Source organism: Triturus cristatus, chromosome 9 (assembly GCF_964204655.1).
Source record: "Triturus cristatus chromosome 9, aTriCri1.1, whole genome shotgun sequence".
Taxonomy (NCBI): Eukaryota; Metazoa; Chordata; class Amphibia; order Caudata; family Salamandridae; genus Triturus; species Triturus cristatus.
The window spans coordinates 762,583,722-762,708,768 of NC_140592.1; the positions used below are offsets into that span (position 1 = coordinate 762,583,722).

Sequence of the window (125,047 nt, forward strand, 5' to 3'; positions counted from 1 at the left end):
TGTAGATAGATTTCAATACGTTCTTTGACATTGTATTACCAGCTGATTTATGGGCAGAATGTAAAACCACAGTACAATGGCCTAAAGGAGAACCAGCTAGGAAGAAAGGACAAATGCACCATTGCCAGTGGTGATGGAGAAATATGAAGCAGTTGTCACCATTTTGAAAGGGAGAATACCACCAAAGGACACTGACTAGTTAAAGATTAAAAGAACCACACAAGAGTCGAAAAAGACAGTCCATGAGTACTATGAGAGGTTATTGCAGGTATTCTCCTGAGAAAAAGGATATGGGAATTGTTGTGTCTCAGTTTGTTTTGAGATTGAGATTGAAGCCTGAAATTAGTGCCCACATCATCCAAAGCGTGATCTATGGGCAAACCAAGTTGGTATACGAAGTCCTGCGTTATGCAAAATACTGTAGTGATGAATTGACATGAAGCAGAGAAAAATAATGGAGAAATTCATGCTGGCTCAGACAAAAGTAGCACACAACGGTTCTCAGAACCCATCTTTTACAGGAAATCAGGAAACAATGCAGGGAGTTGTTGCACCACAAGCTCGATTTTCAGGAAATCAAGGTGGAATTAATATATCCCATGGCAGAGGTAGAGGTGTTCCCATGGGTATGGGATCCGGAATGGAAATTGCTTTACTGAAAATAGTTACTGCTTGTCATAGGGTGTGGCACTGGAGACGGGAATGTCAATTTCATCCTGAAAATGCTGGAGAATTATGCAGAATTCACAAGGTAAACTTAAAACAACAGAGAGGGGTCATACTCTGCCAAAGGGTTGAATTCACAAGGTATACATGTTCCAAGAATATCTATGCAACAGATGCAAACTCCTATGCAAAATCAAGCTCAAAAGATGCTCCCTGCTTCTTCACAAATGAGGAATCCCGTGTTTAGTTTAAATCGAATGCCGAAGTTCAATGCAAACCAGTTTCAGAATGCTATGCCACAGTTTCAAAACTAAAGCCAGAATGCCTTAGCACAATTTCCTTTGTTTGAATCTGATAGATTTGCTTCCGATAATTCCCAATGACGGTGCCCGAGAGAGGCGAAAGATTGAGCACTTGGCACCGTCTTAGAGGTAGATCAGAGTGGCCCTTGTGTGGACATAAATATTTATGGTCACGATGGGTCATTTTTGATCGACATAGGAGCCTCCCGTTCCACTGTCAGGACAGTGGAAATACCAGACTTACCCCTCTCTGGGAAAACAATCCAAATAGTTGGGGTTACAAACAAACAAATGCTAAATCTGATTTCAGTAGACTTCCCTGTAAAAATATTTATGGTCACGATGGGTCATTTTTGATCGACATAGGAGCCTCCCGTTCCACTGTCAGGACAGTGGAAATACCAGACTTACCCCTCTCCGGGAAAACAATCCAAATAGTTGGGGTTACAAACAAACAAATGCTAAATCCGATTTCAGTAGACTTCCCTGTAAAAATATTAACATTTAAAGAGAAGCTGTTTTGCTGGTTGTAATACAAGTCTAGTAAATCTGTTAGGACAGATTTGTTGTGCAAATTAAATTGTACAATATTTTGGACACCAAACGGTGTGGCCTTCCAGACCCATAATGAGGATGTAGATTTTAAAATGATCAGACAGAATGCCGACATTGGGATGTTCCCTTTACTGACAATTTCTGAGTTACCAGAAGAGATACTGTAAATGCTGAGGTTTGGTATTTCACAGGGAAAGATATTGGACTTATAATAGGTGTAGAACCTATCCAGATCAAATTAAAGCCAAATGCTGTTTACCCTTGAACACCACCCTATCATCTGACTCAAGAGACTATTGCAACAATAAACCCAATGATTGACGACATGTTTCAGAAAGGCATATTGAGAGTTAATTGGAAGCCCATGTAATTCACCTATAATGCGTTCACAGAAACCCAACGGCAAATATAGGATTGTCCAAGATTTGCGACAAATTAATGAGATAGTGGTGGCCTGTTGACCCGAGGTACCGAATCCTGCCACTATACTTTACCAAATTTCCTGTATTGCAGAATGGTTAACTGTCATTGATTTATGCCGGGCTTTCTTTTCAGTGCCTTTGCACAAAGATAGCACAGATTTGTTTTCATTTACACTCCAGCATAAGACAATAACGTGGTGTTGTGTCCCTCAAGGGTATACAAAGAGTCCATCAATGTTAAACCAGATTCTAAAAAGAAATCTGCACTCTTTGCAAATGCCATGTGAGTCTACCCGTGTTCAGTATATAGTCGACCTACTAGTAGCATCAGAAACATGCAATGCCTGTAAAAGCGACACCATTACACTCTTGAAGTACCTGCCAGAAAATAGACACAAAACGTCTCCAGGGAAACTACAGTACTGTCAAAAAGAAGTTCAATATCTAGGACACATGATCATGAAGAGAGTCAGAAAGGTGTCACCAGAGAGAGTGGAAGCCATCTTACAGATGAATCTGCCGAGAACACAAAAGGAAGTCAGGATGTTTTTGGGAATGGATGGCTACTGTAGACTGTAGATACCAAACTTTTCCTTGATAGCAAAACCTCTACTGAGGTTGACACACCGAGATGTGTCTGATCAGCTTCCATGGGACAACGAATGCACAAAAGCGTTCCTAGATCTGAAAGAAAAATTATGTTGTGCCCCAGCTCTGGGAATGCCTGATATTACAAAAGAATTTACTCTGTTTTGTAGTGACAGAGATGGGTGTGTGCTCTCAGTTTTGACAAATTTCATTGTGGAGCCTGAAGACATGCAGCTTATTTTTCTACTACACTTGATCCTGTAGTGTAAGGTCTTCCCAGCTGCCTGAAGGCGGTTGCTATGGTAAGTGGTAGTCTGGAAAAGAGTGAGAACATAGTGATGGGATATTGTATTATATTGTTTTGTAATTGCATTTATATAGAGCTTACTTCCCCTGGCAAGGTGTCGAATCGCTTTCATCTGCGAGTATCACCCTACTCCGGAACCCATAAAGGATGAGTGTTGAATTAGTATATTGAAATATGAAAGCAATTTGAGTGGTGGATATTAGTCAGTTATTTGAATTCAGAAGGATAGCGGAGGGAAAAAGGTTTGCATTTATATAGCGCTTTCTACCCCTGTTGAGGTATTGAAGTGCTTTTTCGGCGAGTAGCGCGCTTCTCTGGAACCTATAAAGGATTAGTATAGTGAAATATGAGTGGACATGCTACTCTGTTATTTGGATTGAAAAGGATAGTGGAGGGATAGAAGAGGGAAGGATTTAGACTTTTTTGGGGGAGGTCATAGTAGTAGGAGGAGGCTTGGGATGAGTAAAAGGGATGTGGAGGGGAAGAGTAAGAGGGAAGGGTTTAGAAAGGCTTGTTTAGGGGGATCGGTATAGTAAAAGAGGTATGAGATGATGCAAGGAGGGGTAGAGTAGGGAAGACTTTAGAAAGGTTTTTTGGGGGATCATAGTAGTGTTATGGGGTTTGGGATGAATGAGAGAGTGGAGGTAAAGGATATATCGATAGAGGTATAGGGTGAGAAATAGGGTAGTGCATTGGAAAGAGTAGTAGAAGGAGGTTTGAGATGAGTCAGAGTTGATGTAGAAGATATATTGAGAGAGGTATAGGGTGAGAAATAGGGAAGTGCATTGGATATGCTGAATTAGCAGAGAAGCAATAAAAATATAGATTCAAGTACATGGAAGGTATATAGATGCATAAAGGAAGGAAGTATATGTAGATTAAAGATGCATCAAATAAATTCCGGCTTTCAAGTGTTGTTGTACTTAAATATATCCTTTAATAAAATATCCTTTGATTGTCATGGTCCTGCACTCTGTGGAGCTATTGTTGACCAAAACTAAGACCCCCAATACCTTACCACAATAAACTGACATGCTCCGAATTTTTTTTATTGGCTTCTGAAAATATTATGCTAAAGCGTTGCAATATGCTAAACTCATCTACATTGCTACCTGTAAATGAGCAGAGTGAAAAATAGGCAGTCATGATTGAAATTCTTCACAAGTATCACTGAACTATGCACTAAACCAAGGCCTGATATTAAGGATGAACCATTAAATGAGCCTGACCATGTCCTATTGATGGTTCATGTCTGGGAGGAAATGGAGGCACACTAAAAGCAGCATAAGCCGTGCACACCATAAATGATGCGACAGAAGCCTCCTGGCGTCAGTCTGTTTTCTCCACACAAATAGCAAGTTAATTACCCTCACACAAGCTTGCAGTGTAACTGCACAAATGAGAGTCACAATCTTTACTTACAGCCAGTATGGGTTTGGTGTGGTGCATTACTTTGGGCAATTATGGTCGCAGAGAGGGTTTCTTACTTCCACAGGTACTCAAATCCAGAATGGACATCATGTTAAAAGTTTGCTTGAAACAATCCAGTTATCAAGTGAAATTGCTGTAGTAAAATGGCCCGGTCATCAAATCGTCAGCAAGTACGTTGCAATGGAAAACCGATACGAGGACTAGGTATTGTGCATTGCTAGCTTACACATTTAATGGAGCGTTCACATGCGAATCTGAGGAAGACAGCTCTTTTGCAATGGTAATGGAAATTGCGGACACTTGGAAAGAACTGAAAAGGGTACAGGAAAATGTATCTGAAGCAGAACAGAATGGGTGGATCAAGTCAGGATGTATAAAGAACGTGAATGACATTTGCATATCAGCAGATGGAAGACCTGTGCTGCCTGATAGCTTATTGTTTCCAATGACACGCTACTACCATGGTTACACACATTTAGGGAGAGACACCATGGTGAGAACATTTTGAAAAAGCTGGTACAATCCCAGATTATGAATGATTGCTGATGAGATTTATCAACAAAATGTTACATGTCAACTGCTAAATGCAGGGAGGAAAACACAAATTAGAAGCACACATGTAACAAGATCAAGGGGCCCCTTTAACAGATTACAGATAGATTTTATTAGGATGCCTGTCACAATGGGTTGAGATATATCCTGGTGATTGTCTGCGTTTTCTCGAGATGGGTGGAAGCCTACCTAACAAGGAGAAATGACAGTCTGACTGTAGGTAAACTGTTATTACGTGAACTCGTTACGAGATTCAGGATGCCTGTCCTTCTTGAGTCAGGCGAGGAACACACTATAACAATGAAGTGATGAACATCTTATGTGCTGATCTACAGCTTGAACAAAAGCTACATTGCAGTTACAGACCAGAAGCGTCAGGTATAGTCGAAGAAATGAACGGAACCATCAAATCTAGATTGGTGAAAAATTGTACTTCAACTTCACTGAATGGCCAAACTCTTTACCTTTGGTGCTGATGAGTGTTCAAAGTATACCAGACAGAAAGACAGGATTATCTCCTCATGAAATCCTAATGGGAAGGGAAATGAGGTTGCCTGCTGGGCCTACAAGTGCACTTGTGAATATCACAGCGGATATGATATTGGACTCCTGCAAGACAGGGGCTGATGTGGTTCGTTCAGTCTCTTATCTGGTGTCAGCTGCCATTCAAGACCCCCACCAAGACCAGTGCCACAACCTCAATCCTGGTGATTGGGTCGTAATCAAGAAGCACGTTCAGAAGACTTGTCTTGAAACCAGATGGAAAGGCCCCTTCCAAGTCATACTGACAACAAACTCTGCTGTAAATTGTGGTGGAATCCCGAACTGGATACATGCCTCACACACCAAGATAGTGAGGAATCCAGAAGAAGTGTCTTTGGTCTTTGATCCTGAGAAAAGAGCTTTAGTAGTCGCATTACCAATGGAGAGACCACCTAGACCTGAAGCACCAGCACCTGTCCCGATACAGAGAGAAGCACAAGGAGAAGAAAGGGGTAAAGATTTCCAGGCTAAGAGACAGGTACAAGTGCCTGAAGTTACGCAAAGTGGCATTGGAATCTCTGACAAGAACCAAAGAGAAATTGAACGGCGTACTGAAAACGAACATGACCTTGGGGAAGGAACAAGCTCTGGGTCAAAAGGAGTCAGTCGCCAAGCAGAGTGGCCAAGAAGTCTTGGAAAAGAAAGACTAAAGGGAAGCTCACCAACAGCCCAGATTCCTGAGACGGTACATGAAGAAAGTGAAACAGAAGATGAAGGTAACCTAAATCTAGATTATCAGGTCCTAAGGAGATCCAAGTGGACTCGAGCAACTTGCAGAAGGTATTCAGCGCCTGCATGGTCTTACTACATATATGAAGCACTAAATGTTACCTTAGAAGCTCTGTGCAACATAAATCCTGAACTGTTAGAACCCCCTTGAACTGCAGAGCCATTGAAATCTGAACAACGTTTCTGAAAAATAAAAACGAACTTAAATTGAAAGAAAAACTGTGACTTGTGCCTATTAGATGTTTGTCATTTAATCTCTGTGTTTTACAGAAGACGGAACTAGGTCCGAGATGAAAGTTATAGAAGAATAGGATAACATTTTAGAAGAACATGGAGTCGGGTTAAGAATTGTTTATTAGGGAACTGAGTAACTTAGGAAAAAACAAATAAAATAACAAGCAACTTAACTGCTGAGAGAAGATCGCCTACTAATCCTCTACCGCAAGCTAACCAAATATTGACTCAGGATGATGTGTTGCATTAGAAATAAGTGTAAATAAATCATGGGTGTGGTTTTTGTAATAACAGTTATAATGATCACAATAGTATTAATAGGGTTTTACCGAAGACATGATTCAGAGCCGCAAAGCACAAATGCCACTAATACACACGTACACAATGTTAGGGATAATATGTCTACTAAAATATTTGTGAGTTACAAGAAGGAAGATCACTCTACCAATGTATACTCTAGATTAGTTCAGGAATACACTAATGCTATGGATGCTAAAGATTGCTATGTCTTCTTCACTTCTGTTTCTGAGGAAGGTACATACTATCATAATACTTTGTCCGAAGCAGTGTCTTGTAGAATTTTGCTTTCACTAGTTTATAAATTAGAACATTTCTAATACTTTTATTCCAGTTATGATTTCATTTTATCTAGAGTGCCTTTAATGGAAAGCATGAATGTGCAACCGCAAGCAAAAATGACGGACACAGCTTGGTACTATTACTTACCGCATACACCTGTAGATAGTGTAAAAGCTTACAAAAATATTCTAACTTGCTTAATGCGACCTGTTGAAAAGGCTTACATAATGGCTTCAGAGGAAAGACACAAGAATACAATAAAAGCTACAGACAGAAAGGGAGACGTTTTAGAGAGTGTGTGGAAAAAGGAAGAAAATGAATTTATACAGAAGATGGTTCACCCTAAACTCAGATTGGACAGTCGACACAAGAGTAAGGTTTGCTTTTATAAAAGATTAACACCAAAACGGACAAGACATTTAGTGATCAGTAGTTGTGAACACACATTCGAATTGGCAGGGGGGAACATGGCAAATATTACAGGGGGACGAAAATACAATTCCACGAGTTTATTAAATTTGCGGACAAAATGCTTATTTTCTATTACCTGCTTATTGGTAGGGAACATGCTATTTATGTATACTAATTCCAAAGATGTACCAGTGAGAGGAACTGATTTGGTTGGAGATATATTTGAAGCAGTGATACCACCTGTAGGAGTCTTTCTGAATGATGAAAGGATCAGAATGTTAGCAAATGTAGTCAACAAGATTGCAACTAGTACTTGAGCTTTGCTCTTGATTAACACAGAACTAATTGCTATAAGGTCCATGGTTTTTCAGAACCGTCTTGCTTTAGACAGATCGCTCGCAGAGAATGGAGGAGTCTGTCACATGCTGAAATTAACCCACTGCTGTGCATACATACAAGACCAAAGCAAGGGAATAGCCGGCAACTTGCCTCTTCCTGCTGCCGCCAGCTGCCCGTTGCCACGGGGGACTCCAGCTCCCAGGAAAAACTGCACCAGTAGGGGCCCACGTCCGGCATAGAGTGCCCGGAGGCGCATAAAAAGATCACGGGTCTCCCGCTGCGCAGGAGCCCGCAACTTGCAAATTGCAAAGCACATTTCAGGTTTAGAACCCGAATTACATGAATTGGAAACACCCAGTTTGTATGAGAATTTTGGGAAAGGACTGAGCACCATTGAAAATTGACTTTTATCAACTCAGAAGAGTATACTGAAGGCGATATTAATGCCAATAGTAATAGTAGAACTTTGTCTAATATTTTTTTACATTCTGTATCCAAATTGGAAATATTGCATGCACAAACGACAGGAACCTTTTCAGAAGAAAAAATACGAAAAGGACTTGGGATTACATAGCATAATGAATGACGATTACATGAAGTCGTTAAAATACAGAAGGCGGATCAAGAGAAAAAGATGAGAGACATCTGAGGATGAAAGTGCTTTTTAAACTGAATTTGCATGTGAAACAAAGTGGTGTGATGATTTAAAAATCATCAGAAGGGAGGGATTGCAAGTAATGACATTTCAAAAGTAAAATACGACTTGTATATCATATTAAAATTGCACCTTAAAATGTGTTTAAATATTGCAGAACTGTGTTCAAATAGAAAATAAAATGTAGTCAAAATGTGCCTGCTTTAAATGTGTAAATAATTATTCTAGAGTGCACTTTAACTCTGCTAAAAATAATGCATAAGTAAATCACAAGTCAGAAGAATGTGCTTGCTTCAAATATGTATGAAAAATAACGTAAAGAAAGAAAATTGTACTAGCCTTTTTTTCCTAATGTACTTCTGTGACTAGGCCCAAGCTATGATTTCTTTCGACTTGCTCACAGCTAAATAGACATTTATTTAGACTTTTGCCTAGCACAAGCATCCTGCTAAAGAATATGCTGACTTCAAGATTGCAACTTTGTTTCATCACGCCATATTAGATCACTCTAGTATAACAATGAACCATGCTGCAGATTCATAATGAATAGACAGCTAAAATGAATAATAATTTAGAGATATTTTATGCATACTTAACCAGGACACCGTTGATAGAATTGTTTCATTACATTTGACTAGCCCTTTGTATTCACAATGGAACACTGAACGCAGCTATTAGCTTAGGTAAGAAGGTTCTCATGACATTATCCTTCATGTATCAATGCTCGTTATAAATGTTTATGTGCATGTTTACCATGGGATTTGGAAGAAGAAGTAACGGATGTTGACGACACCATCGGATGAGATGTTTTTACTGGCGAAGCGCATCGTACACCAACTAATTTTCGTTACATTATTGTATGATTTATATTATAATTGTGTTCCTGGTTAATGGAGAGGAGACCCTTATGACTCCACTATGGGAGAGTTGCTCTGTTGTTGCTGGAGGCTACTGCTAACAGTGGCTTTACTTTCCTTTGTCTTGATTCTCTTTGATCAATGCTACTGCAGGAATTATTTCACTACCACTGACATTTTCAACAGTTGTTGCTACAGCTGTGGGGAACTCGGCTGAGTTTCCAGAAGGACTCTTTGTGGGAAGTTCTAGTCTTTTTAACTATGCTCCTAAATCTTGCTCTTTTCTAGAAGGATCCCTTCAGGGGTTTTCTTTGTACAGGGTACGTTAGGTCCTTTTGTTAGCTTAGTGACAAATCTCCTTTACGGAACACTTTGTTTGATTTATGCTTTCACTAATTCATCTTTTACTTGACATTTCTGTAATCTTGACTAACTGGAATAAAGATGACAAAACCATACTAAACCTTTAAGACAAATAAAGGTTTTAGAAACTTCTACAACTTCTCGTCATTGACTGCAAGTATCGGACCTGACATTTGATGATATTTATGGCATGTTCTTTTGTTCCTTGATCCATTCGCAACACGGTGGCAAAGCTCCATCCGACCTGTTAAGCACCACCAGGATTCAAGGGTCCAAGCTGTAAGATGGGGTGTTTGGTTTAATACCCTACTGTTGCCAATCCTTTAGGCACTAACAACGCTACACTCGCTGCCCCAAAGATTGAGGTTTGAAGTAGAGACTTTTTCTAAAATTCACCACCAGCATAGGCTAGTCTTCACTATGTGGTCCCTGCAAACCCAACAACCAAGGAATTTTATATTTTCAACAAAAAAGAGAATACTTGCTTTAAGACTGTGTGAGGTAGACAGGTAATCTTAAATTGAAATCATACTGGCAGGGACACGTAGTGTCACTGCAATAACTGAACAAACACGCATGTGAACTCCCTGGACCCCCGAAAACCCATCTAGAAGCACATGAACACTGAGTTCTGCTGAGTGTAGGCAGATCAAATAAGGCGAGCAAGAACCCTGACTCAAATGAGAACGTTGATCCACTGGTTATTATGTCTGACTACGGGTTCTAGAATGTTAAGTTTTAGATATTGTTTCTAGTGATCTCCTAAATTGTACACTGTAGTGATGATATCTGGGGAATAATTGCAAATTACACTGTGCGCATAGCTGGAAAGGTTGGCTGAGACAAGAGCATTGAACAAGTGAAAGGAGCTGTGGGTGTTTACCAACTGAAGTTGCAGCAAGGATAAAGGTGGATGAGGAGGATTTGCTGCTGCTTGCCTGCAGTGAGATGAGTAGCAGCCAGCAGAAGAAAGTCTCTGGTTGGAGTTACAAAATGCTGTTATATAAAACGGGCTACATGCTTGGGCAGATTAGTTACAGGAAGCAACCATTACAACGCAGTCATTACAACGCACTACCTTTACAACATAGTCATTACAACGCTACTTCTTTTACATCAATTGTCATTACAACACAGCCATTACAACGCATGTCACTACAACGCATGCCATTACAACGCATGATACTACAACGCATGCCTTTACAGCGCACTATAAGGTAAGTAATGAGAAACAGTAATTTTTACCCCTACACTATCCAACACTTACCCTCCTGTTGCACTCACTGGAGTGGGAATGGTAATTTTTACCCATACACTATCCAACACTTACCCTACTGTTGCACTCACTGTAGTGGAAATAGTCATTTTCACCCCTACACTATCCAACACATACCCTACTGTTGCACTCACTGGAGTGGGAATAGTAATTTTTACCCCAACATTATCCAACATTTACACTACTGTTGCCCTAAAAGTATTATGTGTTGTAAGTAATGGTATGCGTTATAATGGTGTGCGTTGTAATGGAATACGTTGTAAGTGCAGTTTCTAAAAATGTGTTGTGATGGCATGCGTTGTAATGGATGTTGCGATGTAAAAACAGCATTGTAAAGGCATGCGTTGTTAAAGTTTGCGTTGTAATGTGTCCTATTCATTAGTTACAAAGAGAGAATGCGCAGTACTATGGAGCTCTCTTTGAACGTGTTGCACTGAGACACTATTTTGATGCTATACTTCCTGTCCGAATCCATGAGGGGAAGATGCTTAGTTCTCAGAGTCTTCAACAAGTTGCCATTTAGGTTCGCTGGTTCTTTTTTCTTCTGATTGAACCATTAAATTTCACATTGCTATGGCCTCATTGCCGTGTGAAAACTGGTTTGTAGTCTTGGGTTTTGTAACAACAGGAAAACGTATCTTTCTAGTTTGGGCCAGCACAGGGAATTAATTAGCTGGAGGCTGACAGTCAACTGGATTGTTTCAATGAAACACATTACAGGTGAGCAAATGCCACTTTGTGATTTATGTGAACTAGTTCTTGAGCACAGTACATGTATGTTTAAAGCTCTTGAAATCAGATCCACCATTTCCTACTCTAGATTCATGAAGAATACTCCAGAACTGTGCACCTATGTCCCTTCTAATGCCGACTGTGCTAGCTTTCACCATTTTGAGAGGCACTCTAAGGTCCACCAAGCCTACATAATATTTTGATAACTTATTAGGCACAAAAGAAATCTCTTTAAAAGCTTACACAGGTGATGCTCAGGTGTCCCCCTCTAAACTTTTAAGGGGGTTTCACGTTACCCCAAGCACTCACCAGTAGCCAAGATTAATTCAAACATTCCTTCCATCACCGTGCTGTTTTTGCAGTAGACGCCCTAAGTGAGACAGACATACCCAGACATGTGTCCAGAGCTCACTGTGCCATAGGATTTAAGCTATACCTTATTGACGAGACCCAAGTAGGTTGAAACTGGTCTGGGATTGCTTGTCCTCTCATCTAGATGGCACTTGGCCTGGTAATTCAGGATGGACTGTTCCTACTGGAGCAGGACCAAGACTGATTTGCATAAGGTGGTTAACTGTCCAGAATATCACAGTAGGCGAAAAAATGATTGCCTGGAATGTGGCCACGAGTGCTCACCCGTGGCGGAGATTAATTCAAGCATTCCTTCTATCACCTTGTTGTTTTTACTTCATTAGACAAAACAACAGTTGATGGACAGAATGCAGAACAATGTCATACATTCACCCCAGTACAGAGATCTGGGCCTAAAGCCATCGTTTTTTTTGCTCACCATGCTATTCCAGTTTGAACCCAGCCATATGCAAATCAGTCTTGACCCTGTGCCTCATGGGAACAGTCCAGCCCGAACTGCCAAGCCAGGCCCTCCCTGGACTGGAAGCAAGCATCCTAGGACCGGTTTGGGGGTTTCACCCCTCTTCAGCCATTCGGGGTGACAAATGTGGGAAGGGTATGCCCAGACGTGGGTCCCGTGCTCACTAATCCACTGGAGCCAAGCTATCCTGGCCGAAACCGGTCCTAGGATGCTTGATTCCAGTCCAGGGAAGACATGGCTTGGCAGTTTGGGCTGGACTGTTCCCATGAGGCACAGGGTCAAGACTGATTTGCATATGGCCATGTCTGAACTGGGGTGGTGTGGTGAGCAAAATAACGATGGCTTAACCCCAGATCTGTGACTGGAGGTGAATGTTTTGCCAATGTGCAACATTCCGTCCATCATCTTGTGTGTTTTACTTCATTATACCCTTGATACCTCTTCAGTGACGGACACAATAGTCTAGAATTTGAGTGTAATTAAAACCTGTGCCTTGCATGCAGGTGTAAGAGGCTCCAACTAATATCCCAATGACGTATGAAACATCAGAAAAGATTCCTTCAAAAGTGGTTTAACTGAAAGCCTACCTTTCCCCAATAATGGTCTTTCATCACCAACAATAATCTGTATGTACCACTGTCATCAGCATACTATTTGTATAGTCTGATTTGCACCACAATTCTAGTTTTAACAATATCTTCCTGGAAAAAAATCCTTATTCGTTAGGACTAGGTGTTCATTCTTTGTTTATTTTCTATTAGTTCAGTTTCTTAAATGGCATGTTGTTCTTTCTTACAATGATATCTAAGGTCACAATTCCGAATGAAGCTCATCTTGCATGTTGTGCATTTATATGGTCTCTCTCCTGTATGCAGCCTTATGTGTTGATCCAGAGTACTTTGCCGGTTGAATTTTTTGGGACAAAATGTACACATGAATGGTTTTTCCCCCGAATGTATTCTGTGGTGCATGATAAAATGGCTCTTCCAAACAAAAGTTTTCTCACATTCAGGACATGCGTATGGCCTTGCTCTTGAATTTGTTCTCATAAGCTTAGTACATTTTCTCTTCAGACTGCTGATTTTACTGACTGAACTATATGTGTCCCTTCCCTGAGTATTTGACATTTCTTCAGAAAACTGTAAAATTCTCAGATTATTTTCATAGTCATCATCATGGTGTAAACCTAGATGTACTGGACTGCTGAAATTACTCTCATTTTGATCACTTTTCTCTCCTGTGATGTTCGGATTGCTTTCTGTCCAGTCATAGCTCCTAGAGTTTGCTTCCTTGTTAGAGCTTTGAAGCACCACTGTGTTGTTTTTTCCAGAAGAAGATTTACATAAGGAAGATTTCCCTGAATACGTTGTACAGCGTCCACCTTTCTTTTTTCTGTTTATGCTTGGATCACCTGTTGGATTGAAATAAGAGACTGTCATTAGAATTAGCAATCTACATGCGTATCAGTAGAGAATATGTGTACATAACTGTTATTCTGAATACATCTGGGGTCAAAGAATTAAATTACAGTCCAGATTATTAATGTACTGATAGCTGTTGCACAAACAAGTACACGTTGTACATGATGTTTAATCAGATGGTCTATTTAGAGATTGAAGCTCATATGCCTAGCACCACAATTGCTCACCATCAGAAAGCAAATTCATAAATAGCGCTATGTCAGGTATGTTAGTAATAGATTTTTGGAGTCATGAGGCAAAATGGTTCCCAAGAGAGCCATTTTCAACTGACCTGCGTGCTCAACTTTCTCATAACTTACATTCCGCTTCTTCTGTGCTGTAGTTCTTGAACATATCAAACAGCACTGTAATGTTGTGTGGTCTGTGGCAGCAGACCTAGAGGGAATAGCTATAGGGAAGACTGAAAAGAACTTTACTAGGGACGCAAGTAGGCAGCCCTCTCAGTCCTGACTACAAAACGTGCTATCACCAACACCAGGTTCTGCCTAGGTAGAAAATGCATTAGCCACTTCACTAATTGGGTACACTTCAGTGGTGGTGAAGGCTGTGACATCAGAACACAGCTCTGATGTCAACAAAGACACCTAATGGGGCAACCTCCAGGGGGTTACAGGAATGTACATTTGCCAAGCTCCCTGGGAGAAAAGCACACCTGGCTGCACAAAATGTACACCAGTAAGGGGACCACCAGCTTAACAAAGCCAAGCAGAGGCCTTTATCGCAGCACGCTGTGGAACATTTTTCTGCTGTGTTAAAAATCCCTCCATTTCCTATGTGAGGCTTACTATTGCAATGCTCAATCCAGTCAGGCAGTCAGTTAACTCTTAAATGTCAAAAGATTGACAGTGAAAACATACTAAAAATGCTGTGTGTACTTCATAAGCAAAATGTTACTTACCCTGTAAGCATATGTTCGTGGCATGCAGTCCAGTAGATTCACATGTTGTGCATACTCCTGCTATCTAGTGTTGGTCTCGACAGTGTGCAACTTATTTTAGTTTAAAGAAGTCTATGAGTCACGAGGTATAGCAACTTCACCAATTACTGGTAATGCACATGAGCACAGGTTCCATTGTTAGATTATTTCTCATCATGGAGAGTGAGGATAGAAATGGAGTGTAGAGATACAGAAGATGACCAAGCGAAGAATATAGGGGGAGGGAGGACGCATGGGAATCTACGGCACTACAAGCCACATACAGATGCTTACAGGGTAAGGAACATTTTCCGTTCCTGGCATGTGCACCTGTGGATACACATGCTGTGCATCTCCCCTAAGCAGTGGCTAGACGGAGGATGTTGCAGAGGTCTGAAAGAGTGTACGGAGTACAACCTGGCTTGTTGACATGCTGAGACATCCACACAGGAATGCTTGGTGAAAGTGGAGTAGACCAGGTAGCTGCTTTGCAGTTGCAGCTATAAGGATGACACCTAAGAAAGCCACAGAGGCACCATTTTTGCTGGTAGAGTGAGGTCTGAGTGGGTCAGGCAAAGATTGTTTGGCTTTGGCGTAACAGGTCTGGATACATTTGACAAACCACTGTGCTATTCACACTTTAAAGAGAGCAAGGCCCTTGTGTGGCTTTGAAAAAAAAGACAAATAGCTGTTGTTTCTTATGGATGGGTTTTGTCCTTCAATGTAATACAGGATTGCCCTTTTGACATCTGAAGAGCCCTCTCTGCTACTGACTCTAGATGTGGAAAGTACACCGGGAGTTCGATAATGTGATTGAGGTGGAAAGAAGAGACCACCTTGGGGAGAAGTCTGTGGTTTGTCCTATGGACTACCCTATTGTTGTGAACTTGGAAGAAAGGTTCTTTATGGGTAAGTGCCTGAAGCTCGCTCCTCCACCTGAGGGAGGTGATAGCTACTATGCAGGCTACTTTCCAGGAAAGGTAGTGCTATGGGCATGAGTGGAGTGGTTCAAAAGAAGGGCCAATAAGTCTGGTGAGAACTATGTTGAGATTCCACATGGGGGCACCCTGAGTGGAACGATTCCATGAAGGCCTGATTGACTGAAACTTAGAAGAAGGAAGTGTGTTCCCTTTTCTGAAGGGAAGCAGCAATAGTGGCTAAGTGAAGTCTAACGGAAGTATAAGCGATGCCTGACTTTTGCAAGTGAAGCAGATAATAGACAATATCTTGGTCTGTTGCCTTGATTTGATTTTAGCTTTTATATAGCACCCGAATGCCCTAGGGCGTCTAGGCGCTTATGCCAGCTACTTCAGTAAGGTGCCAAAGGAGCTGTAGTGAGCTAGTTAATTGGCAAAGAGCCAGGTTTTTAATGATTTCCTAAACACTGACAGTGTAGGGCTATTCTTTATGCTGGCTGGAAGTGAGATCCATGTTTTAACCGTCCCCAACAGAAAGCTTTGTCCGCCCCATCTTGCTTTCTTGATCCGTCGAGTGAGTTCCATGTTTTAACCGTCCCAATACAGAAAGCTTCTTCCGCCCCATCTTGCTTTCTTGATCCGTCGGGTTTGTAAGAGTTTATTGTGAGCCGATCTTAGATTTCTGGAAGGCGCGTACCAAATCAGATGCTTCTTCAGAAATTGAGGAACAACTCCATGCAGGTTCTTAAAAGCTAGGCCTTGAGAGGATTGATATGCCAGGGACTTCAGTAGTGCACAAACCTCTTCCATTTAGCTGCATAGCAGGCTCTCGTATGCGTCTGCTGGCCTCCGTAAGGATGGACATATTCTCTGGAGGTAGGTTGTTGTATCCAAATGCTAAGACCTCAGGAGCCAAATAGCAAGATTTAGCTGCTTGGAGTTCCGGTGTCTGAGCATGCCGTGGCTCTGCATGAGAAGATCCCACTGGGTGGGCAGCTTCTTGTGAGGCACTAGGGACAGATGGAGGAGAGTGGTGAACCAGGGCTTTCTGGCCCAGGTGGGGGCCACCAGGATGAGAGTGAGGAATGTTTGCCAAAGCCTCTGAGCCACGAATGGTAGAAGTAGAAGAGGCGGAAAAGCACAGGCAAATATCCCTGACCAGTACATCCATAGTGCATTGCCCATGGGCTGTGGGTACCTTGAGGTAACGATTGGGCATTTTCAGCGGTAGCAAAAAGATCTACGTTGGGGAACACCCAATTATGGAATTGTAGGAGTATGCCTTGCGAGTGGAGTTCCCACTCGTGGACTTGTTGCTGCATTCTGCTGAGCAAGTCTCCAAAGTTGTTGTCCACTCTTGGTAGGTATTTTGTCAGTAGATGGACTCTGTGATGGCGTGCCCTCTGCCAAATGCCCTAAGTCAATACAGACATCTGTGGAGAGAGTGCTGCCCTGCTTCTGTAGGTAGAACATGACGGTTATTTTTTCTGTGCAAATGAGAACCACCTTGTGCTGAATGTGAGAGAAGAACGACTTGAGATCTAGCTGGATGGCCAGCAGTTCCAGGTAGTTGATGTGGAGGTGGAGACCCTGTTGATGGGGAGCCCACATAACTTGAACAGTCAAATCTTTCAAGTGTGTCCCCTACCCGGTGAGGTTAGCATCAGTTGTGGGCAGCGATAGGCAATGTGCTCTCCCTTCACAAAAATGCTTTGCACCTCTTTGACCTACTCATGGAGGAACAACTAGATATGATTTTCCTTACTGAAACTTTTATGTCGGATAGCTCGGCCCCTGATGTAGCATTAGTAATCTCTGAGGGATACTCTATACTTCATTGTGACATAAGAAAAAGAGGCGGCGTGTAGCTGTTGGTTTTAAGCAATCCTATAGCTGTGTTTTGCTGACCTAACGGAGCTCTAGCGACCAAAATCACTTGGCTTTTGCTTAACATTATCAACTAATAAATCTTTGGCCGAGGTATTAGTATATCGACCCCCTGGTTATGCTGGAAGTTTTTTGTCATCTCTGGATGAGTGTCTATCCAAATACATTTTGAAATGTTCAAATGTTACGGTCCTAGGGGACTTGAATCTACATCTGGATAGGGTCTCACACCCACATGGTCAACTATTACTTAAAAATATGGCATCATGAAATATGAGGCAATTCGTAAACCAGCCCACTCACTCCGCAGGCCATGTCCTCAGCCCTCTCTTTTCAAATTCACAGGTTGTTGTAACGGATATTAAAATGAGCGATCGCACAGATCATGCTATTATTCATTTTCAATGGAAGGCAGAACAGGGCCCTCTAGGTCGAAGGATTAGTACTTCGCTACCCTACAGGAATTGGGCTGAAGTCTCCAGTTCAGAACTAAGTTCTACTCTTGGGTATAATGTCCCACCCATGAGCAGTGATCTTGAGTCTGATAATCTGGCATTTACTGCTTGCCTGTTGCAGATGGCAAACACTGTTGCTCTTATTAAGGAGAGATCTGTATTTTCCAAGAGCAGACTTCATTCTGCTTCCTGGTTTAATGAGGAACTCAGGAAGTTGTGTAAGCATAGTAAATATTTGGAAAGAGGGTGGAGAAAGAACTACCTACCTCTAGACAAGGAACAATTCAAAAAGTGCTAAACAATTATTGATCGATCAAGAGGGCACAAGCAGACTTCTTTGACATCCATATTGCTGAATCTGTCATCAAATCGAGATACATCTTTAAGACTGTCAAAAAATTCACCCACTTTGATGCTCTACGAAAGCCGTTGGATGCATCCCCTAAGTTGTGTTCACAGCTTTTGGGCTTTTTGGTAACAAAATTAGGGACATTGTGGACACACTTAACACAGTCACGCCAGATTGCCCCTTGACATTAATGGGCTTGATTGGGACCCCATTAAAGACCTTGTCCTGCTCTTTGCAGGAGTTTGCTTCCATTTTGCTGAAGGAGTTTGAACAAGCCCTAAGAGCGTGCAGGTCTGGCTCGCCTGATGACCTCCACCGCATATCGTAGTTACTAGCTGCGCAGGCATCAATTCTATCCTCACCTCTCTTCTAAATAGCTCCTTTCGATCTACTATGGTCCTATTTTCGATCTACTATGGTCCTATTTGATTTCAAGTACAGAAATTTCTTTAGGGATTTCAGAAGTCCAAAACAGGAGAGCATAACAACATCTATGTGTGGAGCAAATTAGGTTTTTATTTTAAACTTCACCCCTAAATTACGTGCAATGGTGGCTGTAGCTGGCGGGGGCGGGACAAAACTGGGCCAGAATTCACGATCCCAGGTGGGGGAAAGGGTGTACGCCGAATAGCAGAATTTCAGTTCTACTCGCATATCACTGTAGATTACTGAGACGCATCCAATGAAATACAGCCATTAGGCATAACTTAAATCTGCTGAAAGCATTAGGTAACTTTCTGTTGAAAGTGAAGAGGATCTTGGAACAAATTTACCCTCAGGCCCGTTTGGGGGGAGAGGCAATGGTGGCTGGAGCTGGCGGGGGCGGGACAAAACTGATTCCCTTATTGAAAAATCCATCTGCAGACAGATCGATTCAGGCTAACTTTAGACCTATCTCCCTACTGCTGGCTTTTGCTAAGATATTGGAGAAGTTGATCAATCGTCAACCATCTAAATATTTTGAACAATTCCAGTTGCTGCATCCTTCTCAATCAGGTTTCCACCCTGGCTTTAGCACTGAATCAACCTTAATGGAGATACTGACACTATTAAGCTTGCAGTAGATCAAGGGAAACCGGTCATGTTGCTACTTTTAGGTCTATTTTCGGCTTTCGATATGGTGTCTCACCCTATTCTTTTGCAGCGGCTAGAAAACAAAGGCATTAGTGGTGCCTCGCTGGTTTGGTTTCATTCATATCTTTGTAACAGAAGTCAACCGGTCTGGATGGCACCAATGCCTCGGATCCTAAACTGTTACGGTTTGGTGTCTGTCATGGCTCGGCCGAGTCCGACGTTGTTCAATATATACATGGCACCTTTGGCTGTATTGGTTGAATCTTTCGGCGTGCAAATTGTGTTCTTCGCTAATGACGTGGAGATCCTCCATACTCTTTTTTTAAATAACACATTTCATTGAATTTAGTTTATTTGACAACATCAATAAAACGCCAGGTTCAAGCCACCTGGGCCACAGATAAAGCACCTGCAAGTGCACAGAAGAAACGCAGAGTTACATTTTGCAACAAACATGGCAGATATCGCTGAAGCAATAGCATGTATGCACTTTACATCAGAAAACGTCCCCAGTCTCAACCAATGTGACCCGTATCTCCAGGGCATACCCCCATATTTGGTCATGTTTCTGGGGGACCCCTGCGCTTTATACACCAGTCTTTCAAGTGCTATGCAGGAGTCCATGCCACAGATCCACGCATATATGGACAGAGCCTGTGCTTAACTTCAATGCCTGGCAAGGTCTCTCTTGGCCACAATATACGTTGTGGCGGATCAGAGAGCAGACAGCTCTGGATTCACCCACCAATTCTATAATTCCCAATAAAACTATCTTGGGATTAAGCACTAGGGGAATTCTTACTACCTGCCACTATGCCTGATGAAGGCCATCCAGTACGCCTGCGCCTCTGGACAAGTCCAAATAGTATGGTAAATGGTACCTAGAGTTGAACATAGTAAACACGCCACGTCACCGGCCTGACCCTATGCCAAAGTCATTCAGGAGAGTAATATGTCCTAGGGAAATATCAAAACTGAATCAAGCGGGGCACATAGAAATTGCATTCTCGAGCCCATTTACACCTCCACCCCTTTATCCTAAATGGCCCCTACATCCTCATCCCATTGAGCACTGTATGTCCCCTGGGGGTCGGGCGTATTAATAACAAGAGACTTGTAAAGTCGAGGGATGACTCCACCACATAGCTTGTCAGTTACTAATTTACATTCAATCTGGCTGAGTTCTGGGTGTGCCCTCAGCCTATCTGTGAAGCAAGTCTGTGCATGCCGCAGCTGAAGGTAGCAGCAAAAATGGGAGCAGTGGATGCTAAATTCCTCGCCTAGTTCATTTCCCATGGTGGAGATACCAATCAGATCACACAGCCGAAATCCTACCAACCTTGCAGTCTCAGCCAGCTGCGTCCCATGCCCAAGAAGGCTGGCTCCATAAGAATGCTGTACCATTTAATGTGGCATAGTGCCAAATACCGACAGCGAATGGGGACCTGCATAACCGCCTGGAGGGAACGCAGAAGCTCCCGGGTGTAAAGTAAGGAGAGCAGAGTATAGGGGTGAAGGAGAGCTAATTCCATCCGGTGAGCCAGATCTCCCCTATCCACCCTGAACCAGTCGTCCATGTTGACCGATTGCGAGGCCCAGTAGTATAGCAGAATGTTGGCCACCCTAAGCCTGCATCAAATGGGGAGTCGTGGCACTTCACAAAAGACACCATGGGGTCTTCACAGTCCACAGAAAAGTAATAATGTGCAACTGCAGTTCAGTAAAGAAGGTGGATGGTATGATGTAGGGATAATGCTGTAGCACATAAAGGAAGCGTAATAGAGCCACCATCTTGGAGAGGGCCTCACGGCCTGCAATCGTTAACAGCAACTTAGATCAATCGTTGATGTCTCTCAGCGCCCAAGCAATCATGGGGACGATATTGAGGTCCCAATACCTGGGTTAAGAAAGGGCAACCATGATGCCTAAAAAAGGAAACAATCCCCTGCAATCTGTATTTGGGAAACCACCCAGTCTCTCCCCCCAAGCGGGCCTGAGGGTAAATTTGTTCCAAGATCCTCTTCACTTTCAACAGAAAGTTACCTAATGCTTTCAGCAGATTTAAGTTATGCCTAATGGCCGTATTTCATTGGATGCGTCTCAGTAATCTACAGTGATATGCGAGTAGAACTGAAATTCTGCTATTCGGCATACACCCTTTCCCCCACCTGGGATCGTGAATTTTGGCCCAGTTTTGTCCCGCCCCCGCCAGCTCCAGCCACGATTGCACGTAATTTAGGGGTGAAGTTTAAAATAAAAACCTAATTTGCTCCACATATAGATGTTGTTATGCGCTCCTGTTTTGGACTTCTGAAATCCCTAAAGAAATGTATGTACTTGATTCCAGTTCAGTGTCGGAAAATGGTAATACATACACTTATCACTTCTCGGCTTAACTATGCCAACTCTTTCTACTGTGGTCTATCAGCATATCAGCTCAGAAGACTCCAGTTGGTCCAGAATGCCACTGCTCAGGTCTTATTCAAACTCCCTAGAGGAGACTATATCCGTCCTTATCTCTTAAAGACAAGAGTTTGGTTCAGGGGGCTCATATGGCCTTTTAACTGGGTGGTCCTTGGTACCTGGCCAATAGGATTATCCCTTCCCAACCAGCAAGAACCCTTCGCTGCTCTGACGCTTTGTTGGCGGTAGTCCCGGTGGCAACTTCTTTTCTTTTCTTGCCACCAGGGACTGGAACGCTCTCACAGTTCATCAACAGGCGATGAAGAATGTACTCTCCTTCAAACGCAACCTTAAGATCTGGCTCTTGGAATCATCATATCAGTAATCGGTTTTAGCTTTAGCTGGTCAGTGAATCTGCTAGCGCCGGGACAGTCTCTGAGTAGCTGCGCGCTCTACAAATACTGTGATTAATTGATTGATCACATAAAAGCAAAACATTTTAAAAGTCAGCCCCATTTACTCACCAATAGTGAAGCTGTTGCTTCCTCTTCCCTCAGATTCATGATGGTCCAGGCAATAGCTATCAGTCTCTTCTTTAATTTGAAATTCATCGACTTGTTTGATAATGACATGTTCTGTTATTTAAATGGAAATATAATACAATTCACAATTTTGTCATCAGTGTACAAATTGTTTCCTTTGTGCACCCTCTTGGAGCCCCTTTATTGACAAATCCTGGATTCACTGTAAAATTAGTACTTATTCTGTGCAACACTTTTGTCTTGATTTGAGATGCTGCGGCAATACGTGTCCTTTTGGCAAACTGGGGTGCTAACAATACAAGCAGCTATGTGATTCTGTAAAGTATCACATAGGTTCTGCATTTCTGCTTGTCCACATGCCTGGCTGAAGGTGACGTTTGAAGCAAGAGAAGCGTGTTTTAGGCATATCGGTGTCTCTATGCAAGCACACTTCCCCTGTTTCTTTTCTGCCATGGTCTACTAACAGTTCCTGACTTATACCTGAGCGGGCTCTCGACTGTTTTTATCCCAATGTGATCTCTTGCCTTACTCATGAATGAGCACCTGAATGTTCTGCTGACTGTCTACGCCTAACTGAGCACCTGAATGAGCTACCATTTGTCGCTCGTCCTGAATCAGTTCCTGACTCTCTATCCCTTAGTGGGCTTGAGTGATCTCTTGAATGTCTTTAACCCATGAGTGTGCACTCAAATGTGCGACGGGATGTATCTAACCCCGAGGGAGCGCCTGAACAAGATTATCACACTCTTTAACACCGACTGAGCTCCAGACTCTCTATAACTCTGAATGAACTCTTGACTGTCTCTTTTTCTGAATGAGCTCTCCCTGGGTTAGCTCCTGTCTCTGACCCTAAATGAGCTCCTGTCTCTGACCCTAAATAAGCTCCTGTCTGTAATTCCCGTGTGAACTGCTCTATCATGCCACACCCTGGGCTAAAACTGGGCAGGGCAGGGTGCTCTGACTGGGGTCATCTAGGGTGGCAGTGCAGCTCAGTGTCACTCCAGTGCACAGCAAGTGCCCTTACAGCCGTTCAGAGTGCGTGCTGAAACTCAATGGTGCGCTTTGCACAAGTGCCGGTATATGTTCTCATAGCAGAGTGCGAAAAAGCGGTGCAGAGTGAATATCGTCACATAATAACATAACGTGTAGTTGTTCACCCCCTAAAGGGGTATCTTGGCACTGAATAACAGAGGTTTTATTGTTACCCAACTCAATGGTACCCCTTTTATAGACCTCAGATGGATGAAAGGCTGAGTGAACCCGCCGGGATTTGAACCTGTGACCATGAGGTCGAACATAGGCCCTTGCAGTGGATGCATTAGTCCAATGAGTCACCAGACCCGACATAATTGTGCGCTGAGCAGTTGCATCAGTGCTTGAGTACGGACAGAACAAGTGCTGTCACAAGTGACTGTATGCTACCACAGAAATGCACACTGAATGCGCTGTAAAGAAATTTCAATCTGTGAAACTTTATATATAAATATATTTTGTTAATTAAGCACCACAAAACAGTTTTCAGTACAATTTGTTTTTTTTTTGTCTCTGATGTTTGACTACTTCGATTTCGAATGTTTATGCTCAGTGTTAACTTAAACTCAATGCAAAGTCCCTCCCAAAAATTGCTTTCAGTCTACGTTTTAACTAATACTGCGTGATGTTAAAAATGCAACATTAAGGCACAGAATTAGCTGACTCCACAAGTCAGCACTATAGTCTCACCTTTAATACATCTGGAGTTACCTACTCCCTCAGGTTCATGCCTGTCGAAGCAAAAGGTGTCTGTTTCTTCTTTATTGAGCAACGCATCGATAGGTGTGACAACCCCATGTTCGGTTATTAAATCTTAAACAGAAATAAAAAAAAAAGTTAGAAATTCACCATCTTACCTACAGCGTATATATTCTTTCATTTGACTGTATATTTGAACCTTCATTTAGATGTGCCTTCTGCACCCTGGACAGCCAACACCACTACAACCTAGATTGTGTGTAAAAGTGTCATTATGCTGTGTGCACCACACTGTTTTTACACAGGATGATGTCAGATTAACACGGTTCCTTGCAGAAAGAGAATACCAAAAAACACTAATTTAAGTTACCAAGCATCCAGAAGATCTCAAGAAGCTTTTCACTCTTGACAGGGAAAAACTATTGCTCAAAGACTGAACCCAGCAATCCTTGTTTGTCTTCCAAATGAGGATAAAATATTAAGTAGGAGTTTTTATTTTGAAGCATGATCAGTTACGTCCAATCGCAACTGAGAATACCAAACTGGTAGAGGTGCAGCTGAGAGGATCCATTGCTACGCATAAGATCAGCACAAGCCCACTGGTTAAGTAAATATTCCTCCGTAAGATGCACATTTGTAAAGTGAACCCAGGTAGGGTGATACATTTTAATTGCCCTTGTATTTTAGAAGACAACGAACATTTGATTTCCAGTAGGCTTGTGTTGCACAAGGGAATTAAAGGGTACTTCCTTAGGGTGCCATTTCTAGTTGGTGCCAAATTTTAAGGAAATTTGGAAAAAAATAACTTTTTATTAGGCTTTAGGGATTCACTCTAACAGCAACATGCTATTTTGTCTTGAGTACTTAAAATCCTTGCTTTGTTTATTTCCATTAAAGATGATTACTGGTTACAAAGCCTTATAACAAATAATTGTATAGTTCAACATTCCACCAAACAGCTTTGCTCTAGCAAGGTTGTACATTCCCTTCTTTGCTGTAATGCATCTCGCACCCAATTTAAGTCTGGTGCTTTCCTAAAGTAAGGTCCTCTTTATGAAGCGGGCTGGCCAAACTGTGTCATTCTTTGTGTACTGGTTATCAAGAGGGTGGGACCGAGAGGAGTGGGGGAGTGCAAGAACTGTGTCCTCCCAGTCAGATACTACAAAATAAAAAAAGGCAATCTAGACGGGAGGACGAAAGGTTGCGTATTGTTCGTTAGGGAAACGTACTCAAGATATGCAGCAGGTCCAATGAAGGGAAGCACAGAGGGAGCCTTCTGTAATCACAGTCAAGAAAGCATCCTGCCCGAATGATTATTTAGTATACTGCCTCCTGATTTAAATTATCTTATATCCTGGGTTCCTTAACAAAGAAGACTCTACCTTTTAATGAGAGGGGTGTGTGTGTGTGTGTACACGTGTGTGTGTGTGTGTACGTGTACCAATTCTAACTGCTACAGAACGAAGGACAATATTGGGCCATCCTATATTCCGGCATCCCAGTCCTGAAGAGGGCTGTGGACCCCATATGGGGCCACAAAAAAGCTGAAACATGTTGACCAAGGAGATGCTAAATGAATGGCATTCCTCAACATTCCTATGCTAATTTTCCTTCTAATATCCCCTTTGAATATGACAACAAATATCACTTTGGATTATCTATATAGATTTTAAACGACTTGTGTTTGATGTCATAATAAACATAAGGATATACACATATCTCCACCCCAAGTATTACCAAAAATAATTGGGAGTCTAACTGTCCCCCTGGGAATGTCGGATGGCTGAGGCAAACCAGATGATGAAGTATGCGACCTAGGATGTTGGGTGAGGGTTGGTCTTCAATTTTTATGAAATCCACACATTAAAGGAGGTATTGATTAAAAATCTTCACTATTTCTGGGGTTACTCTCATATCCAGATTGTCTTTTACATTCCTCATGTATGCAGATGATACAATATTACTGGACAAAACAGCAGTTGGGCATCATTCATTACTGTTTTATAATCCCATTTCTGAGAATAATAGAGTCCCATGACTTTGCATTTGGCGGACAACTTCTCAAAGCAAACAAACGACCGCCCTCTTTGCCAAGTTTAAATCTTCTGCTTTCTTCAATGTAAAGATGAAGAAATCATTATACTCTACATTTTCAAGGAATCTGAATTACGTTGACGACTTTGTTCAGTGTAGGGCCTTAAAAGTAATCTTCAACCTATCAAACTCGAGTCCCTTACCATGCATAAGGCACAAATTTGAAGCAAGTGCCCCCAATGTTTGTTTTTGTTTTAAAATGGACTATGAAACGTTATTGTTTAGGAGAATTTACCTGATCCAGCATGTCTGAAGTAAGCTTTTTTGGTGCACAATTTTAACCTTGAAGACTTTTAAAAAAAAACAAAAAACGGAATTGCTTTATTCTTTAATACATCCACTACATGTTATGTCGAGTGATACAGGACATTGTTAGTACATATCTATTCTTGTCTACGCATATTCTATTCCCGGATTAAATATACAACACGTTTATTTGACCATCTGCATTCAGGAGTCTTAGCTTATGGTTTGTCCATGTATAAGTTAAATGATAGAGGTTTGAAATTATTTTATGTCTTGATTACCTGTGATAAAATTCATAAACCTATGTGAACATTTTTAATTCCTACAGTAAATACTCAGCAGTCAACAGCCCAAGCTAACAATTCCTTTCAAAAAAGCACATGGAAGCAGCAGACACAAGCAGGGGAACTTTACATTTTGGCTTTGGGAGACAGTGAAATTACCTTTTGATGCCAATGGCCCATGAAAACATAACTCTTTTCATCTGCATAGTTAAAGCAAATGCCTTTTTTCTGTCCCAGCTTCAGAACATACCATGAAGCTACTTTGATGGAAAAAATGTGACCTGCAAAACTAGATTGTGAAATTAAGTTGTGAGGAGGGGTGTAACATTGTTCACCAAAAGGGCAAAAAGCAAGGTGCAGCCCCAAGCCAGTAAGCCAAAAGGCTTGGCAGCCCAACCAATCATAACACAGCCAAAACATATGAGTCCAGAAACTGCAGTCCAGGACAGTGAGCTTGGTAAATATGCATCAACCCGGACATGCCCTGTACTATCCCCAACTTAAAAAAAACAACATTTACTAGCCTTCAGCTGAGAAGGTCACGGAGGTTGTTTCCCTTAGACCAAAGACTTAGAGCAGTGTGTTGCTGACAAAAGTCCAAAGCAATATTTTCTGAACCATTTGAGTATTCTTTGTAGACCTTATGGTTTCAGAAATTATATTAGTTGAAGGCACAGTTAAATCATAGCCTTATATCCCAGTGGCACAGTTCCAACTGGTGTATTGGGAGAGTTGCTTTGTATAAAGGATGCCCAGTGTTCCATGGATGCCCCCATCATCCAAACATCTGGACTGCAATGAGAGTATTTTAAGATAAATACTCTTATAGTTTTAGTACTAGTACCTCTAGAGGACCTACTTTTGAAGCTGGTCCAACTCCAGCACTAGCTGTCTGTGAGCACAGTTTGTATCTCATTTGGTCTTCCCCCACAGGAATTGTGTCCTGCCATGGATTACACCTACAGGACCGCTGGTAGACAGGTTACTGGGACACCAAGTGTGAGAAAGTAATCCTTGTTGCCCTGAACCTCACCAGGAATTTGTGGTTCAGACATATGCTTCAGAGCAAGGAATTGGGGCAGCATTGGCACAAATAAATGAGGAGTGCCTTGATTAGCCAGTTGCCTTCATTAGAAGGCGACTTCTCCCCAGAGAGCAAAGATGGAGTGCCATTTAGAGGGAGGCTTTGCTGTGGTTTGGTCCCTGAAGAAGTTGAGACCATACCTGTTTAGCACTCACTTTCATGTTCAAACTGACCACATACCTCTCGGATAGCTTATGCAGATGAGGGGGGAGAATCCAAAGCGGTTAAAGTGGTCCAGTCCCCTACAGGGGATGGACTTCACAGTGGATCACAGACCTGGGACTGCCCAAGCGAATGCGGATGGACTTTCCAGGTTTTTCCACTTAGCTGATGAGGACTATCAGGTTGTAGGTTAGTTACCCATCACCTTTCGTTCAGTGGGAAGGCTGTATGAGAAAGTATTCCTTTTCACCCTGATCACCCCAAATGTTTTTGAATGGTACTGGTAGTAACCGACTTTGACTGTGCCCTCGGCTCTGCTAACAAGGCCCATGGCCAGTGCTCTAATTAAAAGGTATATGGTAATTAGGTGTAATTACAATTGGTAATGACAACCTACATGTAAGACCCTCGCATATTGAAGGGCACGTACGTTTAGATGACCAGCAGATTTGATGCACTTAAGTGTTCACTGTTGTGGTGGCTGTGGTCATTTTAAAAGTCAGCTCTGCTTTGCAAGCTGCTTTTAAATTGAAATGATATGCAAATTCAACTTTGGATTTAAAGGTACTTCCAACGTACTAAACCATCTTATTTTGACATACAAATCGCCCCAGGGTAGGGTGCCATGTAAAAATAAGCAGGGACATTTAAAAAAATGTATATGCCCTGGAGGTAGTGAAGACTACCAATTTTGTTTTTCCTCATTGTACCATTTTAGCTTCATAGGCTTATTAATGATACATCCATCAACTTGCCACTGTTGAATTTATCATAACTAGTACAAAAAAAGAAGTTATAGAACTTTCTTTTCTGTGAGGCAAAATGCAGCCTTCTAGCAGCCTCTCCTGATTTGCCAGCTCTTGAAAGGCTTAGCCAAATTGCTCTGAGGAGGTGATAAGTGGCCTGCATGGAGACAAAGGATGTCTGGTAGGGGGAGATCTGCAGCTGCAGAGAACAGGCCAGGAAGGGGGAAGGCTAAACAAACTGGTCTTCAAAGAGAGCAGGACAATAGGGATGCGAGCCATGCCTAGCCTCTCTTCCTGTACCCCCCCAGCCAGATAGGAACCCCAGGAATTTAATTTTCAGGAGGTCTGGAATGGGAGTGTTAAGGCAAATGAGCCACACCAGTAGGTTGGCCTAGCCAGGTCTTAACCCAAAGCAGAAAGTTTATACATCTTGAATTTTAAAAGTACAGTGCTTTGTGGGACAAGAATATGCCACACTTTGGAGGAATCCGTCATACTTTTGGGTGTACCCCATTGGTCAGGAGTGCCCCCCCGCCCCACGCTAGTCGCCCCAGAATATTGGATAAACATGGGCAAGCTGCACAGCAACTCAGATTCCATGCCTGAAAGTACAAGAAGAGGGAGGGCTGCACTCCTGGAACCCTAGCCTGAATCAAGAGGACTGTACTCTGAATGACTGCACCTGCTGCACACTAAGGAACTACATCCCTAAGGACTTTGCCTTGCTTCAAAAAGAGAAAGAGTGGAATCCCCGAAAGCAACAGGTTAAAAGAGCTCCACTGGCATAATCTCCAGCAAGAAGACCCTAGCTGACCGCTTTCATCTGAACTTTAGAGGATTTGTCCACGTGCATTGTAGGAACTGTAGTCCCAACTTCCGAGGAGCAACTCAGAGAATGTGGAACCACCAAAAGGAACTTCAGGAAGCACCTCTTGAAGTTAGTTAGGAGAACTTTTGAGAAGGTTTGTGAAAAAGGTCCATAAGGTGACCGACCTGACGTCGAGAGACAAGCCGACTACGTCGAACCGTGACCCACCCTGGAATTCAGGTTTGTCCTGCTAAAAGCTTCAGAGCTCAAGACTTAAAGCAGTTGACAGGGTGCTCCCGCTGAACCAAGCCGACAAAAATGCTGCAAATCCGGCCTGATGGAGAGGCCTGCTCAACGTCGAGAGAAATTCCTCCAGAAATGTTTCCGAGTGCGAAGGTTAAATTTTGGCCTCCCGCTTAGTGTATCCAACCAGGGTTCCATCTTGGTTGGCCTCAAACTTTGACTTTGTTCCGGTCAATCGCGACCAGATGTTCCAATTTGGCACTATTTGTTTTTAAGTACTAGAAAGTGCGAATTCTTTGAAAATTCATATCTCCTTTTCCCTACATTGAATTTTTGTCATTTTGGTGTTGGATTTTTAGGTTTCACCTGAGCCAGCGCGCATGCGCTGCTCTGCAAAGCTTTTAGTAAGGGCTTTTAAACACATACTTGTGCATGTGCTTTATTTTTTATCACCCGCAATTGGCCTTTGCATGCGTCTTTCTAAGAAAGAAAGCACGCAACTGGTCCAAGGCGGGTGCATGTCCCGCCTTCTCTGTCCCCTGGCCTAGGGTTCTCGGGAGTGAGCAGCAGCGCCATCTGTTTCCAATTATCGCGGCAGCGTCTTGCAGTCGCGTTAATTGGAAACAGATGGCTGTCAGCACTGGTCGCGCTGGTTTAAAGTGTCACTTTCCCACCATTTGTTTATTTCCATGATTCCGGCCTGCTCGAGCTCCTTCATTTGTTGCTTCGATGTACTTGCAGTGCCAGAATTAGTGGAGCGTGTCCTACTCTGCATTAATGTTAATTCTCCTTCATTTTCGAACATTTCTTTCAGTAACTGTTCTCGTTTGCTCCACCTATCCGTCATCTCTCTTCCTCTCAGTCTACACAGTTCGTACTTCTTTAGCGTTAGAAATTCACAAAATACAAGTTAATGGCACTGAAAATAATTCATTATTTTCTGGAACGTGACTCTCATGTCTGTTAACTCTCATAAGATTCGGGCATCATTTGATTGGAATCTGCTCTCTTTCTCACTGCTCCTTGTCCGTATCTTGGGAAACCGAACCACAAGATCCGAGAACCGCGGAGTCCCCGTTTCAAGGCAAGCTGAGCTGTAGTCACGACAAAGGTGGCAGGAAGCTCTGCGGGGGAGGATGCAGTGGTCAGTCCTCCAGGTGCCCCCACCCCTCCAAAGGTACCACCTCGGGAGACCAACAACTCTCTCACACCCGCAGTCTCCTACCTTGTCAGATGCTGAGAATCAGCCTCACTCATCAATGATCTTGCGGTCTCGGTCCCGGAAGCAGCCGCTGTTAAGGAATTCACCACAATACTGCCGGAAAGCAGGAAGCCGCTCTGTGTTCGGGCGCTTGTCCTTTGTGGTCCGACACCACGTTTTACAGGATCTTGGTACCCTGCATTACCCTTCGTATTCACCACCGCCGTATCCGAGGAACACAGGAAGGCAGCACTCCACAGACAGAGAGCACTCTAAGTTATAGCTTCTTCAGAGTTTTATTCTTTTTTCATTATTTTTCTTCTCAGTTTGACAAATTGCAAAGTGCAAATATCAATGCATCAGGAAAATCAACTTACGTCCGGGCATAGAGTATAAAGTGCAGAGTATATTTCACAACAACTGCCCAGATAGATCTGTTGCACTCACAGGGTGTTTAAACAAGCATTGGCATAGCCAATAGGTCTCGCCTTAGGGACATTATAAGTGTTTGGCCATGCAACAGTTAATGCTGCACCAAGGATATTGTGCTGCATAATTAAATACTTATAAGGTCCCAAAGGCAAGACTTGTTGGCTATGCTAATGCTTGTTATTGTGTGTTGTCTCTTACCTATTTAATGTATTGGTGTTTGTAAATGCTCTACAGACGTGTCTCCTAAGTTAAGCCTGTCTGACAATTGCCAGCTACCAAGGGGTGAGCAAGGGAATAATTCATCTGGTCCTTATATTGTGTTTGTAGCCCTATTGCTAGTGGTAAGTGCATACTTACCCTTTATAATAATCCATCTTCCAAAACCAAGACTTTGGGAGCATTGCCCCTGGAACCCCAAGTTTTAAGTTTAGATGTTACCCTTGTTCATGTTGGAAGGTGGACTTTTGGGTTACCTGAAACTTTTTGCCATTTTACTAGAAATGCAGTCATCTGGGATCAAACAAACAGAGTTATTTGTCTTTCCATTATGCCCACTGAGAAGCTAAGGTCAAAGAGAAGAAGTATTTTAGCCAACTTAATGAATTGTATCTGGGACCTCTGTCCTATTAACAGGTCATAGTAAACCCGAGTTTATCCAGTCTGCCAAAGATACCCAAGCCTCTCCCCAAAGACTAATAGCATACTCCTTTTTGGAATTTTTTTCAAGATAAGATGGCTGCCAGGTAGGAGCTCTGCTTCAGAGCTCCCGGGTTGGGGATCAACAAATCGGTATCTATCCCCGGATAGCCCTGCCATCCACCTCTCGCTGCAACACTCTACAGAAACACTGCAAGCTGCGATCCCGGAGCAACAAGTTGGGCTTACCTTTTTCGAAGATCTCTGGGAGAGGGTCACATTCCCTCCGTCGCCGACTGTCTTGGCTGCCGCTCGCAGAGTCGCGGCAGCGCCCTGCTGTTGGAGCGGACCGACTGTACTGCCGGAGGGATCGTCCAGCTGAACGTCAGTGGTGCCCGAGTGGGGAGCTTGCCGCGACGTCCTTAGCCGGAGTGGAAGCCGAGTTTGGGGGCTGGTGTTTGCGCCTGCCTCTGTTGCCTGTTTGCACCCATCTTCCGCCTGCCTACTGTGCCGAGCTCTGAGCATCTCGAGAGGTCTTGGTCCAATACTTGATGCCGGCTTGAGCCCGCCTCCCTGTGATGCCGTGTGGGACCGGGGCTGGATGCCGGTGTCGAGCCTCCCCTCCGCCTGCCTCTGATGCCGCTTTGCATCACGGCGCTCCAGTGTGGAGCCGGCCCGCTTCCCGCCTGCCTGGAGTTGCGGTTTGGCACCGGGGCTGGATGCCGGTGTTGGGCCCGCCGTCCGCCCGCTTTTCATCACGGCGTTCCAATGTACAGCCAGCCCGCTTCCCGCCTGCCTGTAATTGCGGTTTGACGTCGGAGCTGGATGCCGGTGTTGGGCCCGCCGTCCGCTCGCCTCTGATGGCGTCTCCCTCACGGCGCCCCAGGAAAGAGCCGGTCATTGGTTGCTGCGGGCGTCCTGACGAAAAATTCCTTCCGAATTACTAATTGGAAGCGGGGCGTGCCTTGCAGGGCATCTCACCTGATTCCCTAACTTCGGATCCCGGCTCGCCTGCTTGAAAAAAACGCCGACAAGCCTTCCTGTTTTATTGGAAGGTGAGCGCCACGCTGGCTATTATGACTGTAGGGGTGATCTCTATATGTGCCACTTGTGTGACGCTCGCTTTGTTTTTATCGCAACTTCTGTATACACCCTAGGATTGTAACTGTCTGAGACGGCCATCTGAACCTTTATCCTCTTTGATGACGCTTGAATCACACAATAGAAGCTGTCCTCACTTGCCCTACTCATAGTAAGTGAAAGAGGTCTGAGACTTGCTTTCATAACAATAGAAAGAGGACTGGGCCTGAAGCTACCTACAATAACAGAAAGAAGACCTTTACAGTGGCCATCTTAGTATGGGCTTTGTTCTTCCGCCCTTTCAACCTACTCTACTGATTGTGACCTGGTATACCCCCACCCGGACATGGGCATATGTCTAACAGCCCTTGCACTTGCCTTTAGCTGCTCACTCAGCTGGCCCACCTGGACTCGGCTGCACTCTACGTAAGCAACCCTCGATAGTAAGGCAGACCTACGTATATAGTTCACGACGCAAACCAAACGCTGGGTTGGCAATTCCATCACTCTCCCCAACATGGCAGAGCCCTGCTTGACCTCCACTGGAGATAATTACTATACCGTTATCTATCCTCCTAATCTCTCCAAATCCGCCTCCACATCCCTTAAACACTCCACCCTGAAAAGTCATCCAGAGACCCTGATATCTGACCATCGTCTCTGCATGAACCAGGGCACTGTCATCAACGACCTCATCTTATATTCCAGGAAAACGCCCCTCTGGCGCAATGCCTTTTCGAGCCTCCTCAAAGTACAGGAAGCCAGGAACATCCCTCACGGAAAAAAACACTCAATCACTCCATCTGCAACCCTGCGTGCTGACCTCACCATCACACTATACAACAGCGGCATTATCCTAATTCAAGGGCCTCCCAAAAACCTCATCAAATTTGCAGACCTCTTCACCCTCCTGAAAAAACATGTTCACAACCCGTCCCAGTCCACGCTCACGCCGCTCCACCTCTCGCCCAATCCGCCTAGTGTGCCTTTGCCACGCACCATACACTCCTGCCAGTGACCTCGTCACTGGTCATCCCGGTCCTGACACCCTGTCACCTAAGCATGCCAACCACTGCGTGCCCACTCCACCGAACCTAGACCTTCAAGCGATCCCCGCTCCGTTGGCCTCTGAAACTCCCCCTAGGGCCCACCTCACATGCCAACCCAGCCCCGCTATCACGCATCCAGCACATACCCTCAGAAGCATGTCTAAACCCTCAACCTTCTGCCTGCAGAATCTTCCTACACTCTGGGTTACGGAAACTCCTACTAGGGCCCACCACACTGGTATGGAAATGCCTAATATGGCCCAGAACTTTGGTCGAGTTAGCCCCACCTCTAGGCCACACACCCAGTCAGACGAAATAGCTCTCCCCTTTTCGGCCCCCTGCCAACAAGACTTTCCCTCTCATAATGACACCGATCGACCTAGCCCCCCTCACGCCGTCAAAATAGTACGCCTGCAACCGGCCCTCTGCCCGCCTAAACCCACCTCTAGGCTGCCATCACACACTATCAGGACCGCTCCCTTGCAACTGGCCCCCTGCGGGCCATAACCTACCTCTCTTAGAGACATTGATAATATTCACTGCAGAGCTACAGAACTAACACTGGGCATCCACAAATACATTCTGGATCTAAAGCACCTTCTTCACATCACCGAACTCTCCTTCTCCAATCTCTGGCTCTCGCAGAACGCGACCCACATCTCCGTCACAAAGCCCCTCCTTCTCCCCCTACCACTTTCCCTGAGACACCTGCACCCCCGCAAGCAACCCTGCCACCTCTCGGAGGAGGAAATTCTTGCTCTCCTCCATACCTACAATCCCACCCCTGGCACGCTTAATCCCTCAGAACTCTCGGAGGAAGAAGTGGCTGACCTCCTCAGTGGTTACAACTCTGCCTTGGCTACCCCATGCCCCTCAGACCTGAGGGAAGCACTCCCTATCGACACGGTTGCATCTAACCCTAACAGATCTGCTACCCTCTGCACCAGAGGGGTGGTAAATAGCAACCTTGCTAGAGTCCCCATCTCTGCCTCTACCCTTGACACTCACTCCGGCCCCTCCCTAGCCGGCCTCCTAAAACTGCCGGTCAGCAGTAAAACATGTATCTGATATCTCCGACCTCATCCTGAGACATAAATCGGACCTAGCGATTTTGACTGAATCTTGGCTCAAGGAATCCTCATCGCCCTACCTAGACCTCTTAGTCCCACCCAACTATAACATCGTAAGGATGGACAGGCACTCAAAGAAAAAAGGTGGGGTCATTGCCTGCATCTACCGCTCTAACTTCCTTGTTACGGAACTGCCGGTGGACCCTACAGACTCCTGCAAATACCTCACACTCTCCATCTCCAACAACACTTCACAACTGTACAAACTTCACATCTTTTACCACCCCCCAGGCAAGAACGACACCTTTACAGACCTCCTCATGGATATCATCACAGCCAAGATTTCTCCAAACTCTAATGACATTTTCCTTGGCGACTTCAACTTGCATTGGAATGACCCTAAGGATCCTCAGGTCAATGCCTTTAGAGACTTCTTGGCCGATCAAGCCCTTACCCAAGCCTGCTCCCTCCCTACTCATTTGAAAGGTGCCACCTTAGACTGGATCATTGCTAAAGAATCAGCGGTCAAACTTATCTCTACTCACCCTTGTGATTGGTCTGATCACCACGCCATCACCTTCCTCCTGCCCAGCACCCACAAGACATGGACACCTCAACCCATGATTCCCAAATGATGGGTTAGAGACACCAAGAACCTTGATCATGTGAAACTGGCAGAGCGTTGTGAGACCGACCTCCCCACCACCCCTCAGTGCACTTCGGTTGACAACATAGCGGATCATTACTCCTCAACCATATCCGACATTCTTGACGACCTGGCACCACTAAAATTAAAAGGAACCCAGATCAAAGACAGAAACCCCTGGTTCAGCGGATCCCTCAACAAGGAGAGGAGATCCCTTCAACAGACTGAACGTAACTGGAAACAAAACCCTTCAGCAGCACATCTAAAACTTCTCCGCCAGGCCAGAAATGCCTACAATAAGAAAATCCTCCACTCAAAAAAAGAATTCTTCAGAACGGAACTGGAGAACGCCAAAAACCGACCTAGCGAAAACCTCCAAAGAAACACCTAAACCCCTAATAACAAGTGAGGAATTCTCTTCCTTCTTCTGTGACAAAATCTCTGCCCTAGGTAACAAACTCAAATCCGCAACTCACCACCAAAATCAAAATCTGCCAGCTCCACCTCTTCTCTCCGCGTTGTCCTCCCAAACCTCACCCAAAAACCTAGCGCACTGGTCCAATTTTAAAATCTATGACGAACACTCTATCTCGAAAATTCTTGCCTCCTTAAACCCGAACAATCACTTCAATGATCCTCTCCCATCCAACTGCCTAGCTGCAGCCTCTCAGGCTATCATCCCTTCCTGGACCTCAATAATCAACGCCTCCCTCCTCCATGGCTCAATTCCTGATTCGCTCAAGGCTGGCCAAGTTGTCCCCATCCTAAAAAAAAAACACGCTGCACCCTGCTTCCGCTGATAACTATAGACCGATATCTAACATCCCACTCCTAGCCAAAGTTCTGGAAAAATGTGTGCAACAGCAACTGAGCCTACACATCAACAAATTTTACCTGTTAGATGACTTACAATCCGGGTTCAGATCGGGACACAGCACGGAAACCACCCTCCTCCACATTGTAGATGACGCTCTCCAAGCCCTCGACCAAGGCAAAACCTGTCTCCTAATCCTCCTAGGCCTTTCCTCTGCCTTCGATACGGTTAACCATCAATTTCTCCTTGAACGGTTCAAACTCAGGCTGGGGTTGGATGGCACAGTCCTTGAATGGTTTAGATCCTTCCTCCAAAACCGCTCACAGAGAGTCCTCATCAACGGTAATCTATCTGCCCCCTCTCCGGTTCGAGTTCCCAAATGATCAACCCTCTCCCCTACCCTCTTCAACTTCTACCATGAACCTCTCACGAGGTTCTACGTTCTGCGAATATCTCCTACCTTATGTACGCCGACGATACACAAATCTACATAAAAATCTCTTCCCCTGAGGACATTTTCTCCCTGAATGAGGCCTTGATGCTGACAGTCCACTGCCTCACCGCCAACCAGCTTAAACTCAACGCAAATAAAACTGAATTTCTTCTGATCTCTCCACCCAAACCCAATCCAGACATCCAGGAATGGATCAAGACCATCTCAGCACTAAACTGCCCTCCTACCATTGTTGACTCTGCGAAATCCCTTGGAATAACCCTAGACGGCAGCCTGAACATGCTTGGCCATATAAACTTGATGGCCAAAACGGCCAGATTCCAGCTGTGTTACCTAAGAAACCCTTCCTCGATGTGTCCGACCTTAAAACGGCAGTACAGGCACAGGTCATCTCCAGATTAGAATATGGATGCTCGACTCTTGCAGGGCTACCCAAGAAATCTCTGGCCCCTCTGAAAGCCTGCCTCAACAGACTACTAACCGGCTCAAGGAAATTCGACCACATCTCTCCCCACCTCAAAGCGCTGAACTGGCTTCCCCTAGAGGCCAGAATCCAATTTAAACTGGCCTGCATTACTCACAAAGCTCTTTATAACAACTCCCCTTCATTTCTCGCACAAAAACTCGTGATATCAGGAGGACCCAGAAACTCCCGATCTGCCAAAGACCTACTACTGCAACCTGCACGCTTCCGGAAGGAAAAAACCTACAATCGGGCATTCACTGGGGCTGCGCCGAGGATCTGGAACTCTTTCCCAACCGCCATCAGAAGACTTCCGTCCTTGGCACACTTTAAGAAGGAGACCAAAACCTTCTTAATGTGTAAATACCTCGCCTAATGAACACGTTACATTATTACCTTTCCATGGACGATACCTATTCCTGTGCTCCTGGGCATCCCCCTAAGAGTGAGACTATGTGCCTTCTTGTACAATGTATCTACCTGTTTTGATTTCTTCCCACATGTAGCCGGAACTTTAGACTACGTGTTTTTCTTGCATCATATATTCCCTATTTTACCCAATTGATCCCTTCCTTCCCATCGCTTTGTACACCACCCTTATTACTGTAAAGCGCTCTGATACCCTCATGGGTCTGGTTCGCGCTCTATAAAACAAATAATAATACGTAAATAAATAAATAAATACTTTTAGTTTTGTAGTGCTTTAACAAATCAGCTCCATAAGGTCTTTGGGGATACAGCTCTGCCCAGAAAGAGCTTGGACCTTATGATTTTCTGTTTGCTTCCCATAATTTTAACTGCCCTACTTTTTCCTATGTTTAAGTAAAAGACTAATTTCTTTTTAAACATATAGCTGTGACTAGACAATCAGTGTATTGAGTTTAATAATATATGGTATGCAGTTTGCGAGTTTCAAAATACTTGCCTGCTCAACTCAATATCCTTTGGGAGTCACTAATTCAATCAATCAATCAATCAGATGTTTGTTAAGCGCGACTACTCACCCGTAAGGCTCTCAAGGCGCTGGAGGGGGGGGGGGGGGGGAGGGGTGCGGCGGTTGTTAGCAGCCTCCAGTCCATCAAGGGGGAGGGTCTGTCGAAGAGCCAAGTTTTGAGGTTTCTTGCGAAGATGGGGAGCGATGTGGTCTATCTGAGGTGGAGCGGCAGGGCGTTCCTGGCTCGGGCTGCGAGGAAGGAGAATGAGCGGCCTCCCGATCTGGTCTTTCTGGTGCGGGGGACCACAGCATAGGAGAGCTGGGCAGATCGTAGGGTCCTATGGGGTGCATGGAATTTGAGTCGGCTGTTCAGGTATGCTGGTCTGGTGTCGTGGAGGGCCTTGTGGGCGTGGGTGAGCATCTTGAAGGTGACTCTAGCTTCGATGGGGAGCCAGTGGAGTGTGCGCAGGTGCTGGGAGATGTGGCAGTGTCTTGGCAGGTCGAGGACCAGTCTTGCGGCGGCGTTCTGGATGTTCTGTAGGTTGCAGGTGAGGTTTTTGTTTATTCCGGCATAGAGTGCGTTGCAATAGTTGAGTCTGCTGGTGACCAGGGCGTGAGTGACGGTCTTTCTGTGTTCGAGGGGGATCCATTTGAAGGTCTTACGTAGGAGGCGGAGGGTGTGGAAGCAGGAGGACGCGACGGAGTTGATCTGGCGTTCCATTTTGAGCTCGGAGTCCAGGATGATTCCCAGGTTGCGTGCGTGGTCCGTGGGGGTGGGCAGGCTTCCAAGGGCGGGGGGCCACCAGGTGTCGTTCCATGCGTCTGGGCCCATGATGAGTACTTCTGTTTTGTTGGTATTTAGTTGTAGGCAGCTGTTTTTCATCCATGTGGCGACGGCTTCCATGCCTTCTCGAAAATTGGGTCTGGCGGTATTGGGTTCGTTGGATAGGGAGAGGATGAGTTGGGTGTCATCTGCGTATGACACAATGTTGAGTCCGTAGGTTCTGACGATGGGGGCGAGCGGAGCCATGTAGACATTGAAGAGTGTAGGGCTGAGGGAGGACCCCTGGGGGATTCCGCAGGTGGTAGGTGTAGGGTCAGAGAGGAATGGGGGGAGTCTGACCCGCTGCATTCTGCCGGAGAGGAAGGAGCAGATCCAGTTGAGGGCCTTGTCTTGGATCCCTGCGCTGTGGAGTCCGTGTATTAGGGTGCGGTGAGAGACTGTGTTGAACACTGCTGAGAGGTTAAGGAGGATGAGGGCTGCTGTTTCTCCTTTGTCCAGTAGGTTGCGGATGTCGTCTGTTGCAGCGAGGAGGGTGGTATCCGTACTCTGTTTTTTTCTGAAGCCGGATTGGGAGGAGTCGAGGATGTTGTGCTCTTTGATGATTGTGGCGAGTTGGCTGTTGATGGCTTTCTCAATGACTTTCGCTGGGAACGGGAGCAGGGAGATGGGTCTGTAGTTTCTGAGGTTGGTGGGGTCCGCCGAGGGTTTCTTCAGGAGGGGGTTGACCTCGGCTTGTTTACAGTCATCGGGGAACGTGGCGGTTGCCAGGTAGCGGTTGATGGAGTGGCAGAGCATGGGTGCGATGGTGCCGGCGGCTCTGTTGACAATGTGGTGGGGGCAGGGGTCCGAGGGGGCCCCGGAGTGGATTGACTTCATCGTCTTCAGTGTGTCTTCGGTGGTGAGGGCTGATCAGTTGTCAATCGCTGGCTTCAGGGTGTCGGGGTGGTTGGTGAGGGTTCAGTGTGTTGGTTATCTTCGTCGAAGTTTGTGGTGGAAAAAGGTGCTGAGTTTGTCGCAGAGGTCTTGTGAGGGAGGGATGTCGGTGGACTCGCTGGTGGGTTGGGCGAACTCCTTGATGATGTTGAAGAGTTCTTTGCTGTTGTATGCGTGAGAGGAGATTCTATCTTCAATCGCTTTTTTTTCCCCTAGTTTTACTGATGAGTTGGTGGTGGGCGCTGTTGGCGGCTCTGTAGTTGTTGTAGACATCTGTGGAGTTAGTGTTGCTCCAGGCCTTTTCAAGACGGCGTTAAGTGCGTCTGGACTCTCGAAGTTCGGTGGTGAACCATCTGGCTTTCTTTTTTTTTTTTTTTTTGAAACCGTTTATTACAAATCTCAAGAATATACAATTATGGGCCCACAACCTTCCGGCCGGCCGCTAGGAATGGCAGAAACATATGGCACACGTTCATAGAACCCTTGGCATTACAAAGGAGCATAAGCAGGAGTCATCAACATCATGGGCCACAACCATAATACGTCACAGTGCGGTTTCATTTTATACAAACAACAAAAAAACAACACCCACAAGGCTACCCTACAGTCGAAAGTAACAGCATGTGCTCCCCAATGAGGAACCCCAACTATTAGAGGAGTCCAAAGAGGGGAAGGGAAACAGAGCGAGGACTGGGGGAACCTGTGCTCGGGGCTAGGGGAAGGGGTCAGCTAAGGGGACGGGGCTGGTGAGGCAGCAGGCAGCAATGGTGGCGCACAAATACTCCCACGGTAGGCGTTCCAGGGGCCCCACACTTTCACCCATGTCGCAGGCTTACCCCTCGCCACATACACCACCTTTTCTCGAAACATGCACCAGTCCATGTGCTCCTTCCAGGCCGACACCGTCGGGGGGTTCTGGGATCCCCACAGTTGCGCAATGTCACGCTTAGCAATCATATATCCCAGAGTCACCCACCACGTTTGCGGAGCCGAGTAGTCAGTTGGTTCCCACACATTCAACAGGCATCTCCTCGCTTCCGGCAGCAGCGCAACACGCGTAACCACTCGCAGGACCTCGTGCACACCGCGCCAGAGTCGCTCCACCTCCGGGCATTCCCATAAAATGTGCAGGAAGGTCGCCACGGCACCACAACCACGCTTACACAAACCATCCACAGCGTAGCCCATGCGCTGAAGCCTTGGCCCCGTCATGTAGACCCGGTGGAGTATTTTGAGCTGGACGAAGCGAAGGCGAGCCGGTATAGCCACCTCCTTCGGAGAGGCCACCGCGGAGATCCAGTCCTCGTCGTCCAATTCCAGACCGTCGGCAACCCAAGCCTCGCGAAGGCCAATCAGCAAGCCCGATCGATCATTAATCAGTTTTTTATAAATAAGGGAGATCGTACTATCTGGGACGTGGCCATCTAGCACTCTATCCTCCAGGGGGGAAGACTCCGGGATGGAGGCGACGTCTGGGAAGACGGAGCCCAGTGCATGACGGATCTGCAGGTATCGAAAGTATTCACTACCCTGCAACTGAAACTCCGTCTGCAGCATCTCGAATGTTTTAAATCCTCCCCTCGACCAGAGATCCCCCACTTTACTAATGCCTATCATGTCCCATTTCGCGAAGCCCTTCGAGGTCCAGAGAGAGCCCAGCTTCTCAGACGCATACAGCGGTGACGCCCGGGTCAAACGGTCCTTCCACCCCATAGCTGCATTAGCCGCATGCCATACTCTGACCATGACACGCGTAGGTCCCGTCAAGCGAGCGTCGGGCGCGCCAGAGTAGAGCGCTCGATTGTAGTCGCCACCGGGCAGTAGCATCTTGTCCATCTCAAACTCCGGGTTCAAGGCGGGCCCATAGAGGCCATGGTTAATTGCAGCTAGTTGGGAGGCCCAGTAATACCGTTTAATGTCCGGGAGGGCTATCCCCCCGTCATACCACGGGAGCGTCAACTTCGCCAGGGCAATGCGCGGCCTCCCGTCCCAGAACAGGCGGCGCTGTAAACTCTCCACCTCACGGAAGTAGCGCGCTGGGACTGGGTCCATAGTGTTCTGGAGAGCGTATAAGAAACGTGGCAACGACATCATCTTAAACAACGCCGCCCGGCCGAGCGGCGAAAGCGGCAGGCGCCGCCAGCGCACGACGTCCTCCTTCAAGCGCTGGAGAGGGGGAAGCAAGTTCCGCTCGTAGCGAGCCTCTGGGTCCAGAGTAATGTAGACACCCAGGTATCGAAACCCCTGAGAGGCAATCTGAATCGGACAACCCCGCGGAAGGACAGGAGCCTCCCCAGAGAGCACATACACGCATGATTTAGCCCAGTTGATGACAAGGCCTGAGTTCCGGCCGAATGAACGTAAAACATCAACCAGGACTATGAGTGACTTACGTGGGGAGGCTAGGTACAAGAGGATGTCGTCAGCGTATAGGGACACACGGTCCTCATATTCGGGGGTCCAACGGAGTCCACGGATGGAGGGGTGCCACCGCAGCCACTCCGCCAGGGGCTCCAAGGCCAGCGCAAACAGGAGAGGCGACAAGGGGCAGCCCTGTCGCGTGCCCCGGCCCAGCTCGAATGTGGCCGAAACTCTTCCATTCACCACCACCTGCGCCAATGGGCCCGAATACAACAATTTGACCCAACTGATGAAGCCCGGGCCGAATCCAAACTTCGCCAGCATCGCCCAAATGTATGGCCACTCAAGCGTGTCAAACGCCATAGTGGCGTCTAAGGACGCCAAAATGGCCGGCTCCCGCACGAATGGGACACGTGCGAGCACCCCGTGCAAGCGCCGCAGATTAAGGGCTGTATTGCGATGGGGGATAAAGCCGGACTGGTCTTGGTGAACCAGGTCGCCCACCACTCCGACCAGCCGATTGGCCAGCACCTTGGCGAGAATTTTGGGCTCCGCATTCAAAAGCGAGATAGGCCGATAGGATGTGACCCGGTCCCGAGGCCTCCCCTCCTTGTGGATCACCACGATAGTAGCCAGACGCTGGTCCGGCGGGAGGGAGCCCAGCGAGTGGGCCGCCAGGAACATCGCGCGGAGGTGGGGCGCCAATACATCCGGTCGCAGCTTATATAACTCGATAGGGATGCCATTTGGGCCCATGGCCTTGCCAGAGGCAACCGAACGTATGGCGAGGGCAATTTCTTCGGATGTAGGAGCGGCATCAAGCGACACCCTGTCCTCCTCCGAGAGGGAAGGCAGCGCAATATCCCTAAGCAGGGAATGGGAGTCCTCCTCCGAGCAAGGAGAGACCGGAGAATACACCTCGCGGAAATAATCCGCGAAACAGGAGACAATTTCTTCTGGCTCGGTGACACTCACACCATCCGTCCTCTCAATCAGCGGGACCACACGATTCACTCTCTCCTTTTTATCCAACCACGCTATCAGTTTGCCCGCCTTATCACCCACATCATACAGTCGCCCCTGCTGCTCCCTACTGAGGCCCCTGGCCGCCTCCGTAACGAGGGCCCTGTAGGCCGCCTGCTTAAGTTGTAGGACATGCAGTGCAGCATCCGTCACTCCGCCCTCTAAATCACCCTCCAATTCAGCAATTTCGGCCTCCACCCGGGTAACCTCCTCCCGCTCGCGCCTCCGGGCATGGGAAATGAGGGACAGGGCCTCTCCTCTAAGAACTGTCTTGAAGGCTTCCCACAAGGAGATAGCCGAAGGGGCAGACCCCACATTCTCATCAAAGTATCGCTGCAGGGATTTAATCACAGCAGCGCGAATGGTGGGGTCGCGCAGGTACCAGGCGTTGATGGGAACTACCCTGCCCTCACCCCTCGGAAGGACATCAAAATGGAACAGGAGCGGGGAGTGATCTGAAATACCCCGCGCCAGATGGCGCACCTCCCCCACACTCCCAGCATAGGCCGCCGGGACAAGGACATGATCAAGCCGTGAGAGGCTACCATGTGCCCCCGAGTGGAAAGTGTACTGCTGCTGCGTGGGATGTTTTAAGCGCCAGCAGTCCACCAATCCCAGTGTATCCAAGAGGCCAGGTAGCCACGCCTGGGCCCGGGGGAGGTCCCTAGGGGGGTGACGATCCAGAGTCCCAGAAACCACCGCATTGAAGTCCCCCCCAACCACTAGGAGTCCCCCCGGAAGGCCCAGGAGGAGGCGCCCCAGGTCTGCAAAAGTGGTCGCCTGCAACCCCGGTGGGACGTATACCGATACAAAAACCACCACTTTGCCTTCCATTCTCCCCATCAAAACAACATAGCGCCCCCTATCATCATGGCGCACCTCATCAATTTCCAATGGGAGCGAGTTCTTCACCATAATGCCCACACCCCGTGAACCCGACGTGAAGCCCGAATGGGCCACCAAACGATAGCCACGCCGATTCATGGCACAGAAAGAGTTTCCAATAAGGTGTGTCTCCTGCAGAAAGACTACATCGGGTGAGATTCGTTTCAAATACTGCAGGACCACACCTCGCTTGATCCTATCCCCCAGTCCATTAACGTTCCAAGACAACAAAGTCAACTCCCTACCCCCCATAGCACACAGGAGCCATCAATCGTCCCCCGGAGAGCACCTTAAAAACAATACAGAAAAGGGTTTGCCTTGTGGTAAAAACGAACAACAACACCCCACCCCAACTCCCCCCCCCCCAACAGAACTCCCCCCTCCCTGCACCCCTGCATGAGCCCAAACAGCCCCCCCAAAGTGCAGTGTGCCTGTCGCCCCATAGATGGTGAAACTAACTAAACCCCCAGAGGAGGAGGGAGAACCCCCAAGAGACCCCACACGACCTCCACAGGAGGAGACTTACTCGAACAGGTGAACAGTCAAAAGTGACATCAATTTTGTCCAGAGCGAGGCATATTATTAGTCCCTCAGTCCTGATCCGGCGGGCCCTCTCCCCCCACCGCTCCCCCCCCCACCCCCCCGATCCCGATCCCCAGGCAAAGTATCTAACCAGTCCCCGGCTGCTTCGGGACGATCAAAAAAGTGCGTACGGCCATCCAACTCCACCCGCAGCTTAGCCGGGAAAAGCATAGCGTACTTGAGATTTAGGTCCCGTAGACGACGTTTGACTCCGAGAAAGCTTAGTCTCTGCTTTTGGACCGCTGGGGTGAAGTCAGGATAAAAATTTATATCCATATTGTCGAGTCTGACCGGCCCCTGTAATCTGGAGGATTGCAGGATAGCGTCTCTATCTCGGAAGTTGAAAATCCGGGCGATGAGAGGCCTCGGGGGGGCTCCGGGCTTAGGCCTTCCCCCGGGAACCCTGTGGGCCCGCTCCACCGCGAAGAATTTACTCAGTCCCCGGGGCTGGAGGTGGGTGAGAATCAAGTCCTCCACGAATAGATCCGCCGCCGCCTCCTCCCGTCCCTCAGGCACCCCGAGAATACGGACATTGTTCCTCCGGGCCCGACCCTCAGAATCCTCCAGGCGACGATCCATCAGCGTGCTCGCCTGGCCAAGCCGGCGCACCTCCTTTTGGAGGGCTGCCACATCCGTCGTGAGGCCCGATGTGGTGTGGGCCAACGAATCAACCCGGTCATTAGTCTTGGATAAATCGGCCCTTACCAGGCCAACATCCACAAGGACCGAGTCGATTTTCTGCGCCAGTGTATCAAAGCGCTGGTCCACCAAGGCCTTCATCTCAGCGATGGCGCCCATCACGTCTCGCAGGGTCAGGTCCGCGGGCAGAGCAGGAGCATCAGTCGGGCCCTCAGGGGACCTACGTGGCACCTCGGGAGATCCCTTCTGGAGGGTGTAGCGGTCCATACTGTTAGACTGGGGGACTGCGCCACGTCGGGTCGATTTCACCTTTGCCCGATCTCCATCTTGCTTTGTGGACATGGTTCCAGTCCCACGGCCGTGCCAGGCACGTCGTAAAGGGCGGGCAAGCCGGTTCACGGGATCCGGGGGGGGGTCACCACAGGGCCACGGGGCAAGTCACAGCCGGCGGGTCAGCAGGGCACCCCAACGGGGCCACACTACCTCACAGTGCCCCGCAACCCAACCTCGCCGAAACAGCAAGGAGGGTGCAAAAGCGAAAGTGAAAGTGCGGGGTACGCGAGCCGCCGCGCCCAGCCCGCCGCTGTTGTTGACTTTGCCTCCGGATCCCCCCACAACTCCAATCCGGGGTCCGGCGTGGAGAAGGCCGGAAATCTCAATCGGTGCTACCGCCAGAGTCCGAGGTCCAATTTGGAAGCGGAAAGCGGGTGCCACCTCAGCTCGGGCTCACCAACACAGTCCCCTCATCTAGGACAGGATATTGTCAGGATATATGTAGGAGGTCGCGGAGGTCCTCAGGAGCCTCGCACCTACGCGGCCATCTTGGTTGCGCGCTAGGCTCCTCCTCCCCATCTGGCTTTCTTGGCGTGGGTGTTGTTGTTTTTCTTGAGGGGGGCTATGGTGTTGGCACTGTCGGAGATCCATCTGTGCAGGGTTCGGGCTGTGGTGTTGGGTTCGTCATTTTCTGCGATGGTTGGGGTGGAGTTGCTGAGTGATGAGGTTAGCTGGTCGTCGGTGATTCTGGTTCAGTTTCTTCGTGGGAGCAGGTGCAGGTGTCTGTAGATGGTGGGTGTTCTGAGGGTGAAGTGGACGCATCAATGGTCAGTCCATGGGAGTTCGGTGGTGTAGCTGAAGGCGATGGAGTTACCTGTTGTAAAGAGGGGGTCGAGGGTGGGTCCTGCTGAGTGCCTGGGTTCGGTTACGATCTGGCGGAGTCCAATGTTGTGGAGGTTTTCCAGGAGGGACGTGGTGCTGGGGTCCAGTAGGTTGTTGAGGTGGAAGTTGAGGTCTCCCAGTAGGGTGTAGCTGGTGGAAGCGATGGCATGCGGGGAGATGATGTCTGTGATGGAGTTGGCGAAAAGTCCTTGGGGTCCAGGGGGTCGGTAAATGAGGGTTCCTCGGAGGGTGGTGGTAGGGCTGGCCAGTATCTTGAAGTGAAGGTGTTCCATCAGGTCTGTGGGCTCACCAGGGAGTGTGCTCAGGTGGAGGTTGGATTTGTGGACGATGGTGATTCCTCCTCCCGGGAGGGTGGGGAGGTCCTTCCTGGAGATCTTGTACCCTTGGGGAATGGCGATGTCCGGTCCTGAGGTGGTGTTGGTCCATGTTTCGGTGAAGAATGCTATGTCCGGGGTGGTGCTGTCGAGGAGGTCCCAGATTTCGGTGGCATGTTTGTGGAGGGATCGGACGTTCAGGAGGATGCATTGCAGGGTCTTCGGTGGGGTTGTGGTCTTGCGGGTGGTCTTGCGGACGGGTTGCGCCGAGTCCGTGGTCTTGGCGGTGCTGCAGGTGTGCCGGCAGCGGTGACAGCTGAAGGGTCTGTGGGTGTCGGCTGGTGCTGGTAGCTTGCAGTTGTTGTTGCGTCCTGGGTTGAGAGCGTGGAGTGCCGCTGGGTCATAGCGTTAGCATTGAGGAGGTCCAGGGTTCCTGGTGCTGGTTGCGGTCAGGCTTGCCTTTGGTCTGCCTTTGGCGCGCCAGCGGTGCGCCCACTGCCTGTGTCCGCAGCGGCTGCCATTAAGTAGGGGGCGGAGAGGGTTGGACAGCTGGGAGGGGAGCTGGATTGGGCCGGTCGCATTGGTCGTGCTGGGGGGAAGGGCCATGGGGGCACCTGCGGCAGGGAAAAACGGGCAGAAAAGGCAAAAAGAGAGGAAAGAGTGAAAATGAGGCAGTGAAAGGTGCAAGAAAAGTGGGGGAAAGACACAGAAGGAGAGTGAGAGGGGAAGATTAAATCAGTGAAAAACGAGTGAAAACTGAGGAAAGACACAGAGGGGGAGTGAAAGGGGGAGATTGAAATCGGTAAAAACGAGTGAAAACTGAGGAAAAGACAGGGGGAGTGAAAGGGGGAGATTGAAATCAGTAAAAAATGAGTGAAAAAAGGAGGAGAGACACAGAGGAGGAGTGAAACGGGTAGATTGAAATCAGTAAAAAATTAGAGAAAACGGAGGAAAGACACAGAAGGAGAGTAAAAGGGGGAGATTGAAATCAGTGAAAAACAAGTGAAAACGGAGAAAGAGCGGAGCGAGAGAAAGGAGACAGAGGTCCACTGGACCACCAGGGATGAGGTGCAGGTAAAACCTGCAGGTGGAGGAGGGCCTCGAACACCAGCACTTGAGAGTGCAGGGGCTTGGGGGAAGGCCTCACTTGATGGTGGAGCTGCGAGGGAGGGAGAGCAATTTCACTGACAATGAGACAGTGGTCTTGCTTCTAAGGAAGCAGCTTATTTACCCAGTTAAAGCACTAAAACACCATACGTTTGGAAACAGTAGTAAATTGTAATACCTGCCGTTGATACTGTCCAGTAACAACACTACTCCAGTACCTAGAAAAAAGGCTTCACAACAATTGTGCTCATCAAAGCTATTGTTAAACCTCTGGCCTTAGTATTGCTTTATTCTAATCCTTATTATTTAACCTTTCCTATCAGCAAGAAGACTGACTGACTTCGAAGAGACTGATGTTTGGTGCACAAAATGCAGTAGAGAGGATAAGGAGCACCATGTGGGAGTTGGAATAATTGGGAGCAGAAAAGGGGCTGGCTGGAGGAGGTAGAGGATGACAGTAATGAAGGTAGCATTAACTTCTTAGATGGAGAGGTCATAGTTATAGCACCGGTCTCTTACCGTTCTCTGCCCATAGCTAGATGCCCATGACCTTCACTTACCCATGATGGTTTCTCGAGGTTCAGGTTCATTCTTAACAGGGCATTTTTGCTGAATATTCTCTTCAATGGAAACCGCAGGTGAGATCATTGGACCTGCTGGTTATACACACAAATATTACATACAATTGGGTGCTGCTCTCAAATATAGAACTTAGCTTAGAAAACAGACAAAGTAACCTAAGGAAAAAAAGTGCAAAACAGACATTACATAGAGGGACAAAATCAGTGGTGTAACAATGGCCCCTGTAGTCCCCGCGATGCGGGGTGGTGGGGGGTGAGCTCTAGGAGGCCTCCTCCGGTACTGTGCAAAGGCGGCCCTGAAAGCTCCTGACCGGGTCCGGAGCATAGGGGCCCCCCTCTATGCACTTTGCAGGGGGGTGGAGACGCAAGTTTCATTGAACCACTGGACAAAATGAATCACATAATATTGTTACTGAACCTAACAATCAAGAATATTATATGCTATCTTTTTATTACATCTCCATGCTATCTATCAATTACAAAAAAATCAAGTCCCAAGAAGGCAGTTTCACCATGCACAAGCATACAGACCAGGGTATTATGCTATACTCTGTACATCGTATACAAAGGACATGTTCTTGAGGGCAAAGTCAAATATAAGGTAAATGCAAAGTATAATTATACACATGCACAAAAGGCACTGCACACTGTCTGCAGTACCCCTGTGTGAAATGGCTTGTTCATATGATGCAAAAGGACTGGCCTCAGGTGCTCTCTAGGTGATGTACAGATTGAAAATCATGGAGCTGAGGCCTGTGCCAATACACAACAAGCCTGGACTATGGTCATGCTCTGTGTATAGTAGACATGCACAGTATGCATACTGTGACTTGTGCCGTACATTACCTAAAACCTGTGCTTAGGATGTCATGCATTGTAGCTACCAGTATCAAGATCTTCAAATCCTGCTGCAGGTTCGGGAACCCTAATAATCGACTTCTGAACATCCGAAATGAAACAGCACAACCTCCAGTTTCCACAGCTCTGCCCAATACCTCCCAATTTGAAAACAAGCCTCACTGTGTGAGGAGGGGGTGGGGCTTTTGAGGGGCGGGGCCTCGTACTGAGAAGCACCTACGTACCTAAGAGGCACTTTTGAATCCCACTCTGCCCCCAAGATGGACAGAGTGCTGAAACTTTCCAGACACTCACCCCCAGTAACTACTAGATCTGCGTTGAATCCAACATCGTTCTTTAGCTCACTTCGCCACCCTAGTTTAGGTCCAACCATATGCAAATCAGTCTTGACCCTGTGCCTCATGGGAACAGTCCAGTTCGATCTACCAAGCCAGATCTTTCCTGGACCGATAACAAGCATCCTGGGACTGGTTACGGCGTAACACCCCTCATCAGCCAGTCTAGCTTGAATCCAGTGGCAAAGTGAGCAAGGGACCCACGTCTCGGCATACCCTGTTTTCACACCCCTTAATTGACATTGGCAGTTCAAAGCCTCGGAAAATTAGCTGGAAATCCACTATTTATAGTGGCTTTCAGATGGTTTTCCCTGCCACTTTGTGATATAGTCTCCTCACCGTGTGATGGGAGCTGATATTGTGTGCCATGTGGTGGCACTTTGTGGGTTGACAGGTATGCAGCCCTTCCCGCTAAGCGCAGACGAATATAGCATGTTACAACACATGCATTCACAACACGGTAGTTTACAACGCGGTCGTTACAACGACCGCGTTTTGGTACCACGCGTGCCATTATTTCGCAAGTCATATCAACGACTTGCTGTAGGGGGCGCGCTGGACTTAGGAATAGTATCAATTACTATTCCTACTCCAGTTTGTGCAACAGCAGGGAAGGTGTCGGATTTAAAATCTAACACATTCCCTGGTGTTGCACACCTCCTACAGCAAGTCGTTGATACGACTTGCGATGTAATGGCACGCGTGGTAACAACGCGATCATTGTAACGACTGCGTTGTAAACTACCGCGTTGTGTTTACAGCTTTATAAACGCTGTTTCCCAGCGCAGGCCAATCCCTGACTTACTCTATCAGAGCTCCCACTAAAACAAGCATTTTTTAAAGTATGTAGGTCTGTCAATGTTTTAGCTACAAGTCAACCATCCCAGATGTGGTCCATCATAGCTAAGAAAGAAAAAAAGAGAAAGGCCTATGATGCAGCCAACCGCGTCACCTTGTAGACGCAAACAACGCAGGCACGCCTACAAAATGAAGTGGGTGCCCATCTCCCCCTTTTTATTTGCCAATCTGAGTTGGCTCGACAAACCAAACACAAAAAACAGAAATGCAAGTGTTCTGAAGCACGTGTGAATGTAGCAACATAGAGGGCGTGGCTGGTGAGAGCAACGAGGAGGGCGCAGGTAGGGCAACATGAAAGGGGCTGCTGGGGGAAGCAACAAAAGCAGAGGGGGTAAAACAACACAGAGGGTGCAGATGCGGGAAGCAATGAGGTGGGGGTTGAACAAAATGGAAGACACGGATGGGGCAGAAGCAAAATGTACAGGTGAGGAGAAGCAACGGGCAATAGAAGGGGGGCACAGAGGGAGGGGGGCAGAAGTAACATGGAGTGCGGGTGTGGGGAGGAGAGGCAAGCAAATGAACGCAACAGTAAGGCCAACCAATGGTAAGCAATGGGTAGGCTTCAAGCCCCTGTATGTTCTTGATAACCCGACAATGTCTTTTGCAGCCAAATCTGGTAGGCTCAACCAAAAAAACATTCAAAACTGAATACACAAATCTAAATCTGTAATTAGCAGGATTCTGTCAATCAAATGCATAGCTCAGATATGCCTTTTTTGCAGTGCTGTGGGCAACAAACACTTTATGAGGGTGTCAACATGAAATACAACTCTTGGTAGTGTCCTCAAACCACAAGGCCCCTTCGCCAAAGTTAAGTGGACATACATTTCTTTGGAAAATACTTGGTGGATTGGTCTATGAGACAAAGTTATGTACAAGGAGAGTGGAATTCCTATCACCCAAGACATATTGTTTGCGATCCAGGATTACACATTTTATCCACTGGGAAAGGAGGTCCAACCCCTATGGTACAATCTCTTTGACTGCCATTTTACAGTACCACAATATGAATCTGTGAAAGAGAAGCTTTATATGCATATGTACAAGTGGGTCAAACCTGTGCATACAATTCATTATTGCAAAGTCTTTACTATTGGGCCGAGCATGCTAAGGAAATGTAGTTAGCTCTGCTTGCATTGTTGACAGTGGTTCCTGTATGCAAACACATACAGTTTGCAAAAGAGTTCGTTTTTTTTTTACACCCCCAGAATTCTCCCTAATAATATGTAAATAGATGCATATGCATGAAAGTAAAATTGGTGATGTTCTTCAAAATTAAATGTACAAAACAATTGTAGCTTGGAAAAAGTGTTGCTAAACTACTGTGCAACTTTAGGTAACATTCTTCTGGGGAATCGTTTAGTAAAACATACTGATGCATGGCAATATTTAAAAAAAAAAAAAAAAAAATGAATAATAACGAATCAGTATAAAACTATTGTGGCCAACATGGAAATACATTTGAGGCCTGATTCTTCACCAAAATATCACAAAAGTGCACATGTACATAGATGTCCCTGCATTGGTTAAGATTTAACAACTTCGGGAATTTACACGCGTTTACAGAAGTAGGATTGCAAACCGTGCTCATCCCAAACTTGTGTGCAGTCCGTAAGTAAATGTACACGCATACATATGCTTTAAGAAAATCTGCTGAGCGATTTCAAATTTACCTTCCTTACACCCTCTTTTTTTACCTCTCCCTGGAAAAAGTGTTTATCCTGACCTTCTCAGGAGTAAGTTTTCAAACTTTTGCAGTGTGTGATGAGTTTGGAGAGGAGTTGGACAATACTCTTAAAGTTGTTAGTTTGTTGGTGCACACAGACTCGTAGGCCATTACGACCTTGGAGCAAACTACAGCTGGCCAACTGCTGCCAGCCCTGTATGTAGATTTGCAGAAAGGTGTCAAAATCAGAGCTTTGCTAGAAGCCAAACCCTGATGTAATATGAGCTCTAAGAGGCTACTTGTGAGAGATCACATATAATGAGACTTCTGCAATAACTTGCAAACTCACTTCACTGAGGATTTTTTTTAACAGGACAAGTAGATTACTGAAGAACCCCATTCCTTGAACAACTAAATATTAATACAATTCCTCAACCCTGATAAAACATTGAACTATAACTACAGAGTCCAATCAAGAACACTGTATCATTAGAATGTGGTTTTTAAGGCAGGCGGCCTATCCTTGGGAACTCACATATCTTCTTTGTAGAGAACAAATCCTATAGCCATTTAAAAAGTAGTTATTATGTCATCTTCTCTATAAAAGAAAGAGGTTTGTCTTTTTCAGATTTTGATATTGGGCTACAATTATCCATCAATATACAGAGTAGCAAAGTTACCTCATTCAGACTCTGTGATGATGATACTATGTTAATTTATGGTATTTCCGACTCTAAAAATTGAGCAGATGTGGAAGTCATTTGTACATTAGGAAATTTGCTCTTTTAATCACAATCACTAGCATATGTATATATTTTATGGCATTTTTAGTATTTGATGCGTAGGTGAAGAGTGCACATTTGAATCACCACAGCTTACAAACACACACACACACACCATACACACACACACACCACACACACAGTCAATTCTTCTCACCTGTACAATCATTGCTTTGCCCACTGTCTGCATCGGGAGCCTCTGTCATATACTGAGTCCCTTCTGGATATCCTGTGAGTGACTCATCAGGAGTAGAAATAATTTCACCTGAAAATGAATGATTCAAGTTAACGATTTAGAATCTTAAATGACAAAATGGTCCTATGGGACCCTTACTCCAATTCTCAGTCTTCTCTCATTAAGATCCAGACCTCCACATTTTCAAGACATCCATGACACAATGGATTTAAATGAAACGCATTACAGAGAACACGGTTATCCTGAAAATCCGGCATGGCTCTAGGTCAGCGGTCCTTAACCCTTTGATATCTATGGACCCCACTGAGTGGAAGATGGGGACCTTAACCTTAGCAATTGCTGGAATTTGGACCTCAAGACAATGCACAAAAAAACAGGCACAAGTATGAATTTAACAACACACAAATTCTAAAATATTTTTTTAATTCGCAAAGCAAAGAATATTCCATTTTTGAACTTTTAATTTTAATGGGAGGGTTGGAGAGTTTCAAAATTTGGGCCCTCATTATGATGGCGGTCGGATGAGCGCCTGACCGCCATCACTGTGGGATAGAGATCGCCCGACATGCAGTCTGTGGCTCTACCCACCATATTACGATCTGACCGCTGTGAAGGCAGTCAAAAGCAAGCCGTTTACTATTGCGGCTTTTGCTGGTGTCAGAAAAGGGCCACAGCACAAGCCGCAATAGTAAAATGCCTGTCAACAAACATCCATGCACCGTGTGCCAGGCACCATGTGGCCTGGCACACAGTGGATGGATGTTTGGGGAGGCACCACATGTGCCCCCCTGACTCCATAGCGGAGGCACACGGGAGATGGGGGCCCTGCTAGGGGCCCTCAAAGTCCCTTTCCGTCTGCCTTTACATGGCTGTGGGACCACCTTGTAAAAACTGAGGGAACTAGACATCCTAACCCCTACAAAGGTGCCTCCGCAGGCACCGCCTCCATTGTAGGGATTAGGCTACTACCGCCGCACTGACGGGCTCCTTGAGCCTGTCAGAGGTGGCGGCTTTTCCCCCCGCCCAAATCGCTTTGCCCGCCTGTACCTTAGTCTGGCGGTCAGACCGATACACTGGATGTCAGACGGACCGCCACGATGGCCTCTTGGTAGCGGTCCACAAAACATCCTAATGAGGCCCTTGGTTTGATTCCTAAAAGACAAGACAATATGATAGACATATTGCTTTGTCTTATTTGCACCTAATGCATGCTCTCTTTTTGTTGGTGCATACACAATGGTGTGAAGTGTGGCCACCAATTGTCCATTATATATTATTTCTGTTATACATACACTGTTCCTATGAATCAGGCCTCCATTTTCCAATTCCTTCATATTTTCAGAGCATTTTGTAACTTTCAATTTCAATGTTGTTTTTGTGTGTATTCTTTAATATTCAGCTATTTAATTTTTTTTAAACAGTCACAGACTCCCTAAGTAGAGGACTGGAGTTTTTTTCCCGCATGTTCGCGAGATTTTCTGCATGGTTGCGGGTCGCCAACTTACCCATGTGGTTGCTCGTGGGCGCGGCCATCTTGTTTTGAGTTGTCTCGCGGTGCATGATCGCGAGAAGAAAGACGTGATCGTGCGACGCATGACGTCACTGCGGGCGCGAACTGTCGCGAGACAGCGCAAATGGCTAAAAACAATCCAACATCTCATGGAGAACGCGACCGGATCAAGAAAACTTGTCGGCGAACGCAGGGATTCAGGTAAGGTGATCGCGTGCGCGCGAGAATGTATTATTTTACAGCGCGAGCAAGAAACAAATTATCGCCAAGCTGCGGAAAGCGGAAATTTTGACATTTTCGCGCTCTTGGCCTAGTGTAGATTGGATGTATGTGGTATGTTGAGTAATTGTGTTGTCGAGTTGAATTATGTGGTTTGGTGTTAGATTATGTGGTGTGGATTGGAAATGGGTGGAGTTGAATTGTGTGTTGTGGAACTGTGTGTATAGCTTTGCCTTTTGATGGAAAAAAAACAATAGGTAGGAGCAGGTTTATAGAGTCTGTGCCTCTTCGAAACACAAGGCCCAGATGGATGTACCCTACACGAACATGTAAACTAAGCCCCCATAAGCAAAATGTGCAAGCAGTTTCTGGAAATTTTTGTATACATGTACCAATAGTTGACTAATGTGTTGCTACATATGTGTTGTATCTGGTGTTTTCAATTTTATTGTTCTTAATGTTATTGTTATAATTCTAAGCTAAACACATTGTTAATTTTCTCTGCCACCGCAAAACACAGTTGTTCGAAAACAACTTAAGAAGAAAAGAAATGTAAACACCAGTTAAAACACGTGTGCAGCAAGGCACGAATCAAATATACATAATTGCAAAACTCCATGAGCATTTTGAACAACACCTGAACAACACCTGTGTTGAGAGGAAGCAAGGGGATTAATACATGGTCAGCAAATGAAATTAAGTTCTTATTGATTTCTGATCAAGTATAATTTCGAGAACATAAAGGGTCATATATCTCTGTAACGGGGGGAGTGGACAGAGAGAGGAATCGAATGGGAAGCAGCTGGAGATACTGAAAAGGGACATTCACAGTACCTTCACAATGAAAGGGATACAAAGAGCAAACACAAGTAAACATCCGTTTCCCATGTATGGTTCAGAAGCTACTGAAAAGTCCACAGATTGCCAAGAGAGCTTGTGAGTCATAGCTGGACCCACAGGAAACATCCCAGCGCTCTTCGGAGACGTCTAAAAGAAGGCTGAATTCTCCATTAATTACTTCACCCCTAATTGGAAAGGAGACAAGTCAGATTTTTATTTACGTTTTGCAAATATCGATATAGTAAGCCCTTGTATTGAATAAAAAAAAAGAGAATCTGTTTCCCAACCATCTAGAGCCACCACCTTCTAGTCCTTGGGCAGAGGTATGTTCATCGATATAGCCAGTAATTTTTACAGCCAAAGAAATAGGGCAATCAGATATAGCCAGTATTGCCTGCTTATAATAAAAGCCTGACATATCAAACAGAAGGGAAAAATCACTTTAAGGCTGATTAGTATAATCTAAACTATTGCTGCATTTTTATTAAGGCAGATGCATAACTGGCAAGTTAAAAAAATAATATACATGATATTTTAGAAGTCACAGTTCCAAAGTAACAGCTCCTGGCTCTTCCAGTCAGATTTTCAAAGCATCAACACATGTGCGCTATTTCTCTGTGAAGAAGGTGGAAAATGGCCACTAAATGCCCCAAATATTTGTGGGCTGACATTGTTCGAAGAGTGGCCCATTAGCCGTGATTTGAATGAACAACATGGCTCATGAAAGGGGACGGGGCAAGTTTACTACTTTTATGTGACTGGCAGAGGTGACTCATTATAATTAGCAATGACGACTGGCCAAAGTATGAAAAGAAAAGAAATATCCTGAAACAAAGTTAGTTTACACAAGCATACACATGCTACCGTCTAGGTTTTTCAGCCACTACGATGGTGAAACATTAAAGCGAGCATGTATATAAAAGGTGCCCTATCTCTAAATGAAAATAAATAAACTAAATAAAATATGCCCGACTCCAACCTTCTGGAGAAAATTTAAAAATGAGCAATTGGTTTAGTTATATCCTAGCTAGCAGTACTAGTGGGCAAAGAGGTACCTTTGTTGAGCTCTGCTTTGTCTGAGGATACTACTTGGCGCTCTAATAACATCAGAGATTTATTAGACAAACATGCATGCGCTCCCTTTAAGGATATTAGAGTAACTTATGGTGAACAAGCCGGCCGCCTCTTCGATCCAGAAATGGAGCAACCGGAATGCAGGCAACTGTTGGGAGAAAGGCACGGTGGCACCCGAAGTCAGAGGAGCAAAGTCTTTGTGTTTCTCATGTGCCAAAAGGAAGGCAAGGTTGTTTTTAAACAGCCTCGTTGTGAAAAGCAAGAGAACGGTGCTTGTAAAATGGGTGTCGCAAGAGCATTGAAACAGCAGTGTGCCGCGCTGTAACTGCTTGGCTTCACATAAAAACAAATAATTAAAAGTGGAGCCTAGAAAGAAATGCTTGCCGGCATATCAAAAATAATTTAAAATGGAGCCTCGAAAGCACGGTGTGCCGTGCTGCAACAGCTAAGGGGCACATGAAAAGAAAATCATGAAAAATGGAGGGCAGGGGGAATGGGAGAGGAGATACAAGAAATAGCACCTGATAAAAACGTACGGCCACTAATGAACAGAAATCATTCTGTAGTTGAGTGGTGCTTCGGAGCAACAAAACAGAAGTGATGTTTCGGGTTGGCAACCAATTAGATGGCTGCAAAGTAGAGGGACACTGGAATCATCCTATAGTAAGCAGGAAGCAGGATTACAATCAGTATAGTGAACATAACAGGTCTTGCAGACAGCGCATGCGCGCTGATGTTCGACCTAACAAGAGGAAGAAGCATCTGGTAAAGACATACAGCAAAACGGACAGTATAAAGTATTCGTGTGAAGATAATGAAAGGAAAAAAATGCTTTTGCATGAATTGTTTAAAGTATGGTGTAAGTCTTGAAGCATTTCTGATAGGGTAAGTAGGAATAAAAATGGTACCTCCATCACTGCACGAGCTGCGGAAGGACAATAATGAAGATGAAGCAATCTGTACTTGGTCTGTGCTCCAAAGGAAAGAAGATGAAGTGAAGCTGCCACGTGCTGCTCAATTAGGATGCAGAAAATAAGAGTGACAATGACACCAAAGAATGATAAGCAATGGGCGAGCTATGAGCTCCTTGCTGTATACAATCTCTGTCGCAAGAGCGGATGCTGAGCTTGCGCTGTTGCAGGCTTATTGATCGTGAGGGCATTTAGAATATTCAGGCCTTACTTGTTTGGGTAACATTTGAAGTGTAGGCAGACGAAAAACCTCATGTGACTGGTGGCCTTTTCCCCAGCGTGGACGTTCTACTGAGTATAAGGCAGGGTTTGTTTATGGGAATGCAAACTGTCTTTCCATTCATTTTGCCCAAATAGAAGATTGTGCTTCTCCAAATGAGGAGCAGTGTAATTTGAGAAGGCAGTGAGATGGGGTGGAAAGGTCTTGCAGGGAGCTAGACAATCTGCTCCCGTACCCAGTGTCATTGTCACAATACAGTCTCTGTGTTTATGACGCCTCCCACCCCCAAGTGTTTCTGACAATCATGCATACTCTCTGATTGTCTCTTTGTTAAATGGACAGACAGCAGAGGGGGATTTTGGAGGTTGAGGGGGCACCTGAAGTGCACCCTCTTAAAAATAATGGTGATGGTCCTCTTCATCCAGGCTTTATGATGATGGCTGTGTAACCTCTATTGAATAGACAGGTCCCTACCCATTCCCTTCATGTGGAAATTCCTAAAGGCCACGCCAGTGTAAAAGGTTCTGCCAATTTCCTCTAACATGGTATTTTACTTTTATGTATGGGGGATATGTGTAAAGGGAGTGTTCACATTATATGTGTTGTGAATGGAGTATAAAAATTGTGGACTTCATTAGAGCTATGGCCTCCATCACCCTGTTGGAGGACCATTCACCCCATTTAGAGATTCCCACCTGCCAGGTGGGAATCCGTGTGCTGTGATTTTAGCAGCCGTCATGGTGGCTGCCTTCACCACAGTGGTTAGCCCAACGGACCCCATGTCTAAAGCGTCTGTGTGGCAACATTTTTTGTATTTAAATAATCAATTCCCAAAGAAGGAATGTGTTTTCTCAACACAAAAAACAAACTGACACAACGCAAAGGGAGTTTTATCCCTACATATGACGCCCATTCTCTGGTGAACACGGGTAACAAAAACAACTGGCGAGCACTCCACTGTTAATAGGGTGGGACATCTGCAATTGTGACCAGGCAGCTCCTTCATAGAATGGGACCAAGTCAGACGTTTACACAGGCAGAACCAGCAGACGCTCAACCAATGTAAACACAGCACTTGCCCCAACTTTATTTAGCGCGAGGAAACTGTGTTTGGTGGTCAGGGCACCACTGAATTATGAATATTGACAGGATACACATACACAGTAAACATTACAAATTGATATGAGTAGTGTGCTATCAGAAGGGGTCTTAAAATCCAAAGCACCCTATTTTGCCGTATTTAGTTTAGGCAGGACCCACACCTCTCACAAGGTGATTCAACAATACTGTTTTGAGACTGGGATAATTTAACACAGATTAAATAATAATTACTCCCAGCAGGTCTTATATTAATCAAGTAGTATATAGAGAAAAAACATTAATTTAATGTAGAGATATTCATCAGCTATAATGAGAAAGATCCAATAGGAGGTAAAAATCTATTTTATCTGAGTTCTTCACAAATGGTAGACAACAGCAAACACATGTTTCTGTGAATAAATATCCCCAAAACTCAAAACAGTATTACAAATTGATAGTTGATAGTTAATGTGGTTCTCGGGAAGTTCATATCTAAATCATAATGCAAAGGTCCACTATGTTTGATCCAATCTAAGTTAATTGTTAAGGCTATACAGTCCATAAAAAAACATTTTTTTTTTAGTTTGTAGAGGTTCAACCAACACTTGCATCGCCCTAGAATGACAAGGGAGCCTAGGGCTTTTTCAAGGCGAGTATGCAACCAGGCTGAATCCTGAGAGTACATATACTCTAGGGTAAGAAAACCAATATGTAACTGGCCAGAGAGTAGGTGGCTTCTGAAAAACCTTATTTAAATAGTTCTATGTATATGCTTTTATTGACTGCTAATGATTGGACTGGAAGAACAGCAACATGCCATCTGAAACCAGACCGCATGAGACATCTTTACGGGCATAGATGGCCTGCTGGTGCTCTCCCAATCCGGTAATTATCGGTCAATGAAAGTAGCCATAAAGAGTAATCAGAATGAAACATGTATTGGAAGGGGAAACAATCACACCACAGAATTAATCCATTTGAAGAAAAACATTAATGCAGGCATACATATAAGTCATTTAACTTGAATTAACATTATGAAAATTCACACGAAATAAGGGGTTCCATTAGAGCAAATAACACATAAATGTACAACAATTATAACAGCCTTTTACTGTCCAATGCTGAGATACACATATGCGGCAATGCACTCTTGTGTATTGCAGTGCCCTTTTAGATTACACATATGTGTTCAACATAAAATGAATGAGGCTTGTGTGACACTGCTCATGCTACAGGTGTCCTGATAAGCCCCTATTTGTGCATTCCTTTCCCAAGGGGATGTAGTGGTACTCTGGCAGGTGGTTCAGGGCCTCTTTTGTTTGAATCTTGCCAATATACCTCTGTCAGAGAATTCTCCTCTGAACTCTCCATCCCCCCGCCCGCCTAAGTTGCACCTATAAGAGATCTTGTCTGCTGCCTTGTCCCTAAAAAAAAAAAAAAAAAAAAAAGCTCAGGAAGGGCCTGTTGTCCCTTGCACTGAAAAAAACGGATGCAGGCTATAAACGGAGGAGCTCCTAGAATCTGAACAGTCTGAAGGGGGTCGATGGTCAGCTTTAAATAGAAGTACTGGTCCCCTTGACCAGTAAGTTGTTTCAGGATTGCTCTTCAATCCAAAGTGGAGTTCCGTACCAGTGGAGTAGAGATACTTGTGTTCCAAGGTTAGCATTTGGCCAGTTCTTGTCTTCCCTCACCAAGCTGGAGATACCCTTTGGCCCTCAAACCATGAAGAAGAGCTGCAGTGTTGCTCTATCCCAATATGTCTGTTGTGTCTGGAGGGAAGACGCTGTGGCTGCACCTTGTGAGGAGGAGGACTTGTTTGCAAGAGGATCACAGTGTTTGGATTGGAGTGGGGCACATTGTTTTAGATGAAGTGGGGCAGAATGGAGTGGGGCAGATTGTTTTGGATCTGCCCACTCCAATCTGCCGCACTTCATTCCAAAACAATCTACCCCACTCTACTGCCCCACTAATCGGCCTCACTCCAATCCAAATCAATCATCCTACACTACCCTAATCCAAAAGAATTGCCCCACTCCAATCCAAAACAACCTGCCCCACTCCAATCCACGTCACCCCAATCCACCTACTCAATCCTAATTCACCCCACTCTAATCCTTCCCAATCCAGCCCACTCCAACCTAAATATCTGCCCCACTCCAATCCAAAACAATCTGCCCCACTCCAGTAAGACCCAGTCCAATACAAAACAATCTGCCTCACTTCAGTCCGCACCACTCCAAACCACCCCACCGCACTCCAATCCAATCCACCTCCCCTCAATCCAACCCACCTCATCCCAATCCAATCCACCTAATCCCAATCCAATCCAATGCACCCAACTCCAATCCTATCCACCCAAATCCAATATAACCCACTCCACTCTAGTCCACCCCACCCCACTCCACTCCAATCCACCCCACCCAATCCAATCCACCTCACTCCAATCTACCCACCCCAATCCATTTCACCCCACTGCAATCCAATCCACCTCATTCCAATCCAACCCAGTCAATCTAATCCACCTCACCTCCTCCAATCCAATTCACCCCATTTCAATCCAATCTACTCCACTCCAATCCACCCCACTGCATCCCACCTCACTCTAGTCTACCCCACTCCAATCCACCTCACTCAATCCACTTCACCTCACTCCAATCCACCACACTCCACTCCACCCCACCCCAATCCACCCCATCTGATTTCAATCCACCCCACTCTAATCTAATCCAGTCTGCCCCACTCAAATCCACCCCACTCCACAGCAGTCCAATCCTTACCACTCTACTCCACCCCACTTTTCCACAATCCAATCCACCCCACACCAATTTAATCCATCCCACTCAATCCAATCCATACATCTCATCACACTCCAATCCACTCCACTCCACTCCAATCCAATCCAATCCATCCCAATCCAAACCACCCCAATCCAGCCCAGGCCACCCCACTCCAGTCCAATCCACCTGCCGCCAGTCCAGTCCACCCCACTCCAACCAAGTCAAATTCACCCCACTTCATTCTAATTCACCCCACTGCAAACCACCCTACTCTAATCCAATCCACCCCACCCCACCCCACCCCAATCCAATCCACCCCACCCCACCCCAATCCAATCCACCCCACTCCTATCACTCCACTCCACCCATGCCAAACCAATCTAATCCACCCCGCTCCAATCCACCCATTTTAATCCATCCAACCCACACTACCTCAATCAATCCGCCCCAAACTACTCCAATCCAATCATCCACTCTACGCCACTCCACTCTGACACTGCACTCTACAACACTGTACTCTACAACACAGTCTACCACTGAACTCTTCTCCCCTCTACTCAACTCTATGATACTCTACTCCCCCTACACCACTTTATGACACACTGCTCCAACAAATCCAATCTACGACACTCAAATCCCCCCACTCCACTCTAGGACACTCAACTCCCCCCCCACTCCACTCTAGGACACTCAACACCCCCCCCCCCACTCCGCTCTAGGACACTCCATGCCAATACATTTAGCCATGCAGACCAGCTGCTACACTAGTGTACAACATGGCAAAGCACATTGACAATAGCTCTTGTATAGGCGAAACATATTGGCTTTGCCAATGCTTGTTTTTAATATTGTGATAGAAAGGTGAGATTTAAGTTTAGTCACCCACGGGCGTGGCCGGGAGCACCAACATGGCAGTCGCTTAACAGCGCTTCCCTGTCCTGTAAATATCCAGCAATTCTCCGCTCCAGGGCGACACTGAAGCCCACTGACTGGGCAGAAACGTATTCCCTGCACATCTGCAGTAGATGAATCAGGGAAGGGAGCCCCTGGCGCCAGAGGGCTCAGTGGAAAAGCTAAATGCGCTGGAGCCGAGCAGCAGTCCCCAAGATGCCGGACTTGCAGTAGGAGAAAGGCGGCTCCCACGGGGCCACGCCCGAACCAAGTTGGTGTGGCGTCGGGCTGTGGCAATTCGCAAGTCGGAAATTAATTCACTGCACATTGGCAGTGGAAAAATCAAGGAAGGAAGCCCCTGGCGCCAGAGGGCTCAGAGGAAACGCGATGTGCGCAGAAGCTGAGCTGCAGGCCTCAAGATACTGGACTTGCAGTAGGAGGAAGGCGGCTCCCACGGGGCAGCGCCTGAACCAAGCCGGAGTGGCTCTGGGCTGCGGCAACTCGTAAGTGAGAAACCGGAAGGTGAGGCGAAGACCTGGAGAGCAAGGCCCTTTGGGAGGATTGCGGAGTCATAGGAGGGTGGAAGGAAAGAAAGACTCATCCTCGGTTAGATGCGAACAAACAGAGTGGGATCTGAGAGGGGAGTCCGGGCCTAGTGTAATCTGGCAGCGGTGCCCTAGAACCACAAGGGCCCCGTAGGCCTGGAAGTAGGCCCCGAAGAAGAAGCAACCATGACCGGGGGAGCCCGGATTCCTGGGCAAGAGCCTGCATGCAGAGGGGGCCAGAGGAAACAGGTTTAGATCGCGGCCCTGAAGAGGGACAGCGGCGCAGAGTGCAATCGACTGCCCCCCCGATGAGTCAAGTGATCCTGTGCGAAGCGAAGATAGCAAGAAGAAAATGGGAGGGAGGAAGCTCACCCTCGGCCAGATGCAAACACATAGAGCCGGACCTGAGAGAGGAGTCCCGGCCAAGTGCAGCCCGGCAGCGGTGCCCTGGAACCATAAGGGCCTCATAGGCCCAGAAGAAGGCACTGAAGGAGAAGCGACCCTGACCGGGGGAGCTCGGATCCCTGAGCAAGAGCCTACATGCAGGAGGGGCCAGAGGAAACAACTTAAGAGCACGGCCCTAAAGAGGGAGAGCCACACAGAGAGGGTAAACAACTGCTTCACCAGGAAGAGGGAAGTGATCCCGGGCAAAGCAAAGGTGACCGGGGGAAAAGGGAAGAAGCAGCCTACACGAGCCCAAACGACTCCCAGAGGGCCTGCAGCGAGAAAGAGACACCAGAAAGTCCTGGGGGGAAATCAGACGACTCCATAACAGCTGGGAGGAAAAGTAAGGAACCTCCTGCAGTGCATGACAAAGGTGAACATCTGACTGCACCTGGGCTGGAGACTGGCGCCCTAGCGAGGCGCAATAAGGCCAGACTGACAAAAACCTGGCCCGATCAGGAGATAGGCAGGCCTTGACAGAGAACACGAGCAGCCCACCGACCCTGGGGAAGAAAACAGGTGAGCCAAGCTGAGGGAGTGGCGCAGGAATAAGACAGGACAAGAGGGGTCTACTGAGGGTGTGGTGGCACTGGCAAGGGAAGTGCACTAAGGCCAGGGAGGAAAGGACACACAAGGTCTGAAATAGCGGTAGAACAGTTAGTAGAGAGAAGGTGGAGGTGAGAACTAGGACTTGCACAATTGAGTGCTAACATTGATTGATGAGTCATGGTGACCCGGGCCCAAATAATCTTGGAAGGCACAAACGAAGCGAACTGCCAGAACCCGGGTTTAGGCTTCCACAATGAGACATGTTTGGACCTGTGAACACTAGTAATTTTCGTACCCAGCAATATTCATGATAAAGGAAGGCAAGATGCTGCGATCGAAGAGCAAATCCGGAAAAACTCAGCCCAGCACACGGGAACCCTCCTAACTACACACTGAAAAAGATAATGGAGAGCCTGAGGACAAAGAAACATCCTTGCACCTCCATCTAGACAAGGTACTAGCGGCGAAAGACAAAAGAGTGGTGTTGCAGCAAGACATAGGGGCAGTATCTGTGGTATTAGGATTGCTGCAGGCGGAACACCGCAAGTTGGCCGACAGGGTAAAAGAAGTTGAAAACTCAGTCACCGAACTCATACCAGAACAGAAGCAGGGGGCCTCTTGACTGGATGACCTCACCTCAAGAGGGGCAGAACTGGGAAGGCGGGCTGAAGACGCAGACGGGCAAAATAGATGTAACAATATCAGGATCGTGAGCATCCCGGAGGGAACAGAGGGCATGGACATGTTGTTCCTAAAAAAACGGCTGAGAGAAGGAATGCCTCCCGATTCCCTATCGAAATTCTTCACCTTGGAGAGGGCGCACCGAGTCCCAGGGCGTGCTCCTGCATCAAGGCCCCCTTGGCCAGTGGTTGCTAAACTCCTACACTACAGGGAAAGGGACGCTAACCTGCAGCAAGCATGAACTCATGGCCCATATGTTATGGCAACAGTAAAGTAATAATGTTCCCAGATTTTACAGCCAGAGTGCAGGCGCAGCGAGCATCATTCATAGAGGCCAAAAAGGCCCTCAGGGAAGCAGACCTACAGTGCTCACTGGTATTCCCAGAGAAACTCTGGATCATCCTGGACGGCACCACGCACTTCTGTAACTCACCTGAAGAAACATGGACCTGACTGTAAGGCCTACAAAAAAGGCACACCCCTGCCCAAGCCACAATCGGGCCCCTAGGAGAGAAACACATAGCTAAAACTAGACAATGTCGCCCCAAGAAATCGAAAGCACTGCAGAGGCCCACAACCTCCCAGACCCAACAAGAAAGGGAAGCCGCACTACAGGCGTTAGCGCGATTGCTGTCACCTCAAAAATCAGGCAACACGTGGATTCCTCTTCAGAACACCTGGCACAGTCATCGGACTCGGATGATAACACAGGCAATGACTCAGACTTTCCAAAAGTCACCCCGCAAACAGCTGATTAAATAATTTAATGTCATGAACACATGGACGACAAGATGGGAGGGAAGCTGAGACCTGTGGACATGGTTTGATATGTTCCCCGTAAGTGGGCGCAGGTCGGACCTAGCACAATATGTGGTACCGGACGGAACCAACGCCCTTTTGAAGTTACTTGACTCCCCCATCCCCACCAGAGTGAACCGCCAAAGGAACCAAAGGCAGCATTCTATCTGATGTTCATTAACAGGTTTGGGCAGCTGGCCGTTGCCAGTCTGCTCGAGGGATGGGGTCCACTGCATGTAACAAAGATGAGGGTTTGGTGCCGGAGAAGGGAGGGAGGGTGTTGATGGCTGACTTAGACCATGGCTAACAGTCATAATGCAGCCTTAGAGTTTCAACTGTTAACTTGGAATATTCGGGGCATGGGCTCACCCTCAAAACGTTATAGCATCCTTAATTATATACGAAACAGGGGTGCACAAATTGTGATGCTCCAGGAAACCCATCTCACGAAGGAGGAAGTCGCAAGACTAAAGCACAGATGGCGAGGTCAATTATAAGCAACATCATACTCAGCTTACGCTAGAGGGGCACTTGTGTGGGTCAAGCCTGGCACCCCCTTCCACGCAACACATAAGATTATTGACCCAGATGGGAGATATGTTTTGGTAAAGGGGAGTTCGAAAGGGAGAGATACCACTGGGAAGTATCTATGCCCCGAACCAGGATCAAATTCCCTTTCTGCTGAAAACCTCCAAACCACTGTCAGAAGTAGCATCCAACTACCTGATCCTGGGGGGGATTATAATTGTGTATTTGATCTGGAAATGGATAGATCCACCCACGTCAGTGGGGTACTATTGCAGCCATGACAGCCAAGGGCCTGAGGGAGTGGACCTCCTGGTGGGAAAACAAAACAAACGGAAGAGGGAATACTCATTCTACTCCCCATTATACGGCCTGCATACCAGGCTAGATAGGTCTCTCTGCTCCAGTAAACTGGCACCCACACTGTCGGGGGCAGAGTACCTGGGGTGATCCATATCTGACCACAGTCCTCTCCTAAGATTTTCTCCGACCACCCGAAATGGCCCCCATCCCACTATGGAGATTAGACCCCAACCTGCTTGGGGATGACTGCTTCAGACAGCAGCTGTAAGGGGCAATATCATCTTATTTTGCCACAAACCAAGGAAAGGCGAGCTCCACCCTGATAGAATGTGATGCCTTTAAAGTGGTGGCAAGGGGAAAATGCATGGGACAGACAGTGGGGGCCAGAAGGGAGATTAACCAAGAACTCAGATCCTTAGAAGACCAAATGCTGCCAATAGACAGGGAAGTAGGTGCAGGAGTAGAGGCCAAGAAACGTCTCTCTGATGTAAAGAGCAAATACAACGAAACCTGGAAACGGCTGAGAGTGTTTGATGCCCAAACATATCAAGAGAGGCAGGAAAAGCGTGGAGGGAGGAAAAGTGGGGAAATTATTAGCCTAGCTAATTCACCCAGAAGGCAGGGGGTCCCCGATACCTAGTATCTTAGCGCCCGCAGGACAGGCGATTTTCTCTTCTAAAGATATAAATGATATATTCAGAGGATACTATGTTGATCTATATGGGAGACCGGGCGAGGTGCAGGTAGAAAAGATGATAGCATACCTGGGGGGCCTGGGACTGCAAGGGCTAGATCAGGCCTCACAGAAAAGCTTGGAAATGGTGATTACCGCACAGGAACTCAGCGCAGCAATTAAGGAAATGACTAGAAGAAAAACTCCAGGGCGGGACGGCCTCCCGGCCAAATTTTATCACACTAATGTAAACGTTTTGGCCCCACGACTAGAGAAAATGTATGCAGTTGCCCTACAGGCGGACCATCTCCCAGTCTCCTCTAGGGAAGTGCTGGTGGTCCTACTGCCCAAATCCGAATCAGACTCCGGGGGCACGGAGGACTTTCTTCCGCTGTCAATGCTGAATCTCGACTTTAAAATACTTAGCAAAGTGTTAGCAACTAGACTTCTGCTGCAAATGCAGCGACTGGTCCACACAGACCAAAACGGGTTTATCCCAACAAGGTCGACTCCTAACAACCTGAGAAGGCTATATCATGTATTCCATAAAGAGCTGGCGAAGTTCCCTGATGCTGTGGTGATGGTGGTAGACTAAGAAAAGGCTTTCAATTCACTAAGATGGAACTTCTTGCTACAGGTGCTGAAAAGAATGGGGCTGGGAGATGAATGGCTGCGCTGGGTCGCCTTGTGGTACTCGGACCCAACTGCTGGGTAAGCACGGGCGGAGTGGTGTCCGCATCCATATATAGAGGAACCCGACAGGGCTGTCTTCTATCGCCGCTGCTCTCTGCACTGGCGACGGAACCGCTAGCAGAACGCTTCAGACCGTGGAATAAAACTAGATGGAACAGGGCATATAATATTGTTCTATGCAGATGATATTCTGCTATACATACAAGATGTAACACGGGGCATAGTGAAGTCGATGCAGGTCTTAGAGGAATTGGCAGGACTGTTAGGGCTCCGAGTTAACACCCGGAAGACCCATATTTTCCCAGCGAGGCCCTCACTGGCAAGACCACTAGACCTCCCAGTAGGACCCACATGGACACCGAACTCCTTTAAATACCGAGGCATTCAGGTGTTCCACAAACAAATAGACCTGCTAGAGGAGAACCTGGGCAAAGCCATTAGAGCACGAAGGGCAAATGTGACCTTCTGGAGGTCACTTAAACTCCCGTTCATGGCCAAAATAGCACTCTCCAAAATGGTGGTGCTGCCAAGGCTCCTATATTACTTTGTGAACCTCCCAGTGGTGTTCCCAAAAAAGTGGTTCAGAGATATGGATGCCTTACTGAGGGAATTGGTTTAGGATGGGGGTCCAAATAGGGTCTCCCTAAAATTCTTGAGGTACCCCAGACTTTGAAGCGTACTACTTAGCGCCACAGCTTCAGTGGCTGGCCCAATGGCTGGAAAGGAAGGGGTTAGAGACATTGGCACTTCCAAACAGTCCTCCCGAGGGTCATTACTCACTAGTATCTTAAACCCCAAATACAATATTAAAAATATGGGAGTACCGCTTGTAGTAGCATTGGCGTGTTGGGACAGATGTACAAAACAAGTGGCGGGAACACCACTTTACGCACCCGACCTGCCAATGCTGGGATTACCATGGATGGGGATGCCCCCCCCTTCACTCAGGACCAGTTGCAGGGATGGACGAAGGCAGGAGTGACCACAGTACCGGACTGCTACCAGGAAGGAGAATTAATCCCATTAGCGGAATTCCTGGAATATCACGAATTATCGCCAGGGCAGTTCTTTAACTAACACGCTGTCTGGGTGACACTGGCTGTACTATGGGGTAGACACACACACAAGCCGACCACGCACACAGCCCTCCAAGCAATGGTGACTTTGGGATCAGCGACACACTTACTGAAATGGCTCTATGCAGCAATAATGGAGTTGACGGAGATGCACCTGGCCCATGTACAGGAGAAATGGGAGGACCTGGTTGGGAGGCCATTGACTGGGGCGGAATGGAAAAAAGTCTTAGGGAGCCCAAAGAAGATATCGAGGAACGCTAATTTCAAACCCATACAGTTTAATATAATTCACATGACATACCTCACACCACACAGGCTAAACATCATGTACGGGAAAGAGGATCAGAAATGTGCCAGATGCACAGAACTAGATGCCAATTTTGCACACATGATATGGAACTGTCCGGTACTTCAGACGTACTAGAAACTATTGTAGAGACCATAAACGGAGTCCTGGCATGCACAAAGGGATGCTGCCCGGAAGTTTGCCTGCTCTGACTATTCCCGAGGCCTAAAACGAACTGAATAGGATAGGTTTACCGACCCAGTTTTGCTACTGGCGAATTGGCAAATTGCCCTCAGATGGGGAGCAAATGTGGGCCTCAAAATACCTGATTGGGAGAGGGATGTATCGATTTGGGCTAGGGCAGAAGAACGGGCTCTGGTGCAAGAGGACAAAATTACTAAAAGGCGTAAACCACTGGCTGAACCATGGGCCGAAATATTAAGGGCACGGGACACAAGAGGAAGAGGGGATGCAGATTCCCATAGCGAGGACCCTCTGCCTGTAGCAGAAGGGGAGGCCAATGCTAGTCAAGAGCCTGCTTAGCAGGCTGTCAGATACATGTTATACCAAGTAGACAATGCAAACAAGTGACTGAGATAGTCGATTTCGAAAGAGATCCCTCCACCCTGGCCCCGGGAGTTCGTGCTATACGGCTAGACTGGACACTCGCACAGAATAGGAAACTGTAGATCGACTGAGCGTTGACCCCAGGTTGAAGTAGTTGGTTTTTTTCTTTCTTTGTTTATGGACTTTTTGTTAAAAAAAAAAGAAAGGTATACAGTGCATAGAGCGACATGGGAATAAGATATTGGCAGCCAATGCGACGTACTCCCCACACAAACCATTGTTACGCCAGGAGCATGAGATTAAATTACAGAGAAGAAAAATACAATATTCAGAAATGTAAGATGCTGAAGAAAGGAAATATGAGTAATTAACTGAACATGTATATGGTTACTGCTGTTCTACTCCTATACCCTACTCATGGAAAACATGTCATATTGAATGTATTACTATTGCAAATGGCACGAAATGTGGATTGTAAGATAATAAACAATAAAATGCCAATAAAAATATTTAATTAAAAAAAAAAAAATGTTTAGCCACCCACCTTTAGCCTAGTCTTACATCCTATAACCGCAAATATGTGTAGTTGTTTTAGAGAACCACCACAGTACGGGAGAATTACTGATACGTTTCTCTAGTCGGCATTACATGCTAGGAAAGGTACTTCCTTATGACCTTCCTCAATTTCGCTGTGAGCAGAATACGGATTCAAGCACCTGATAATAGCAGGAGCAAAGCCAATGATGATGCACGCCACTACAAAAGGGTGCTGGATCGACATACTTTTTTTTAAACTTAGAGCAAATACAGATTTGGCAGACCTTTGAGTACCTATCTCTAGCACAATATGACGAGCTGCTCCCCTTCACGTTTACAAAGGCTTAAATATTATTGAGTGCATTCACTTCTATTGTCTTTAATCAGTCGCGGCTCGCGGGTGGTGAGTTCGCGGGGGGGGGATTAATTTAAAAATAAAACTTACCTCATCAGGTCCCGTGCTGCCTCCGCTGTTGGCCGGGTCCCACGTTTTCCTGCTGCTTCAGAAGAACAGGAAGCAGGCATCCTTCCTCCCCTCCCCTTCGCCAATCACAATGCTGCAATGGCAGCGTTGTGATTTGTGCGGACGGCGCCCAGCTGGGCGCCTGTAGGGAGGCCATTTTCAGCCTACATAGAGAAAATGTAGAGTGCGCATGACTGCTTTGGACCAAACAGTCAGGGCCCACAACAGCGGGCAAGCCACTCCTTCACAACCCGCCCGCCCCCAACCAGGCATACCCTCCCGCCCCCAACCAGGCATACCGTTCAGCTTTCTTGTAGCGCGAGATGCTGAAACATGAAATGGTATTTAAAATACCATTTTATGTTTCTGCTTCTCGCACTGCGAGAAAGCAGTGGGGCCACACTCCTCCGCCCTAATGGAGGAGCTACCCCAGTTTTTAATTCTACAAATCCTTTTGGCAAACAAAAGCTTATAGTGTTGCTACCTTCATGGCTATATTGGCGACTATAAGCCTGGTGTTCATATATTTTCTATCTATACCGAACCCAGTAACACAGTTCTGCGGCTTCATACAGCTTTAAACAAGTGTTAATACCCCTCAGTAACACGGAGTTCATCAACCTGGCATGGTGAAATACTGAGTCAGCACTCAAATGTGTTTGTCACCTGGAGTTTGAGTTACCTTATCGTGTGTGGGAAGGTTTGGAGGGTAATGGAGGGATGGTGAGGGGGGCGTGGAGGCGGGGGTGCAGCTTTGCATCTCATAAGCACTTACATTCAGTGGTGTGGGGGGGTGGTCCACCCGCGGTGGCACGAGTTTTTGGGGGGCGGCCTCCGCCACTCTTACCTGCGGCCATCGCGTGGCAGCAAACGCAGGGGCCGCCAGGGGCGGCTTATGGCCTAGCTACGTCACTGCGTAAATTTCTCACCTACCTTGGCACGGTTTAGCACGGGATCTGCGCACGGAATGAGAGCTTTCCACATAGTACATATCCTTCTTTGCTTTAACTCTCAGTGAAAACACAGAGCTGGCAATACGAGGACCTGAATTGAAAATACAAAGAGAGAAATTAATCTACAGTTGCAATTTAAATGCTTAGATGCAGGCAGAGTGTTAACCTGGCGAACATCATGGAATAAAACAGACACATCTCGTTATCAAGGCATTCTGGTATATGTAATCTTTATTATTCTCAATTAAGTACTAATCAATATAAATTCTTGGCTTAGATATTTTTTATTTGGATTTTCAATTTAAACAAACAGCAGGGACATGGCAAATATAGACATTGCTGGAGTTTAATTTGCTTACAACGCTGCTGTGTCACTCACATATTTAAACTAAAGGACCACACAATACACGTGTATTCCTGAGTTGTACTACTCCTTTTGTTTCTCCTTTGTTTCTCTTGTACACTATATAGGAAAGTGTGTGCAGACACTTTGCATACTGCAATCTTAACTATTTGGTTAAGGGAAAAGGGCCATAGTAATGCGTGGATTCAGGTGGATTGTGTTCAACACGGCTTACATAGACGTAAATGCAGCATCAACTTACTACACACACTGTTAAATATACACAATGCACATAAAGATACCGGACAACAACACACTATGATACAAGTTAATGGACCCACAATCATTGCGTTTCATGATTTACTGCTTGCTCAAGGCGGTCTGTTTTCTTTTTCAGCTGCATTCAGGAGAATCATGACACACACGGTCACCTGTGCAGTCTCTGCCTATGGACTTCTAAGGCCCTATTCAAAAAGGTACATTTACACGTGAAGATTTACTCATGTGTAAATTTAGTCTTACACTTAGTATCAGCTTTGCTACTTTTGACTATTCAGCATTTCGGTGTGTCAAGTTCCCCCTAAGTGTAGACTTATATATCCTCATTTGAACACAAACCCCTCAACTGTACATTAAGCCATAGCACTAATGTGGATATAGTTCAAGTAAGTCACCACCACATGCGTATGATGTCACATCTTGACATAGATCTTATTCGGCCCCATTACTCTGGCCAATGATGATAGTTGTATCATTGCACAATAACAAACTAATACATCCAACCTCTGGTTGCGTCCTATTGAAATTTTTGTAACACATGATTTTGCTCATACTTGTGTTTGGAGCATCAGTTACACTGAACAAAACAAGAAACCACCCCAATGTTATGACACTGTACTGCGCTGTAATATTGAAGTTTGTGATATGTGTATTGTGGAGGATTACTGTATGGTATTTCTTTATCAGGATGCCGTGGTCTTTTGCTTTTTTCAATAAAAATAATTAAAAAAAAAAAAAAAAAAGAAACCACCGACTAGATCTTGTCCAGGCCTGCACTGCACACCTATTTTACGCCTAAAGCACATTACACAGAGACCCATGTTCAGTCTCGGAAATTTAAGCTTTCAACATGTACCACAGCTAAAATACAGTGCACGTGCCAACGATGTTTTTATTGTACACAAGTTAGGCTAACATTAGATAGAGCATTCATTTCCTTAATTACATGGTTTAGTAACAATAGTAAAACCAGCATAGCTTTCAAGATTCACTCGTGTATAATGATAATACAACATTAAAATCCTTTCTCCATCCCTCCTCTCACTGGCGGTAGTTTTTAAACAAACCCCCTTAAAGCCCTACACTCTTGTGTTTACATTCCAAGAAAGTGGTGCGTTCAGACTTTCAATCATACCTTCCACATTTAAATTGTAAGGCTGGGAAAGAGGTGGGGGGCAGCAAAACAAAACGTGGCTTCTCACAATCAGTAAGCAAGTAGTTTGTTGAAGATTACGGAGTTTCTTAGCTCGTATACAATAATGTACAAGTGTGTTACAGGCCGGAGGGCAGAAACAGTCACCCTCATATTTGTGGAATGGCCTGTGCTGCTGGAACACAATTACAAACAACCTTTTGTATCAGTGTCCGAAAGCCTGTAAGAGCACACATGACCAATCTCCGAACTTGATACTGAAGCTTTCTAATCACATTTCATGTATCAAAGCCAAATGTATCGGTGTGCGCGCGGCGCGGCGAAACAAGATGGCCGCCACGTGAAGAGCTCCGTTCGACCAAGCCGATTTGAATACGAGGGAATCCCACTAGCGCAGGTGAACTTCGTGAAAACGATGGATTTCGACGTCGGAGATGGCAGGGAATAATTTGGCAAGTTTTCAGACCGAAATGCGGTCTTTTTGACATTTTTTTTTGCTGAATTCTGTTTCCCTCAGTCAGCGGCCGCCATTTTGTCTACTATGCAGCGTTTTTTTTCCCCTTTTGCTGCAATTATGTTCTCTTGCCTACTCCTGGTTATAATTTGACGCCATTAAAGTGGAGGCTACCTTTTTCGTGTCATGCAATCTTTTCTTGGTGGTTTTGGTTTGCTGTTGGATTCCTTCAATGCCTTTACCGTATTTTAGTGTCAAAACTCCCAACAACTATTGAGGAGAGACTATTGTGTGCATTCCTCAAGTGATGTCCCCAGTTTGCTACAAACGCATGATCTTCTTCTCTATTATGTGGTCACTTTGGTGCTGCTGGTGTCGCTGGTTCCACGCTTATTGACAATTCGCTCTTTCTCTGAGGCGCGTTTCAAGCAACCCAAATTTCAACGCTACCCATTGCTGTGCGGTGTTGGGGAATTGTCATTTTTTTTTTTTTCATTTTTTTGCACTACATTTCCTCTTACTACTGCTTCGTCATCACTATTGCTATTCTGCCTGCTGTCTTCATTTGTAATTTTCTGTCATTATCTGCGGTGACACCTTCAATATGGACACTGCACATTCAAACAAACCTCATGGAGGCTCCTCCGGAGTTCGGAAGGATGCAAATGTCTCTTCTGTCAAACGTACCAAAAAAGATCCGCCCTTCCCTACTAAGTCTCCGCTGCCTCTTACTCTTGAAGATATCATGGAGGAGCTGCGTCTTATCCGTCCTTTTATGACAGACACCGTTACCACACTTCAAAGGTTAGATGACAAGTGGTCCAGCCTGGATACAAGACTTTCCGATGTGGAGCAGAGGATCAGTGATGCCCAGGATGTGGTCGCCAAAGTCGACACTCTCACCAAAGAAGTCAGCCAACTCAAGAGGGTTGCGGAAGATTTAGAAAATCAAAATAGGCGCAACAACTTGCGCATTTATGGTATTCCGGAAGGTTCGGAAGGGTCGGACATGATCCAATTCTTGAAATCTCAAGTTCTACAAATTGTTGGCCTACCAAAATCTTCAGACTTCAACATACAATGTGCCCATCGTTTGGGGCCAAAGAATACAACTTCCGCCTCTAAACCTCGAGGAATCATTGCATATTTCCTTTTATACTCAGATCTCATGACGATTCTTCAAGCTGCTAAGCAACATAAGCATATGATTTGGTCTGGCCACAAAGTCTTTTTCACTCAAGACATCTCTAAACCTACTGCCTCTCGTCGAAAGGAATTTTTGGACCTGAGACCTTCATTGAGATCCATGAATGCACGCTACGGTTTAATTCATCCTTGTTTTTTCAAAGTGACCTATAAGGACAGAACCTTTAGTTTTGAGGATCCGCTGATCTGCGGAAGTTTATTCACACTCACAAAGGAGAACTCATGGAATTGAGCAAACCCTAACTGTTTTTTGTTAATGTCTGAATATTGAGTTTTGTTCTAATTTTATTCTAGTATGTATAGTATAGTTCTTACGCTTCCTTTGTTCACCCCTTCTTTTGTCTTGCAGGTCTCCCCTATGTGATGTTGTTGTCAAGGTCACCTTTTGTACCGTCCTGCTGTATACATTGTGCATTCCATTCCGTTGCTGTTTTCTTTTCCTAGATGTTTGGTAAGTTCCTTCTTTTGCCCTATTTGATTGCCATAAGTTCTAGACTCTTACTTCACAGTTTTTAATTTTTAATTTTTTTTGTGGCAGTCTGTTCTCTTAGGTGTCTCTTCTTAGTGCGGCTGTCTTGTTCTTCATTGCCCCCCTCCCACATTAATGTTTTTTGTTCAACTGTTCCTTATGGCTAAAGCTCATTGGCTTTTTGCCATCCTCCTTTGGCTGCTTTTTGGGGGTCTTTGTTCCCCCTTATCCTCCTTTTTACTCTTTCCTCTTTCCTCTCCCTTTCTCCCCCCTTCTCCATTCCTTTTTATCCCTCTCATCTCTATTTTTCTGGCAATATTTACACTACCTACCCCACTCTACATTTTCCTCTTGCTTATTTCTGCCTATGGTACTCCATTGTTTTTCTTCTTTATTTCTGTCACTTTCTCCGTGGTGGACACTTGCTTTAGCTTCTTCGTTTTTGGCTATCCTTTCTGTATTACATTTATTCAACATCTATTTTCATTTTTTCTCTCATTTTCAACTCTGTTTTAAATTCTATATCTCCTTCTGCTTATTCTTATTTTACTTCTTGAAATGAACGGTCTTCGTGTTATTTCCTGGAATGTTAAAGGTATTCGGAACCCTGTTAAAAAACAACATGTTTTATCTCATTTAGCAAGATTGAAATGTCATGTTGCACTGTTACAAGAAACTCACCTTAACTCACAAGATTTGTCTTCACTACGTAAACAATGGGTTGGAGAGGCTTTTTGCTCTCTGGCAGTGAACAGTAAAAATGGTGTTATTATTTTGTTTCATAAATCATTGCCTGTTCAGTTGCATAATGAGCTCCATGATAGCTCTGGTAGATGGTTATTTTTAGATGTCACTGTTAATAATACACAATTTTCCTTCTGTAATGTTTATGGCCCTAATGGTATCGATTTAACCTTCTGGAGGGACTTTTCTATGCTTCTGTCTTCTCATGCGTGTGATGATCTGATTGTGGGCGGTGATTGTAACCAACTTATGGATCCCTTTCTAGAACGTAAGTCACTAACCAGATATGTTCCTAATAAGATGCAAAAGTCCTTTTTTAAAGCCATCTCTTCTAGAGGTCTTATAGATTCATGGAGACTTTCTCACCCTGATACTTTAGAATTTTCCTTTTTTTCTCCAGTGCACGCCTCACACTCCCGTATTGATTATATTTTTCTCACCCAACATGCCCGCCAATTTATGACTAATTCAGAAATAGGCTCTATTCTAATATCCGACCATGCCCCTGTTATTGTTGATATGGATTTTCCCTCACCTACTCCCACCTCTCGGCGCTGGCGCTTTAATAACTCGCTCCTCCTAGACCCGCAATTTACGCTCTTTGCAGAGGATTTCTTTACAAACAATCTTCATTCTACTTCTCATTTTCATTTTATGTGGGATGCTTTCAAGGCTGCTGCTAGAGGATTTATTATTGATTTTGTATCCCGAAAAAAGAAAAAAGCAGCTCAAATTCTAAAACAGATTAAAGATCTAGAGCATCCTTACTTTACCAAGAGTTCCTCAGAAACACTCTCTTCTCTCATTAAAGCAAAAATGCAATATAACAAGCACTCTTGGGACTCTGCATGTTATAACCTTCTCAATTTTCATGCCAAAATGTACGGAGGACGCAATAAGGCTGGCAAATCTCTCGCTACTTATCTTAAAATTAAAAAACAAAAATCCAAAATAATAACTGTTATTGATCCACATGGGAATCATCAATACACTGATGACAAAATCCTCGACTGCTTTGTTCAACATTATTCTTCACTTTATACTCCAGAATCCGTTCCTTCTCCTGCCCAAATTGACTCTTTCTTTCAGTCTATTCCCAGGTCTTCTGACCGTTTTACTGATCTTTCTTCTCTAGATGCTCCCCTTTCTGAAAAAGAAATACTTAATGCTATTACTCTTCTTCCCAAAGATAAAACTCCTGGCCCAGATGGTTTCACGGTTCGTTTCTATCTTCACTTTAAGGATATCCTGTTATCACATCTACTTTCTTTGATTACTTATTTTCTTGCACAAGGAGAATCCAAAGGTTCTTTCACACAGGCAATGTTATGTTTAATTCCTAAAAAGGATAAAGACCCCTCCCTCTGCAAAAATTATCGACCTATTTCCTTAATTAACACTGATTGTAAAATGTATGCTAAAGTTTTGGCCTGACGTATTAATAAAGTCATTCCTAACCTTACCAACATTTATCAATCTGGGTTTGTTAAAGGCAGGTCCATTACTGACAATTCGAGAACTTTCCTTAACATTATTCACCTTGCCTCAAAGATGGATTCCCCAGTTGCCGCCATTACATTGGACGCTGAGAAAGCATTCGACAGAGTGTGCTGGGACTTAATGTTTGGTGCATTGAAGTGGCATGGCTTTAGCCCTCCCATTTTTAAATTAATTCAATTGTTATACTCTGCTCCCTCTACTTCTATCTGGGTTAACGGATCTCAATCCCACTATTTCTCTTTGCATAGAGGCACTAGACAAGGTTGTCCTCTCTCCCCTCTTCTTTTTATTCTTGCGTTAGAACCCTTTTTAGAAAAAATTTGACGTTCACCATCATATACTGGTTTCACATTTCAGAATATTGATATTAAGTTTACTGCCTATGCTGATGATATTTTATTGTATATTTCTAATCCGATCACTTCTTTACCTTCACTCTTTTCCTTGTTACAAGAATATTCTCTGGTTTCTGGATATAAACCTAATATAGATAAATCTGAGGTTCTATCTCTGAACAAATTCTGCCTTCCTCATATGTTTCAGGGCTCCGGCTTCGACTGGAACTCTGGTTACATTAAATGCTTAGGTATTCTCTATGCAAACACTATTAGAGAAACTGAAAATGAGATCCTGTGCACACGTATGGGTAATTGGCTGGTCCTGTATGTATTCAGTAAGTGCCAGAAAGAGTCGGACAATTTCTTTGTAATGGATATTAGAGAAACTGTTAAGCTTAATCAGAAGGATATAGTTAGAAAGCTCTCTTCCCTTATAGATAGTTGGTCTCCCCTTTTCTTATCCTGGTGGGGGAGGCTAGCCACTATTAAAATGATGCTTCTTCCTATCGTTAATTTTTATCTTTCAATGCTTCCAATTTCTCTTCCACTCTACTTTTTTAAAACAATCAACCGTATTTTCACAACATTCTTATGGAATAAACGCAAAGCTAGGATCTCTCTCTCTCGTCTTCAGCAACCTAAAGATTTAGGTGGAGTTAACTTCCCCAACCTCACTCGATTCCATTCGGCCTTTACTTTAAAACAAATCTGGCCGTTTCTATCTGATTCATCTGATCCTCCCCTCACAGCTTGGAGCTCTATAGAACTTGCGCAACTTTCACCCTTCACATTTATTACGGCTACCCGTATATCTCATCCCCCGCAGCGTTTTCTCACCCCCATCTTTAAGCACTCCAGAGCACTTGCTCTCTCAGTGTTTCGCTCCTCCCTCTCGCAGTCAGAGTTTCTTTTCTCAACTCCAATTTGGTATAACAAATCTTTACAGATTAATCGCAGAGCACTTTTCTGGAAAGAATGGATTGATAAAGGCATTATTACTTACGATCATTTACTTAGCAATAATACCTTGCGTGACCTCTCTGACATTCGTGCCTCCTTTCATCTTTCCACTGCATACTCCTCTCAGTACCTTGAGCTTAAAAACTCTTTGGCCTTCATTATCTCTCAAAGTGCTTCTCTGCACATTACTGAAACAACCCTTCCCCCATTACCAGACTTCTCTATTCCTCTCAAAGCTGCTGCTATCTATAGACTTCTTTCCCGCCCCTCCGCTGAAAGAATCAAATCTAAACTTGAACTCTCCTGGGAAAAGGATCTAGCTCAAGAGTTTCCCCTTCAGGTTTGGAACTCCTTGTGGTCTAAATTGCACACTGTTTCCCGCTCTGCTAGCACCACACAGACTTTGCACTTTTTTTACAATAGGCTTTTTTTTACCCCTTCCGATTTATATAATTACAAATTAACTGACTCTAAAAAATGTTGGTCATGCTCTTATGCTGATAGTGATTTTTTTCATATGTTCTTTCATTGCCCGTTAGTTAAATCCCTTTGGTCTCGTATTTGTTCAAAATTAAATGAAATATTAGCTACTGACCACCCCTTTGAGATTGTCCATATTTTTCTGGGTGGTGCCGCACCTATATGGAATGTTCACTGTAATGTGCGTAAATTTATAGATTTGTTTATAGCCATTTCTCTACAGATAATTACTACCAATTGGAAAGACACTTCAAAAATTTCATATAATGCCTGGTGGAACTTATTGTGCCACCACCATAGGCTTGATCGTGCTTTTGCTACCACTGTACCTCTTCTGATCAAAAAAGACTTGCTATGGTTGCCTTTAACCAATTTTCTCTCTCGAATTGTTACTTGAATATTTTGTTTTTGTAACCTTCTTTTCTCATGCTCAGTACATAGTTGTTCTTTTTATATACATTTATTAGTTTACGTTACTTATAAGATATTTACTCTGTATATTGATTGCCTTTCTCCTTTCCTTCCCCTACCTTCTTTCTTTCCCTCCTCCTGCCCCTCCCTGCCCATTAAATATAATCTCTTTAAAAGCTTCTTCCCTAAGTATATTCCCTAGTACCCTTATGGCACTCTTTATATCTTATAAGAGTTCAATTGTATTTTATTGTGTTCTTTCACTGCATACTGTTTCTTTTTTGTATTGATGTTTTACTTGGATTATTATATTCAATAAAGCTTTCTAAACTTAAAAAAAAGCCAAATGTATCTATGAATTCTTGCAGTTTTTTATAGTAAATCTGTCTCACCCCTTGTCAAGACCGCTCCTCTGTCCTAACCGAACTCCAAGACCGGTACAAGGAGAGGTGAATACCGCCAATAACAGGTGTTCGCTGACCAGGCATGGGAGATGCCCTAGGTGCGAAAACTGCATTTACCAGTAGGTGTTTGAGGACTAGAAAGAAATACATGATCTAACTATGTCAATTCAACCTTTTGGAACGGACATGTGTGGGGTAAGCCCCCAGAAACACCAGACGGAACTAACTGACCTTCGGAATGGTCTACAGGCTTGCAGGGCTCGCTCGAGTTCTAATGAAACAGACCTCTGAAAAGCAGAAGTGTGGAACTGCAACCCTAAAAAAATATTGAAGTTTGTTACATGGTCCCCTCATAAACACGCTTATAAAAATCCATTAACTCCGCATAGGGTGAGCTTTTTGGTCCGAAATTGGACTCCACTTTAAAAAGCATATGTGGTGTGATGCATCATGGAACCCGCGCCCCGGCCGATCAATAATCATTGGTTTAAAGTCTCCCCACCATGTTGTCAAATAGGCCGGAGTATATATCAGAAAGACTGTAGATCCTGGCTGGTGTTTGGAATGAGGGTGGGGAGGAGGACATCTGTTGAGTACAAATTACAGGGATACGCCCACCTGACACTTTTGAATTTCACAAGAGAGCCACCTACACTTCTGTGCTCTTAAAAGTCTTCAAAACAGACATAATAGATTTTATGAAAATGTGCTGTAAGAAAAGAAAAACAGATGTGCTGCTCCTGTTAAAAGAATTTACAACTCCCAGAAATAACAAGAAATCATACCCAGTGAGATCAAGGTTTGTTCAATTTCCTTCATCACATTGTTGTAGAGTTCCTCCTGCCATTCATTTAAGAGCTTCCACTCCTCCTCAGAGAAACAGGCAGCAATATCATGGAATGTAAGTATATCCTGCAAAAACGTAAATTGCACAGGATTAAATGTAAGAAATATCATTGTTCTTTCTTTCTCCTTAACATGATTGCCTCACACCAGCCTTGATGTACGAGTTACTTACCTTCGGTAACGATATATCTGGCAGAGACGATTCTAGCCGCAGATTCCTTCAAGTACAATTATCCCCAGGCGTGAGACTGGATCCGGAAACTTTTTGCCACAGCATCCCTGCACGCCAGGGGGCGGGGCGACACCATGCGACTCCGCCTAGGTGTCGTCCGCGTACGTGACGTCAGCGAGGTCACATAAGCCCCACCCCGGCGCGCCTACGTCAGTTTTCGTTGGAGAACTTTTCCGCGCCGCAACACGGAGCCACCAGGCAAACTGTGGGAGCAGGGGAACAATGTGCGAAAGAGTAGAAACAAAGAATGGAGACAAGCGACACCATAAGGAGCGGTGCAACACTGCAGCCTCCAAAGGCAGGGGCGGAATAAAGAACAGAGCAGAGCCCCGAGCAGCCACCCAGCCAGCATGTAACCGCCTTCCCCCCCCTCCCCTGGAGACAGGGAACATATGTAAAGGCAGGACATCTGTAGCAGGCCTACAACCCCCACCCGGAAATAGGGAAGGGGAACCAGCCCCAGAACAGACAGGACAACAACAACAACAACAACCACCCTCCAAGCCACCCCCACACAACCATACTCCAAGGAACAAGGGTAGACCACGGCCAGGTGACCCCCCAGACAGAGGACGGCAGAGGGGCAGGGACCCCCAGCAGAAAGAGGATGGGAGGGAGGGCAGAGATTGAAGGTAAACCCCCCCCCAAACCTGGAGCAGCCCAAGAAGCGGGGCACAGGAGCACCGCACCATAACCCCATCCTCAAGAGAACCAAAGGGTGGAAGGAACAGCAACAAGACGGAGCAACCCGCCAAGAGGAAAGGAATGCACTCACAAGAGACACAGCCCCCCACCAGGAGGCGAGTACAGAGACCAACCCACAGGTCCTCGCAGAACGGGGAGGAAGGCCGGGCCGTGAAGGAATCTGCGGCTAGAATCGTCTCTACCAGATACATCGTTACCGAAGGTAAGTAACTCGTACATCTGATAGAGACTACTAGCCGCAGATTCCTTCACGTAGAATAGATATCCTAGCAATACCCACGGGGAAGGAGGGTCTGCGAAAGGACCCCCCCAGCCATAACAGGACAGAGGGTCACACAGGGGACCAGACCTGCGGACCAGGCAATAACCCGACCCCTCCCAGGAAAGAGGAGCCCCCCACAAGCAGAACACCACCGACCCCAGAGGGATGGGGGAAGAAGAAAAAAGGGGGGGCGCACAATCACGATAGAGGAACCAAGGGCCAGGCCAGAGAGGCTGAAGTACCCCCACACCCCTTCAAGGTAATAAGCTTCCTTCCAAAGCCAGGGGGAGAGCCCAGAGGGCCCAAGGAAATGAGGGAAAAGAAGGCTAAGCCACACCAGATGGAAGGCAACAGGCCAACCAGAGTGGCACTAACAAACAAGCCGCCAGAACAGAAAAAACAGCCCAGGGCCCCAGGAAGTCCGAGTGGGCAACACCTGACAAGGGAGGGCACATAATTATCCCAAGCAGGGAGAAGAGGAAAAGGGCCGGACACACCCCCACAAGGGGCCGCGCACAAGCCCTCAAGAAGCAAAGCAACGTACAGAAATGCCACGGAGAACAGGCACCAAAGGGCCACCAGAACTCCCCAGCAGAGCGCAAGCTGTATAACAGCTACCACTACCCCACATAGGGTACGTTAAGTCCTACGTTAAGTCCCAAGACATGGGAACCTTCTTTGGAAGAACTTCCGCAACAGAGGAAAAAACAAAAGAGCCACAGGGAAAACACCCCGCGAACGGCTTGACAATCAGCCCAAGGAAAAACAGAAGGCCTAATCCCTGGGCCAAGTCTGCGTAACAGTTCTAGCAAGAAACACAGCGAACAAGGGCCGTCCAGCAGCCAACATTGCCAAAGTCCCCACAAGGAGGACTCAATGGCCAGAAAACACACTCCACCGCAAGAGCGATTGTCCCAAGAAAGGACCAGAACCAGCTCAACTCCTTAATCACTGAGGAGGAGAAGGAGGAGGAGGAAGAGTATAAGGGGGAGGCGGAGGACGGAGCCCCGCCAGGAACCTTTGGATGGCGGAGTCAGCTGGGGCATGGCTACCATCAAATGGAAGATTAATGAGCCGTTCCCGAATATTTTCGGGGAAGACGCCGTCCCGAAGCAAAGCATGGAGACGGAGGAAGCCATGGCCCTGCCCAGCACCTCCGAGATGTCCAGAGCAGAGTGAAGGATAAACGCCGCTAGCTCCCTGCCATCCAACGCATGATGCCGTAAGTCCACCTGAACAGTCTCCTGAGAAGCTGCAGACCCCAAAGACTCAACCGAGTCCCACAGACAAGAGGAGGCCCTAGCCAGGACACACAAGGTGTTCAGGACCCGCAGGGCCACGCTGGTCGAGGTAAAATGTAGCACCCCCAAGAGTCTAGCCAGTGGGCCTCCCAGGAGGGCGGAGTCAACAGCAGCGGCAGGGAGGGAAAGGCAGTCCGCAAAAGAGGACTGGCGGCAGAGGGGTGGAGGGAAAGACACGCAGGGACACGCGGAGCCGGAAGGTGCCGGTGTAGAAGGTGCTGAGGCACCGGATCCCCCAAGCCCCGTCAGGGACGAAAGGAGCGAACACTCAAAGGGAAGCAAGAGCTCCCTCCCACCAGAGCCCTGGTGTAGAACCTCCAAGAGATGATCCGTTGGAAAATGAGCAATCGGGTCACCCATGCGCAGAATATCCACAGCCGTGGACACCGCGTGAGCAAAGGCCGCACCTGCCTCTGTAGGGCCCAGCGGCGGAGAAAGCAGCTCCTCTGTGGGCGACGGCTGCAGACTAAGGCGGCCGTCCCCCTAGCCAAGCGGAACGGGCAGGGGCCAGACCTGGAAGGTAGGAGGAGCCGAAGGAATGGGGGACCTACCCCTCCTCCGGTGAACACCACGGCCTCAGAAACGGCAGGGAGCCACCCTTCGACGATGCCGGTGAAAAAGACACCACTCGGCGGCCAGTCTCCGGGGAGGACGACACCAATATGCAGGCAGCCTCCGGGGAAGCGAGAGCGTCCGAAGACTAATCCGCAACTCGACGCCCGTCAGGAGCCGTAGAGTCCGTCGCCTGAGGCAGAGGGGTAACGCCAGCCTGCGCCGAAGGAGACGCTGGATAGGGCTCCTCGAAGTCACACTGCGCCGGGGACGGGAGCGGGGCTGGAGTCGCAGTGGACAGGGGGCGGCGTTGGAATGGCGCCGACTCTACCTCCGCTGAGGCAGCCGCCTGCGTGGAGGGACGAGAAGGACCAGGGGAGTGACACGAAGCCCTCCGCCAGCCTCGGCCCAGTATACGACAGAGGTGGTCCGGCGAGCCATGCGGCGCCACCAAGGCCGACCCAACCTTCGACTCGTCCTCTGACAAGGCAGCCGCCTGCGTGGAGGGATGAGAAAGTCCCGGAGGAGGGTGAGGGGTGCACGCCCAACCTCGACCCGAAGCGGGACGAGGAGAGTCCACCGACCCCTCTGGCGCCGCCCAGTCCAGCAGCTGCCGGCGCCGTAGCGGCGTCACCTCGGCCTTAGACACCTTGTCAAGGAACCGCGAGGGGCTCGGGGATGCGACCCGAGCCCCGGCGACCTCACGCGACACCACAGGGACTCCCGCAGGAGTTTGCGGCGAGGCAGAGATGCCGTGGTGTGAAGGAGGGACCCCAGAGGAGCCGCACCCCAACAGCACCGCATCCTGCAAGTCTGGATCCGACCCAGTCGGCGCTGGGGCCGGAGCCAACGGCGGCGCCGCGGAAGGCCCCGCGCAAGGCAAGGGAACCGCTGATGCCCCAGGAGGGGAAGGAGGAGGAGGAGACTCCAGCGAGGCCTGCAAAGCCACCGCGTATGTCTCCATCTGGACTATCGAAGCTCCATCACCGGGAAACGGTGGGTAGGAGGACACGTGGGGCCGCATCACCCGCAGAGAGTCCAAGCCCCGGCAGGCCAAAACCCGGCCCCCGGGGACAAACTGCGACACTTACCCACCGGTGAGCGTCGCTCTTGCGACATCAGGGAAGGGCGATGATGACGATCACGGCCGTATCTGAAGCCGTCTGCTGATCGAGGGGAGGAGGTCGACCTGGAGAGACGTGCCGAGAGAAGTTTCATGCGGCGCTCCCGCCGCGACTTTGACTTCAACTGTTGGCACGCCTCACAATCCATGGTGCCGTGATCCTCCCCCAAACACCACATACAAATGCGATGAGGGTCCGTCGCCGACATAAGACGCCCACACGACGTGCAAGCTTTGAAGCCCGAAGGCATTCGCACACTGTTCCACCAAGAGAAGACAATGATGAAGAAAAAAGGGCCCAAAACAGGCCCGTAGCAAGGCCGGATCCGCGTTGCACACGAAAAAGGAAAAAACTGACGTAGGCGCGCAGGGGTGGGGCTTATGTGACCTCGCAGACATCACGTACAAGGATGACGCCTAGGCAGAGTCGCGTGGTGTCGCCCCGCCCCCTGGCACGCAGGGATGCTGTGGCAAAAAGTTTCCGGATCCAGTCTCACACCTGGGGATAATTCTACGTGAAGGAATCTGCGGCTAGTAGTCTCTATCAGATATACATGTTACCACCTAAGAGGGTCACTGTGCCAACGGGATCTTGCATTCAGTGAACATGAATATGGATTATGCAGCCATTGGCAATGCCACTTTATCAAATGCCGTACTGACCTCATTACTAATATTCATAATTTACTTATGGATTAATTGGTAAATAATAGTCAGTGATGCATCCCATTTTTCCACACACAAACATCAATCAATCAATCAAGAGTTGTATAGCACAGCTAATCACCTGTGAGGGTATCTAGGCGCTGAGGATCTCGCTGCGGAGGCTTCAGCCGAACAGCCAGGTATTGAGCCCTTTCCTGAATTCCAGCAGAGAGGGTGAGGTCCGGAGGCGGAGTTGGTTCTAGGACCTGGCCGCAGGGTAGGAGAAGGAACGACCTCCACTGTAGTTGACGAATGTGAGGGGTGTGAATGAGGTGAAGGGAGGCGGAGCACAGGTGTCTGGAAGGTTGTTGAAAGTTCAGGCGGTGGTTGATGTATACTGGTCCTAGGTTGTGCAGAGCCATGTATGTGTGAATCAGCATCTTGAAATGACATCTCCTCTGAATGGGGGGGGGCCAGTAGAGCTTCCTGAGAGGGGGGTTATATGGTTCCGCTTAGGGAGGTAGCGGATGAGTCTGGCTGCTGAGTTCTGTATGATCTGTAGTCTCTTCAGGAGGTGCGAGGTGATTACTGCATAGAGTGCATTGCCGTAGTCGAGACGGCTGGTGACCAGGGCTTGGGTGATGGTTCATCTGGCATTGACCGGGAACCACTTGAAGATCTTGCAGAGAATGCATACAGTGAGGAAGCAGGTGGAGGAGACTGCGTTGGTATGGTTTTTCATTGTGAGCTTGCTGTCCAGGATGATGCCAAGGTCGCAGCCGTGGTCTGTGCGGAGCAGGTGAGGGTCCTAGTTCAGAAGGCCACCAGCAGTCGTTCCATGGCAGGTGTTGTTCCTGAAGATCAGTACGTCTGTCTTGTCTGTGTTGAGTTTAGGCAGTTGCCTCTCATCCAGTCGGTGATGCTCATCACACAACTGTGGAAGTTGGCCCATGTGGTGGAGGGCTCTTTTGATAGTGAGAGGGTGTGCTTGGTGTCATTGGCATTCGAAATTATGTTTAGTCTATGGGTTCTGACGATGATAGCTGTGGGGGGGAGGTTATGTAGGTGTTGACCAGGGTGGGACTGAGGGAAGAGCCTTGAGGGACGACGCAGATGAGTATCTTGTGTTCAGAGGTGAAGGGAGGAAGGCAGATTCTCTGGTTTCCTCCAGTGAGGAAGGAGGCGAACCATCCAAGGGCATGTCCTTGAATTCTGATGTGGTGGAGCTTCTTGATCAGAGTGTGGTGGGATATGTTGTCGGATGGTGCTGAGAGGTCGAGGAAGATCAGGGGTGCCATTTCTCCACAGTCCAGTAGGGTTCCGATGAGCTTGGTGGCAGCAATGAGGGTGGTTTTGGTGCTGTGGTTGGTGTGGAAGTCAGACTGGGAGATGTCCAGAAGATTGCTGTTCTCCAGGTGTTGTGTGAATTGGTGGTTGATGACTTTTTATGGCCCTTGGTGGGAAAGGGGAGTAGATGGGACAGAACTGAGTATGCTGGGGTCAACAGATGGTTTCTTGAGAAGGGGTTTGACTCCAGCGTGTTTCAATTCCTCGGGAAAAGTAACCGTGGAATTGAAAATGGTGCTGATTTTGTTACTGATCGACTTGCTTCCCGAGATTTGGGGACAGGAGTGTGTAGGTGATACTGAGTGGACCGACTTCATGATGGCTGTGGTGTTTTGTGTGGTGAGCTAGTCCTTGGTGACAAGTGGGTGGTCAGGTTTTGCATCTGTGATGGGGATGAGGCTAAGGCTGTCGGTGGTGGTGGTTTGAGGCTCGAAGTGTTTGTAGATGTCGGAGATCTTGTCATGGAAGAAGTCCTTCAGGGTGTCGCAGAGTTCCAGGGAGGGGGTGATTATGTTTTTGGAGGCTGAGGGGCTGGAGAACTCTGACAATGTTGAAATATGCCTTACTGCGGTTGGAACTGGCCTTGATGCGATTGGCAAGGGTGCTTCGTTTCGTCTTTTTCAGGAGTAGGTAGTACTGGTTGAGTGATGTTTTGAAGGAGGTTTGGTCTTTGGTGTCCTTATTGGTACGCCACCTTCTTTCAAATAATGTTCTCAGTTCTGTGGTATACCAGCTGGCCTGTTTGGAGGGCCTCTTGGGTAATGGGTCTTGATGGGGGTGACTCTAGTCGACGCAGTCAGTGATCCAGGCAGAGAAGTTCTTGACAGCCTGTTACAGGTTGTTTCAGGTGTCTGGGTGGGAGGAGTTGAGGACATCGGTCCATTGGCTCTGATACTTTGCTCCAGTTTCGGTGAGAGGTGCTAGGTGGTTTGGCAGAGGTGCGGGGGGACCTGTGATGGTGAATTGGATGATGGTGTGGTCTGTCCATACATCCCAGTATGATACTGTTTTCATTTTATTTTATGTCATTTTTATGGCGTTTTATGTCATGATGATATACATTGATACAAACTATAGAGCCCAACTCGATTGGACCAGTTCTAAGAAACCTTCCTTGGGCTCTATAGTTTGTGTAAAGTTCGGTGTCAGAAGAGGGTTAGCCCATGCTCTGCAGCACCTCTTCACTCCCCTTAATTTGTTCATGGCTATACGTTGATAGTCAGTGTTCACAATAGAAAGTATTAAAGATTTAGCTTTAGCTCTTTACAGTGATCATTAGACCAAAACCACCAACGGAGCTGCCTGTGCCCGCCGTACTCTGGTGATCTCTTTTTTAGCAATTAAGAGGCCCAGTGCACCCTCTTTCTTACCCGCCTAATTCCCATCCTACCCAGACCTTATTCCCAATGTTGACATTTTGGGTTTGACAGAGATGCTCAACCCCACCACCGATCTGAATACCTCATGTATACTGGCCCAGTATCCGCATATCCGTGGATATTCCCATACCATGTGCATAAAATAGCCCATATTGCATCCACACCATGTGCAGATTGGATCAGAACTTTTACCTATTTTGTGCAGGTGTGAAACAAACTATGTGAAAGGATTTAAACTAAATAAGAGGGACCCTTGCTGGATTTGCGGGCATCTGGCTACCAGGTTAGCTTCGGCCCAATCCTCATCCTTCAGGGGGCCCAGATTAAGCTCTCATCACTCCCAAAGGGTCAGCATTGTATCCAGCATATTTACAATTAGAGGTCTATACAATCTAGAAATAGCTTTTTTGCCCATATGCTCCAGCATCAGTTAGGACTTTAGTAGATTGAAGTCCGGGATCTTTTTTAAACGCTCTTTCCCAATACTTAGCGCATATCCTATCAGAAGGTAACTAAAAAATTGTGTCACTCCACCTGCAGTTGACCAAATGATTTAATTTGTGAGGGCTCACAAATACCCCCTTCCTAGAAATTCCAATTCCAATATCCCAGCCCAAGAAGCCCTGCCATCGGTAGACCTCTGGTGGCCACTTCCTGTGCCATGGGGGGATCACTTTTGTAGTCTGGCTATGACATTTCATCTCCCCGAGTGCCCGGGACCAGCAATCTAAAGTGATTCTGGTGGCCAAAGGCAGGTCTTTGTTTAGTCTATAACTATAGAACTGTGACAGGAGTAGCGGGACTCCTGCAACCTCAACCTCCAGACGTATTGCTGAGTCTGCCCTGTCTACAAACCACCAGTCATTAAAAGGCAGCAATTGCGCTGCCTAACAGTAACCTCTAATGTTAAGAAAACCCCAATCCCATGTCATGTGGCGACTACATACATTTGTTAAAGGATACCCTCTGTGTCCTTCCTGTTCATATGTAATTTGTGATAGTAAATTACAGGGAGTTAAAGAAATTCTTTACGAGAGAGTATGTGTAGTGTTGGAGCACATTTAACAGGTGGGGTCAAGCAATCATTTCAAATAGGGCTGCACTGCCCATCAATGAAAGCAGTCCACCCAAAACCCCAAATTGTGCTTCTAGTTGGGACAACATGGGAACAGTGTTAAGCTCCCAGCACCTCGTCTGATCTAGGGAAACATGGAAATCCAAATATTTAAAACTGGGGACGCCCTTCAGACGGCCGTTTGTGGCAACTCCCATAGTGCTTGGCGAGCCAGTTATAGGGAAGATCACTTATTTGTCCCAGTTAACAGAGGCCAGAGCCGTATCCATATATTTTGAAGATGTGCATAAGGTGGGGAGAATCGAGTGATCAGGGCGTGTTACATACAACAGTGCATCATCTGTATATAGGCTGATGAGATCTTCGTGGTCCGGATACAGGTGCAGGCCCCATACCGGAGCTTTACGTCCAACCATTCTGCCAATGGCTCCATCTCTGGAGCGAACAGAAGAGGAGATGGGGTCAGCTCTGCCTTGTGCCTCCTTCCATCAGAAAGGAGCCAACAGTACCTCATTTACTCTAACAACCGCACATGGGCTCTCATACAAAAGCATTATATACGCCCTAAACTCTGGGCCCATATTCATATCCTCAATGACCCCGTACAAGAAAGACCATTTAATAGATTCGAACACTTTCTGGAAATTGATTGAAAGGAAAGTCTAACGACTTCTCGAAATTGATTGAGAGGAGTTCCTGTGGTTCAATGGCACGTTGCGCCAAATCAAGAGCCACCTACAGATGTCAGATACAATGCTGTGTCCCCCTGTCAGACATTTAGCTATTTTGGTCCCAGTGAACCAAAGTTCAGGCCACCTCCACCAATCTTTAGCCAGGATCTTTGCTTCAGTATTTATCAGAGAAATGGGCCTGTAAGAGAGGCACTCCCTCGGTGGGTTTGCTTTGTGTAGGACCACAATGGTAGTCCCTCTAAGGTCATATGGGAAGATTCCGACCTGAAGTGCCTTTTCATACAACAGTTTTAACTGTGGGACGAGATGAGAGGATTAGCGCTTGAATAATTCCGTAGGGAAACCCTTTGTCCCTGAGTTTTGTCAGAAGGCATGCCATTGGTATCCCCCAGAATTTCAATGCCACACTGTCCACGGGCAGCAATCTTGGCAAGTTGAGATCCTTGATGATGGGTCAGTAAAAGCCTGGGGAACTGTATCCTTGTTTGCATATAACTTTGTGTAATATTCAGCTAAAGCATTTACAACCTCCTGGAAATCAGTCACTCTGCCTTGTTTTGAGTCAAGGATGCAAGGGATGGATCTAGCTTCAATCTCCTGGTTGCCAAGCCAATATATTAGCTTGTCCGCCTTGTCTCCGGCTCCAAATATTCTGCATTTGGAGGCCAGAATAGCTATTTTGGCCTGTTCCCTTAATGCAGTTTCAGGGCCTCTCTAGTCATTTCTAAGGTTAAAGATACCGGTGCCCCAGGTGCCCGGGCATCGTTCTCTTAAAAGTCTGCAATTTATCGTTCAATGGAAGTGTATTCCCCCTGTTTTTCTTTTTTTACGTTCCGTGTCATAGGAGATAATTTCTCCTCTTATGTTTACAGTGACTACCATACCATGACATCAGAAGAGAAGAATTGAACAATTACCTCCCTGACCATTTCTTGATATTCTTCCTCTGCTAGGAGCCAGGTATTTTCCCAGTTTTCACTCTTGAGGCACCACATGACCATCTAAATAGGGGAGTGATCCGATAAGCACCTAGGGAGGAGCCTGGAATCCGTGACCTCCGGGAGCAATCCAGTTGAGGCAAGGAAAAAGTCCAGACTTGGATTGGGTATGGTGTTTATATGAGTAGTATGTGTACCTGTTATCCTAGGGGTGCATAAGCCTCCAGATATTACCTACGTCCAGTGACTGTGCCCAACTCTTGAAGCTAAGTACCTAACATGTGAGAAGGAGCTAGTAGTATCCAAGGTAAAGTCGTAAACAGAGTTAAAATCTCCACCCAGCAGCAATACTCCTGGTTGGGTCTTTTGCAGTAACGCAGCTAATTCCAGCAAAGTATCTTCAACAAGTATGAGTTGGACATATATGCTTGCTATGGACCATGGTCTGCCTTCCAAGAACCTCATGATAAACACCCACTGACCCAGGGGGTCATAGGTCACTGTCCTCAGGGCCCTCTGGAAACCAGACCAGCTGGAGGTTGTTTCTCCTGGATCTGCCTCCACGTCGCCGGGTCTCTGCTCAGGGTGTTGCAGTCTGCTTCAGCTGCCTCATTGCTTTTTAAGAGTCGCAACATCATCCTCAACTGCGGAGACCTTGGTTTTGACCTACTTAGTCTGCTCTGCCAGTTTACACAGATTCTGGCGCAAAAACGACACCTGGACCCACCCCCCGTATCCCCAATGATATCTTCTAGTGCCAGGGAGCCCACGTTGCCACAGCATCGTTGGGTGCCCTTGGAGGTCTGGTGTATCTATCAATTGTTCACTGTGCAGCAGGGTCCTGGATCTTATCCAAGCCTATTTCAGCCCTTTGCCCAGGCCCCCCGAGAATCTACGGGGCAGATCTATGAGGACGACCTACAACCAAGGACAGTTAGAGCTTCTCCTCCCTCCAAGCTACAAGAAGGAAAACCAAGCAGACTTCTGCTGTCATTGTTGACCATGCATTGTTCAATAGTCTCCACACTGCAGCAGGATGGAGGGTATCTCAAAGACGGCAAATAGTCCAACAATGCCTAAAAGCAAAAGTGAGCCAGATATCAAGCACATAAGTCAGCATCACGCTTGCTCTCTTTAAGCCAACTTTATGGTTTCTTTTTGTGTGTTCCCAGAGGGTTGTGATGGTAACTGGATTCTCAAAAACTAACAAGAGAGTGAGAGGGGTGTACTTGAGTGCCACAGAACTTAATGAGAGGACGGAGTGGCAGAAGTTGAAAAGGTCAAAAACAGAATAAGGAAATCTTTATGCTGTCTATGAGACACCAAATATTATCTGCCATGCAACCTGTGGCCTATCGGTGCCCAAGGCTCACTGGGGGGGGGGGGCGACAATATTGAACCTGTATAACCCTGCTTCACGCTCCATCCACCAGCTAGAAACAGGCTTTAGGCATCTTATATGGCATTGATGATTGTGGCCTATGCTGTAGACAAGTTTATCAGTGATTCTTGTAAGCCAGGCGTATCCTAAAAAGACAAAAAGGCTCTGGGAAGGGGATATACAGAGGACCGGCGATGCGGGTCAGGCTAGTAATATATTAATTTATTTGTTCAGTTAATTAAAACCATCACATAGGTTCTCCAATTAGAAATGTAAAATTCATATTTCTTTTATTACAATTCCTTATTAAAAATGTTTGTTTTTCAAAAGTACATAATCAATAACTTTCACAAAACAGTCCAAAAACAGAAAAACATTTTGTTCATTAATAAAATATGCAGTAGTAAAAAGGAAAAAACAATGTAGTACCATAAACAGTTTCGGAAATTGATAAGGTAAATAATATTTCTACACCAACGCACTAATTAGAGAATTTCATATAAATAACTAATCACAAATCTCTACAGTTTGAGTCAATTACCAATTGGGGGGTTTGAGCCCAATGGACCTAGTGTCCTCTGGCTGGGCTCGCTTCAGCCATATAATTCAAGACCTATGCGGTCATGTGCTAGGACTGTCCAGTCACGTGCTTAAATCAATTTTAGATCAGAGATTAGCCTTGCCGTAATACAAGTCAAACACGTGAACAGGTGCAATTATTTGCTTCAACCCCACCCGCCGGCCACCGTGGTGTTGTGGAAGATCCGGGTTGAGTTTCATTAGAGTGTTTTTAGGTCTCGCGAGCCAAAGGCTCGAAGAGACATTTTATATCTGGGCTTTACAAAGTGCTGCCGTGGCCTAAAGCTACAGTGCATGTGCGCGGGCGCGCGCGCCGCGCTTACTTTCACTTTCGCGGCCGCACGGCCGCTTTGATCACGATCACTTTCAATTTCGCGGCCGCACGGCCGCTTTGCTGCGCAGACCCAGCCTCCTCTGCCAGCACACCCACAACTGGCAACATTACTAGCGCTTGTCTATATTTTTGCTCTTACTATCCCTCTCCTGCTGTCTCGTGATGCTTTTGCTCTCTTTCTCTTTTTAATGTTTATCTCTCATTTATTTCCTTTGATATTTTGTTAAAGTGAACTATTGCTTGCTCTTTACGCTGCCTTCATATCCCTGTCACACGTTTCCTCCTTTCCTCTTTCTCTCCCTCGAATCTTTCTTTGTCTGTCTTTTTGCTTGTTCATATCACACTCATTTTGCCATCTTTCTTACACCCTCTGTTCTCGGAGCCTCGCGTTCAATTATTTGTACGCACCCTTTCCTGATTACAAACTTTCCACTTTAGTTCGCCTCTTTTCCTGGACACTTAACTTAGCTTCCATCCGTCGCTTCTCTTTTCTTTTCCCTCTCGTTCTCTGCAGTTTATTTCTTTATTCTTTGTTTCTATTGGTTTAGCTAACGTTTGGTTTAGTACTTCACTTCCTGTCAGTCCTGACTCTTTTAGTTGTCCTTTCACCGCTCCGTCAGAAGAGTAGCTCCACTCCTTTCATTGACTCACACCGAACCGAGGTTAACGCAGCAGGGCCTGTGTTATCTAAACCACGGCCGCCCACGTTTTATGCCGGGACAGGATCCCATTTAGAACGGCCCCGCCCCCTCCTTCCTGCCTTAGCTCCTCGGGAACGCTAGCGCTGCCTGCATCCTTCAGATTTCCGAGTTATCAGAGCGCGCGGTCGGTGGCAGAAAATACGTTTGCAATAGTAGTCCTGCAGCATCCAGGCTGGAGCCTGCCCCTCACAAGTCGCACATGGGGACTGTGCAGTGAATCCTCGGGACTAATGTGAAATATACAGCTGTGGTGAAGGCTGAACACATCACTTACGTGGGTTATTTTACCCCTGTTCAAAAGAGCACAGAGTTGCAGCATTACCCCATTCATTTATGTACCCTATTTCAACAAGCATTGGCATAGCCAATAGGTCTCGCTTTGGAAACCTTATAAGTATTTAGTTATGCAGCACAATATCCTTGGTGCAAGATCATCAACTGTTGCATGGCTAAACACTTATAAGGTCCCAAAGGCGAGATCTATTGGCAATGCCAATGCTTGTTTGTATAGATGACAGAATGCCGAAGTGCAGGCCACTGGCCCTCGAGCCTACTGGGACACAAAGGAAGGGAGAAAACATTGGGAAATGGAACATGGGTGTCTGGCTACAGCGGTTTTGGTGTGCTATATATTTTACCCATGTATGAGGCGGGAGGGGTTGTTTCCATGTTAACAACAATTCTTCAAGACCATCCAATGCCAGGCCTCTTTACCTTGCACCCTTGGGGCAACTGTCCCCACAGCCTTAGACACTGTCTTCCTGCCAGCGAGGACCAAGGATGCAATCACCGGCAAGCAGGGTGGGACAAAGCTAGCTTTGTGTGAGTTAATACAGCTCAAGCTATATGGCGACTACGTCACACACTGCAGTGGGCAATTTTAAGAACCAATCAAAATGTTCTGAAGGCAACTTTTTGAAAAGGGAGATATTTGTGGGGCAGGGAGGGGTGACAATGCACTATTTGATGAAACTAAGGGGTCTCTTTGTGTAAACTGACAAGTAGGATTTTTCTTCACCCTAGGCCACTTGAGACGGCTGGCGGTAGGTGCACAACGAAAGATTACGCTAGCTCCTAAGCAAGAGCAAGTTGCTGCCATCAGATCCATGCTGAAAACTAGCTGGCTAGAGGAAGTCTTGGCGAAATCGAGGGCACATTAATTTGTTGCTATTGGGCATGGCTGCGAGAAGGAAGATTAGTCCAAAATTGCACCGCTAAAAGAGGAATTTCGCTTTGTATAATTGTTTTGCTTTTCATTCTATTGATCGCTTTTGAATTTCTAATTGGGCCACACGTTTAACTAAATGGGTACCCATTTAATTTGCTTAGTATATAACTAAGGCTTCACTATTTTTAAGAGTTTGTTTGATTCTTATTATACGTTCTTACAGCTAACCCAAAAAGGTAATTAACAGATCCCCTAAACATAATCAGCTGAAACTCGGTCAATCTGCGTCTCTCAAATGTTTTGCTCATGCTCGGGTATGTCCACGGCTCCTCTCCTTCATCCACTCCAAGTACTATCATAATGGCCACAGGAAGCCTATCTATCAATAGCGCACGTTCACCTCAAGATACGACCTCTTGGCGCTGGAGAAAAAAGAAGTCGCGAGGCCCCGGGACAAACAAGGGTGAGCAACATTTGCATATGTACACAAAAAACGCGCATGTATTTAAATTCTTAATCACAAAGACAGAACTGACCAGCTCCCCTGCGAGGTCACCACGCACCTTATCTGAATCCTGTCGGAACATTTCTCGGCTGCTCGTATTTTCCAGGTTACAAGTCATCGTCCGATAAGTACGAGGACAAAAGACACCTAACACTCTGCTTACACTTTTGTGTGCACGAGCTACAGGAAGGAGAAAAGAAACGGAGGAAGTAGACCTCTTTGGGTTCATAGCGCAAGCGTAGAGACGGATACACTGGTCAGAGTGACACACTCAATGACAGCAGCGCAACGGGGCGCACTCCCGCAGCAGGGAACTCGGAAACGGGCAGGCAGGAGTTCCGTGTCTGAGCAAACTAAGAGGTCAAGAGATGTAATTGTCATTGGATTTGTATAGCGCTTACTACCACTGACCACTCGTTGTAGCGCCCGAAGAGTAATTCCCTGGGTTAATGTCAAAACACATGGGTTTAAATCAAGTTAGAGGTCCCGTATGACCGCGTAAGTGGTCTTGGGGGCGATAATTAACTCAGGGTGAAAGGTATTTTTTACACCAGAAGTACAGTGTCAGCTTATTTTAATGAATGTATGCGTTTTTATAGAGCGCGAACTTTACCCGAAGTTGTCAGAGCGCTTTACAATAGAACACATATGGACATCAGAGTACATAAATCACATAAAAGATACAAACAGATAAACTCTAAGTTCAGATAAAAATAGAGTTACATGTATTCAAGTTGCATTTTCACTCAATATTACAGTTTATGGAAAGTTGATGCGATTAGGGTTGGACTAAAATATATTGCATATTTACACAGGATGATCATCTCGCTATTGCTGGAGTTTAAGGATTTTTGCGGTCCCTTGCTCTGAGCAAGTTTGTTTATTTACTACCCATTTTCATCTAATTCATGCCCACGTGATGACTGATAAACAATCTTTCAGAAAGTGGGTCATACAAAAACAGTTGAAATATGTTTTTTCCAGCGACCCCAAAAATACTTACGTTAACAGTGGGCAAAGAGATTCAGAGGTATCGTTAGCCATAGAGGATAGAGGCTGACGTATAAAACTACATGTCAGACAAAAAGTTCACTTTCTCCGGGCCCTTGGCAGGTGGGGGACTTGGGCAATTGCCCACTTTGCTAAACCCAATTGGTCGCACACTGCTACACCTACCAGTCGTGTTCCCCCAATGAAAATGGTCCCTGAAGGTCAGCGTCGGTGGATACACCTATGCTAGAGTGTGAATGCAAGTATGCGTGGCGTGTGCCATCCCTGGACACGTGTTTCGAGGTAGTTGCCTCTCGTCAGCAGGGAGCAGGAAAATGAGTGTGGGGTTGCTGTGTAAGCTGCTAAAATCGTTATCAGGTCTAGTACCTCTCGTAGCGCGCAGGTGCGTAACCAAAGTCCGTCGACTCCACCGGCTCAAGAGAGCCTGAATATAAAGTTAAACCCAATTGGTCGCACACTGCTACACCTACCAGTCGTGTTCCCCCAATGAAAATGGTCCCTGAAGGTCAGCGTCGGTGGATACACCTATGCTAGAGTGTGAATGCAAGTATGCGTGGCGTGTGCCATCCCTGGACACGTGTTTCGAGGTAGTTGCCTCTCGTCAGCAGGGAGCAGGAAAATGAGTGTGGGGTTGCTGTGTAAGCTGCTAAAATCGTTATCAGGTCTAGTACCTCTCGTAGCGCGCAGGTGCGTAACCAAAGTCCGTCGACTCCACCGGCTCAAGAGAGCCTGAATATAAAGTTAAACCCAATTGGTCGCACACTGCTACACCTACCAGTCGTGTTCCCCCAATGAAAATGGTCCCTGAAGGTCAGCGTCGGTGGATACACCTATGCTAGAGTGTGAATGCAAGTATGCGTGGCGTGTGCCATCCCTGGACACGTGTTTCGAGGTAGTTGCCTCTCGTCAGCAGGGAGCAGGAAAATGAGTGTGGGGTTGCTGTGTAAGCTGCTAAAATCGTTATCAGGTCTAATACCTCTCGTAGCGCGCAGGTGCGTAACCAAAGTCCGTCGACTCCACCGGCTCAAGAGAGCCTGAATATAAAGTTAAACCCAATTGGTCGCACACTGCTACACCTACCAGTCGTGTTCCCCCAATGAAAATGGTCCCTGAAGGTCAGCGTCGGTGGATACACCTATGCTAGAGTGTGAATGCAAGTATGCGTGGCGTGTGCCATCCCTGGACACGTGTTTCGAGGTAGTTGCCTCTCGTCAGCAGGGAGCAGGAAAATGAGTGTGGGGTTGCTGTGTAAGCTGCTAAAATCGTTATCAGGTCTAGTACCTCTCGTAGCGCGCAGGTGCGTAACCAAAGTCCGTCGACTCCACCGGCTCAAGAGAGCCTGAATATAAAGTTAAACCCAATTGGTCGCACACTGCTACACCTACCAGTCGTGTTCCCCCAATGAAAATGGTCCCTGAAGGTCAGCGTCGGTGGATACACCTATGCTAGAGTGTGAATGCAAGTATGCGTGGCGTGTGCCATCCCTGGACACGTGTTTCGAGGTAGTTGCCTCTCGTCAGCAGGGAGCAGGAAAATGAGTGTGGGGTTGCTGTGTAAGCTGCTAAAATCGTTATCAGGTCTAGTACCTCTCGTAGCGCGCAGGTGCGTAACCAAAGTCCGTCGACTCCACCGGCTCAAGAGAGCCTGAATATAAAGTTAAACCCAATTGGTCGCACACTGCTACACCTACCAGTCGTGTTCCCCCAATGAAAATGGTCCCTGAAGGTCAGCGTCGGTGGATACACCTATGCTAGAGTGTGAATGCAAGTATGCGTGGCGTGTGCCATCCCTGGACACGTGTTTCGAGGTAGTTGCCTCTCGTCAGCAGGGAGCAGGAAAATGAGTGTGGGGTTGCTGTGTAAGCTGCTAAAATCGTTATCAGGTCTAGTACCTCTCGTAGCGCGCAGGTGCGTAACCAAAGTCCGTCGACTCCACCGGCTCAAGAGAGCCTGAATATAAAGTTAAACCCAATTGGTCGCACACTGCTACACCTACCAGTCGTGTTCCCCCAATGAAAATGGTCCCTGAAGGTCAGCGTCGGTGGATACACCTATGCTAGAGTGTGAATGCAAGTATGCGTGGCGTGTGCCATCCCTGGACACGTGTTTCGAGGTAGTTGCCTCTCGTCAGCAGGGAGCAGGAAAATGAGTGTGGGGTTGCTGTGTAAGCTGCTAAAATCGTTATCAGGTCTAGTACCTCTCGTAGCGCGCAGGTGCGTAACCAAAGTCCGTCGACTCCACCGGCTCAAGAGAGCCTGAATATAAAGTTAAACCCAATTGGTCGCACACTGCTACACCTACCAGTCGTGTTCCCCCAATGAAAATGGTCCCTGAAGGTCAGCGTCGGTGGATACACCTATGCTAGAGTGTGAATGCAAGTATGCGTGGCGTGTGCCATCCCTGGACACGTGTTTCGAGGTAGTTGCCTCTCGTCAGCAGGGAGCAGGAAAATGAGTGTGGGGTTGCTGTGTAAGCTGCTAAAATCGTTATCAGGTCTAGTACCTCTCGTAGCGCGCAGGTGCGTAACCAAAGTCCGTCGACTCCACCGGCTCAAGAGAGCCTGAATATAAAGTTAAACCCAATTGGTCGCACACTGCTACACCTACCAGTCGTGTTCCCCCAATGAAAATGGTCCCTGAAGGTCAGCGTCGGTGGATACACCTATGCTAGAGTGTGAATGCAAGTATGCGTGGCGTGTGCCATCCCTGGACACGTGTTTCGAGGTAGTTGCCTCTCGTCAGCAGGGAGCAGGAAAATGAGTGTGGGGTTGCTGTGTAAGCTGCTAAAATCGTTATCAGGTCTAGTACCTCTCGTAGCGCGCAGGTGCGTAACCAAAGTCCGTCGACTCCACCGGCTCAAGAGAGCCTGAATATAAAGTTAAACCCAATTGGTCGCACACTGCTACACCTACCAGTCGTGTTCCCCCAATGAAAATGGTCCCTGAAGGTCAGCGTCGGTGGATACACCTATGCTAGAGTGTGAATGCAAGTATGCGTGGCGTGTGCCATCCCTGGACACGTGTTTCGAGGTAGTTGCCTCTCGTCAGCAGGGAGCAGGAAAATGAGTGTGGGGTTGCTGTGTAAGCTGCTAAAATCGTTATCAGGTCTAGTACCTCTCGTAGCGCGCAGGTGCGTAACCAAAGTCCGTCGACTCCACCGGCTCAAGAGAGCCTGAATATAAAGTTAAACCCAATTGGTCGCACACTGCTACACCTACCAGTCGTGTTCCCCCAATGAAAATGGTCCCTGAAGGTCAGCGTCGGTGGATACACCTATGCTAGAGTGTGAATGCAAGTATGCGTGGCGTGTGCCATCCCTGGACACGTGTTTCGAGGTAGTTGCCTCTCGTCAGCAGGGAGCAGGAAAATGAGTGTGGGGTTGCTGTGTAAGCTGCTAAAATCGTTATCAGGTCTAGTACCTCTCGTAGCGCGCAGGTGCGTAACCAAAGTCCGTCGACTCCACCGGCTCAAGAGAGCCTGAATATAAAGTTAAACCCAATTGGTCGCACACTGCTACACCTACCAGTCGTGTTCCCCCAATGAAAATGGTCCCTGAAGGTCAGCGTCGGTGGATACACCTATGCTAGAGTGTGAATGCAAGTATGCGTGGCGTGTGCCATCCCTGGACACGTGTTTCGAGGTAGTTGCCTCTCGTCAGCAGGGAGCAGGAAAATGAGTGTGGGGTTGCTGTGTAAGCTGCTAAAATCGTTATCAGGTCTAGTACCTCTCGTAGCGCGCAGGTGCGTAACCAAAGTCCGTCGACTCCACCGGCTCAAGAGAGCCTGAATATAAAGTTAAACCCAATTGGTCGCACACTGCTACACCTACCAGTCGTGTTCCCCCAATGAAAATGGTCCCTGAAGGTCAGCGTCGGTGGATACACCTATGCTAGAGTGTGAATGCAAGTATGCGTGGCGTGTGCCATCCCTGGACACGTGTTTCGAGGTAGTTGCCTCTCGTCAGCAGGGAGCAGGAAAATGAGTGTGGGGTTGCTGTGTAAGCTGCTAAAATCGTTATCAGGTCTAGTACCTCTCGTAGCGCGCAGGTGCGTAACCAAAGTCCGTCGACTCCACCGGCTCAAGAGAGCCTGAATATAAAGTTAAACCCAATTGGTCGCACACTGCTACACCTACCAGTCGTGTTCCCCCAATGAAAATGGTCCCTGAAGGTCAGCGTCGGTGGATACACCTATGCTAGAGTGTGAATGCAAGTATGCGTGGCGTGTGCCATCCCTGGACACGTGTTTCGAGGTAGTTGCCTCTCGTCAGCAGGGAGCAGGAAAATGAGTGTGGGGTTGCTGTGTAAGCTGCTAAAATCGTTATCAGGTCTAGTACCTCTCGTAGCGCGCAGGTGCGTAACCAAAGTCCGTCGACTCCACCGGCTCAAGAGAGCCTGAATATAAAGTTAAACCCAATTGGTCGCACACTGCTACACCTACCAGTCGTGTTCCCCCAATGAAAATGGTCCCTGAAGGTCAGCGTCGGTGGATACACCTATGCTAGAGTGTGAATGCAAGTATGCGTGGCGTGTGCCATCCCTGGACACGTGTTTCGAGGTAGTTGCCTCTCGTCAGCAGGGAGCAGGAAAATGAGTGTGGGGTTGCTGTGTAAGCTGCTAAAATCGTTATCAGGTCTAGTACCTCTCGTAGCGCGCAGGTGCGTAACCAAAGTCCGTCGACTCCACCGGCTCAAGAGAGCCTGAATATAAAGTTAAACCCAATTGGTCGCACACTGCTACACCTACCAGTCGTGTTCCCCCAATGAAAATGGTCCCTGAAGGTCAGCGTCGGTGGATACACCTATGCTCGAGTGTGAATGCAAGTATGCGTGGCGTGTGCCATCCCTGGACACGTTTTTCGAGGTAGTTGCCTCTCGTCAGCAGGGAGCAGGAAAATGAGTGTGGGGTTGCTGTGTAAGCTGCTAAAATCGTTATCAGGTCTAGTACCTCTCGTAGCGCGCAGGTGCGTAACCAAAGTCCGTCGACTCCACCGGCTCAAGAGAGCCTGAATATAAAGTTAAACCCAATTGGTCGCACACTGCTACACCTACCAGTCGTGTTCCCCCAATGAAAATGGTCCCTGAAGGTCAGCGTCGGTGGATACACCTATGCTAGAGTGTGAATGCAAGTATGCGTGGCGTGTGCCATCCCTGGACACGTGTTTCGAGGTAGTTGCCTCTCGTCAGCAGGGAGCAGGAAAATGAGTGTGGGGTTGCTGTGTAAGCTGCTAAAATCGTTATCAGGTCTAGTACCTCTCGTAGCGCGCAGGTGCGTAACCAAAGTCCGTCGACTCCACCGGCTCAAGAGAGCCTGAATATAAAGTTAAACCCAATTGGTCGCACACTGCTACACCTACCAGTCGTGTTCCCCCAATGAAAATGGTCCCTGAAGGTCAGCGTCGGTGGATACACCTATGCTAGAGTGTGAATGCAAGTATGCGTGGCGTGTGCCATCCCTGGACACGTGTTTCGAGGTAGTTGCCTCTCGTCAGCAGGGAGCAGGAAAATGAGTGTGGGGTTGCTGTGTAAGCTGCTAAAATCGTTATCAGGTCTAGTACCTCTCGTAGCGCGCAGGTGCGTAACCAAAGTCCGTCGACTCCACCGGCTCAAGAGAGCCTGAATATAAAGTTAAACCCAATTGGTCGCACACTGCTACACCTACCAGTCGTGTTCCCCCAATGAACTCTTCTGAGCCGGTGAAGTCGACGGACTTTGGTTACGCACCTGCGCGCTACGAGAGGTACTAGACCTGATAACGATTTTAGCAGCTTACACAGCAACCCCACACTCATTTTCCTGCTCCCTGCTGACGAGAGGCAACTACCTCGAAACACGTGTCCAGGGATGGCACACGCCACGCATACTTGCATTCACACTCGAGCATAGGTGTATCCGCCGACGCTGACCTTCAGGGACCATTTTCATTGGGGGAACACGACTGGTAAGTCAGCAGTGTGCGACCAATTGGGTTTAATTTTATTCAGGCTCTTCTGAGCCGGTGAAGTCGACGGACTTTGGTTACGCACCTGCGCGCTACGAGAGGTACTAGACCTGATAACGATTTTAGCAGCTTACACAGCAACCCCACACTCATTTTCCTGCTCCCTGCTGACGAGAGGCAACTACCTCGAAACACGTGTCCAGGGATGGCACACGCCACGCATACTTGCATTCACACTCGAGCATAGGTGTATCCGCCGACGCTGACCTTCAGGGACCATTTTCATTGGGGGAACACGACTGGTAGGTGTAGCAGTGTGCGACCAATTGGGTTTAATTTTATTCAGGCTCTTCTGAGCCGGTGAAGTCGACGGACTTTGGTTACGCACCTGCGCGCTACGAGAGGTACTAGACCTGATAACGATTTTAGCAGCTTACACAGCAACCCCACACTCATTTTCCTGCTCCCTGCTGACGAGAGGCAACTACCTCGAAACACGTGTCCAGGGATGGCACACGCCACGCATACTTGCATTCACACTCGAGCATAGGTGTATCCGCCGACGCTGACCTTCAGGGACCATTTTCATTGGGGGAACACGACTGGTAGGTGTAGCAGTGTGCGACCAATTGGGTTTAATTTTATTCAGGCTCTTCTGAGCCGGTGAAGTCGACGGACTTTGGTTACGCACCTGCGCGCTACGAGAGGTACTAGACCTGATAACGATTTTAGCAGCTTACACAGCAACCCCACACTCATTTTGCTGCTCCCTGCTGACGAGAGGCAACTACCTCGAAACACGTGTCCAGGGATGGCACACGCCACGCATACTTGCATTCACACTCGAGCATAGGTGTATCCGCCGACGCTGACCTTCAGGGACCATTTTCATTGGGGGAACACGACTGGTAGGTGTAGCAGTGTGCGACCAATTGGGTTTAATTTTATTCAGGTTCTTCTGAGCCGGTGAAGTCGACGGACTTTGGTTACGCACCTGCGCGCTACGAGAGGTACTAGACCTGATAACGATTTTAGCAGCTTACACAGCAACCCCACACTCATTTTCCTGCTCCCTGCTGACGAGAGGCAACTACCTCGAAACACGTGTCCAGGGATGGCACACGCCACGCATACTTGCATTCACACTCGAGCATAGGTGTATCCGCCGACGCTGACCTTCAGGGACCATTTTCATTGGGGGAACACGACTGGTAGGTGTAGCAGTGTGCGACCAATTGGGTTTAATTTTATTCAGGCTCTTCTGAGCCGGTGAAGTCGACGGACTTTGGTTACGCACCTGCGCGCTACGAGAGGTACTAGACCTGATAACGATTTTAGCAGCTTACACAGCAACCCCACACTCATTTTCCTGCTCCCTGCTGACGAGAGGCAACTACCTCGAAACACGTGTCCAGGGATGGCACACGCCACGCATACTTGCATTCACACTCGAGCATAGGTGTATCCGCCAACGCTGACCTTCAGGGACCATTTTCATTGGGGGAACACGACTGGTAGGTGTAGCAGTGTGCGACCAATTGGGTTTAATTTTATTCAGGCTCTTCTGAGCCGGTGAAGTCGACGGACTTTGGTTACGCACCTGCGCGCTACGAGAGGTACTAGACCTGATAACGATTTTAGCAGCTTACACAGCAACCCCACACTCATTTTCCTGCTCCCTGCTGACGAGAGGCAACTACCTCGAAACACGTGTCCAGGGATGGCACACGCCACGCATACTTGCATTCACACTCGAGCATAGGTGTATCCGCCGACGCTGACCTTCAGGGACCATTTTCATTGGGGGAACACGACTGGTAGGTTTAGCAGTGTGCGACCAATTGGGTTTAATTTTATTCAGGCTCTTCTGAGCCGGTGAAGTCGACGGACTTTGGTTACGCACCTGCGCGCTACGAGAGGTACTAGACCTGATAACGATTTTAGCAGCTTACACAGCAACCCCACACTCATTTTCCTGCTCCCTGCTGACGAGAGGCAACTACCTCGAAACACGTGTCCAGGGATGGCACACGCCACGCATACTTGCATTCACACTCGAGCATAGGTGTATCCGCCGACGCTGACCTTCAGGGACCATTTTCATTGGGGGAACACGACTGGTAGGTGTAGCAGTGTGCGACCAATTGGGTTTAATTTTATTCAGGCTCTTCTGAGCCGGTGAAGTCGACGGACTTTGGTTACGCACCTGCGCGCTACGAGAGGTACTAGACCTGATAACGATTTTAGCAGCTTACACAGCAACCCCACACTCATTTTCCTGCTCCCTGCTGACGAGAGGCAACTACCTCGAAACACGTGTCCAGGGATGGCACACGCCACGCATACTTGCATTCACACTCGAGCATAGGTGTATCCGCCGACGCTGACCTTCAGGGACCATTTTCATTGGGGGAACACGACTGGTAGGTGTAGCAGTGTGCGACCAATTGGGTTTAATTTTATTCAGGCTCTTCTGAGCCGGTGAAGTCGACGGACTTTGGTTACGCACCTGCGCGCTACGAGAGGTACTAGACCTGATAACGATTTTAGCAGCTTACACAGCAACCCCACACTCATTTTCCTGCTCCCTGCTGACGAGAGGCAACTACCTCGAAACACGTGTCCAGGGATGGCACACGCCACGCATACTTGCATTCACACTCGAGCATAGGTGTATCCGCCGACGCTGACCTTCAGGGACCATTTTCATTGGGGGAACACGACTGGTAGGTGTAGCAGTGTGCGACCAATTGGGTTTAATTTTATTCAGGCTCTTCTGAGCCGGTGAAGTCGACGGACTTTGGTTACGCACCTGCGCGCTACGAGAGGTACTAGACCTGATAACGATTTTAGCAGCTTACACAGCAACCCCACACTCATTTTCCTGCTCCCTGCTGACGAGAGGCAACTACCTCGAAACACGTGTCCAGGGATGGCACACGCCACGCATACTTGCATTCACACTCGAGCATAGGTGTATCCGCCGACGCTGACCTTCAGGGACCATTTTCATTGGGGGAACACGACTGGTAGGTGTAGCAGTGTGCGACCAATTGGGTTTAATTTTATTCAGGCTCTTCTGAGCCGGTGAAGTCGACGGACTTTGGTTACGCACCTGCGCGCTACGAGAGGTACTAGACCTGATAACGATTTTAGCAGCTTACACAGCAACCCCACACTCATTTTCCTGCTCCCTGCTGACGAGAGGCAACTACCTCGAAACACGTGTCCAGGGATGGCACACGCCACGCATACTTGCATTCACACTCGAGCATAGGTGTATCCGCCGACGCTGACCTTCAGGGACCATTTTCATTGGGGGAACACGACTGGTAGGTGTAGCAGTGTGCGACCAATTGGGTTTAATTTTATTCAGGCTCTTCTGAGCCGGTGAAGTCGACGGACTTTGGTTACGCACCTGCGCGCTACGAGAGGTACTAGACCTGATAACGATTTTAGCAGCTTACACAGCAACCCCACACTCATTTTCCTGCTCTCTGCTGACGAGAGGCAACTACCTCGAAACACGTGTCCAGGGATGGCACACGCCACGCATACTTGCATTCACACTCGAGCATAGGTGTATCCGCCGACGCTGACCTTCAGGGACCATTTTCATTGGGGGAACACGACTGGTAGGTGTAGCAGTGTGCGACCAATTGGGTTTAATTGCCCACTTTGCCTATGCCTTAAAACCTCTGTGCTGAAGACTTAGCAGTGGGTGAGCCCTTGCAACCGGACTGTGGCTCAAGCAAGAAGATGTCTGGCTAGGGCTCCATGTGAGGCCCTCTTGGACCCTCGAGCCCCTCAGCACAATACTCTGGCCGGAGAGCTCCAGATTGAGTCTGGAGGGGGCCCCTCCACATGCCTTGCAGGAGGTCTCCACCCTCAAGTTTTGTTCCGCCAGTTCGTCTAGGTGGATCCTGACCTGCAAGGCCTCCTCAGGCTAGTGAGTGCAGGGAGAGTACATGAAGCGCTGGCATTTGCCAAGAATGCGGCTTGGGCGATTTTCGTGTGTGGGGAGTGGTGTGAGACTTTATTTTCACAGATCACGTCCTCTACCCCTCACCTGAAACACATATTCAGTTGCTAAATTATAGGTGAGAGGCCATGAAAGGGGGAAGTGCAAAAGGGAGAAGGAATGGAGTGGAGTGAAATGAAGAAGATCATGATTGTAGTGTGTGGTTAGACCGAAAAAGAGCTAGCGGGCTGAGGCAAAAATAAATGATTATATTCTGGGGTGTCCCTCTAAATCGAGCACCCTGAGCCAAAGTGAGAAATTATCTGCAAAGGGGGGCAGCCAAACGCAGTGAAGTCTGCCCCCCGCAGATTGGGAGGGGCGGGGCTGGCCGAATAACGGCCCCTTTGTCAATTTGGGGCAGGTTGTAGCCCAAGTAGAGCCCAATTTACATAAGGGCTTGCACGTGGTGCTCCCGGCCACCACTTTAGGTTTGGTGACCCGGTGGCTAGGAGCAGGGTAGTGTAGTTAGTAAAATCTTTTTGTAGTGTTAGTTTTGCAGGATATTCGTAGGAATAAAATGCAGGATTACCGGGTTCTGGAGGCGGTCTGCTTGGTGAGTGAAGCGGGGCATCTGGACTTTTTGTTGCCGGAGGCGGCTGGGGCTTCACCCCCCCCCCCCCCCCCCCCGACCGGTGCGCCTCAGCCGGGGTAGGGGCCACCGTCGCGGCCTGCACCTCCCCAAAGCAGGCGAAAATCAGGGTGGTAAGTTCACGGGGCCGCTCTTATGCTCGGAGAGTGGCCCCTGCTTCTGCTGATGCGCCGGAGCCTCGTGTGCTCACTGAGGCTCTGGCGAGGATGCGTGGGGCCAGGGCCCGTGTAGGCCAGAGGAGGGCGTCAAACGCTCCACCAGCGGAAAGCCAGAAGGACGTCCTAACTGCTCGGGAAAACGGGCGAGTGAGCCCGAGGTCCCCGGAGCAGCGGGACGACTTGAGAGGGAGGAGTGAGAGGGGTGGGTAATGGAGCGAAGCGGCAGTACGCCTATAAGGGAGCAGGGGTCCCAGATTTGGCAGGAGCAGGAGGTAGGGGGTCGGGAGGGACCGGGAGAGTTTTCCTATCTCAGGGAAATTTTCAAAGTGTCTGGGGATGAGCTGGCCCTCAGTGGGGACCAGCAGGGGCAGGTTTCTTATATTGGGGGAGCGGATCCTTGGAGAGGAGATTAGGGAAGAGTACGGGCAGGGGGCGTGGAGTACAGGCCCTCTTTGAGTCAGGGGAGGAGAAGGAAGAATTCCCAGGGGAGCTTGAGCCAGCAAGGGGCAGCCACGCATTGAGGGTTTGGATATCTTCACCTAGTGGAATGAGGAGGTGAGGGGTCTAAATAGATTGGGGCAGGTAGATGCATATTTGGCGCAGGGAGGATCTGTGGGGTTGGAAGCAAAGGGTTTGACGCAGAAGAAAGGGGGGCAAGGGGGTATAAAGAAGGGCAGTATAAGGCAGAGTAGTGGGACCCCTGGGGCAGGTGCAGGGCCAGTTATACGCAGGTGTTACAGCCGGGCTGGAATGGAGTGAGGGAGAGGGGGACAGTGACCGGGAGGTGGAGGATTTATTCAGGGTATGACGGCGGTGGACAGAGAACACTTTGGGGGTAAGTAGGAAGAGAAGAAGGGAGCTAGGGGATGGGTTGCATAGGCCCAGCACACCAGACCTGTCGTTTATGTTTCAGGTGGAAGATCAGTATCGAGGTGGGGACTTGGCAGAGCTGGGAGCGGCTCGTTGGTGCCGAGAAGAAGGGAGGGCGGATCCTCGAGTGGCGCACCAGTTACTGGCGGGGAACCCTGTCGCGGTTGGCAAATGTAGGCCTCGAGCGTTCTCGCTGGCCCCAACACCTGACGGACCTCAGCGATCCGCAGGGTGACAGGAACACGGGAATACGCAATCAAAGGGTGCGGTGGAATACGGGCGGGTGCAGTCGGCACCCCCGAGACAAGGAGTAGAAGGCCCACTAGGGGCCAGCAAGGGGAGATTTCCGAATGGCGCGAAGAGTTAGACTTTGACGAGGAAAGCCTTGAAGATGGCAAATTGAGAGAGAAAGGAGAAGGGGTGGGGGGACAGAGTAATGTGTCTCATACTATTTTACAGGTTACACGATGGGCGTCGGAGCCTGCAGAGAGGCCAGCAAAGTCGGTACAGACCACGGGCCCAATGGCGAGGCGGACTGCAACAACACGGGCAGCCTCCTTAGAGCCAGGTAAATCACAAGGAAAGGGGGGGGGGAGCCAGAGATGGTCTCAATTGGGACGGGGGGATGAGGACAGGGAGAGGGAGAAGGGTAGGTTGAGGAGGGGTAAGTATGTGCTGGACATTGGCGTGGGCATGGAAGACAACGGTAAGACGGCCACAACCAAGACTGAGTGTAATAAAAGCACGGAGAAAGCAGATAAAGGGGAGGAAACAACTGCTGAGAAAAAAGGTAAAGTAGAGTAAAGAATTGAAGATTAAAAAGCTACCTTATATGGGGGTTACTAAACCGCTGGGAGAAAATATGATGCTGGCGACTAAAGAGGGCATATGGAAGGGAGAGTATGTTGAAATGCTCAAACTTTTACATGGGGTGGATATGCGTGGGCGCAATACAACGAGGAGTTTCGAGCACGCATGGCTTGGGATCCCGAGCGATATGGGGGGAACTGGATGCAGATTTATGGCAGCACACTATTGGGGCGTCCAGAGCGGGCAGGACAATTTTCACTGCCAGTAGGCTCCCAATAGTGTACCGGCCCGTTCAGGGGAAGCCCACCCGGGGAGGGGTGGGAGGTACTGGGAGAGGGCAGACAGTGTCGGGAGGGTCCTGTTGGGACTTTAACAAAGGTTTCTGCACTTGGGAATTCTGTAAATTTCGACATGAGTGCTCCAAGTGCGGGGGTAGGCATCCGTTGCTTAACTGCTTTGGGGCAGGGGGGGCACCAGCAGGGAGCTCAGCAGTGGCAGCAGGGAGGAGACAATGCAGAGGGGCAGCAACAGCAACAGTTTACAGGAACATGGGGGGCTTGGGGAGTTCAAGGGGCTGGGCCAATGGGCTCATATGTCAGTTAGGTCAGATAAGTTGGAGGCGGCCTTACAGGGTTATGAGAACCAGAAGGCTGCAGAAGTGTTGAGGGAGGGCTTCAGATCGGGTTTTAGATTAGGGTATGGGGGACCGAGGCACAGAAGGTGGGCTGAGAATTTGCAGTCAGCGAGGGAGCATACACAAATAGTGCAGGAAAATCTAAATAAGGAAGTGAGGGAGGGGAGGAAGGTGGGCCCCTTTACGGACTGGCCTCTTGAAAATTTGATTGCGTCACCCATTGGGGTAGTGCCAAAGAAGGAACCAGGGCAGTTCTTGAACACTTGTCATGGCCAGAAGGGAGCTCAGTGAATGATTTCATTGACGAGAAGGAAGTTACTGTTTCATATTCGTCAGTTGACGTGGCCATGTCACTGGTTGTGACGGTGGGCGCAACGGCAAAAGGCAACATAATATCAGCTTTCTGTTTGCTTCCAGTCCATCCAGATGATTGGGATCTTCTGGGTATTCATTTCAACGGGAAATGGTACGTGTACAAGACATTACCGATGGGCTGTTCTATGTCATGCGCATTATTTGAGTGCTTTAGCACTTTTATGCAGTGGCTGTTCTCAAAACGCAGGGTCACCAGTTGGTGACACATTATGGGATGATTTTTTCTTTGTGGGCACCTATGGCTCCACCGAGTGCCAGGTGGCCCTGGAAAACTTCAAAGAGCTAATGAGGGAACTAGGGGTGCCGTTGTCTCCCGAGAAGACAATGAGCCCCATCACGGCTCTGTCTTTTCTAGGAATAGAAATCAATTCCAGGATAATGCAGGCGCGCTTGCCACAGGACAAAAAACATTTTTTTTAGAATTGCTCAATGAGATGCTAGCTCTGGAAAAAGTGACAGTCAAGGAGATTCAGGTGCTGCTAGTACATCTTAATTTTGTATGCAGGGTTGTGAGAGTTGGGAGGACCTTTTGCAGGAGGTTGGGTAGGGCACTGGGGGGTCAAAGACTGCCTCAACATGATGTGCGACTTTCAGCAAGTGTGAAAGAAGACTTGAGAATGTGGAGGGTGTTCTTGCAGGCTTTCAACGGAATTCTACTTGCAAGGGAGGAGAACATGGTCTGGGATGTACAGATTTTGTCAGACGCAGCGGGCAGTAAGGATTTTGGCTTTTTCTGGCAAGGAAAGTGGCACGCTGAGCAGTGGCCTGCAGAATGGAGAGAAGGGGGTATGAACATTGCATTCTTGGAGTAGTGGCAGCGACATTCTGGGGAAAAAAACTGGCACACAAGATGGTGACCTTCAGAGTAGACAATATGGCAGTAGTAGAGATAGTGAACCGCCAGTCAGCAAGGGACGAACAGGTGTTGAAGCCGTTTAGAGCTCTGCACATCCCGGATGTGGACAATGACATAGCGGATGCTTTGTCTCATTCGCAGTGGGGGAGATTCCGTGGGCTAGCCAAGGACACCGACAGGACCCCGACACCCATGCCGCAGCAGTTGTGGTACATAGGCAACACAGGATGCAACAACTGGTGTTAGGGTCGCTGGCAAAGTCTACTAGGATAGCTTACAATTTAGCGTGGAGAGAGTTTTTGCTCTCAGGCGCCCAGTGGTGTTTTAATAAAGAGCAAAGAAAGGAGGATGTCATCAAATTCATATTGGATATGATTGAGAAAGGTTTATCTAGAGTTACAATTGCAGGGAAGTTAGCGGGGACCGGCTTTGTTGGTAAGCTGTTATGGGGCTACTCGCCGTCAGCAAGTGAATTAGGTACCAGAATGCTAAAAGGTTGGGCCAGGGAACAAGGCCAGACGAGACAGGTTAGGAAGTCTTTGTCGTGGCAGCTGCTGGGCAAGGTAATACAGGTACTGCCAACAATTTGCACGGACAGCTTTGAGACTTGCTTATTTTCCACATTAATGGTGTGGATGTTTTTTGGTGCTTTTAGGGTATCTGAATTGTTGGGGAACGGAAAGGGTGGGGGGATTATGTGGGAGGGTGTGGTTCCGCGTAGTGAAGGGGTACATATTTGGTTGAAAAATCAAAAACTGATCAGAGGCGTTTAGGGAAATGGGTGTCACTGCAAGCTTCCATTCCTCAAATCACTTGTCCTTGCAGGTGAGACAAGAAGTTACACAACCAACGGGGTCATGAACACTGCGCACTGTTCCTGAAAAGTTTTGGGATTATTATCTACAGCACTTTGTACAAAATTGGCAGTCTTATCTTAAGGACACTACACATTTTCTTCAGAAACTTTCAACTGTGGTCATTGATAAGCATACCCCTATTTTGCTTTGCACAATAGATGTTACCGCCTTATATACATCCATTCCACATTCAGCTGGATTAGAGGCAGTCGAATGGGCAGTTTTGCAACTTGAACACATGGACATTGACAGAATTTTTATTCTTCAATTGCTTAAATTTTGTCTCTACAATAGCTATTTCGAATGGCAAAATCAGTTTTATGTTCAGTCAAATGGAACTTGGGCTTTTCTGGAGCACCTTCGTATGCTAACACCTACATGTCTCAATATGAGTTTCAATTCCAACTGGTGGAAAAACATACCTTTGTATTGTCGGTATATTGACGATATTTTCCTTTTATGGTCTGACACCGAACAAGCGCTAGTATCCATGATCAATTCCTTGAATGGTATCAATCCTCATATCCACCTGACTTATAATATTCAGGTGGACACTATTCATTTTCTGGACGTCCAAATCCACAAATCAGTCAATAATACCTTTGATACATCGGTTTATACTAAACCCACAGATCGTAATAGCATCTTGGCTTTCTCCAGTTTTCATCTCAGAAGCCTTATCAACAACTTACCTCTCTCTCAATTCATCCGCATACGGCGAATTTGTTCAGATCCAGTTGTGAGCTCACAAAAAATTTCTGAATCCAAACAAAAATTCCTTGCAAGAGGTTATCCAGAGAACATCCTCCATGAATGCCTCATGAAGGCACAGTCTAAACCTAGGTCATCATTACTTCAACAAAAACAACAATCCATGTCGACTTCCAGAATGGTTTTCATCTCCTCATACTCCACTATCTCAACAGCTATCAAGAAGATTTTTATGAATCGGTGGGAATTACTTCAAAATGAGGATGAATTCAACGGTCTCTTTCAAGAAAAACCACTCTTCGCATACTCAAAAGGGAGAAATTTACGGTCATTATTATCGACGCCGCAAGCCTTTCCCGCTTTGGCGGAACAATTAGGCACCAAAAAATGCCACAACTGCATCCACTGCAACAATGTTATCATAGGTGACAGTCTCACCCACCCTGTTACCGGCAAAAAGATAAAACTTCTTCACACTAGTGACTGTAACTCCACACGTCATCTACTGTATAAAATGTCCCTGCGGTAAAGCCTATGTTGGGAAAACAGAACCCAAGCTGAAGATTCGTATTTCCGAGCATAAAAGCAAAATTCGCACCAAATCTACCACATCTAGTCTTGCCACACATTGGGAAAATGCCCAACACACTATAGTGCAATTACGCTTTCAAATAGTTGAAAGACTCACGGTTAGACCAGGTACTGACACCACTAAACGTTGGCTCCAAAGAGAGATTTATTGGATTAACACTTTGCAAACCTTGTTTCCTTTAGGCCTCAATGACCGTTATTGTGAGAAGTTGGCCTGGTATATGATGCTCACTAGTTAAAGTGATCACCTTGTACCATGCCAAGCAACCCTTATGGTGTGGTTGTAAGTCAACCTTTTCGGACTAGCTGCCCTAGTGGTAGCGTAGGCTAAGCAGTCTTTGAGGCTAAACTCTTGAAACGTGTTAAGCCAGCTGTTTTACCAAATGCAACCCCCTTTTATACCAATGAAAGGACACCACACAGATATATATTCAAAATATATATGTATTTATTTCTCAAAGTAACCCCTAGTCTCTTTATGAGCACAGGAGCACAAATCGTCAAACAAGATTACAGTAGAATACACAGAAGTTTCACTTTATATGGATAGGCCCTGGTGGCCACTCGAACCATATACTAAAATAGTGGTATAAGTACCACGAACAGAAAAGGGAAAAGGCCTAGGGCCTCTAGAATCGCTGGGCCTACAAGGAGCTAACTTCAGTTAGTGACCAGGAGGTCCACGGGTTGCGTGTGCAGAGCAAATAGTCACACGCGTGCTCCCATAGGTTTCAATGGGTGCGTAAAAAGTACAAAGTTACTGCAAAAGGAATCTTCCGGATGACCTAGGAACTTAAGATTGGAAACACAGACACTAGAGATGATTCTCTACACTTGGGCACCGGAGTGCCAGCTTTACCTCACCCACAGGAAGCGGGTGCATAGGCCTCGAAGTGCGTCGGGTTTCTTCTATCTGTGCCGTGGAGCCTGTGGATAAAGATGCTGCAGGCGGTCGGTCTGGAAGAGATGCGGTGGATCCAAGAGTGGATCGGAGATGTTGAAGACCTGTAAGCAGAGGGGACAGTGTTCACAGTCACTAGCCAGTGACCGGCGTGGCACCAGGTGGGTACCAGGCGATGTCGGGTGCAAACAGGAAGAAAGGTGTAGCTTGTCTCTGCAGCCACGTGGTCCCTGAAGGTTGACGACGTCCAGGAGTCGGTTCACGAGCTGTCCCACGCAGGCTCTCGCTGTCGGCGGTGTCGGCGACTTGATCGAAGCAAACACGCCTTGGCAAAAGCAATTGTTGTAGGAAAGGAAATAAGCTGATGGTTCTGACCAGCAAGGTCAGAGGGACTGCTCCTTTGGAGGGGAGCAAGGGCCAGTCTGGAGCAACCAGACCAGCGGTGTATTTCGTGAAGTTCGTCGCCAAGATGGCCACTAGCCAGCGGGCCAGCAACCGGTTAGGCGCGTCGAGTGGCAAAATGCAGAAGGGCCCCACGCAGATCGTGGAGATGCTGGAGGGCTCACCTTTGGTGCAAATGCTGCTCGGGTGTTGGGCTTCTCAGATCCCAAAGCACAACTTGGAGGGAGCCTCGGTTGTTGCACTTGTCAGCTTGTCGTAGTCGTTCCAAGATGGCTGGCTCCACGTGTCTCGGTGCCTCCACGGGTCTCCTCTTTTCAGGGACTGTGGATCGGGCGGCGAGAGGTCTGGAGGTCCAGGTCTTGTCAGTCTCTGGGCTCGGGCTCCGGCGGGAGGCGGCGGCAAAGCAGACGTTGATTCGCTGGATGGTGCTTGCGTTAGCAAGGTGGTCACTCCCTGACCACAGGGGAGATTTGCTTCAGTCCTCTGTGCAGCAGAGCGTCGAAGTTCCCGTCTTCTTCTTAGTGTTAAGTTGATTCCAGGATGTCTGAAGTCTTAGGACACAGCTCCTACCTTTAAGCGGATTCTAGGGGCCGGACTACCTGCTAGGTCCCTCCCTATGGGTGGGACCAGGAAGGGGGGTGGTTACACCCCCAATCCTTTGTCCAGCTCGCCCCGGGACTGGTGTGCCCCAGGACCGGTTTGAACTGGCATATGCACCGAGGCTCCTTGTGAGCCACAGGCATGTCTGGTTTCTTTCAAGCCCTACCTGACCAATACACAAAACCCTGTCTGGGGTGGTGCACGCACCTCCCCTGGCAGGAAACCCTTTGTCCACACCTCCCAAGCTGGAAGGACTCCCAGCAGCAGGAGGGCAGACTTGTGTCTGTGGTGGCAGCATCCATTTTGTGGAGCTGAGGCTATGTCTGATTTTACCCGGGTTTCAGGTACTGTACATGTCGTGTCCCTCTGGAAGGGTGGAATGCTAACCCCGTCGCCAGAATTGGCGAGGGGTTAGTATTCCAATTCGTATGACACCTTACTCGACATGTTTTGATAAAGCCAAACCAAAGATAGCATTTAACCGCGAGGTTCATAATGCACTTAAGAGTATATGGTATGACGATATCTGGAAACAGTAGAAGGAAGTTCTTCCGACCACTGCAGACAGGCTCAGCTCATGCCAGAGCACCATCTCACATGGAACCAAGCACTCTGCCTTCAGGATTGTTAAGGCCTGCCATAGGAGTGACTTATAGGTTACCATGTGTCCCATTTAAGGTTAGGTATAGGTATACTACACCTAAGTAAGAGGTGATTACACCAACTTACCCCAGCTGAGTGATCAGCCAGTTGTGTCAGATTGTTAGGCCAAGCCTGGGGTGGCATAATACATGCTTCAGCCCCTGGCAGGCCTTGGGTACACCAATGCCCTGGGTACCTAGTGTACACTGGTACAGGGGCTGACAGGGTGATCCACTTCCAATTGGTTATGCACCTAGGGTGCATAGTTTTAATTTAGTAGAGAGAACAGCAGGCTGGGGGTCTGATTGGCAGGCCCACAGCCTCAATATGTCAAAAACCAGTGAAGCAAAAAGCAAAAATTTGGGGTGACCATAGGATAGCAGACCCTACTCTCCTACACAACCCCCCCCCCAAACGCTGGGACATTAAACTAGCCTTGACCAGTCTCGTCTTCATGTCCTAAGTGGAAGTACCTGGAGAGACCATCTGCATTCCCATGGTCAGTACCTGGCCGGTGCTCCACTGTAAAGTCCATCCCCTGTAGGGAAATGGACCACCTAAGCAGTTTGGGGTTTTCACCCTTCATCTGATTTAGCCACAAGAGGGGCTTATGGTCGGTCTGAATCTTGAAGTGAGTGCCAAACAAGTATGGCCTCAGCTTCTTCAGGGCCCACACCACAGCAAAGGCCTCCCTCTCAATAGCTGACCAATTCTTCTCTCTGGGGGTCAACCTTCTGCTAATAAAAGCAATGGGTTGGTCTTGACCATCTACATTAAGTTGTGACAGCACAGCTCCCACACCCAACTCAGAAGCATCTGTTTGGACAATAAACTCTTTGGAGTAGTCAGGACTTTTCAGGATAGGTGCAGAGCACATGGCCTCCTTCAGGTCATCAAATGCCTTTTGACAGCTTACTGTCCACTGAACCTTTTTGGGCATCTTCTTGGATGTCAGATCATTAAGAGGAGTCACAATGGACCCATAGTTCTTAACAAACTTCCTGTAGTACCCAGTCAAGCCCAAGAAAGCTCGAACTTGAGTCTGGGTGGTTGGAGGGGACCAGTCCTTGATGGATTGTATCTTACTCTCCAGTGGTTGAACTTGGCCTCCACCCACAAGGTGGCCCAAATATACAACCTTACTCTGCCCTATCTGGCACTTAGTAGCCTTGATAGTGAGGCCTGCCCTTTGCAGAGCCTCAAGAGCCTTCTTCAGGTGGATCAGGTGATCCTCCCAGGTGGAGCTAAAGACAGCAATGTCATCCAGATATGCTGCGCAAAAGTCATCCAACCCAGTAAGGACTTGGTTCACCAGCCTTTGGAAGGTGGCAGGTGCATTCTTCAGACCAAAGGGCATCACCACAAACTGGTAGTGCCCACCTGGGGTTGAGAATGCTGTTTTGGCCTTAGACTCCTCAGCTAATCTGATTTGCCAATAGCCAGCTGTTAAGTCAAATGTGCTCAAAAACGTTGCAGAAGCTAGTTTGTCTATGAGCTCATCTGCCCTTGGAATAGGGTGTGCATCTGTCCTGGTGACAGCATTGAGACCCCTGTAGTCCACACAGAACCTCATCTCTCTCTTGCCATCTTTGGTGTGAGGTTTGGGGACCAGAACCACTGGGCTAGCCCAGGGGCTCTCTGAGGGTTCAATGACACCTAATTCCAGCATTTTATGTACCTCAGCCTTTATACAGTCCCTGACGTGGTCAGGTTGTCTGTAAAGCTTGTTCTTTACAGGCAGACTGTCACCAGTGTCCACCACATGGGTACACCAGTCAGTTTGACTAGGTATCAAGGAAAACATATGTGAAAATGATTGTAGAACCTGTCTACATTCAGTCTGCTGATGGGCAGTGAGGTTGCCTTGCCTCCAAGGGTCACTCCTTCAACTGAGCCATCTTCAGGGTTCTGAGACAACAGGTCTGGGAGAGGGTCACTCTCTTCCTCCTGTCCCTCATCTGTAGCCATGAGCAAGCCCATGTCTGCCCTGTCAACATATGCTTTAAGCCTGTTAACATGGAGTACCCTGTGGGGACTCCTGGGAGTTCCTAGGTCTACCAAGTAGGTGACCTCTCCCTTCTTTTCCAGGATTGTATGGGGTCCAGGCCATTTGTCTTGGAGTGCTGCTGGGGCCACTGGCTCCAACACCCATACCTTCTGTCCTGGCTGAAACTCAACCAAGACAGCCTTTTGGTCATGCCAAGCTTTCTGTAAGGCCTGGCTTGCCTCAAGGTTTTTGGATGCCTTCTCCATATACTCAGCCATCCTGGAGCGGAGACCAAGTACATAGTCCACTATGTCTAGCTTAGGCTTTTTGAGAGGTAACTCCCATCCTTCCTTCACCAAACACAGTGGGCCTCTCACAGGGTGCCCAAACAACAATTCAAAGGGGCTGTAGCCAACTCCTTTTTGTGGGACCTCTCTGTAAGCAAACAGAAGGCAGGGTAGAAGGATGTCCCATCTTCGCCTGAGCTTTTCAGGTAATCCTTTGATCATACCCTTTAGGGTCTTGTTGAATCTCTCAACAAGCCCATTGCATTGTGGGTGATAAGGGGTGGTGAACTTGTAGTTGACACCACATTCCTTCCACATAGCTGTCAAGTATCCTGACATAAAGTTGGTACCTCTGTCAGATACTACCTCCTTAGGAAACCCCACTCTGGAGAATACTCCCAGCAGGGCCCTGGCCACAACAGGAGCTGTAGTGGTCCTAAGGGGAATTGCCTCTGGATACCTGGTGGCATGATCCACTACCACCAGTATAAATCTGTGCCCAGATGCAGTGGGAGGATCCATGGGACCCACTATGTCTATTCCCACTCTTTCAAAGGGGACCCCCACCACAGGTAGTGGTATTAGGGGGGCCTTTGTTGTGCCACCTGATTTGCCACTGGCTTGGCAGGTCACACAGGAGCGACAAAACTCCTTTGTATCTTCATTCATATGAGGCCAGTGAAAGTGAGGGACAAGCCTGTCCCAAGTCTTGTTCTGGCCTAAGTGTCCTGCTAAAGGAATATCATGGGCCAAGGTAAGAAGGAAGCCCCTAAATTGCAGAGGTATGACCAACCTCCTGGTGGCACCAGGCTTGGGGTCTCTAGCCTCTGAATAAAGGAGCTCTTCATCCCAATACACTTTATGGGTACCTTGAGCATTCCCAGCAGCCTCAGCAGCAGCCAGCTGTCTGAGGGGTTCAAGAGAGGGACAGGATAACTGAGCCTGCCTCAAGTCAGCCCTTGAAGGTCCCCCTGTCCCCAGAAACTCAACCTGATCAGGTTCAAGCTCTTCAGGGACAGTTCCTTCAGGGTCCTCTAGATCAGCTTCCTGGGAAGGCTGATCATCACTCTGAGGCAGGGGGGAAGGCACAGCCTTGACCCTCCTGTTCTTCTTCTTGGTAGGTGCTTGGTCCATTGTTCCAGGATCCAAGACCTGAGGTTCAGTGAGGCACTTTTTGGCCTGTGACCTGGTCACAGCAAGGACATGTGATGATATACCTAACATCTCTGCATGAGTCCTGTACTCCACTTCTGACCATAGAGAACTCTCTAGGTCATTGCCCAACAAACATTCTACTGGGAGGTCTGCACTAACCACAACCCTTTTGAGGCCAGTTACCCCTCCCCATGAGAAGTTAACAACTGCCACACTATGTGAGGTAGTGGCATTGCTGGCATTGGTCACCAGGTAGTTCTCACCTGGTATGTACTGTCCAGGGTCCACAAAGCCTGGTGTCACCATAGTGACACTGGCACATGTGTCCCTGTAGGCTTGAGCCACTTTGTCATTAATTAAAGGAGTCTGTCTGTACTTGCCCAGGTTACTGGGGCTCACAGTCAGGGACAAATCAATGTCCCCATCACAGATCAAGACTGCCTGTGTCAGGGTTCTGTCTAAGTCAGAATCTCCTTCAGTTCCCATAGTGATTCCCACTACACCCTTTGTCTGGGGACCAACACTGCTAACAGTAGTATTGGGAGCAGGTGCCTTAGGGGCAACAGTGTTGGGGGCTCCACCCTTTTTGCAATCACTAGTCCAGTGAGTTGTATTTTTGCAATGATTGCACCAGGGTTTCTTTTGACCTTCTTTCTTCTTTTTGGACTGTTGTTGGGACCCACCCTCCTTAGCAGTAGTTTGGGGCCCTGTTGAAGACTTCTGGTCTTTAGATTTCTGATCTCCACCCTTTTGGTCTGTTTTCTTCTGATCACCCCCTTGGCCCTGGTTCTGGTTCTTTTGCTTAACCCTGGTTCTGACCCATTTGTCTGCCTTCTTTCCCAATTCTTGGGGAGAGGTCAGATCAGAGTCAACCAAGTGTTGATGCAGTTGCTGGTTTTGACAGTTATTTAAAATCTGTTCTCTCATCATCAAATTATACAATCCTGTAAAATCAGATACCTTACTTCCCAGCAACCAACCCTCCAAAGCCTTAGTGGCACATTCAACATATTCAGACCAGTCCTGAGTCTGGGTCTTTTGGGTGTCTCTGAACATTAACCTGTACTGTTCAGTGGTTAAGCCTAACCCATCTACCAGAACACTCTTCAGGACTCTGTAGTTTCTGACATCCTCTTCTCTAACAGTGAGGAGTCTGTCTCTGCCTCTTCCTTCAAAGGAGAGCCAGAGGATTGCTGCCCACTGGTCTTCAGGAACCTGCTGTACTTTGTAGGCTCTCTCAAGAGCAGTTATCCACTTGTGGATGTCATCCCCACTTTTGTAGGGGGGCACAACCTTAGACAGGTTCCTATTATCAAAGACCCTATCTTTGTCCTTAGGGACAATGCTGCCACCAGTGGAGGTTGCCTAGCCTTGTTCAGTTTTTCTTCCATCAGGGCTACTTCTAGCTCCTGCTTCCTGATCCTCAGCTGGGCTTCCTGCATTCTGGCCTCATGTTCCCTCCTCTGAGGGGTGGTCAGTCTCCTTCTGGAGTGACCTTGAGAGCCTCTAGAGCCATGGGAAGCATTGGAGTCACCTGAGCGATTCCTTTGCCTTCCAAGCCCTGTGTTAAGTCCACTGGGGAGATCCAATGGGGTGTACCCACTGTCAGTCCCCAATAGCCTTAGTTTAGCTGGGCCAAGTATAACACTTGGCACTGGGCTAGTTCTCCCTTCATCCCCACTCACATCTGTATCCCCATCACTTTCTTCCTCTGTGGTAGGCATCCCATCTAAGGGGTGACTATTGGAAGGGGGTACCTCTGTGGCATCTTCAGAAGGGGGGCCTCCTGTTCCTGTCCCTAAGGGGGCTAACTGGGAAGCTTTCTCGAGTTCTCTCTGATTTTCATCATTCTGTAAGAGTTCTCTGAGCTCAGCAGAGGTAGGGTTCTTGGGCTGTTTAAGGCCTCTAAGAGTTGCCAAATGCCTGAGCTCATTCTGATTTAGGGTAGCAAAGATGGATGGTGCCCTCTGGGGGTCACTCTCAACAGAGATGGGTACCTTGGACCCCTCTGCCCCAGCCATTGCTTTTAAGTGTGGGTGGATGTGTTGCAATCTACCTACACTTGGGTTTTCCTACTAAACCTATCTAGTAGTTGTAGTCAGGGTGTGCTACTCCCTTTGCTCTACAACAAGTAAGTTCAGTAGAACTTATGTATATCTAATCTTGTTTTATATGTACCTACAGGTACCTATGTGATCTTTCAATTGGTAACCAAGAGATTACAATGGTAAAACACAGCAAGCTCAAATCCAACCGCTGCTCACCAATGTGAGAAGTTGGCCTGGTATATGATGCTCACTAGTTAAAGTGATCACCTTGTACCATGCCAAGCAACCCTTATGGTGTGGTTGTAAGTCAACCTTTTCGGACTAGCTGCCCTAGTGGTAGCGTAGGCTAAGCAGTCTTTGAGGCTAAACTCTTGAAACGTGTTAAGCCAGCTGTTTTACCAAATGCAACCCCCTTTTATACCAATGAAAGGACACCACACAGATATATATTCAAAATATATATGTATTTATTTCTCAAACTAACCCCTAGTCTCTTTATGAGCACAGGAGCACAAATCGTCAAACAAGATTACAGTAGAATACACAGAAGTTGCACTTTATATGGATAGGCCCTGGTGGCCACTCGAACCATATACTAAAATAGTGGTATAAGTACCACGAACAGAAAAGGGAAAAGGCCTAGGGCCTCTAGAATCGCTGGGCCTACAAGGAGCTAACTTCAGTTAGTGACCAGGAGGTCCACGGGTTGCGTGTGCAGAGCAAATAGTCACACGCGTGCTCCCATAGGTTTCAATGGGTGCGTAAAAAGTACAAAGTTACTGCAAAAGGAATCTTCCGGATGACCTAGGAACTTAAGATTGGAAACACAGACACTAGAGATGATTCTCTACACTTGGGCACCGGAGTGCCAGCTTTACCTCACCCACAGGAAGCGGGTGCATAGGCCTCGAAGTGCGTCGGGTTTCTTCTATCTGTGCCGTGGAGCCTGTGGATAAATATGCTGCAGGCGGTCGGTCTGGAAGAGATGCGGTGGATCCAAGAGTGGATCGGAGATGTTGAAGACCTGTAAGCAGAGGGGACAGTGTTCACAGTCACTAGCCAGTGACCGGCGTGGCACCAGGTGGGTACCAGGCGATGTCGGGTGCAAACAGGAAGAAAGGTGTAGCTTGTCTCTGCAGCCACGTGGTCCCTGAAGGTCGACGACGTCCAGGAGTCGGTTCACGAGCTGTCCCACGCAGGTTCTCGCTGTCGGCGGTGTCGGCGACTTGATCGAAGCAAACAAGCCTTGGCAAAAGCAATTGTTGTAGGAAAGGAAATAAGCTGATGGTTCTGACCAGCAAGGTCAGAGGGACTGCTCCTTTGGAGGGGAGCAAGGGCCAGTCTGGAGCAACCAGACCAGCGGTGTATTTCGTGAAGTTCGTCGCCAAGATGGCCACTAGCCAGCGGGCCAGCAACCGGTTAGGCGCGTCGAGTGGCAAAATGCAGAAGGGCCCCACGCAGATCGTGGAGATGCTGGAGGGCTCACCTTTGGTGCAAATGCTGCTCGGGTGTTGGGCTTCTCAGATCCCAAAGCACAACTTGGAGGGAGCCTCGGTTGTTGCACTTGTCAGCTTGTCGTAGTCGTTCCAAGATGGCTGGCTCCACGTGTCTCGGTGCCTCCACGGGTCTCCTCTTTTCAGGGACTGTGGATCGGGCGGCGAGAGGTCTGGAGGTCCAGGTCTTGTCAGTCTCTGGGCTCGGGCTCCGGCGGGAGGCGGCGGCAAAGCAGACGTTGATTCGCTGGATGGTGCTTGCGTTAGCAAGGTGGTCACTCCCTGACCACAGGGGAGATTTGCTTTAGTCCTCTGTGCAGCAGAGCGTCGAAGTTCCCGTCTTCTTCTTAGTGTTAAGTTGATTCCAGGATGTCTGAAGTCTTAGGACACAGCTCCTACCTTTAAGCGGATTCTAGGGGCCGGACTACCTGCTAGGTCCCTCCCTATGGGTGGGACCAGGAAGGGGGGTGGTTACACCCCCAATCCTTTGTCCAGCTCGCCCCAGGCCCGGGACTGGTGTGCCCCAGGACCGGTTTGAACTGGCATATGCACCGAGGCTCCTTGTGAGCCACAGGCATGTCTGGTTTCTTTCAAGCCCTACCTGACCAATACACAAAACCCTGTCTGGGGTGGTGCACGCACCTCCCCTGGCAGGAAACCCTTTGTCCACACCTCCCAAGCTGGAAGGACTCCCAGCAGCAGGAGGGCAGACTTGTGTCTGTGGTGGCAGCATCCATTTTGTGGAGCTGAGGCTATGTCTGATTTTACCCGGGTTTCAGGTACTGTACATGTCGTGTCCCTCTGGAAGGGTGGAATGCTAACCCCGTCGCCAGAATTGGCGAGGGGTTAGTATTCCAATTCGTATGACACCTTACTCGACATGTTTTGATAAAGCCAAACCAAAGATAGCATTTAACCGCGAGGTTCATAATGCACTTAAGAGTATATGGTATGACGATATCTGGAAACAGTAGAAGGAAGTTCTTCCGACCACTGCAGACAGGCTCAGCTCATGCCAGAGCACCATCTCACATGGAACCAAGCACTCTGCCTTCAGGATTGTTAAGGCCTGCCATAGGAGTGACTTATAGGTTACCATGTGTCCCATTTAAGGTTAGGTATAGGTATACTACACCTAAGTAAGAGGTGATTACACCAACTTACCCCAGCTGAGTGATCAGCCAGTTGTGTCAGATTGTTAGGCCAAGCCTGGGGTGGCATAATACATGCTTCAGCCCCTGGCAGGCCTTGGGTACACCAATGCCCTGGGTACCTAGGGT

General features: G+C 47.4%; 1 protein-coding gene across 2 annotated transcripts; it reads right to left on the reverse strand.

Moving 5' to 3' along the window:
- Window positions 1-13,102: 13,102 nt before the first annotated feature.
- Window positions 13,103-97,024, reverse strand: LOC146798801 (uncharacterized). Of its 2 annotated transcripts, none has more exons than XM_085626105.1 (8): window positions 96,894-97,024; window positions 81,856-81,982; window positions 72,310-72,420; window positions 53,616-53,723; window positions 48,939-49,031; window positions 24,120-24,242; window positions 22,380-22,490; window positions 13,103-13,784 (listed from the first exon to the last, which is right to left on the reverse strand). In XM_085626105.1, exons 1-8 carry the CDS (start codon window positions 96,951-96,953, stop codon window positions 13,144-13,146), a joined length of 1,374 nt encoding a protein of 457 aa, XP_085482231.1. In that variant the 5' UTR covers window positions 96,954-97,024; the 3' UTR covers window positions 13,103-13,143. The 2 variants fall into 2 exon arrangements, with proteins under 2 accessions (XP_085482231.1, XP_085482230.1); XM_085626104.1 differs by having other exon boundaries at window positions 48,939-49,034.
- Window positions 97,025-125,047: the final 28,023 nt, after the last annotated feature.

Bases quoted from the DNA above. Each gene is read 5' to 3' on its own strand.
- LOC146798801 (XM_085626104.1), bottom strand. From the start codon at position 96,953: ATGACTTGTAACCTGGAAAATACGAGCAGCCGAGAAATGTTCCGACAG. The intron at 81,983-96,893 runs GTGCGTGGTGAC...ACGTTTTTGCAG, and splicing joins TCCGACAGGATTCAGATAAG to GATATACTTACATTCCATGA. The intron at 53,724-72,309 runs GTAGGTGAGAAA...ATTCATTTTCAG, and splicing joins CCGTGCTAAACCGTGCCAAG to GTGAAATTATTTCTACTCCT.